At 43.8% G+C, this 102,907-nt stretch overlaps 3 protein-coding genes across 19 annotated transcripts; 2 read left to right on the top strand and 1 right to left on the bottom strand.

Annotated features, from left to right (window-relative positions):
• Window positions 1-2,702: 2,702 nt before the first annotated feature.
• On the bottom strand, window positions 2,703-17,007 carry HNRNPA2B1 (heterogeneous nuclear ribonucleoprotein A2/B1). 12 transcript variants are annotated; one of them, XR_014540327.1, is made up of 13 exons: window positions 16,868-17,007; window positions 10,733-10,843; window positions 9,755-9,901; window positions 8,631-8,841; window positions 7,659-7,760; window positions 7,495-7,575; window positions 7,220-7,282; window positions 6,397-6,516; window positions 5,877-5,999; window positions 4,986-5,068; window positions 3,917-4,827; window positions 3,556-3,660; window positions 2,703-2,991 (listed from the first exon to the last, which is right to left on the bottom strand). XR_014540327.1 is itself a non-coding variant. In XM_083578828.1 (11 exons), exons 1-10 carry the CDS (start codon window positions 16,895-16,897, stop codon window positions 5,007-5,009), a joined length of 1,050 nt encoding a protein of 349 aa, XP_083434954.1. In that variant the 5' UTR covers window positions 16,898-17,007; the 3' UTR covers window positions 2,703-4,827; window positions 4,986-5,006. The 12 variants fall into 12 exon arrangements, 4 of the variants coding, with proteins under 4 accessions (XP_083434954.1, XP_083434951.1, XP_083434952.1 ...); XR_014540330.1 differs by having other exon boundaries at window positions 16,859-16,998; XR_014540326.1 differs by having other exon boundaries at window positions 3,556-4,827.
• Window positions 17,008-17,251: 244 nt separating this feature from the next.
• Window positions 17,252-32,155, top strand: CBX3 (chromobox 3). 5 transcript variants are annotated; one of them, XM_083578937.1, is made up of 7 exons: window positions 17,252-17,390; window positions 19,029-19,079; window positions 19,285-19,347; window positions 25,153-25,295; window positions 26,674-26,839; window positions 27,211-27,305; window positions 28,948-32,155. In XM_083578937.1, exons 4-7 carry the CDS (start codon window positions 25,159-25,161, stop codon window positions 29,072-29,074), a joined length of 525 nt encoding a protein of 174 aa, XP_083435063.1. In that variant the 5' UTR covers window positions 17,252-17,390; window positions 19,029-19,079; window positions 19,285-19,347; window positions 25,153-25,158; the 3' UTR covers window positions 29,075-32,155. The 5 variants fall into 5 exon arrangements, with proteins under 5 accessions (XP_083435063.1, XP_083435061.1, XP_083435064.1 ...); XM_083578935.1 differs by lacking the exon at window positions 19,285-19,347; XM_083578936.1 differs by lacking the exons at window positions 17,252-17,390; window positions 19,285-19,347 and adding an exon at window positions 17,463-17,613.
• A 15,007-nt stretch (window positions 32,156-47,162) lies between these two features.
• Window positions 47,163-94,542, top strand: SNX10 (sorting nexin 10). Of its 2 annotated transcripts, none has more exons than XM_083578922.1 (8): window positions 47,163-47,334; window positions 50,224-50,327; window positions 62,013-62,061; window positions 74,981-75,067; window positions 78,423-78,523; window positions 80,546-80,644; window positions 91,844-92,056; window positions 92,489-94,542. In XM_083578922.1, exons 3-8 carry the CDS (start codon window positions 62,038-62,040, stop codon window positions 92,574-92,576), a joined length of 612 nt encoding a protein of 203 aa, XP_083435048.1. In that variant the 5' UTR covers window positions 47,163-47,334; window positions 50,224-50,327; window positions 62,013-62,037; the 3' UTR covers window positions 92,577-94,542. The 2 variants fall into 2 exon arrangements, with proteins under 2 accessions (XP_083435048.1, XP_083435049.1); XM_083578923.1 differs by having other exon boundaries at window positions 47,183-47,334; window positions 62,017-62,061.
• Window positions 94,543-102,907: the final 8,365 nt, after the last annotated feature.

The raw sequence follows: 102,907 nt of genomic DNA, 5'->3' as shown, positions 1-102,907 counted from the left end.
AGTATGAACAACGTGCCTGACCTTTCTCAAGGAAGATGCCAGACTAATCTGTTGCGATTTCCACAGGCTTGTGCCCGCTTCACGAAATACTTCTAGTAGTTACAAGCCATGCATCCAAAAAATAGAGAACCACCGGCAAAGACTCTCCCAAAGAACTGTGATTGGGCCTGGTTATAACGGATCTGATAGTGTTTAAGAGATCCTGCAACTATGCTGTCAAGGGCCTTGTAAATTGTCAGAGCTGTGAGCTTGGTCTGGAAACATTGGCAGCCATTTCAGTGGCCACCGGTATCAGTAGCTGCTGACAGACAGAGATGGAGCAGAGCTATCCATTCCCACAAACCTACTTTTGATACAGATCTTCCCTCAGGGCGATCAAGGCCGATTCAGTTCCACAACCATTGCTGCCCACATCAAGGCACGTAAATGTAAATCAGTCCCATAAAATATGTGAAGGTGCTGCATTGGACACACAAACTGCTACACCTATGGCAGGTGCTGGACAAACTGCTTCGTGTTCAGAGAACCACCCACCACTTCTGGTAGCTAGTCTCTAGATCACCTGCAGTAACAACTCAAGGACACAATGCTGGCTGTGAAGTAGTTCTTTGCAGTCTTCACTGCCACTTGGTAGAGAAAACTTTGTGACCTTATAAGTGTTTGATCAGCTTTGAAGCGTTTTCCATCATCTGTGTTCCAGTTGTGTCCCAGCCTTTCATTGCCTGCAGCTTCTCAGCGAACCAAGGAGCAGTGCAGACCCTGGGAATGAACACCCCCATTCCACAATGAGACCAGGGTCTCAAAAGGATCACTGGCTCTATCCAGTGGCGTAGCGGGGGTGCAGGGGGGGCCGGCCGCACCGGGCGCAACATCTAGGGTTAGGGCAAATCCATGGGTTAGGGGGCGCAAATCCACGGGTTAGGGGGCGCAAATTACTTGCCTTGCCCCGGGTGCTGACAACCCACGCTACACCACTGGCTCTATCCACTGGAAAATCCCCAGAGCAGTCAGGAACCTATTTGGTTCCCTCTATCTCCACAGATGCACCATCCAACTGGGTTCCCCACATTTGCAGTGTTGAGGTTTGCTGCCAAAAGTCCAAACTTCACCAGAAAGTGATCTGACCATGACAGGGGGGCTACGGACCATGCTTGTATACAATCCTTCTACCCGCTACGTGCAAATACTAAATCATGGTTAAGTCCTGTGAATAACACATCCCCCCCCCCCGTTGACATCTTGTCAAACAGGTTTTTGAAACTCTGTACTAACCTGCTAATCTGGTTTGATAAGGTAGTTATTTTAATGTATGCATCATAAAGGTGTCTTGTCAGTCCAAGCCTATCTTTGCATAAAGTCTTAACCATTTATTTAGGTTCTTGTGTTACTGCCTGCACCATCCTATTAATTTTTACTCAGAAATCTGTGTTGAAAAGGGTTTATGCTCAGGAAAGTATATTTAGGATTGCTGTCTTGATTTGTGTCTAGTACCAAATGTTATGCTTGCAGTGTTCTGGAAAACAAATGCAGCCCTATCAATGCATAGAAATGGAAAGTAATCAATAGGATTTGCTTTCCTGCAATTTTACAAGCAAAACAGCAAATTAATTGCCACATTAAATGTAAAATGACCACTTAATTGAATGCATTGAAATGCAAGTAGAGCTTGCACTTTATAGAATTTTGAATGGACCCTGTTAGCATTTGAATGGTCTAAATTATAAACTTTAAATTTATAACTTATTTAAATCAATATTTTATATTTTTACCTTTGTACAGTAGTATAAAGTGTTTCTGTTTGCTTACTGTTGTGATTATTAGTGATTTCAGATACTGTTACAATTACTTTATTTTGGAGGAACATGCCAATGAGATTCTGCAATATAACCAGCCATGCATCACACAGTACACCTGGTAGCAGAGTCCTGGAATAGAAACTTTTCACTCTACAAGTGCTGCGTTAAATTCAGCTCCCTATTTACAATCAACAAGCACGTATGCTTCAAAATAATGAGTGTAACAAATAGTAGAGTAAAAGTTTCTTAAATTTAACACACCTTAAGTACACTTTGATTTTGTTTTTGAAGAGGGCCAGAGTATTGCCCTTAACCACAAAAATAAGACATGCCCTTTTGAATAAATCCTAGCTCAGATATGCAGGAATATTCAGACAGAGATAATAGAATCATAGAGTTGGAAGAGACAAGGGCCATCGAGTCCAACCCCCTATGTCCAACCCCCTATCATATGTAGCTTTAAAGAAAACCACGGGCTTTACTGCAAGATACAGTGTTAAAAACAAGATTCAGAGGCAATGTCTTTTTAATGATTTTTTCCAACATTGTGTCAGTGCTTAAGAACTATCTAAAACGACATTCAAATGACATTCTAGTTGTTTGAAGGTGTTTCTGTGCAAGGTTCAGTAGATCCATGAGCATGTTTAGGTCACACTGGGGAATGGGGTGCAGAAAAGGGGTTGACCCGCTTAACCAAATACTTCTGCAGATATTGATATTGTACCCACAGCATATTGATACCTCCCTCTTACTTGGACACCCAAATTGGATCTAGCCAACGAGATACCATAAAATATGCTGTGTGTTCCCTCAAAGAGTTCCTATCTTCTAGACTGAAGTGTCATGTAGTAGTAGGGTTTATATTTTAACTGTATGAAATGTTAAAATGGTATCAGACTAGAAATGTTTTTGTATAAAAGTTTATTATCACTTATAAAAAATATGACACAGTATTTGCTGTCTTAAAACATTAATTTTGATTTCCTATTCAGGCTGAATTCTAAGAACAGGTGCTACTATAGTTTTATATATTTTAAAAAGCATTACAATAGGCTGCACTAATATTAATTTAACCTAAAAAGGTTTTATAAAACCAGCAAAACCATCTATTTTGTGATGAGCATAGAAAAATCTTATTTCTTGAAGTTTCTGTGGTTGACCACTTCTTCATTAGTTACCTGCAGCTGGCACCTTCCTGCCAAAGAAAAAGAAAGTATCTGAAGAAGTTTATCATGTATGCTTCTTTGTATCACCTACAGGAAAACTTCAGCAAATGGCTATAATCCAGATGAGGCAAGTCAAGACCTTTTACTGTACAGATTGTACCAGAGACAAACTTTAAAAGACAAATATTATTGTACCAGAGACAAACTTTAAAAGACAAATATTTGCGCTGAAAAAGCTGTGGCTGGTATGCCTATAACTACAACGGCAGAATTAAACAAATATGCAACAAAAACAAATTAGCATCCTAGCCAATTCATTTAGCAAGTCATAAAAATTCCACCTCGTGTATTATTTTCTTGTATACAACTATCATGCAAGAATGGGTGCTATAAACCAATGAGTAAAATTATTCCTACATTTTAAGTTCTACAATAAGTATATTCAGACAACACAGTAGACAATTTTCATAACAATAAGATTTCAGCTGCCATGGATACCTAAGAGTTCACCATTTTCCTTTAAAGTGTTTATTTTTTAAAAAATTGAAGGATAAAAACATGAAATTATACCATGTAAGTGAGCTGCAACATACCATTTTAACTAACCATAGCAGGGATGGGACCCTTGCAAAGTTTTAATGGACACTTGGCTGGTTCATTTGCTCAGCAGGTCTATTGCTTGTCCATGGTGCATAAAGCTAGATTCCAGCAGGGGAAAGATAGGTTAAGCAGCTGAAGTTAAAATAAATGAAAATATAATAGCAAAAACAAAAACCCACATCCCAAGAAACAAACAAAAACAGTAATCTTAAATTTTTCAACCACAATTGTTAACTTGGTTCATTGCTATGTTAAACTAGATAATATACCACTATACTGAAACAGTACACTGTCATATAGTATTAGTTTCTTGTTTTTGGAATATTAAGAAAGGAAAAGTAAATAAGATCTTACCTAAAGAAGTTTAACTGAAGCTTAGAACTATTTTGCTCTACACCCTCAGCTCTCGTTGGCATCCTTATAAAACTACTGTAGTTAAAGCTCTGCAGAAGTACAGCACAGCTTTTTAAGACTGGCTGAACTTAGTGCCGTTCTCAAGAGTTCTCTTGCACTAGACCTGTGTCCCTGGAAGAGTACCTCGCTGGGGATATTTCCTTTCCTTGCCATTGAAGAAGCAGCATCTAAAAGATCTAAAAAGGTGTTTCTCCTTGCAGAGATATCCCTTAAGTTATCTAGGTATTTTAAACCTGGTGATTTACAGAAAACATTATCTGACCACATTTACATGTACAACAATGACTTTGTAGTATTTGTGGGACCTTCTACTACCCACTCCTTGCCTTAATTTACAACGTATTTTAAATAAATCTAAGATTACACAACATTTCCTTTAGAATTATTTTATTAAATCATAAATGTACAACAGCTTCTTAACTCTACACACGCACTTAAATTTTTAAAAGGAAAACGTTATGTCTTATTACACCATGATCCTGGCTAATAGCTTTTCAAAACTTTGAGAAAATTCTTTAAAAAAGGTTTCACATGTCACCTGAAACTTACAAATTTAACATTATCAAAGGAATGCTTCTACACTCTTACAAAGACCACTAGAAAGAAACAACAATTAAAAAGCTAAGAAACTGTCTCAAAGGCATTTTTACAATCCTTCCTCCACAGTAAGGTATGTTATTAAATAATCCAATCCATTCACAAAATGGCTCTCTGCATCTGCTCTGGTGTCTTCTGCCATATCACTGCATATTTATGCATGACTGAGATAAGTTTCCTTAACAATGTTATTCGAAAACCTGAAGCTGTTCTTTTACCTCTGGGCTCATCCTCTCCTATTTATACAGTGAAGCCTGTTTCAACAGAAGTAAAGAGTAAAAAAATAGGTTATGAAGTTATCCATCTACCCAATTTCTTTTTTAAAGGAAAGATAATATCCTAAAAAGCTTTTACCCCTGCAGCTAAAGCCAAGAAACACTGCAATTTTAGCATTTTAAAAATGTACACTCACCCATGAAAAGCTTACAGAAGATCAATAACGGCTCCGCCCTCCATATCCCCCACTTCCTCCACTTCCTCCAGGACCATAGTTTCCTGTATTGTTAAAATGGAAAGCATAAAATTAACACAATTGAACAGCCATTCTCAAGTTTCATCAAAACCTTACTTTTAAACTGCAATCACCCAAAATGCTCAATTCTACAACAGTCGATTAGTGCTCTCAGCATCTTGCAATCAAAACTGACATCAAAGTAGATCACCAGATCTAATTAAATCTAACAAATGCAACTTTTAAAGTACATTCCTGTCTTAGAACTGTGTCAACAGGGGGAAGTGGTAGCTGCCTTTTTTAAAAGGAGACAGATCGATCTGTACAACATGTATGCCAGGCTTTCACAACCTGATCCACTCCCACTTGTTTTGGAATACAAGTCCCAGTAGCCCAGTCCAGGCCAGTATGGCTAATTATAGGGGATGGGGGAAGTTGTAGTTTAAAGACGGGGAAAGTTGGTAGTTGGCAAATGGCAAAAGAGATTCCTCAGAATTCTGCTACAATTTGGAATGACCACAACTAGGCCTCCAGAAAGGGTTCTGCAGGTAGGAATAGGTTTGATTCTTAATTGCTGGGTCACCAGGGGCAGTCCACTTCAATTGCAAGTTACCTCGACTTTCTACTATGTATGAACAGCTTTCACGCCTACTGGGAAAAATAAAGCACTATAATAAGAGTGGGTTGCAGGGTGCAAACCCTCCCACCATCTCAACATTATGTAAGCCCAACCATCACTCACCAGTGTGCTATTAGGAAAAGATAGCAATGACCCTCTTCCTCTCCTAAAGGCAAATCCAGGATTTGTGGGAAGGGGGGGTAGATACTTTTCTATTTCACTTTTCGTATTACCTCCACCATATGGTCCTCCCATGTTCCTGCTTCCACCAAAATTTCCACTCTTCATTGGACCATAGTTTGAGGGCTGTTGGTTGTAGTTTCCAAAATCATTGTAATTTCCTCCTCCATAATTGCCTGAATCAATAAAAAGTTTATGCTGAATAATCAAAATGCTAGCTTTGAATATAGAATGTCACAAAAAAAAACATGCCTTTGACTTATATATAATGCTATTGGCCATCACATGGACTGCTATCACATGGACTGATACTCTACTATCAGCCTTTAGATCAGCCGTGATAAACACATTTTTAGACCTTGTAGTTATCAAACACTTCAGAACACCCTTTTGTGTTCCAGTTTCAAGAGCAATGTATTTTTATCTTGCCTTTCAGGCAATTATTATCCCCCACAGCACCCGAAATAATGTTTTAATAAAGACATACTCTGCCACCACAAATACTTTTGAATTCCCACCACAACAGAGAGGACTAAAGCTAAGGCCCAGTGTTCTAATTCCTTCCAACATTACCTCCTCCGTAGTTGTCATAGCCACCTCCATAGCCCCCACCCTGGTTGCCATATCCAGGTCCTCCACCACCATATCCTCCTCTTCCTCCGCCATAACCAGGACTGCCTCCAAAATTGCCACCTATTGTAAAACAAGTCTCAGTAAACATGCAGAAAAACATGCAGCTTATATCAGAGTTGAACTTATATTTCATATAGAGTATTATGGCCACAACCATATCCTTTTAAAGAAATAATATGCACGTAGCAGACTTTGAATTTTTCTTGGAAACAGACTTTTATACCACACGATTCTCCTCCATAAAGCAATCTGTCACATAGTGTGTGGGGGGGGCTGCTGCTTGACAAAAAGCTAATCAACAGAAACATCAATATATACTGCTATCCTGCAAGCCGCTTGATACAATTTTACTCACGTTATTGCACTTTGCAATAATAAAATTATGTGCATGTCTTGAAATCAAACCATAAAGCCACATCTGGTGCTTACAAAGGCACATGGCTTTGCAAGTGCTGATAATCAACAATGCTTGCCAAGGTGCAATACACACACGTATGTGGAAGCCTCGTGGGCCTTATTAGGGCTGGAGGCCAGAGGTGCTCCATCACTGATTTGGAGGAATGATTTGGTTCCAAAAGAAAACTATTTGAATTACAGCATATTTATATGGTTGACAATGGATTACGGGCATATGATAGCAATTACATTGATTTTGAGTATTTTTATACCCGACTGGACCATAAAGAAAATTTAATTGGTTATACCATTTCCACTACAGCACACATACATACTATGTCTTCCTAAGCAAATTAAAGAGACTAACCTCCTGGTCCCCCGCCATATCCATTATATCCATCACCAAATCCACGACCGCCTCCATAGCCATCTGTCAAAAATAAAGTTTTTCCTATTAGTTTACCTAGTGCAAAAAATGAAAGCATTTATGGTTGCTGGTCATATCATATTCACATAAGGGAAAGGAAGACCACCATAACAGTGTTCTTATTTTTATGAAACCCCGGGTCATAAAAACTTTAACAGATTAGTCTACGTGGGCTTATTTAGTGCTTTGTAATGATCACTGATGAACTGACTTACCAGATCCACCTCTGAAGTTACTTCCAGGTCCAGGTCCAAAGTTTCCACCACCTCCACGCGAGTCTCCGAAGCCAAAGTTACCTGAAAGTGTTCATCAGCTTAAGTTAACTACAATACTATTTCCAAAATATTTAATGTAAATACGATGCAATTTGCAAACATACCTCCTCGTCCACTCCTTGAGCTCTGAACCTCTTGCATTTCTTGTCTAGATAAAGCTTTTCTTACTTCTGCATTATGACCATTGATAGTATGGTATTTCTGCACTGTGTTCACAAAAGATGGGGGGGGGGGGATAAACAAATGATACAACCTTCAATCTAATCCATCACAGCAGTTTCAGTTCAAAATTAGAAAAAACATTAAGGAAGACTGCAACACTGGTGAAATTCAATTTTATGCACTGACTTTCTACACTGGTACAAAATGTAAACCTGACCCAGAAATAATTCTATGTATGCCTACTCAGAAATCCCACTCTTCATTCATGCTTACTCCCAGAAATAAAAGATTGCAGCCAGGCTTCTACATTTTTGTTCAGTGTGCTTAACAAGGTTGAAATAGCCACTGCCTTCTGGAGAAGTTGCAGCTGCAGATGTAGACAATCGTCCTAGCAGTTGTGTGGAGATCCTTGCCACTCTCAATCTCTGAGCTTCAAAGGAAAGTTAGGGGTTGCTTGGCCCAGAATAAAAGGGAAATGATGAGATTACTTGCTCAACATGCATCCTTTTCCTGCTAGAGGTAGGAGAGCCCAGTTCTAGTTTGTTGTTCAGCAGGCAGTGAATACCTTCAACAAGAAAGGTGTGCATGGTCCCCATGACACCTTCCTGCAGGAAAGTGGAAGATGTTGTTGCCACTGCTCAGCAGAAGAGATCCAAATACCTCTGCCATATCGCAATCTGGCAAGCAACACTGATTAGTTGGCTACCAAGGCCAGCTTAAAACAGTGGCCACCATTTTCTTGCACTTGGTATGCAATTTACATACATGCATGTAAGAAGAAATGGCAACCTGCAGTGGTTGCACTACATCCTGAAATGACTTGCTTGCTGATACAGTGATATATAGAACCAGGCCCAAACACGGGTACATAAAACACGTAACAGTTACAAAGATTGTTAATAATGTTTACTTACATACAATTTTATCCACTGGATCATGGTCATCAAAAGTTACAAATCCAAAGCCCCTCTTTTTACCAGATTGTCTGTCTGTAATTATTTCAATTGTGTCGATTTTTCCATATTCCGAGAAGTAGTCTCTAAGGTGATGTTCCTCAGTATCTTCTTTAATTCCACCAACAAACAATTTTTTCACGGTTACATGAGCTCCAGGTTTTCCAGATTCCTTGAAAAATAAGTTTAGCAAAACTGCCTAGTTAATTGTTGGTCAAACAAAAAACAAAACCCTGAATTTCTAGTTGCTGGTGTTAACGAATAACTAAAAATGTGAAAACTGGCCATTTCCATTTCTGCTGCATTAAATAAACATCAGAAAACTTTAATAATCGTGTAGGAAACTAACACCTTAAGCAGTATTTATTTCAGGAACGTTTCAGCAGTTGTCTTTTTCTGTTATCGCTATGGCCTATAATTTTGGCAAAGTGTAACATTCATAAACACTTTAAGAATGCTCAGATCACTTCACGTACATTAGTGTGTTGCAATGCTGAGAACAATCCTGTAAAATTGTTTTATTATTCCCATATATTGGGGTTTGAGTGGCTTGAGTTCACAGCAGAGGCAAGACTTGAACTAGGAGTTTCCCCGTTTGTAACAGTTTGAGGCAATATGCCATGCCAACACTCAGTTTCTATCATCAAATATATTAACTTTAGATCCCTGGCTTTTGTTGTACGATCACATAATCACAGAATTGAAAGGAACCCTGAGGATAATCTAGTCCAGGTCATTGCAGCGCAGGAATATGCAGCTGCCCCATCCAGGGATCAAACATGCGAACCTTGGCATTATGAACACCATGCTGTAACCAACTGAGCTTTTTCCTCAGCTGCATGCTGCCAACATTCAATTAACTGCTTGAGACCTGCCACAGAAAAGTCACTGCATGAAATCCATACCTCAGCACAGGTTAAGGAAGTATTGCTAAATGGGTCTAGTCCATTGAGCATGTATGTCCTCCAAGTTGCAGTATTTTACACCCAGCAGCAAAAACATTTTCTGAATAATATAAACTTGTCTGCTTTAAGAGACAGAGAAGAGATAAAAATATCTCCAATTTAAAACAGAACAAAACTTACCTCCCTGGCTACAGCTCTTTTCGGCTCAACTACTCTTCCATCAATGGAATGAGGTCTGGCAGCCATTGCTGCATCAACTTCAGCCATGGAAGAGAATGTTACAAAACCAAATCCTCGTGAGCGTTTGCTTGCAGGGTCTCTCATAACCTACAAGATGAAGGTTGTGCATTTCAACTATTAAGTTCTAAATTACAATTATTGCCACACACATTTTGCTATCAGCAATAATTCTGTTTAGCAGTTACTTTTCTAAGCAGTTGCTAAGAAGAAATACAACTGTACCCTAAAGAATGTAGTTTACTACATGGCACCCATGAAAACTTTTAGAAAGTAGACAGCAACGTGGCACAGAGTGTAACGTTCTAATACAGTTAACATCTCAATGGGAACTCCAAAAATAGGTGTTTGCATCCCACCCCTATATTTTAAGTTATACACAATATATTTCATGAAAGAGGAATTATAGGCTTCATAAAAAGTGATGACTGAATGTTTCAATTTTCTGATTTTAAAAATCACAATCTATGTTAATCAATGGCTAAATCAGGAAAGCTTACTGACATTAACCTGTCACTACCCAAAAATAACATTTTCTATTTGTGTTATTAAGAGAGATTCTAGACTGAAAGCTAAAAATAGTATACAAGCACCATTAGCCGCAAGGAAGAACTAAACTTCTTAATCTCAGAAAAGATGCAACTGTTCTCATGGGTGATCAATGTCTATTAACCATTGAAGAGTGTATCTCACACTTCAGCACAAAGGAAACAGAAGTCTGCTCTTCTAGACAAATCTGAAGACAGTTATGGCTGCTAATGAACCAAACATGGTTTCATCCTGCATCCTGTCTTCCAGTGCATCTGGGTTCAAAGAGGACCAGACTAGCAACCAGAATATATTGCCTATTTTTTCCAGATTAATTTCCCCCCATACCCAAAGCTATCTAAAATCAAACAAAGATTAATGCACACAACTTACCACACAATCCGTTAACTTTCCCCATTGCTCATAGTAGTTTCTCAAACTTTCTTCTGTGGTTTCGAAGCTTAAGCCACCAATGAATAGTTTGCGGAACTGCTCTTTTTCCCTCTAATTCAAAGGAGAGAAAAAATAGTAATATAGCATACAATTTCTTCCTAAACACATACTAGATTTTATATATCCAACAATAACTGAGACACTATCTTTTCTATTTGGGTCAAGCACTTCAGTTGGAAAAATATAAAAAATACATAATCTAGGTTTTATGTTTGCCAGGAAACAACTGAGAAAAGCCTTTTTGAACTTAATGTCTACCAAAGAAACCCAGGATTTAATACAAACTGGAAAATAGTCGTAGCTAATCTTTTTGATTCTTTACAGCAGGTGGAGGATGTTGAGCTGAGAATCGTGCAAGATTTTCCAGATATGTGAACCTATAGACCTCACAATTTAACATCCTGATAATATGGCTTCAAGCAGAAATTCTACTCTGGAACACACACTCTATGTCATTTGTGGCAAATAAAAACCTCCTCAAAACCAACCAGGTGAACTCTAACAATGTACAGTGGTACCTTGGTTCTCAAATGCCTTGGTACTCAAACAACTTGGAACCCAAACACTGCAAACTGGGAAGTGTTCCGGTTTGCGAACTTTTTTTCTAAGCCAAACTGCAATAAGAAACACTGCCAGTTTCTTCTCTACTCTTTTTCAAAGTCTGCAACATAGTTGCACATTACAAACTTCTACACATGGTATTGTGTTTCTATGTATGCTAGTCCAACAATTATTATGTGGATATTTAGTATACAACAAGCCGTTAGTTCAGGGGTTCTTTCTATCCCTATGGCCCACTTGAGAGGGCAAAATGGTGAAGAACAAACAGTCACAAGATGGAGCAAGCTTGTTTTTTCCAGCTCTGGAGGCTAGGACCTGAACCCAAAGCAATGGATTCAAGTTACAAAAAAGGAGATTCTGACTAAACATCAGGAAGAACTGAGAGCAAGAGTAGTTGATAATGGACTCACACAAGAGGTGGTGGACTCTTCTTCCCTAGATGTTTTTAAGCAGATGTTGATTGCTATCTGTCCTGTATGATTTAGTTGCAGGGGGTTGGACTAGATGACCCTTGTGGTTCCTTCCAACTCTACAATTCAATGATTCTAAGAGGTTGTCATAATCAACTGGCAATTACTGACATCACTATTTACTTACATATGATCCCTCTTGATAACTGCCATACTTTTTGACACAGTAATTTCCCTGTGGCATTGAGTTCCATAGTTCAGCTTTCCTCAAGTCAAAAACACCAGCTCTGGAGGTGACATGCCCTAGCATTCCCATTTTAGGCAGAATTTGCTAATCTAGAATCTCTAAAACAGAGCCACATTAGTTTGTATCTCCTGGCCCCAAAAAAGATGCCTCTCAAAGTATTCATCTATCCATCAGTTTGTAGAGAAGAATAGTATTGTTATTTCATTACTTCTCCTTGCTCTATAAACCTTTACTTCCTCCAACACTAGCTTCCTTCTCTAATCACCATGCTGTCTGTTCCCAAATTAATAAATATTACCCCACTCTTCTTTCATTTCCAGGCCACCTTTACTCAATTCAGGGAGGTGATTAATGCCTTCTTGTGAAAGCGGGTGTTCCCTACCTGCTTGAAGGAAGCAGTGGTAAGACCACTCCTTAATATGCCCTCCCTGGATTCAGAAAATCTAAGTAATTACTGGTCAGCTACAAATATCCCCTTCTTGGGCAAGGTTCTTGAGTTGGTGGTTGCAGACCAGATCCTGGCACTCTTGAAGGAAACTGATTTTCCAGATTCATGTCAATCAGCATTTAGGCCCACTTTCAGCAAAGAAATTACTTTTGTTGCCCTGTATGATCTCTGTCAGGATAGGAGATATGCATCCCTGTTATTCGCCTTCATCTCTCAGTGGCTTTCAGTACCATCAACCATGGTATCCTAGAGTGAAATTCCAGGATGGGGGTAGCTCGCACTGATTTGCAATGGTTCCGGTCGTACTTGGATGGTAATTTCCAAAAGGTTATGCTTGGGGAGAGCTCTTCAGCCCCATGGAGCCTTCAATGTGGGGTTCCTTGGGGTTCAATTTTATCCCCTATACTGTTTTATAAACATCTACAGCACATGAAACTGCTGAGTGGGGTCATCCAGAGCTTTGTAGTACATTGCCAGCAATATGCTGCTGGCGCAGCCTCAAGGACTTGCCTAAGAACCAACCTAAGCCCTACAATAACATCTCAGGCCCTTCTTTGTGTGCCTCCTCCATGAGGTCATAGAATCATGGAACTATAGAGTTGGAAGAGATCCCAGGGGTCATCTTGTCCAATCTCCTGCAATGCAGGAAATTACAGCTAAACAATCTCTGACAGAGGACCACTCAACCATTCTTTGAAAACTTCCCACCATATTTTGAAGGGTGGCAACACAAGAATAGACCATGGTTCCCCATTTGTGGTATTCTCTCCCCAATGAGGCTCGTCTGGTGCCTTCATTACATATCTTTAGGCACCAGGCAAAAACGATTCTATGTAACCAGACATTTGGCTGATTGAACATTCCGTGGCCTTTTAAATGTGTTTCGTATGAAGGTTATTTATTTGTTTTTATTCTTGTTTGACTATGTACATTGTGCTCTGGTTATGTATTGTTATGCTGTGAACTGCCTATGATTGTCAGATGAAGGGCCATATACAAATTTAAAATAAACTTCCTCCACCTACATGGGTACATGCACACAGGGCAGCTGTCCAGTTCCTAAAGCCAGTACAGTCACACTTCAGGATAAATATGCTTCAGGGCAAGGATTTTCGGTCTGTGCTCTGCGGTAACTCGGAAGTAACAGAGCATGTTACTTCTGGCTTTTGCCGCTCGCGCATGCGCACTGTCAAAATGACATCACGCGCATGCAGCGAAACGCGACTGGCGCATCTTACGTTCTATTCAGGATGCGAACGGGGCTCCAGAACGGATCCCGTTCGCATCCCGAGGTAGCACTGTATGTTGTTCTGAGATAGTGTTCTTCTACTAAAAGCTTCTGGAGAAGCTTCCTAACTCATAACTGGGGGGGGGAGGCATGCTTAGAGGAGCCAAGAATGCACAGGAACATCCCAGAGGTGCTTCTTTTCCTCTCTCAATCCCAATACAGCTGCCCATTTTGCCTCCTGCCTTCCAATTTTTCTCCTCCCCTCACACTTGGCTAGCCACATTGATATCTATTTCCTCCTTCCTCCCTTCTACCTGCTGCCACTCTCCCCATATGCCTATTACTGTGCACGTGGTGACCTGCTGTTGAGAAAAAGTGGATGTATGAGAAGGCACTGGCCAGCTTCTTGAAAGGAGAAGGCACTGACCAGCTTGAGAAATATACTTTTTCTTTTTGCCACCACTACCCAAATTTAGGGCACAGAAATGTGCATAAGAACACCATAGCCAAGAATTAGGATACAAGGAGAAGATTGCCTGTATATCAGTTTTCCAGAGAACAGTACTGCATTCTCTACACAGTATTCCTCAGCAGAAAACAGAATTTGAAATGAACGTTTTCAGATTGTATGTGAGGAAAACAGTTCTATTTTATATGTATGTTTCTTCCTGAGAGCACTGTTGAGCATAAGCCATTTTAAAACAGCAACCATGTTTAATTCATACTAAAATAAATCATAACTATAGTGGAAAAGTTGCCATAAAATAAGGGATGATAATTTCAAAAAATTTGTAGGCCAAATAACCAGCTGAGCAGAAAAACAGCATTATAGTCAGCCCCATATATTTTTCACAAAATGTGGACCATTTTCAGTTCTTGGTGTGTTTCAAAGACCCCATAAGCAAGAAAAATTTTATTACCGTTAACATAATTGTGTTTTTCATACTTTTAAAGCTTTACCACACTTTGGTTTTACAACATAACAGAAGTTGACAAAATATTCTAGACTGATCGGAAAATAAAGGAGTTAAGTTGCAGCTACTATGCATTCCCCACATTTAATCCCCCCAAAACATGTTTATCGACTTGCTCTCAAGTATAACAGGGTTAAGAAACAAGGGTTGTCCAAGCAGTTTGTGGGTCAGACCTAGAAAGGTCGCCATGGGGATTTAACATTACTACTGACTCAAACCAATAGCAGTCTGGAATTACTTTAATTAAGAAATGTAGCCCTGTACCTAATAACTGCAACTAATGCCACTGGCTATCGGCAGGGAGTGCGCACTAGTGACCAACACCTACCTTTTAAGATTCTACTACACTCCCGGAATTACTATTAAAAGGGTTCCGGAGGCAAACTAACGCTATTTGTTAAATGCGATAAGGCCCCGCGCTTCGCTGCGTTTAAGCCTTCAAGACCCAAAGGTTCAAGGAAGTAAGCGGCAACGTGTCTGCTGTGGCATACTCTTTTGATTTATCGACTTTAACATAACGATCTGAAACACCTGATGAGGAAGGCAGACGCGAGTTTATAAGCCTTGCTCACCCTTCAAGAACTTAAGAATGCCATAGGGTTTGCTGCTCCTCCGCCTCTCCAGCGAGGATGGCTCCGCCATGTGACGGCTCCGAGAACCCGAGGTGCACAGCGGGCTGAGAGAAAATGGCGCCGAGCACCACCGGGAGGGGGCTCGTTCCCAGAAGGCCAAGAAAGGCTACAGCATTCCGCTCTGCTGCGCACGCGCGCTCCCCCCTCCCCATCAGATTAGGGAGGAGGGCGAGGGAACCCGCCTTTTGTCTTTACTCGCTCCTTCACTTCGTACGCTTTCGCTCCCTCCTTTCCGTACTATACATACGGCTGTGTCCTTTTCCGGCAGACTGGAAATGGAAAAAAACTTCTGACCTCCATAATTCTCCCTAGTCCTATGTGGGGGGATCCCCAACTTGTCGTAACTACTTAGCCGCCACAGCCTCCCCCCCCCCGCCTCCTCCTCAAGTGCTGCCGTCCCTTCCAGAACCTTCCACACTAACGTCTTCAGCCTAGCAGGCAACAAGCGCCGCCAACTGCGCCACCAAGTGTTTTCCAGTTAACGGACTCTGCGTCATCTCAAGTATCTACGCTACTGGCGTATTGTGCCGCAGTTAGTCCCCGCACTAGTCGGCACCACTGCACCGCAATCCCTTCCACGCAAACTGAGCTTTAGGTTTCTCCCGCTAACGTAACGGAGCTACGTGCTTTGCGTAACGCGATTGGAGAATGCGATCCCGTCTTTCTGGTAATGGCGGACCTCATTCTTACGTAGTTAAAAATTCACACATCCTTGCCGCCCCAGGGTTTTTGGTTTTTTTTTTTAATACGCGAAACCACAAAATTGGCGCGACGTAACCGGGGCAAAAAGTAATAACGAATCGACCACTCTTCCATATTGTACTGCTTTTTGCTTAAACCCTCGTTAACCTGAGGTAACGCAAAGCCGTTTAATATGGCGAGAGATGTTTTTGAAAGGGACACCCAAAATGCGCATCGTCATCTTCAGCGAGGCCATCGACTGTTTCCGGACGCAGCCGGCGACGTCCGGCTTTGGCCGAAGAGCACCGAAGAGTACTCGAACCTCGAAAAAGCGCCTTCGAAAATTTCCGGAAAGAACCGAGGCAACAAAAGCCCACCCATTGCTGTAGTCCGGAAATTGCCGAAGATCCACGAAGACTAATAATCGCGCCCAAAAAAAATGGGGAGTATAATTAACCAAGGCCCCATCCACCCCGCTTCCTATCTTCTATCAGCTTAACTAGCACTAACCTAGCGGCGCAAACGGTATAAAAGTGCGCGCTTTCTCCTCCCGCCCCCTCAAGCGCTTCCTTTGTCGCTTGGGGAAAATAAAAGCCCTGTCATTAATGGTATTCAAATTCAGTGCTGTATTAAATAGGTCCTGGCAAAAATATCTTCCGTGAGCGAGCGGCTGACGGCACCCGCCATTAAGCGCATCCTGAGCCCCTTCAAAAAACAACCCACGGGACCAAATCTAACACCTTTTCCCAGTACCCGCCATTTACACCCCACCCCTGCTCTCTCTCTAGCGCCTTGGCTTTCCAGGAGGCTCGCCCGCCCGCCAACCCCATAAGGACACAATGAGTGTAAAAAGGTCGGCCATTACTGAGCCACGCCGTCCGTTACCTCACTCACCCAGTCGCTCTCCCGGTCTCCGCGAGGCATTTTCGGCCGGTTGAGGAAGCAAAGAAAAGCAAGGGAGAAGGCGAAAGGGTTTTTTTAAAAAAAATAAAAATCGCTGCGGTCTTTTTTCTGAGGCGAGCCCCCCTCAGCAGGCAGGCTGGCGCGGTGACGGCGGCGGCGGCAGCAGCAGCAATGGAAGTGTGTGAAGCGGCTAACGACTGCGCGGGCGGCGGCGGCGGTGACGACGTCGACGGCGGCGCAGCAGCGAAGGGCGGGAACGAAAGAGGGCGGAGCCAATGCTTCCTCGCGCAGCGGCGCTGAGGGGAAAAAAAAACCTGCCCAGCCCCCCTCCGCGCTCCCGCCCTTGGCTGCGGCTCCCTCCCCGCCCCCCTCCTCTTTCCCTCCCTGCCCTTCCGCCTCGCGCGCGCGCTCCCCGCCCCCTCAGATGTAGCTGCTGCCGTTGCCGCCGCCTCAGTGCGCGCCGGGAGCCAGGAGACTTCGCGGGAGCCGAGCGCCGCTGTGCCCACCATTGGAAGTCCGTATCTTTCGCTTTCTTCACCCCCCCCCCGCTCACTTTCCTATCTCCTCCCCCCCCCTCTTCTAACGGCCGTTCGGAATAGCAGGACGGCGAGGGGTGGGAGGTAAACCAGGGCGCCTCTCTTCTTTCCCTCATTATTAGGATTATGTTTTATGTAACTCTGTGAGGGAGGCTCAGGCGTGGCCGCTTTCCATTCCCCACCCCGCTCCTCCCGCCTCAGGTTTGGGCCGCCGCCGCCGTTTCTTTCCGCGCCTTGTGGGGGCCTTAAAAAACAAAACAAAACCCACAAGTGCTCCTACCAGCTAGGCCTTTCCCACCCCCGAACCCGCTTTGGGGACTATTTGTTTGTAGGTTGAGGTGGGGGGGTGGGGGAAGAGGACGATGACCACGCATCCCCACCCCGCCTCGGGCCTTCACTTCTGAAGTTTAAAAATCGCTTTCTCCCTAGTTGGTGGGGCTTGTAGCCGGGGGCTGTTTCTCACTCCGCTCCCGCTTCCCCCCCCCCTCAAAAAAAGAAAAAGAATCAGCAAATGGTGATGGGAGGAGGAGGAGGAGGAGGCACAGGCCGCGAACAAAGCGGAGATCAGAAGCGTGGACTTCTATAGATCTATAGATATAGATGAAGGTTCAATGCCTTGGATGGGGATGGCGTTGGGGTTGCAGATGGGGGTCAAAGCGTGGCGGTGTCTTTTCAAGCTCGTCGAAGAGAGGAGGCGGCGGCGGCGGCGGCAGGAAGTGATATGGCGCTTTCCACCGCAGCCGATCCTGCATCTTTGCCTTCTCATGTTCTTGGTGATGGGAGAGGCCCGTTTGGGTCTGCTTTCCTTCCCCCTTGCGCGCTCACCTCGTGCTATTAAAACCTATTTTAGCTTTCATTTCTTTGCAACAGGCCTTTGTTGCTCTCGCGTCCCGGGTTTCTTTTCTTTCTTTCTCCTAAATGGAAGCACGATTGGCCTGGCTTGAAATTGTCCTATGATACCTTATCTCCTGCAAGGTGGTGGTGGGAGGCGCTCAGGATTGCTGAGTGCAAGAGAGCTGCGGGGGAGGAGGGAGGGGGTTGGTCTCTCCCTTGCTTTGCTGAATCTCATGGCTGTGATGCTTTTATAGCTCTGCAGAGGAAACGCCATGAATCAGAACTGCAGAATTTGAGAAAGTATTTTGTATTTACAGTTTATGTGTAAAGTTATATGTCAAAAGGTGCAGTGGTCGCCTATATAGTAGATGTACTGCTGATTAATAGACTAATCCTGAATCTTCTTGAATGGTTGCATCTAGCACTGATCTAAGTACATACAAATGGATTCAGGATTCTGTAATATACCTTACAGTTGAAGATTTTATTTCATTATAACTTGTTGTCTTAGAGATTTTCAAAATAACAATTTCCTTCAAACTTTTTTTTTAGTGCTAACTCAGGATGTGTGAGATTTCACTAGTGAAAAGGCATATAATGTATTGTAGGTAACTGTTATTCCAAATAATAACTAGCATAATGGAGGCTTAACTTCATACTCTATTAATGTACTTGAAATAGCTTTTTCCCCATCACCTGGATAGAAGAAGGACCATACTTGTACACAATGAGATGCCTTTCTCTGAGTAATGCAACATTCCTTTTGTCATGCATTTTTCTAGTAAAAGCTCAGCAAGTCTGCAATAAAAATGGCCACCAATAAATCTACATTGGTAAGTTCATGACCACCTAAAATATGTAAGGATTTTACCACCATATTTCTTCAGATTTATTAAGTTGGCATCTCTGTGTAAAAAGATACATCCACATCTCCCCTCCCCAGCATTATTTTCCAAAAAACACCAGGCAGTGAAAGTGGGTGATATCCAAATGACTTGGACTCATTTGGCTCAAGTAACATAAATCCATTGATTTCAGTGCATCTTCTGAGTATGGCTGCATTGGATATCAACAAGTAAGGTTGCTGGAAACCACTCTGAGGTAAATTTTTATAGCAGTGTGTTTTGTTATTGAAGTCTGATACATGATTCAATTCCTCACCTCTGTTTTATAGAGGCAATAATGTACATTTCGCTTGAGGAAATGGTATTGCGTGGGTGGTAGATTGCAATCTAAGAGGGCATGTGGTGGCATCTCGTGCCAGTTCCAGTTTACATTAGCAATTATATTGTGGTAGCAACATACCTAAGGGACGTGGGTGGTGCTGTGGTCTAAACCACTGAGCCTCTTGGGCTTGCCTTATCTTCACGGGTGGTAGGTATGTAAGCCATGGTTTGTTTGCATATGATCATTTAATATAACTGATCATGATTCCAGCACATACTAAAACACTTGACATAAGGTCAGAGTTGGAGGTCTTGGTTTAATTGAGGTTGTTTTCTAAACACTTGGATGCCTGGGACACAAGAGACCTGTTCAGGCATTAAAGCCTTTTGATGGTTGGAATCATGCAAAGGGGAGAGTGAGACACTTGCTGGCCCTGCTACCTGCACTGGTGCACAGCCTCCACACCTTGTGTAAGGTGTAATGTGATTTAGAACCCTGCACATGAAGAGCACAAGTACTGCATACCTTTGTCCTCCAATGTGTGGAGGGCAGTGGGGACAGGGCAGAAGAGGCAGGTCCCTGGTGCCCCCTAATTTCCAGAGTTTTAATGCATCAATAAGGCTTAGTTATATTTTTTCCTTCTGAATTAACTGTCACCCTTCATTCTTACACTTAAAATGATAAACATATACGTGCTTCCTCAATCCACACCTTGAAAATTTGGCACATGTTTTTTGCAACTACAGTGGTACTTCTGGTTGCGAACGGGATCCGTTCTGGAGCCCCGTTCGCAACCTGAAAGGAACGCAACCCATGTCTGTGCACGCACGGGTCGTGATTCGCCACTTCTGCTTTTGCACGTCTGCACATGCGTGAGTGGCAAAATCTGGAAGTAACCCTTTCCGGTACTTCCTGGTCGCCGCGGGACACAACCTGAAAAAACGTAACTAGAGGTATGACTGTACAGGATGGTGGCCTGCCCCCTTGTCACCTGTGTTCACTCAGTCAAGGATGAAGCTGCGTTTCTAAGCAGTAGGAATATTTTTGGGAATTCCCATGCTTTAGTTAACTTTGTAGCATAATCCAGTACTATTCAAAGTGGTGGTCCTTGATCAGCTGCTGGTCCAAGGCAACTCCACCATAGTCCAGGTTGGGATGCTTCAGGGACCAAGTAAGATATTGGTCCCTGGCACATGAAATTGGGAAATGTTGCCCATCCACCACATCAGATAGTTTGAGAAGCACTGACATCCTTCCTCACTCTTGTAAGCTTAATACAATTTGAGAGAAGATCCATGTGCTTCTCTAGCTCCTAGTTGAAGGTGATCGTTAGAATGCCTATGCTCCTCCAAGATGTAGTGTGCGTCACCAACTGCACAAATTATTCCCTTTTACCTCTGGAGCTGGAGAAAGAAGCTAGAATGATTTACATGGTAACAAATGTACACTGAGTACCTTGGCTTTCTAGCACCCAAATGAATTCTTACCTTGCCTTCCAGCTGCAAACGTGGAAGGGAAGAAAGTAAGTCAGCGTCCCCGAGTAGCACTGAGTGATTGAAGCACTTTCGGGTATCTTGTCCCCATCACTTTTTGGAGCTGGGGAAGCAGCACTAGAGATAATTTCTAGTCTCAAGCAGAAATACAGTGCAAGGTGAGGTATCAACAGCTCAGTTCTGTGCAGATCTACTCTGTGGTAAGTCCCACTGACTTAGATGAGGCACTGCTAGATAACTGAGGCCAGGCCAGCCAACACTTAGAGACTTGTGATCATGCAGTCCGATGCATCATTCTTTTTTCCCTAGGATAATGTTTTGCTGCACATATATTACTAAAGAGACAAGAGAATCAGTAATGCTTTTGCCCCTCCTCATTCCACCAAGTATGGAACGAGGATGCAGCAAACATAGTAGCTTCATTTTTCAAGGAACACTTCAGCCCCTCTCCTGGAGCCGTATTGGCCCTTGGCATGCAATTTAGAAGGTGCTGAACTAGGAGTATTATCAGATAGTTCCTAAGAGAGGAAAGTGATCTCTTAAGACAAGTGGCAATGGGAATTCAATAGTAAAAATTAGTTGTGTCTGTAAGATTCAATAAGTAAATTTAGAGATGTAGCATTTCTAGAAATTTGAATCTATGGAGGAAAAATACTCATTTTTTGTTTGGAAAAATGGAGTTCAGTGGGGACGGGTTAAATATGGACGCAATACTGGCTTTGTTGTCAAACCTAAGCTTATTTTACTGCTTTAAGAACATAAAATTCATCATTGATCTATCAGTTGTCCTATTTAGTGTATTTATTAAATTACATATCAATCCAAGAGATGTTTACACAGAAAACACACCCATTTGGTTTTACTCCCAGGTGAGGAGACAGGAAATGGAAGAGACAAGTTCTGGCGCTATTTATTTTGTTACTGCTCTTCACATTTCAGAGTTTAAAACTCCTTCAGGAGCTGTAAAAAAATTGGATCTCCAAAAACATTGAATTTTGAACTTAAGCTTTTTTTTAAAAAAAAAAACAGTTTCAAACAGGCTGTGAAGGTTGTAAATTAACAGAAATTTCTTTCTGTGTCTCTGCATGATACTCCCATCATTCCCGATAGCAGTATTCCATACAGAAAGAAAATTCTGGGATTTTCACAGAACAATGCTTTTGGGGAACCTAGAAATTTGCAAGTGTTTACAGCTCCTAAAGGAGTGCTTAACTCCTAACAATGCATACTATTGCCCAGTAAGCACTGGGTCTTGTATGCTTTTTCTGGCTCATCATGGTGCTTCCTGATCACACATAGGATTGCATCTTTAAAAGTATTGGTGCATTTAACTAATTTCAAAGAGTAGATGATAGATTTTTTTCAGTGTTCCCCCAAACTTTTCCTTTGGGAGGGGGGAAGGAGGAGGAGGAGACAGATAATGTCCCCATTCAACAATTCTCAGCTTTTTTCCATTTGCTTTCACATATCTATCTACAGTATAGGTCTTACGTAATATATTATTACATTGTACAATGGTATGCCGTTATTAGTATGCATAAATTTTAATTATGCATCAGTTGCTTAAAAATACGCTGGGAATATTTTTAAAAAATAAATCTAGATCAATAGTTGAGCTTTCAACTGAGGGCGCAATTTGAAAATTGAGAACTCATTGTATCAGTGCATGGTTTCTAAGGAAGGGATAACATGAATTGCATATCCCTCCACTCCGCCAAGAGCTTAAAATACTGTAGCTCTGTTTGACAGACTGGTGTATGCCCCCTCCTCACATGCAAGATTGGACATGAATGATCAGCTATATAAAGCTACATAAAGCTGAATTTCAAATGGTGGGTGGGAAATACTCACTTGGATGTGGGGAGTGTCAATGCAGAGACTTAATTAGTAATATGGCATGCATACATAGAATCATAGAGTTGGAAGAGACCACAAGGGCCATCGAGTCCAACCCCCTGCCAAGCAGGAAACACCATCAGAGTACTCCTGACATATGGTTGTCAAGCCTCTGCTTAAAGACCTCCAAAGAAGGAGACTCCACCACACTCCTTGGCAGCAAATTCCACTGTCGAACAGCTCTTAACTGTCAGGAAGTTCTTTACATTCGTAAACTTTTGATTTCTTTTGTGCTTTATTCCAAATGTTTTCAGGGATATGACAGTATAACTGCAGAAGTAGGTTGCTAGTTTTGTATTATCTCTGAAATTCCCAAGTTCGAGAGGAAACAACCCCTACACTGGCAGTCTTAACTGCTGGAAACTGTCTCCACATATTCGCATTCCCTTGGTAATCTTGGTAGCACTTGGAGGGCAAGAGACATTAACATTGCCTGTTTGGGCATATTGTGTGCAATATTCTTGTACATATGTATTTTTTCATTTCTGCCATACCCATTTTGAATAGGTGATTTCCTATATCATACTTCAATATCAGTATCAAAAGACATTTGCCATCTGGCACTCACGAAAAGCAAGTATATTATTATAGAGCTGACAGAACATGGGATTTCTGAATCATGGCCATTTCTTCCTTCAATCTAGTTTTCTCCAAAGGATTGTTTGGTGATCAATATACAACATGATTTCCTCATGTTTGCTATTTTGAATGCCTAAGGACAGTGTTAGAAACTGAGATATGAGAGCTAGGAGCTAAAGGGCACCTTAAACCTAAGTTATTGGCACAACAACAGAATATCTCTGTGCGCGTTTTATAACAAGAATACAAAGCTGAAAATGAATGAACTGCAGCTAAAATATTACGTTCATTTTTCACATGGTCTAGACCAGGGACGTCCAACTCCCAAGAGACTGTGATCTACTCGGGGGGTGGGTGGGTAGCAGTGATCTACCCATTTTGATGCAGGGAAAGACCATGGGGGAGGGGGCGGAGACATAATTCTAAACAACGCGAGCAATAGGGATCCCGCGATCAACAACGATCATCCGGGGATTGATCTGTCGATCACGGTCGACCAGTTGGACACCCCTGATCTAGTCCTTTCCCTGCCCACCCCCTAATATTCTTAAGAGGGTCTCTTCTCCAATCTTCAGAGAGTAGTTGGAAGTGGAAAGGCAGAAAAAGGTCCTTCTTTCCTTTTACTGTAGTTTTAATGTGAAGTCTTAGGTGCAGTACTGTGCCCAGAGCTCAGAAACTGCTTGCACTAATGAAATTACCTGTCACAAAATGCGCCTGAACAATGGGAGTTTCGGACACTGCCTAAGGAGTGCTTCCAAAACTCTGCTATTCTGCACTTGACTCTTGAACTGCAGCACTTTTAGCATGACACTAATATACTGGTTTCAAGCCAATGCAAAGGGAAAATTTGGGAAAATAATAATCCTGTTACACTAAATTGTGCATTACTGAAGTTGGAATGCTTTGAGGATGATGTGGATGTAGTACTTTGTTATCTGAATGTTGGCTGTTATAAAGTTCCAGCAATGCAGTAGGCATTTGTATTCGTGAACTGTAAACAAAGTTTCAACCTGGCTTTATCAAGAGCAACTCTGAAACTTTTGCACAAGTATGTTTTTGCACATGTATGTTCTGCTGTCTATAATGAAAGTCAAAATCATGCATGGGTGTAATTGTTAAATAAATGTTTCAGATTTAGCATCTGACAAATGCTCAAGCTGCTATTAACTGTTGTTGTTGAATTGCTATTAACAAGGCATATATAACTCACTGGTCTTCAACTAATGGCTCAGGACCCACTACTGGGTTGCTAACTGATCGAAGGTGGCTTGCAGCAGCTGTACTACCACAATATAAAGTGAAAATTTTGCCATTTGTAGTAAAATTTAAGAAATGGGTTCCCAAATGCATGTTTCAGTTGAAGGTAGGCCCCAGGTCTGAAAAAGTCGAAGACTATTAGTCTAACATGTATGCAAGTAATTTAAAAAGCTAAAAAAGTTCATCCTTGTATCTTCCGTGTGCCTTCCCAAAATTCATTTTTAAAGCTTACTTTTTATACAGTATATTTTAATACCCATCTGTACAAAGCGAATGGCAATAAGCTATTTGGAACAAAATAGCAAAAAAATATTTCAAACAAAAGGATTTAGAATTCATTGCAAAAGAGATTTGGAATTAACTTCATTGACCCGGAAGGGTTCTTTTTACAATAATTTGTTCTCTCACTGAGCAAAATACGAAATTTTCCATGAGAATCTAAGTCCTGTAGACCTAGAATTCAATAGCAGTATAGCTGTTAAAATATATCTTTTCAAATGATTTTGTTTTGTAGCATAAAATGGGGAAAAAGCAGAATGGCAAAGGCAAAAAAGTTGAAGAAACAGAACCTGAAGAATTCGTTGTGGAGAAAGTCCTGGACAGGCGTGTAGTTAATGGCAAGGTTGAGTACTTCTTGAAATGGAAAGGATTTACTGAGTAAGGAGCTTGATCCGGAACTACTATTTTCAGTGCTTGGTTGGTTGGGGGTGTAGGCCACAGTTCCACGTGTAGAGCTGAAAACATTTTGAAAGAATCACTTTTCCCTGTAAATCTCTGACTTGCCTGTTTAGAAATGATTTAAATTAATAATAGCTGTGGTGGGCTGCAGTAAAAAAATTAAAAGAGCTCTGGCTGTGTGGACTCCTCTTCAGCCCATGCTACCGATGGCAATACCTCCCTTCACTATTGGCAGTATGTGTCATTTGACACCCGACTGTAACTACATTGGTACCTCGGGTTACAGACTCCACTAACCCAGAAATAGTACCTCGGGTTAAGAACTTGGCTTCAGGATGAGAACAGAAATTGCACGGCGGCAGTGGGAGGCCCTATTAGTTAAAGTGGTACCTCAGGTTAAGAACAGTTTCAGGTTAAGAGCGGACCTCCAGAACGAATTAAGTTCTTAACTACAGGTACCATTGTAATCCAAAAGATGCTGATTGAACTAGAAATTAAAACTGAATTAATATGGTCAAGAACCATGCTGCCATCTTTGTTAACACACATTAGTCACTTTAGAAAAGGTTACCAATCTTAACTACAAAAATAATCTGCTTTTTTCTTCTCAGTCAATTCTATACATCTTGCTGAAAATATTTCTTAGTGTACTGGTCCTTGTGGAGTGCAAGACCTCTCCTCTCACCCCATCTAGTTTGCAAGGTTTTATAAAGTGTAACATAGTCTCTCCCAGTTATGCATAATTAACAAGCATATGTTTTTCTAGAACCTTGCTAAACATGCTGCTTCTTTACTATAAATAGCAATATAGCGGCATAGACCAAAGTAAGCATTCCAAGGTTTTTTAAAAGAAAAATCCAGTTTACCAGGAACAGAAGAATATTGATTCATTTTTCTCTAGCACTTGTGAAAGACTAGAAACTCAGCCTAAGTCTAGAAACATCCAAAAAATTCTTTGTCCTTGTGTGCAATTCTGCATGTTTGCAAACTGAGCATTATTACAGGGCTCAATTGACTTATATAGCGTTCCTTATGTTACTATTTGTGGACTCCGAAATAATAATTCAGCTTATTTAACAAACCTTACTGTCTACACTGGGTAACCCATGACCATTTTCCCATAATCTTAAGTCTAAATGATTGTACACAAGTAGGTTTGAAATATTTTTACAGAATCCGTTGTGACTCAAGTTGGCCCACATAAAATTAAATTGCAGAGAACTATGACTTCAGTGTCTTTAATAACTGACCACAATTTAGCATTTTGTTAGGGTGGGTGGTTTGACGTTATAGAGTTTGGCCATCTGATCCAGATTTCTAATTACTTCCATTCTTTTTTTCATGAATTTTGTTTCAGTGCCGATAACACATGGGAACCAGAAGAAAACTTGGATTGTCCAGAGTTAATAGAAGCTTTTCTGAGTTCCCAGAAAGCTGGTAAAGAAAAAACAGAGGGCGCCAAAAGAAAATCTCTTTCCGATAGTGAGTCTGATGACAGCAAATCAAAGAAAAAAAGAGAGTCTGTAAGTTGGTTTGGTGTTTGGATTTCTCCTAAAAAGTATCTCCTAAGAGCTGTTATAGCCCAGTTTTGCAAGCTGCTTGTACTAAGTTACATCTTGGTAACCTCTTTAACAATCAGTCTGAAAAGTTTCTAAAAATGTCTTCTGATCTGCAGAAAACTAATTCTTTAGTACTGTGAAGTTATCAGTATGTTCATGGAAAGTGAAATGAAACAATTGATGGGTAAAAGAACTGAAAGCTTGGTGTAATTTTTTTAAAAAATTTTTTTTTGCTGACATTCTGGAAGACCTTTGAGGGGATTTGTGTGTTCTATGGCAGCTTTTCTACAATAGTTGGAACGTATTTTAATGTTACTCCATATTTAATCAAACAGGTTGATAAACCCAGGGGATTTGCAAGAGGTCTTGATCCTGAGCGAATAATTGGAGCCACAGACAGTAGTGGGGAACTTATGTTTCTTATGAAATGGTAAGTGGTAGAATGGAAATTTCAGCAGCAGTGCAAAGTGTGTCTTAGACTGACCTTTATAAAGAATATAATTTTCCTGTTATAAACTGACTGATAGGATGTAAAGACTATTGTGCTGGTTTAAGGTGCTGGTTTTAACCTTTAAAGCCCTATACGGCCTAGGACCCTCGTACCTACGGGACCGCCTCTCCTGGTATGTCCTACAGAGAAATTTACGGTCTGCAAATAAAAACATCCTGAAGATCCCAGGCCACAGAGAGGTTAGGCTGGCCTCAACTAGAGCCAGGGCTTTCTCGGCCGCGGCTCCAATCTGGTGGAACGCTCTGTCACAAGAGACTAGGGCCCTGCGGGACCTGACATCTTTCCGCAGGGCCTGCAAGACAGAGCTGTTCCACCAGGCCTTTGGTCAGGGCGCAGCCTGACCCCCTCCTCTGGCAATCTGCACAGAATTTTGCTTAATGGTTGCCATCAATTTGATTTTAATTTGATTTTAATTAATTTTATAATGAATGTTTTTAGAATGTTGGATTATTTTGATTGTTATTAGCCGCCCTGAGCCCAGATATAAATAAATTTTTTATTATTATTATTATTATTATTATTATTATTATTATTATTATTATTATTATTAGTGGTGGTGGTTGGTTGGTTGGTCCTCCCTCTGAGCATTGGTAATTTTGGTCCTTTACCACTTAAGGAGTTTAGAAAACTTAAGGGCACTCTTGTTGCTGTTTAGTACCAAACTAACTAGTACTAGGCTTTAAACTGAAGAGAGCCCTAGCCTATTTTGTTACCACCTCTATCAAACTTAAACCACTATTGCTGGTATTTAGTTTTTACTGTACTTTTATGAATGATTATTTAAATTGTTACAGCTTAAGACTGAATTTCTACTCCAAAGACCATAGCTACACACTTGCAGCTCAGTTTTATTCATGTGTTCTTGAAACAAAGGCCTACTTACTCCTGCGGCATTAGCAGCTACATTCAGAAATCTCCCCCAACAGTTACTATTGACTACTTTACCTTTCAGTTCCAAATGACTGCTTTACTGATGGCATAAGATACCCAGTGAACAGCAAATTAGGTTTTGTTACAAATGGGAAGAGATACCTAGTATGCCCCCCCCCCTTTAAGAGCTGCTACTGCCCAAGATTCTCAGTTAAGCAAACTTTGAATAATTAGAGCAGGAATTCTGAATTCCTTTGACCCTTTTAATGATAAGTCTATAACGGGTCAGCAGCCTTTTTCAGCTGTGAGCCGGTCCACTGTCCCTAAGACCATGTGGTGGGCCGGACTATATTTTTTTTGAGGGGGGTGAATGAATGCCTATGCCCCACAAATAACCCAGAGATGCATTTTAAATAAAAGGACACATTCTACTCATGTAAAAACATGTTGATTCCCGGACCGCCCGTGGGCCGGATTGAGAAGGCGATTGGGCCGCATAGACCCCTGGTCTATGATAATCATGTACATGCTTGCCTGGGAATAAAGGTCTGCTGCATTAAATCAGACAAACTTTTGCATAAATGTGTCTAGGATTGGGTTGTGTGCATAGCTACTACTGTAAAAGTCGAGTAGTGGTACTTCAGACTGCAGGCTCACGAAATCCTGAATGCATGTTCTTTTCTTAAAACAGGAAAGATTCTGATGAAGCAGACCTGGTGCTCGCCAAAGAAGCAAATGTTAAATGCCCTCAGATTGTAATTGCTTTTTATGAAGAACGACTAACCTGGCACTCATGCCCAGAGGATGAAGCGCAATAATTGTTTGAGTTATCCCCCTCCCCCCTTTTTTTATATATGTATGATTATAACTTACCAGAAATGTTGAAAGCTACGTTTTAATGAGACAAGTTTGATTATTTTTGAAGTAATGTGTTTTGCATAAACAGAAAGAAAAAAAAGAGTTTGTGCTATTTGCTTTGTTTTATTACAGGAGAGCATTTGGTACTGCTTTCTTCATTTTAGGCAAAGTGTTTTATAAAACTTGATAGTTAATAGTGAATCCTAATGGCAGATTGATCAAATTCACAAGTGTTTTTGTAGTTCTATACGACTGTTGTGCATGCATCTTTCCCCCAGTTTAGTCCTTTCAAGTCTTTAGTATTTGTGGCTACTTGGTTCTTAAGGGACCAGGTAAAAACTTTTTAGTAAGTGGAAGGTGCAGGCTGTATATTATTTACTTTATTGTAAATACTGGTGAACACTTATCAATAAAATAGTTTTATATTATTGTTCCTTGTTTTCCAAACAGTGATAAGCTTAAGAATCTTCAGAAAAATAGCATCCTCCAATAAAAGCCCTGGCACAACGTTCACCAAGCAGAATTACTGCAATGAGATTTTGCATGGCCCCTACAGTTTTGCCCACAACTTTCCTTGGCTTGCGTCTTAGAATAAACTAACTTTTGTTTTGAGGTGGCCATATAAATCTCCAGTAGCATGCTTTTAAGTTTGACCCAACTGGATCATGAGCAATATTACATTTCTCATTTTCTAGAAGGTCAATGTCCAGACTTGGTTGCCATTTCTCCAGTCAAAGCAATTTGGTTTCTAAGGTGTATACACCAGATTGAGATGAGTTTGGCAGAAGTGTGTGAGAGGATACAAAGCCATGTTTTTACCTAGGGCCATACTACAGACTGCTCTGGCATGATGTGTGCAACACAACAGCATAGCTCAGCTAGTTAGAGCATGGTGCTGATAACACCAAGGTTGCAGGTTTGATCCCCGTACCTGCATTGCAGGGGGTTGGACTAGATGACCCTCAGGGTCCCTTCCAACTCTATGATTCTATGCAATATGGGCTAGTTCCTAAAAACCTACCAATTGTTGATTTTGTGCAGTGGCTTCATGAGAAACAACCCAGTATGTATAATAGTGCTGTGAAAATAACTTTTTTCTAAAGTGAGCTAAACTCACTGTCTCTCGCTGCTGCTTTAACTGCAGGTGGAGCAAATTTCTGGATGCTCTTTTGCCTTGCATTACAGAAGAAGTGTATACCTAAGTTCATATATGGCCTTTACACAGTACAGTCACACTTTGGAATTCGAACAGCTTTGTTGCTGAGCGTTTTGGCTCCCGGATGATTGAAAACCGGAAATGATTGTTCCGGTGTTCAAACGTTCTTTTGGAAGCTGAACGTCCAGTGGGGCTTCTGCAGCGATTGGCTGCAGGAGCTTCTTGCGGCCAATCAGAAGCCGCGCCTTGGTTCCTGAATGTTTTGGAAGTCGAACAGACTTCCGAAACAGATTCCGTTCGATTTCCAAGGTACGTCTGTATATGTGAATAGCAATTTTGAATCGTTCCCTCCTTTACACGCACATGGAAATACTAGCAATGTGTATACACACATGTGTATAAATATATAATTTGGCCATTCAAGCCACTGATACAGTAGCTTTATGCTTTCTAATTCATTGAATTGTAATCACAACAAAGGGGCTGCACACAATGGCTGAATCATATCCCCTGCCAGTCTGTCTTGTCCATATAAGGGTATTCCTCCAATATTATGATTATAATGGTGTGAAGAAGAGAGCTGGATTGCACTCATGCAGGTAGAACTATATTGAAACTTTGACATAGGCCACAGCAGAGGGAAAGGTCTGAAGAGGGGAACCTGTTGTATACATGTGGATTTCTGGTATAATTTTGAACCCTGTGTTCTTCTGCTTCTTAATCATACTGACCTCTCTTCAGACCCCACCAGTGTGGAATATGGCAGAGATGTGATGAGGCAGCACCATTGCAGTCCTTTTCTTTACATGATTATAACTGTATTATGGGATGAATACAACTGATAAAACTAAATTATTATTTTTTAGGTAATAAAATATTTTTTTAAATGGGGATAATCGCCATCATAAAGCTGTTATGTATTCCTCTTTTGCAGGTGATTATTCATCATAAGCTGTCTTTACTAAGCAGGTTCCCCAATGCACTGGTGTTACAGGAGTTGTACTGGTCCTATTTTTAAAATGGCATTCCATAAAATGCAGCAAAACCATTAGCCATAGAAATGGGGTTTCACCTATTTTTAGGATTGGTAGGTAAATGGCAGTTTTTGAAATAAAACTTGTTCCAGTCTCAATCTTGATAATACTCAATCAACATGATCATTTGAGAAAACAACTTTATTTTCTTTTTTAATAATACTGTAGCATATTAGGACCAAAATGCATACTAGGGTGTCAGGGATTTACCTGCTAGTATGCACAGAATTTTCTTGGTAAGGATAGAATAAGCAACAAATAAATTCATGTAAAAACAAAAACAAACCCCACTAGTGCTGAAATGAGTGTTTAAATTTCAAGATGCCAACTTTACAATAACAACTAAATTTAAAACGAGCTGTGCACAGGGCAGTGAAAAGTTTTTGAGATACCTGGACTGCCATTAAATTCCAGCTTCCTAGTAGACATTTTCATCTGCATTGCTACAGTCAGAAAAGGAAAGGATGCACCTAGTTCCTTATCTTTAGAAAAACTTTCTATTGATTCAATGTGTTACTGCTTGATGGGAAGATTACTGTAACTGGAGATGTAGTAAACTTAACAGTCTGAAGCCCCTTGGAATACAAGGTGGTAAATGTGAGCCTTTTTTTACTGACTTAAGTATTATTGTGCTTTCCCTTGTCGGGTCAGTACATGAGCTGGTTTTAACAAGAATTCTCAAAACTGGTCAAAGTGAGCTACAATGCATCAAGTATCTCCGAAGTGATAAAATGGCTAGAATGGAACATTTCATTTATGAGACAATTGAGTCTTCTAAATATGGTATTGGAAAAAATAAGGTTTTCATATGTGGAATTGACTCCCTACATTTCAATAAAACATTTCCTTGCTCCTGTTGTTGCTCCCATCCTTATTTTTCCCTGTCTTTTGGTGCTGCCCAACAGTGTTCGTGTTGCAGATATATATGCTTTGGGACCCAAACCTTAAGAGTGTATGAATGAATTGGTTTTACAAGTGAGTAGGTGAAAGTTGTGTGCGAGTAACCTGCTTGCTGTGTGCACAAAGATTAATTCCACCCATCTTGGGACAGGATAGCTTCCTAAAACACCATCTCCCATATTTTAGTGTCATGCAAAAGTCCTGCTCCACTTCAGCAGCTGCAGTTTCAAACCTGGCTAGTTGGGAGGGGGGGAGGGTGGACGGACAGGGAAGGCTTCACATTTCTAGATGGAAGGGTGCATGAATAAAAATCACATTCTTTTTGTGAACATGGAAAGGAAAAGCTACCTTGGCCACGGCATCCGTATAGTTTTCAATCTCTGGATGGTAATTCATTTTTTGCTGAAAGTTACGCAGGTGAGTGGTTATTGCAGAGATAGGCTTGGGCCATATTGGTAAAGACTTAATTCTGCAACACCAGATAATTTACAGTTCTTCCCCTCCAGCCTTTGAATTAAATGGTAATTGCTACACAGTTGCTGCTTTCTGCACATGCAGACAAGCTCTCGTTTGTGCATGTTACTCTGCTAAGTGCATTTGATCATGCAGGTTTGGGGAACTTTATGGTGATTTATCAAATAGTACCTTGTAGGATACGAACAGGCAACCAACATGGTTTAAACCAGGGTTTCCCAAACTTGGGTCTCCAGTTATTGGACTACAGTTCCCATCATCCCTGACCACTGGTCCTGATAGCTAGGAATGATGGGAGTTGTAGTCCAAAAACAGCTGGAGACCCAAGTTTGGGAAACCCTGGTTTAAACCAAAATATTTCATGGCATCTGAATCCCTGCCCCCTCCTTGTTAAGATGGTTCATTTTTGTTCAGCTTTGTTCTTTGTAAAGCAAGGATCTGCCCATGGTACTGCATTATACGTATTCATCATGCAAAATAAATGGAAGCTGTTAATAGCCCTTTTGTGTTATTGCGCCTTCATTACAGATGCCCAAATCCTTTAAAATGTTGCACACTTCAGATTGGGGAGCAGGGAGCGGTATTTGTGTGACGTTACTAATAATCTCCCATCCTGACATCTGGACGTCAAGGGCTGATTTTATAATGACTATGAGATAGGCAGAAGGCAAACCAGCGTAATCTTCATTTCTGACCGCACCCCCCCCCCCCGCAGTCCTGGAAAGACTGCATGCTGTAAAAGATGCATTGTTATCTTATTATGGAGAGAAGATCTGTTGATCTGACAAGTTCAAGGACCAACGATCATATTTCCAGCACCTCTCCCCTCCCCCCTACCCACTCCTATTGCTCTTTGCAGCACCGGCATTTCCGCATGCGCGATCTACTCTTACCGCTCTTTCCTCTGCGGCTGCTCCATCCCAAGCCCGACCAATAAGAGATCGCCTGCAATGACAGGAAGTAGGTCCCTTCCAGCTCCCGATTCTTTTCCTAGATCTACTGCCGGAGCCTGAATTCACGTGCAACCCGGTCCCATGCACGTTTGCTCAGCGGTGAAAGACACCGACGTCTGTGGCGCCTACTCCCAAGTAAATATACATAGGGGAGCAAGAAGAAGCCTTAGTTGGCTAGATTTTTATTTTATTTTTAATGTTGCACCAAGCAAAGGCAGAACGGGACTCAGCGGACGGCAGTTTAATCTTGGCAAACCATTGACTCGAAATAATGACTTTTTATCTATTTTTGCTCATGCTGCAGAAACATCAGCAAGAAAATACGGTACTAACGCATTGGGAAGCCCCGCCCACCCGGTCCGGAAAGGGTTAAGATGGGCTGTGTGACATTTGCCTATTCCTCAGTTGGTTAAGCTTGTAAAAAACATAAGTCGCTCCATGTCAAAAACAAGGATTCAGAAGAGTTGCATGCGCTCCGCTATGAATATGTGTCTCTTGTGAAATTCGTGGTTTTAAGCACAGTTAAGCATTTGAGTCAAGTTGTATTCTATAGGATCAGGTATGCCTAACATGCATATTTTAGTTTATAACCCAAGGTCATAGAATCATAAGACTTGGAAGGGCCATCTAGTCCAACCCTCTGTAATGCAGAAATCTCAACTAACGCATCCATAACAGATGGCCATCCCAACTCTGCTTAAAAACCTCAAATGAAGGAGAGTCCACAACGTCCCAAAGAAGTCCGTTTGGAACAGCTATAACTATCAGAAAATTCTTCCTTATGTTTAATAATAATAATTTTTTATTTATACCCCACCCTCCCCAGCCTGAGCTGGGTTCAGGGCGGCTAACACCAATAAAATTACAATAAAACATAATAGGGGGGAAACAAACAAGAAACAAACAAAAAAACTATTTATACGGGTTAAAATACAATTTAAAATGCAGCCTCATTTTAATAGTAGCCCAAAAATCAAAACCTTAAGCGGTGGGAAACATAAGGGTCAGACTGAATCCAAACCAAAGGCCAGGAGGAACAGGCCTTGTCTTGCAGGCCCCGCGGAAAGATGTCAAGTCCCGCAGGGCCCTGGTCTCTTGTGACAGTGCGTTCCACCTAGTTGGGGCCAGTACCGAAAAGGCCCTGGCCCTAGTTGAGACCAATCTAACCACCTTGCGGCTTGGGACCTCCAAAGTGTTGTTATTTGTGGACCGTGGGCCATACCAGGAGAGGTGGTCCCATAGGTATGAGGGTCCTAGGCTGCATAGGGCTTTAAAGGTCAAAACCAGCACCTTAAACTTGACCCTGTACTCCACCTGGAGCCAGTGCAGCTGGCAAATCACTGGATGAATGTAATCCCGCGGCAAGGACCCCGTAAGGAGCCTCGCCGTGGCATTCTGCACCCGCTGGAGTTTCTGAGTCAGCTTTAGTGGGAAACTCCTTTCTTTTAACTTGAAGCATTGGTTTGTGTTGAGAGAGTGAGTGTGCGGTTGCCACCTTGTATATTGGCGTAGTTTTGTATATTTTTCCTCGTACTGGGGGGACAACAATGAGAGCCCTCTCCCTGATAGAGTATCATGCTATGTCCCTCTGCCTGCTCTTTGTGTCATGCCGCACACCCACACCCCCAGCAGCCATTTTCTGACTGTCGCCCATAGTACTTTCTCGAAATTGAAAATATGCCCACCAGTCCTAAAAAAGGTTGGTGACCCATTTGTTGAATCAACGTTTGTGCTTTCAGAGTCTGTAAGCTTGGAGTTTACAGAGAATTATTTACAGTGCAGCAAGGGAAAGGCCGGCTAAGAAGTCTACACTACACTAGTTGCTAATGCAAGCAATTTTTTGCTCTAATTTGTTTGTTTTCATTTTTGCACATGTTATGTACTGAGTTGAATAGGATCCAAACTGCAGCAGTCTCATTGGTCCTAGAACAATAGGATCCAAAAGGCAGCAGTCTGATTGATCCTAGAACAATAGGATTCAGAATGCAGCAGTCTGATTGGTCCTAGAACAAGGCAGCAGTATGATTGGTTCGCAGGAACCACCCAATCATGCTCCAGATAGAAGTGAATCCACAACCTGATTGGCTTACAGTAGAATTCCGGAATTAGCCAGTCATGTGCAGCCCATTGTGTAAATAATGTATATAAAGCAGATACTTTGAGGGGACTTTCATTCATTCCTCCTCACCACTATGAGCTGAATAAAGAGCATGAAATCACTTTGCGACTCTGAGTATATTTCAGGACAGTTTTAAAGACAGTTGACTCAGCAGTGTTAATTGCAACTTACAGGCAAGGAGCATATCTGTTTTACTTTTATGCGGATTTGAAAGGGCAGGCACTTATGAGAGCAGCTGCCTTGGCTTAGTGTTTCGCTGATAAGGAGTGGTCCTCTTCTGAAGGACAGTGATGAATAGTGTGGACTCCCAGGAAACATGGCGAACTTTCCTATGAGGGAAGGTTTTGTGTTTCTCCCCCTCACCTTTCCTCAGTTGGCAGCCAGGGTATCCCACTGGATGAGAGACAATAAAAAATTTATTGCTACAGATCCCAATAAGATGAAAGTGAGGTCTGGAGTCTTACACAGTACCAACCAGTCGTCAACAGGTTTACCATACCCATTGAGTCAATCACCCATCTCCTACTACCCTTCTGAGAAAAACCCCACCCCACCCTCCCACTTTATATAAGGGTCTGGTGACTTCTGTTTCAGTGTATCTGAACAAGTGTGCATACACATGAAAGCTTATAGCCAGAACAAATTTAGTTGGTGTCTAAGGTGCTACTGGACATTTTTAAAAAAAATATTTCCAGTACCAACATGGTCACCGCATTAGTTCAGACCCAAAATGCTTTATACAAAATCCTCTAAAACTCCATTTACAATTTTAATTCAGAAATCTATGCTGGACTATTGTGACTCAGCAACTGGAGCCCAGAGAGGTGGAGGATATTTATTTATTTCATAAAATTTCTATATCACTTGATTATAGGCAAAAGCCTCAGAGCTTTACTACTGCAGCAATAGGTAAAGAAAAGTAAAGGACCCCTGGACGGTTAAGTCCAATCAAAGGTGACTGGGGTTGTGGTGCTCATCTCGCTTTCAGGCCAAGGGAGCTGGCGTTTGTCCACAGACAGCTTTCTGGGTCATGTGACCAGCATGACTAAACTGCTTCTGACACAATGGGACACCATGATGGGAGCCAGAGCACACAGAAACACTGTTTACCTTCCCACCACAGTGGTACCTATTTATCTACTTGCACTTTGATGTGCTTTCGAACTGCTAGGTTGGCAAGAGGTGGGACAGAGCAGCATGAGTTCACCCCGTCGCGGGGATTCGAACCGCCAACCTTCTGATCGGCAAGCCCAAGAGTCTCAGTGGTTTAGACCACAGCGCCACCCACGATAAAGCAGGTTTGCTCAACAGAAAAACCTGACACTTTGTAGAAGAGAGCTGCATTTTCATCCAGATGTGTCTTGTTTGCTCAACGTTGGAAAGCTGGCTGGAAGGTGTTGCTTGTTATGCTTTGCATCGAGCTATTTCAGCCGCATGACGGCAGATTCATTCATGGTAGGCAGTGCCAGCAGGTGGCACTCTTCATTAGAGTCAGGTCTTGCCATCCATTGGCACCCCAGTTGTTCTTCAACAGAGGCCTAGGTGTACTTTGTGCTGATGAAGAGGAAGACTCGCTGGAGATTTCAGGAGAGAAGTTCTGCTACCTGTCCCGGGCTTGATATACTTCTGGACAGAGCTGTTCTAAAATTCTTTTTTCAAAGTCAGTCGGTGGGGCAATATTTTATTACTTTTAGTCTGATATTTTTGTTCTAGACCTTTGGGGCAGAAACATTTGAAGGCCTCCTCCTTTGTTTATATGTTGCATTTACACCCCAACTTTCCAGCAATGAGCACCGTCCCCACATCCTCATAATCTTATGTTCACAGCACCCCTGTGAAGTAGGTGAGGCTGAGATGCAATGAGTTGTCCATAATCACCCAGTGAGGTTCATTATGACTACATGGGAATTTGAACCTGGGTTCCACCATAGTCCGTCACAGAAGACTAATCATACTTCCAAAAGTAATTCTTTAATTATTTCTCATCATACTTCCATTTGTCTACAATGCAGCTAAATTAGGTATGATGTGAACTGTAGTCCAACAATATCTAGAGGACCTCAGGTCTGAAGAGCCCAGGGCCCTCAACTCTGTTTTAGGTGCTCTTTGTCCAACCAGCATGTAAGAAAAGGTTAGACAGTTTCTTACTATTGCAACAGAGGAACTTGGATCTGATTGTTCCAGTACTGTACCTAGTCATTAGATGCATTCCTCAGCAAAGTTAGACTGCATGGGACACTGAGTTTAATTCCCTTTGAGACAAATAACTACCTGCATCAACTACCTGGTGAACAGGCCAAAAATGTTTGCAGCTCCTTTGATCTCTTCGATGGCATTGTAAGTCGGAACTGCAAGAAGAAGAAGAAGAAGAAGAAGAAGAAGAAGAAGAAGAAGAAGAAGAAGAAGAAGAAGAGAGGAGGAGGAGGAGGAGGAGGAGTTTGGATTTGATATCCCACTTTATCACTACCCAAAGGAGTCTCAAAGCAGCTAACATTCTCCTTTCCCTTCCTCCCCCACAACAAACACTCTGTGAGGTGAGTGGGGCTGAGAGACTTCAAAGAAGTGTGACTAGCCCAAGGTCACCCAGCAGCTGCATGTGGAGGAGCAGGGAAGCGAGCCTGGTTCACCAGATTATGAGTCCACCGCTCTTAACCACTACACCACACTGGCCCACTTTGCTTCTGAAAGTATACAGATGTTAGGGGCTGCAAACATACTTTATCTTTTCTCGGCAAAACTCATTCATTGGGCCCATCTGCATGACACTGCCTTGTCATTTACATAAATCTTAGGGTTGTATTGGAAATAACCAGGGAGTCAAATCAATCTAGATGTTCTGGATCAAGAATACTAAACATACAATCCATGGATTTTTTGGTTAAAGGTTGGATTAATCAAACCAAACATGAATTTGAGTTAAAAACCCTCACTCTGAACTATTATTTCAAAGTTTAACCCTAACACGTTTAATTTTATGAAAATGTCACATGCTAGCAGACCACATTCATATGTAGGCCACAGAGAATTATGAAGAAATGCCAGCTGATAATTATGCTTAATGAATGAGTTGAAGACTTAGTAGACATATGGAAATTATGTGTTTATTTTACAATCATGTTTAAAAGTTCTTGTGGCCTTTACAGGCAATCATCTTACAGCACAGCACGTTCCTGATATCACAAATGTTATAGTTGAACAGCAATATGTTGTTGTTTATCATGTGTATTCCACCACCATCACAGCTAGCAGTGATCCCTGTGATTTGGGGGTGCTTTCTGGAATGAGACAGGTGCCTATTGGATAGTGCCTTTGGGACCCCAAGGGTCATCTAGTCTAACCCCCTGCATTGCAGGAATCTCAGCTAAAGCATCCATGGCAGATGGCCGTCCAACCTCTGCTTTAAAATCTCCAAGGGTGATGGGAGTTGTAGTCCAAAAACAGTTGGAGACCCAACTTTGGGAAACACTGCTCTAGGATCTACTATCATATTCTCAAAAGATACACTGTTCGCTAATTATAACGAACCTCCTCCTCCTCCTCCTCCTCCTCCTCCTCCTCCTCCTCCTCCTCCTCCTCCTCCTCCTCCTCCTCCTTCTTCTTCTTCTTCTTCTTCTTCTTCTTCTTCTTCTTCTTCTTCTTCTTCTTCTTCCTCTCTCTTCCCCCTGATAATTAGTTTGCTGCTGAATATATCCATTCCATTGTTTATGTAATGGTCCATGGAACTGCTGTGTGTGTGCATGTGTGGGGAAAATTATTGCAGAGCTTTCCACTGTGTGAACCCTGCAACTTCAAGCATGGATAGAATTAATCACACCCAAGTTTTTAATAGAATATGGGCGTCAAGGAACATAACAGTCTTATAGGAACAAAGAATCATAGAGTTGGAAGGGACCATGAAGGTCATCAAGTTCAACCCATTGCAATACCGGAATCTTTTGCCCAATATGGGGCTCAAACCCGTGACCCTGATACTAAGAGTCTCATGCTCTCCCTGACTGAGCATTGATATTTCTAGTTCCGGCGGTGAGCAGATCTAATGGTTGCTTCTTCATGATACATTGTGACTACGTTCTGGAAAAGATCAGAAGCCTGTGCTTTTGCGGAAAGTGCTGCTGCAAATTTCCAGTTCAGTGTGACAAGCAAGACTGGTGAACAGCAGGGAGCTTGTGAATTATACATAATAGAGCAGGTGGGTGATAATTACAAGACAAATAACATAGCGTGAAGAATTATGCGTGGTTCAAAGGATTGCTTCCAGCAGCCATTGTTTCAGGACCACACAGTATGAGCTCTCCCTCATGCCACAATCGCTCTCTCTCTTGCGCTCTCACACACACACATATAAGCTTCAGATGACATTAGCATCCTTGTGTAATCAACCCCCTTCCCCCCAAAATATACCAAGGCAAGCGAGCAGATAGTTCTCTTTAAATCAAGCACATGAGAGCTTAGGTGGGATTTTCCTTTCATTTGCTATACCAATTTTCCTCTTTCTAGCTGAGAGATAATGGAGTGCGCCTCTAGAGGCGAGCAGCACTGAAGTGACCTCCCTGAGGCACAACCCTGGGCAGTGTGTATGGAGATCCTGGGCTGCCCAGTTGACAAGACCCCCGCACCCTCTCGGCTTCACTGCTGTGGTCCAAAGGAAAGCAGAGCAATAGGTTTGGCACCAGCTTTGCTGCAGGAGTTGTCAGAAGGAATAATAATAATAATAATAATAATAATAATAATAATAATAATAATTTATTATTTATACCCCGCCCATCTGGCTGGGCTTCCCCAGCCACTCTGGGCAGCTTCCAACAAAATATTAAAATACAGTAATGCATCAAACATTAAAAACTTCCCTAAACTGGGCTGCCTCCAGGTGTCTTCTAAAAGTCAGATAATTGTTTATTTCCTTGACATCTGATGGGAGGGCGTTCCACAAGGCGGGTGCCACTACTGAGAAGGCCCTCTGCGTGGTTCCCTGTAACTTCACTTCTTGCAGTGAGGGAACTGCCAGAAGGCCCTCAGAGCTGGACCTCAGTGTTGGGCAGAACGATGGGGGTGGAGATGCTAATTCAGGTATACAGTTGTACCTCTGGTTACGTACTTAATTCATTCCGGAGGTCCGTTCTTAACCTGAAACTGTTCTTAACCTGAAGCACCACTTTAGCTAATGGGGCCTCCTGCTGCCGCCACGCCACCAGAGCACGATTTCTGTTCTCATCCTGAAGCAAAGTTCTTAACCCAAGGTACTATTTCTGGGTTAGCGGAGTCTGTAACCTGAAGTGTATGTAACCCGAGGTACCACTGTACTGGGCCGAGGCTGTTTAGGGCTTTAAAGGAAGGAAGTGTACAAGACACCATCCATCCATCCTAGGGACTTCAGTCCGGATTTGTGTAGGGTTCACTCCCTTAGCCTTTTCTTCTCCTAAAGATATCCTACAAAGCAGTAGAGGTTGGGGATCAGAATTCCACCCCTCCTAGATGAGCTACTTCCCAGGGTGGCAAGCCCCATCTGCCCCACACTTCCCTCTACAATGTGTGCAGAAACTGTTTTCTTGACCATTGGATCCACTACTGCTGTTGTCTGTTCAGTCTGCCAGTGCCTGCAGGGGAAGTTCCTGACTCACCAAGAGTTTGATACCCTTTGGCTGCCCTCACCTGGTTTAACAGCTCAGTTCAAGCCATTCCCAGGATGTGGCCACTGTGGCATGCTGACAGCTTCTAGGAGCCACAGGTGAGAGCTGAGTTGAAGAGGGCGCAAGGTGCACCCCCCCACCTGAAGTTACTATCCTTCCCCAAACAATTGGTATGAAAATTGGCAGGCCAGGAAGATCATGACATGGTATGTTGTCGCAATTTGTTTCTCCATTTTAGATGCTTTCCTCAGGCCAGCAAACAGGATTTGTGGGCAGATTAGTGGTGATATGGCAGAAAGGTTTTGTTTGACATGAACTTCTGCATAACCCAGAGTTTGATGCAGGGTTATTCTGCATGCTTCTCAATGCCCTTTGTGAACTTTAGCAGAAAGTAACGAGCAAAACACAAGGGTTTCAGAGGTTGTACTTTAGGTATGACATTACGATTCATCTTGCATCTTACTTGTGACAAAGATTCCTTTATTTTGTTAAAACATTCTACAAACCAATGTAAAGAGACAGCCTAGCACAAAATAACTAAGCAATCTAAAACTAACATAATATTTTAAAACTAGCAGATTTAAATGAATATTTATACATTTGTAAATAAATTTGTAATAAAATAATATTCTAAAATGGCAGTGACCTAAGAACAACGGGAACAAATTAATTGCTGTGGATTTTAAAAAACGGCGCCAATTGCATATCCTTAGAAAATTAGTTTTGTAGGGAAGGGGTTGTCCCTGAGAAGACCCTGCCCACCATCCTAACTGATCCTAAAGGTAAGCAAACAAGCAAGACCTCAAAAACTGCTTAATGCATGGCCAGGTTCACCTTCAAATGCCCTGAAAGTGTTTTGAAAACACTACTGAAGAGCTGATCGAGGGCACCTCCAAAACCCTTTGCAACACCCAGCTATCAGCCGATTGTCAGGTCTTGCAGAACAGTCTGCAATGTTATTTGCAAGACTCTTGGTTCTTGAGAAGTCCCTGGCAGAGCATTCTGCAAGAACTCCACGACGTCTGCCGATCGGCCAGGTCTTTCTTGCGGAGTGCTTTGAAGAGCTCTAGCGCAGGCATCCCCAAACTTGGCCCATCTCCAGATGTTTTGGGACTACAACTCCCATCATCCCTAGCTAACAGGACCAGTGGTCAGGGCTGATGGGAATTGTAGTCCCAAAAACATCTGGAGATGGGCCAAGTTTGGGGATGCCTGCTCTAGCGTATGTCTCTGCATGACTTGATTTCAATTTGCATAGGCCAAAAGATGTCACCAGGTGTCACTGTGATGGACAGATGGGCGGCTACGCCCACCTGCCAATTTTGTCACTGGTGGAGATGATGACCCGGCCTGCTTGGAGAGTCACTCACTGTGAGTGTGAACATTACTGAACTAAGTGGACCCAATTGTGTGATTAGGTCTAAGCCCGCCTCCACTATAGTTCTCTCTTTGGTCATTGCAGGAGGCTAAATGAAGGTTGTGACCTGATCCAGCAGGTCTTTCCTGTTCCCTAGAAACCTGTTAGTCTTTGATTACATAGTGGATAAGTCTATCAATGGCTATTAGCCACGATGACTATATTATCCTTGCATTGTCGGAGGCAGTATGCCTCTGAGTAACTGTTGGCTAGGAATCACAAGTGAGGAGAATGATGTTGTGCTCATGCTCCCTGTTAACATCTCGGAAAAGGATGCTGGACCAGATGGGACAGGACTTGGGAACATTTTTAAAGCCCTGGGGGCACATTCTCACACATGGGCGACCTGGGGGCAGAGGAAAGATATAAAGATGGTGGACATGGTCAGAGGCACAAAAGTTTGAGGAGCAACTGATATGATCCTTGCCTTTGTAAAGTAGGCTACTTTCAAGCCAGGCAAAATTCAGGATTTTCCCACACATACCTCTCTCCATCCAAGCAAGTTACAGCCATTATCCTAATGCAAGGACACATTATTCCCAGCAGGTAAAATCCCTGGGTGACTGTTATAAGAAAAACTGCTCCCTTTCCCTTATTATGGGGTATTCCAGAGCCCATATAGAGTCCTTAAGTGGGTTCCCTATCGGTAGAAGAAATAACAGAGGCCAACCAGAGTATATTGTCTCAAGGCAAATCTAAAAAAATGTAGTATAAACACTGACAACTGGGAAACACTGGCCTGTGAGCGCGCCAGTTGTAGAAGAGCCTTTACCGAAGGTGTCATGGGCTTTGAAGACACTCGAACTCAGGACGCAAAGGAGAAATGTGCTAAGAGGAAGGCACGCTTGGCAAATCCACACTGATCAACTCCCGCCCGGAAACCAATGTCCCTACTGTGGAAGGACGTGTGGATCCAGAACTGGCCTCCACAGTCACTTACGGACTCATTGTTAAAACCGTGTTTATGGAAGACAATTTTACTCGGCTAAGAGTGATCGCCAAAGAAGAAAATTGAGAAGCAAAGCAGCTAGTAAGCCTTATCTTTATTCAAGGAACTGTTGCAACAGGGTCCCCACTCACCACATACAGGAGGGAGGAGAACTCTGAACAATGGTGCGCAAGCCCTTATATAGACTTTTAAATAAATAAATGATGATGATGATGATGATAATTTATTATTTGTAGCCCGCCCATCTGGCTGGGTTTCCCCAGTCACTCTGGGCGGCTACCAACAAAACATTAAACAGAATAAAACTTCAAATGTTAAAAACTTCCCTAAGCAATTTTGAAATTGTCCACCCTGTAGCCCAAGACCACCCCCCTAAAACATCATACATACATCACAGAAGGAGGCGGTCTACAGCAAAAATCCTGCCTCCCAGGATACCTGATAATGGTCACTGATTGCATTACCCAGGCAGTCTGGCCATTCTTTTGTGATGGTTAATACTTTAGTTCCTGAAACCAGGTCACAGGCTCACCTTATTCATACACAAATGTGCCCTTAAGACAGGATTTGCAAGCAAAAAATGACAACGGGAAGGCTTTCCCCATTTGCCTCCCTTACTGCAGAGGAATATTTGAGGTCATTGGGAGAGTCAAAAGGGCTTCAGGATTGCCCTCCCACACTATTTCAGACACATGGTTCATATATTGAGATATGTGTGCATTTATGAATATTTATTCTATATTTGAGACCTTAAAATTCTTATAACAGTGACCTTGGGCCTCTCAGCCTAACTGGGTTGGGGGGGTTAATAAAAGGAGGAGAAACATGTACACCACCTTAAACTCCTTGGGCCAGAGGCTTCCAAGGGAGACTGATTGCAAGGGTGAGCCTTGCACCTTCCCCCTAAGCTGTTCAGAAACTTTCCAGGCCTTGGGCAGGAGGCACCAGGGGAACATTTGGGGTACTAGCCTAGTTTCCATAGTCGTGACCGCATGTCACTGGGGATGGATAAAAGGAAGGCAAGGGCGTGTCCTGGGAAGGAGAGTGAGCCTGGATGGCTGCATTTGGGTTCTGGGTGTGAGGTTCCTTATCCCTGCTATAGGCCTTTGGTCTGGACCCCTGAGGCTTCTCATGTTCTCAAGAGCCGCAATCATCTCTCTCTCACTCTCTATTTGGGGTAACACAAGAAAGTGGCTGTTTGTTGTTTGACTTTTCATTTTCATTTTCTTTAACTGCACAATTGTGTATTGTATATATTTAAAAGAATGTGACGTCTGCTAAATATCTGCTTCTGATGTCCTCAAGTGCAGCAATCATCTTTCTCTCTGTATTTGGGTCACTGCAAGAAAGTGGCTGTTTGTTGTCCGACTTTTGATTTCCATTTTCTTTAATTACACAATTGTTGCTAATAATAATAATAATAATAATTTATTATTTGTACCCCGCCCATCTGGCTGGGTTTCCCCAGCCACTCTGGGCAGCTTCCATAGAAACCAAAAATACACTAAAATCACACATTAAAAACTTTCCTGAACAGGGCTGCCTTAAGATGTCTTCTGAATGTCAGGTAATTGTTGATCGCTTTGACATCTGAAGGGAGGGCGTTCCACAGGGCGGGTGCCACTACCGAGAAGGCCCTCTGCCTGGTTCCCTGTAGCTTTGCTTCTCGCAATGAGGGAACCGCCAGAAGGCCCTCGGCGCTGGACCTCAGTGTACGGGCAGAACGATAGGGGTGGAGATGCTCCTTCAGGTATACTGGGCCGAGGCCGTTTAGGGCTTTAAAGGTCAGCACCAATACTTTGAATTGTGCTCGGAAACGTACTGGGAGCCAATGTAGGTCTTTTAAGACCGGTGTTATGTGGTCTCGGCGGCCGCTCCCAGTCACCAGTCTAGCTGCTGCGTTCTGGATTAGTTGTAGTTTCCGGGTCACCTTCAAAGGTAGCCCCACGTAGAGTGCATTGCAGTAGTCCAAGCGGGAGATAACCAGAGCATGCACCACTCTGGCGAGGCAGTCCGCAGGCAGATAGGGTCTCAGCCTGCGTACCAGATGGAGCTGGTAGACAGCTGCCCTGGACACAGATTTGACCTGTGCCTCCATGGACAGCTGCGAGTCCAAAATGACTCCCAAGCTGCGCACCTGGTCCTTCAGGGGCACAGTTACCCCATTCAGGACCAGGGAATCCTCCACACCTGCCCGTCTCCTGTCCCCCAACAACACTACTTCTGTCTTGTCAGGATTCAACCTCAATCTGTTAGCCGCCATCCAACCTCCAACCGCCTCCAGGCACTCACATAGGACCTTCACCGCCTTCACTGGTTCTGATTTGAAAGAGAGGTAGAGCTGGGTATCATCCGCATACTGATGAACACCCAGCCCAAACCCCCTGATGATCTCTCCCAGCGGCTGCATATAGATGTTGAAAAGCATGGGGGAGAGGACAGAACCCTGAGGCACCCCACAAGTGAGAGCCCAGGGGTCTGAACACTCATCCCCCCCACACCTTTCTGAACACGGCCCAAGAGAAAGGAGCGGAACCACTGTATAACAGTGCCCCCAGCTCCCAGCCCCTCAAGACGGTCCAGAAGGATGTTATGGTCGATGGTATCAAACGCTGCTGAGAGATCCAGCAGAACTAGGAAACAGTTCTGTTTATACATATACACACATATATATATATAGGGGACAGGGACACGGGTGGCGCTGTGGGTTAAACCACAGAGCCTAGGACTTGCTGATCAGGTTGGCGGTTCGAATCCCTGCGACGGGGTGAGCTCCCGTTGCTCGGTCCCTGCTTCTGCCAACCTAGCAGTTCAAAAGCACATCAAAGTGCAAGTAGATAAATAGGTACCACTGTGGTGGGAAGGTAAACGGCGTTTCTGTGCGCTGCTCTGGTTCGCCAGAAGCGACTTAGTCATGCTGGCCACATGACCTGGAAGCTGTACGCCGGCTCCCTCGGCCAATAAAGCGAGATGAGCACCGCAACCCCAGAGTTGGTCATGACTGGACATAATGGTTAGGGGTCCCTTTACCTTTATATATATATGCGTGGACCTAATGGTCAGGGGTCTCTTTACCTATATACATATACATATGTATACATATACATATATATACATATATATGAATGTGACTTCTGCTAAATACCTGCTAAATGTGCAGCGCTAAAAAAGTGGAGTCTGCTAAATAAAGCATTTCCCCACTGAATTCATCTTCCCAAGCCCTCGGCGCCTCCTTATCAAACTTGCGGGACCCAGACGGGCTGCAATCCTGCTTCCCTTTCATTTCCCCGGCCCCCCCGCCTTCCTCCTGGTCTTTCCGATCAGGCCAGCCGCTCTCCCGGCCTCCTTCCATTGTTATCCCTCCCGCCTCCCCCACTTCTCGTCGCAATCGCATCACGTGACGCCGCCCTCCGCGGCTCCTCCTCCTCCTCCGCTGGCTGGCGATCACGTGTCTGCGAGCTCTTCGCTCCTGCCCCGAAGTCGCCTCGGCGGCTGCTTTTTATTCATTCGTCGGCGCGTCTTAGCGACGGCAGCGCACAATCTCGGGCTGCTGTTGCTGCCGCCGGTCTCGTTGCGGGAAACGGCGCCTAGGTAAGTCCCCCGAGAAGCAGCCCCACCAGGCAGGGCAAAAGCGCCTCGGCTTGCCTCGCGGTTTCGGTTTCTACGGGAACGAGGACGTCGGAACCGGGTCTTTCCCCCAGGGCTGGTCCTGGAGATGGTCTCTCTCCCGCCGCCACCCCCCCCCAGGGGGTTGACTTAAACCGATCTCTCCCCGACCCGCTTCAGACCGCTAGCGATGCCTCCTTGGAAGGCAGCGGCAGGAATCATACAATTGGAAGGGCCCTCTGAAAGTCATCTAGTCCATCCCCCCGTAGGAATCGTTTGCCCATCGTAGGGCTCAAACCCACGTCCCCCGGTTCTCAGTCCGCTTAGGGCAGGAGGCTTTAAGAAGAGCCCCGGGGGGATCTTTTTTTAGAGAGATCTAGTGGCTTTCTGGCTAGGGTGCCTTTGTTTTAAGCGCGTTGCTGGTGCCCAGGGTGAAAAAGTGAATACAGGAGAATAGTAGTAGTAGTAGTAGCTTGGTAGGTAGAGCATGAGAATCCTAATCTCAGGGTCATGGGTTTGAGCCCCATGTTGGGTGAGGGGGTTGGACTAGATGACCCTTGTGCCCCTTTCCAACTCTTATGATTCTATGAACAACAACGCTGCCTTTGCTCGTCCTGCTGGGACGTCGCTGTGATTCACCTCTGGAGATTAAAGCTCTTTAGCAAAGAGGAAAATGCACGAGGTCAGTTTGTGGGTCACCTCATAGGCGTGCCCAGCCTGGCATTTGTCACAGCTGATGGGGTGACGAAAAGCCTTGCGCTGGAAGTGATAGGAAGGTTGTGCATGCTTTTAGGTTTGGATGTGTTCCAGGTCATTTCCACAGGCACACTAGTCTCTTTAGGGTAAGGGTGGGAATTGGGATGTGATGGCTCTCAAAGGTTGCTGCTGGAAGCCAGTTTATATCCTTACTGCCCATCGGCCCTACTGGCTGGCGGTTGATGGACTTTGGGAGTCCAGCAACTTACAGGGGGGCTACAGGTTCTCCATCGCTATTTTAGGAACTTAAGAAGCTGCCTTATAACTAAATCATGCCATTGATCCCCCTTGCTCTGTGCTATCTCTTTTGGCCAGCAGGGACTCCCCAGAGTTTCATAGAGGGGTCTTTCCCAGTTTTTTCTGGAAGATGCAGTCACAATTTCTAATGGATATCAAAATTTTAAAAATGATCGCCAATACAAAATACAACCAGCGTGGACTGTCTTGAGTAAATTGGGTGCCAAACAACATCCAGACATTAATATTTGTGTTTTCATTTTGCATTTTTATGTTGTGAACCTCCCTGAGAACTTTGGATATAGGGTGGTATATATACGTAAAAAATAAAGAAGAATAAAAACAAAATGAGAGACCTATGGAAAGCAATCACATTTCTAATCAATATTATGCTTAAAAAACACACAAATAAATGCTGTTGCAAAATAGAATAAAAATGGGCTGACTGGAATAAGGAAAAGTGGGATGCCAAACAGTATTCAAATATTTAATATGCATTTAGACTGAAAGGGAGATGGAACAGACTCTTCCTGAAAATTTAGGTAGGTGAAGAGTGGAAATCAGCTGAAGGAAGAGGGGATATTAGGATTCTACGCTTCTTGGATCTTGCTTTTAAATTTCTGCATCAAAACTATATTGGCTTCCTAGAGAACTTCTGCCGTGGGGCAGCTCTAGAAATCAAGTGGGTAAATAAATATGGGGAAAGCAAATTGTCAGAGAAGGATCTGAAATATTTTCCTTGAAGCTTGCATTTGTTTTATTCTGGATTGCTTTATCTGATGTTTTAATGTGTTGCAAACTGCTTTGAAATATTTTCTTTTTAAAATATAAAGCGTTATGAAAATGAAATTAATAATGATAATACATTTCACTGCAAAAAAGTTGCCTAGACATTCCGTTGTAGCCCACACAATGAGTTTTCTGCTTTTGACAGCAATTGCAATGTACTGTGCTAGATGGCTGTACGACCATTAATTGTATTTTTGTTGCTTCTTTTTTTTCTTATAGATTGTATTTATTGTATGCTGTAGAATCCAAACTGTAATACAATGAAGCACAATATAAGGAATAATAGAAGCAAAAAATCAGACTGATCTAGTAAATTAGATCAGTAGTTGGGATCCTTTTGAGGGTCTCCCTTCAGAGAGGTGGTGGACTCTCCTTCCTTGGAGGTTTTTAAGCAGCAGTTGGATGGCCATCTGTCATGGATGATCTAGTCAAGATTCCTGCAGTATAGAGGGTTGGGCTAGATGACCCTTGGGGTCCCTTCCAGCTCTACAATTCTGTGACTCTATAATTCCATTTGATAAACCAACATGACAGTGATGAGGGATTGAGGACTGGAGTGATCATTCTGTGATACTATGGCGGTGGACAAAGCTGCATTGTAACTTTTGAATAAATGTGTTTTAATTAAAACAAATAAATCGGTACAGCTGTTTATTGCAACGGGTGTGCCATCTCTGATCTTCAACCACACATCCACAAGCACATTGTAGGCCACAGTGGTTTGTGGACCATAATTTTGAGAACTGCTGCCCTGCATCTGTTTGCTGTAGCGTTGACAGTTTGCACTGGGCTTAGGTGACTTCCACTTACTGGTCAAACACAGCTGGGCAGCTAGCAATAAACTGAACCAAAGCTCCCTATGTGGACCTGTGGGATTCTTCAAAGTTAAAAGGTTAAGCAAAACAACTTTGGCATCTTGTGCAATTGGGCATTGTATAATAATTGTATAATATGACTGAGAATTTAGCAACAACCTGGAGCTTACCTGTTGAGTATTTTCCATCAGTGGAAACTATAGCGCGTTTGAAATAGCTACAATTTAAATGGTCTCGCGTACCAGCAACTAATGCGCTTATATTGCATCTTTTGTAGTTTTCAACAAACATTTGAAGTTTTGACTGATCCGCTTTGGGTCGTTGCCTGCTAAATCCCATCAACAAGGTTGCGTGTGCAAAACAAGCTCCCTTTAACCCTGGGTAAGTACTCAATGATGCCTTGAGATTTATATTCCTTTTTGAGATTACTGTGTTGATACATATGGTATAATATGCATTGCTGCCACGGCAAGTAATGAAAGTTGTGGGCATTTACAGAAAGGGAACTGCTGCGAGTGTCAGGAGCCCTAGGTCACAGAATAGGCCAGGGATGGGGAACTGGTGGCCATTCAGATGTTGCTGCAGTTCCCATTCTCCCTGACCATTGGCCATGCTGGAAGAGGCTGATGGGAGTTGTAGTCCAGGAAGGGCTGGATAGCTTGGTTGGTTGGAGTGTGGTGCTGATAATGCCAAGGTTGCAGGTTTTATCTCAATAATAATAATAATAATAATAATAATAAATTTTTATTTATACCCCGCCCTCCCCATCCAAGACCAGGCTCAGGGCGGCTAACAACCAATAATAAAAACAAGTTGATTAAAATTCAATTTAAAAGATTAAGATACAACATTAAAACAATTAGGGAGCAATCTCTTCATAGAAGGAGAAAGGAGAAAGAAAGAGGGGGAGGGAATCAAATTGATTCTGAGCCAAAGGCCAGGTGGAACAACTCTGTCTTACAGGCCCTGCGGAAAGAGATCAGATCCCGCAGGGCCCTGGTCTCAAGAGACAGAGCATTCCACCAGGCCGGAGCCAGTGTAGAAAATGCCCTGGCTCTGGTTGAGGCTAATCTAACTTCCTTAGGGCCTGGGACCACTAGGGAGTTGCTATATATGGACCTCTCGGGTGAAGACATATTTCTCCTGCCTCTACAGGAGTCGGTTCACAGGAATTACTTTGCAAGTGGCTCTGCAGTAGGAGGCGTTGCATTTGTCTTCTACAGTGTGCCGTGGGCGCAGTTGCTAGAAGGAAGGAGTGACCAAGGAAGACCTAGGACTCATGTTAGGGTCTCAGTTATGATGCTAATTTAGGGGGCCTTAATCAATGCACCAGGGACGTGGGTGGCACTGTGGGTTAAACCACAGAGCTCAGGACTTGCCGATCAGAAGGTCGGCGGTTCGAATCCCCGCAACAGGGTGTGCTCCCGTTGCTCGGTCCCTGCTCCTGCATCAGGGACAGCTGCATATTCCTGTATTGCAGGTGATTCTCAGGGTCCCTTAAACTCTATGATTCTATGAAAACATCTGGAAAGGAAAACATCTGGAAGGTCACAGGTTTCCCACCCCTGGAGTAGGTGGTGATGCTATCAGCAGGAAGCAGACTGAGGAGGCTGTTTGTTTTAGCTGTTCTTCAAAAATTCCTTAGCTGTTCCCAGCCAACATTTCAGGAAATTAGTTGATGGGTGTTGTAGGAGAAAAGTCAGGTGCCAAGCACCCCAGATCTGTGATTCTACTCTCATGGTCTGCTATTCTATGGAGGCAACTGGTCTGTCCTCATTAGCAAGCAAATAAGTCAAAAGGAATAAATAAATAAGTCAAAGGAATGTGTCTTCTTGCCTCTTGCTCAATTTTGTACCCATTGACACTAGTAAGAGGAACTGTTCTAACTAGATAATGCTTATGGCTGTGCTTTTTCTGATTCTGGGACATTTGCTTGTCCAAGTCAAATACATGAACAGGAGTGGCATTTAGATAATAGCAAGCAATACTTTTTTTTTTGTTGGCATCTGTCTGTAACAAAAATAAAAGCTATGGACGGTGGCTGTATAGGCAGCCTAAGATAAATACTTTTGCAGTCAAGAGTTAACAATCCATGGAATAAAATTTAATTTATTTAGGTTGGTCTAATTGGAAGTAATACCCCTAATTGGAAGTAATACTCTGGCAGGCATTACATCAGGGGTAGGGAACCTTTGGTCCTGAAGGTTTTGCTGAACTACAACTCCCATCATCCCTGACCATTCACCATGCCTGCTGGGGATGATGGGAGTTGTAGTTCAACAACATCTGGCGGTTTCTAAGGTTCTCCACCCCCGTGTTACAGTGCACAAGCAGAGTCTCCGGGAGCCTCAGGCGCACATGTTCCCTCGTCCTCCTCCCTTCACAAGCTGCAGTTTCTAAACTGACTTCTTGTTTGTTGGCAAGCCAGAGTTTGTAGTTGCGTTCAAAGGCAGCAGTTTCTGGTTTGCTGTAGTCATTGTTTACTCTTAAACCAGGATCCCAGACAACAGTTTGACACTGGTTTGAGAGGCTGATTGAAGAGCAAATTATGGTTTGGGTATACCAGAGTTTGCCACATGTTGCTGCAACATGGTTTTCCAAGGAGCTTTCTCTGTGTTTTCCTTTATTCTAAGCATGCGTACGATTGGTACCTTTGCCTGTGGTCCAGGCAGGAGTGTTGCACCATTCTGCTTGTGCATGAGAAAGAGAGATGGGGAACCTGTGGCCACCCAGACACTGTCTTGTAGTATTCTTCCATTTCCCCCTACTCTATTGCTCCTTCAGCAAGCCGTTGCTTCTCCTTTTTTACCTTTCGTGATGGATTTCACCAATTCTCATGGCTTCTTCATTGCATGCTGCCACTGGCAGGCCCACACTTACCTAAATAATTGTTTGGCATTAGTCAGAAGCGTGGAAAATCTGAAGTAGCCCTGAGCACAGTGGAGTAATTACGGATAGAGAGATGACGCAGTCTCAGGCGAAGAGGTATTTCTCCTGGCTTTACAGTGCCCTAAGCTGTTGCTTCCTCTTTCCCTTGGGAGTCGGTTCACAGGAATTACTTTGCAAGTGGCTCTGCAGTTGGGGACCTTGCATTTGTCTTCTACAGTGTGCCATGGGCGCAGTTGCTAGAAGGAAGGAGTGACCAAGGAAGACCTAGGACTCATGTTAGGGTCTCAGTTATGATGCTAATTTAGGGGGCCTTAATGAATGCACCAGGGATGTGGGTGGCGCTGTGGGTTAAACCACAGAGCCTAGGACTTGACAATCAGAAGGTCGGCGGTTTGAATCCCCGCAACAGGGTGAGCTCCCGTTGCTTGGTCCCTGCTCCTGCCAACATAGCAGTTCGAAAGCACGTCAAAGTGCAAGTAGATAAATAGGTACTGCTCCGGCGGGAAGGTAAACGGCATTTCTGTGCGCTGCTCTGGTTCGCCAGAAGCGGCTTAGTCATGCTGGCCACATGACCCGGAAGCTGTACGCTTTCTCCCTCGGCCAGTAAAGTGAGATGAGCGCTGCAACCCCAGAGTCGGTCACGACTGGACCTAATGGTCAGGGGTCCCTTTACCTTTAATGAATGCACCAGTCCTACCCCTGACTCCTCCCAATTTTTGCCAAATCATACCTCCCCTGCACCCTTCTGAAAACAGTAGCTCAGACATACCATCGCAAAAGGGCCAGATCCTTTCCTGTCCAAGCACTAAACATGTGGGTTAAACATCTGTTTCGACAGCCTCAGGAAACAAGTCAAGGGAAGCCTGGAGACCATGTTGCCTTTTTTGGCTAAACTTATAGCCTGCCTGAGAGAGACATTGCGGGGCGGACCAGGTGAGCTGACTGGGACCAACCCTTAACTAGAGGTTGGAGGGCAAATCATGGCCTTGGCTTATAACCTTATATAGCCATTGCTAAGGAAGCCATTGTAAAAGGTTGTTGACATCGGTCTGTCTCGAGAGACTGTAGAGCAGGGGTCAGCAAACTTTTTCAGCAGGTCTGTCACTCAGACCTTGTGGGGGGCCAGACTATATTCTGAAAAAAAAGAAAAAACAACGAATTCCTATGCCCCACAAATAACCCAGAGATGCATTTTAAATAAAAGCACACATTCTACTCATGTAAAAACACACTGATTCCTGGACCGTCTGCAGGCCGGATTTAGAAGGCAATTGGGCCGGATCTGGCCCCCAGGCCTTAGTTTGCCTACCCATGCTGTAGAGTGCGCCTCCGGGAGTGAAGTCAAACTGTTGCATTAGTAGCACAGAAGTGACCTCCCTGGGGTGCAAGGCTGGGCTGTGTGTCTGGAGGTCCGGGACTGCCCTGACAAGACCCCTAGTCTTGGCCTCACTTAGCGATACGTTTGACACCAGCTTGGCTTCATGAGTTTTTGGAAGGAGGCGTACAAGACATCATTCAACCGTCTTAGGGACTCCCCTCCAGATTTGAGAAGGATTTACTCCTTAGCCTTTCCTTCTCCTGAAGATATCCCGCAAGGCAGTGGAGGTTTAAGGTCAGATTTCCCCCCCTTCTAGATCAGGGATGTCCAACTTCCAAGAGACTGCGATCTACTCCCACTAAAACAAAAACTGGCAGTGATCTACCCATTGTATTGACCAAGGTTGTTGAGCTTTTCAGCTTTTTTGGGGGGAGGAAGACCCAAAGTTGTTGAGTTTTATTTGGGGCGGGGGCAATCGACCAGGATCACGCGATCGACCAGTAGATTGCAATTTATCTGTTGGACATCCCTGCTCTAGATGGGCTAGCTTCCCATGTTGATGGTCCCCGTCTACCCCTCATTTCCCTCTACAGGACATGCAGGAAACCCCTTAAACCGAGTATTTTTTATTTTATTTTATAAAATAACTACTTTTACCCCTTTATTAATGCACGAGCTGAAGCTAGCCTTCTCCAACCTAGTGCCCTCTAGAAGTTTTGTACTCCAACTCCCATCAGCCCCAGCCAACATGGCCAATAGTCAAGGTTGATGGGATTGGTAGTCCATCAACATCTGGCAGGCACTAGGTTGCTGAAGGCTGGCTTTAGGCAAATGGAATGTGTTGATTATTATCAATGAGTTGTGCTTCAATGGGGCGCGGATTAATGAGAGCTATTTTTAGCTTCCACCTCTGCTGTTGGCAAAGGGTGAGGCCTTGAACGAAGAACTGTTTTTGGCCTCAGGCTTCACATCTATGCATTCAGAGATGAAGATGTCCCAAGTGTCACAGGGTTGTTTGTAAAGCAGGGATTGCCTTCCAGATGTAGGACGTTTATATCTACGCCACTCCCCCCCCCCCCGATTCTTTTGGACGCCATCTTAAATCAGCTCCAGGCAGCAGAGCTTTTGATTGCCAGGGATCAGGCCGGGAATTATGGGAGTTGTAGTCCAGCTTGTTGTAAGGGGAAACACAGTCTGTCTGTCTACACTTCCCAAACGGAAATTGTTGTGGCAGGTCATGAGAACCAGTAGCTGTGGTTGTGGCGTTCCTTTGCTTTTATGTGGTGAATTGTGAATCGGTTCTGAAGAGCCACTTCATGTGCTAAAAAACCACCCTGAACCTTGAAATAGTCTACTCATAGGAGGGCTGGAATGTGTGGAGTTGACGTGGAGATAAACCCCTCTCCCAAGATAGTTCATTTCATAGATGTGGAACCACCAGAGCCGGCCCGCCCATGAGGTGTGGTGGACAACCTGCCTCAAGCACTGGAAGTGAAAGAGGCAGTGCTCCAGCCACCCCACTGCTTCCGCCACTGAGAGGGAGATGTTCTGGCACATGGCATTGCTGCTCATCTGGAGTGCCCTGGCGGAAGTGTGTGTGTGTGTTTGGTGGGATGGGGTGGTGGACAATTCCTGTTTTGCCTCGGGTGGCAAAATGGGACGGGCCACCCCTGGGAGCCACTATCGCAGCTTCTCCTCTTTCCACAGAAAGACATTAGGAAGAGCTTTCTGATGGTTAAGAGCTGTTCAGACTTGCCTTGGAAGGTGGCAGGCTGTCCTTCATTGGATATTTTTAAATACAGTTTGGATGTTAGGGATTCTTTCGCTGTGATTCCTGCATTGGGGGGAGATGACCCGTTGGGTCCCTTCCCGCGCTACAGTTCTAGGATTCTATCTATCTATGGTTTTGTACAACCTCCCCGCTCTTATGTTAAGCTGCTCACCTGAGTAGACCTCTTCTTCAAGGAGCTCAAGGTGATGTCCCCCCGCCTCTCAATTTTGTCCTCACAACAACTCTGTGAGGTGGGTCTTATCTAAGATGTTCAAGATGGTATATACATGGTTCTAACCTCCTCATTTAATTCCCACAATAGCCCTAAGAGGTAGGCTAGGCTGAGGCAATGACTGGCCCAAGGGCACTCTTTGGGCTTCCTGGCTGAGTGGAGATTTGAACCCTGGCCTCCTAGGCTCTAGTCAAACACTCTAACCATTACTCCACCTGCTCAAAAACCTAGATCCTGCTCCAGTCAGGCAGGTATCAGACATCAATATAAGCTTAATTTCAGTCCAAAAGCCAAAATATGTTATCTCTTAGTGATTTACTTTATCCCATCTTGCTAGATGTTCAGCAGAGATTAAGGTGAGGCAAAATCACTAATGTGTGAGTCAGCGGTAGTGGTAAGAGGAAAATGTTAATGCGTGTGCATTCCTGGGTGGTTTTTCTCACCTGTCTCTACCATTTGATTTTCGCGGGAGAAAATTAATTTATCCCCTATTCTCATACTCCATTTAGAAAGAAGAAAAACAAGACACAGGGATTGAATCTCATGTTAGGCATACCCAGAGAAGACTTGTTGAAATGAAAGGAAAAGAGTAACTTAGGTTTATTAATTCCAGTGAGTCTACTCTTGAGTAAAACTTAGTTGGCTCCAATGCATTTCATTATGTAAGAAAGAATCCTATTTACTAAAAGTCTGACTAAGTTTCCGGAAAAGAAAAACATTGTGACACTATTCCAGTGAATATCCTGGTTCTCTCTTCCAGCTTCTTTTGCCTCCGGGTTAAACTCAGTAGTCAGTCATTTTGCATGTGCACAACAACAACAATTAACTCCTGGGTAACTACCAAAGGAATGTGTGAGTGCCAATTGCCCGTGTGTCAGGTGGATGCATGATAATGAATCAGATCATCCTTTTAGTATCTTTGGGCGGAGATAGTATGTTGAGAAATGGAAGTGTCGTTTATCCAAAAAAAATATTTTGCCAGGGGTTCCAAAAACAACATCCTGGAATGTTGTAAGAGTTGTTTGTCTTCGAAGGATTTTCACAAAGCCTTTTAGCCCTTGCCCAACCGGTGTGGCGTGGGATGCATTTTCTGTTCCAACCTTTAGCAAGCGGGAAGTTCAAGCTGTACATGTGCTCAGGAAATGCATAAAGAGAATTGCACTGGCATGTTTAGAAACAAGTGGAACACACCCCACCAATGTAAATAAATAAGTTATTATAATGACAATTAACTCCTTCTAATTATTCATTAAACAATTTACAGTGGTACCTCGGGTTACATATGCTTCAGGTTACATATGCTTCAGGTTACAGACTCCGCTAACCCAGAAATAGTACCTCGGGTTAAGAACTTTGCTTCAGGATGAGAACAGAAATCGTGCTCCGGTGGCGTGACGGCTGTGGGAGGCCCCATTAGCTAAAGTGGTGCTTCAGGTTAAGAACAGTTTCAGGTTAAGAACGGACCTCCGGAATGAATTAAGTATGTAACCAGAGGTACCACTGTATTGCATTTCTACTCCTTTCCTTCAAGAAGACAGGCATTGCCCTTCCACTAGATCTTCTCGGCAGTGGTCCTGGTGGGTAGGTTTGGCTGAGAGATAGTGACTTTCGTAGTGTGGTTTGTGACTGTGTGAGAATTTGAACCTGGGTCTCTCTCCAGTCCTTGCCCATCACTCTCTAACCCTAAGGATTACCCTTGAGGGGGTACTGAAAAATTGGAGAAGGTGGGCATTTATTGCAAAAGAAAAGGAGCAGGGACTGAGCAACGGGAGCTCACCCCGTCACGGGGATTCGAACCGCTGACCTTCTGACTGGCAAGTCCTAGGCTCTGTGATTTAACCCACAGTGCCACCCGTGTCCATCTTACCTTTATAGGTAACCAATAATTATGCCTGAGGCCACATCTGCACCAATACATTTAAAGCACTACTGTACTGCTTTGACCAGTCCTGCCTTCCCCAAAGAATCCCAAACCGGAGTGGTGTAGTGCTTAAAGTTTTTGACTAAGACCTGGGAGGCCAGGGTTCAAATCCCCGCTCTGCCATGAAGCTATCTGCAATTGCTAAACTTGGAAGGATAGGAATCCTGTGCTAGCCTCCACCCACCATTCAAATGCAAAAGAGAGCGGCCTAACCCCTAACTTCATTGAGCTATGGTTCATTGAGCTAAATTCATTGAGCTATGGAAGGATCTCTCAATCTCCCTATATCCTTATGTAATCAGGGCAACTTACTTCAAGTTTTTAACCAGCAATACCAAGAGCCCTGAGCTTGTCTGTCACCACCCTCACCCCCAAGAACCAAACGTACCCATTGATTGACGCTGTCCGCTTTAAACTGTTTACAGTACTGAATTTTACATTGTTGTAACCTGCCCTGGCACCTGATGTTAAAAGGGCTGGTAATGAATTCAGTACATTATACCTATGATGATATTGTTCCTCTGGCATCTCTTTGTTCCATTGTAAAACTGTGTACAGCAGATTATCCTTGTTATTGTTTCCAGTCACTATAACTTCTTCTGAACCCATGAAGTGAGCGTGCTTTGAGGAGAGGTCTTCCTAGCATTCTCTATGCCCGATGAGAACTGTCTCAAAACTCTTAGAAGGCCATTGAAGAAGAGGCCTGATATCAAGGCTGTTTATTTATTTAGTACATTTACACCCCACCTTTTCTTCCAAGAACTTGAAGGTGACGTACATGGTTCTCTCTTCTCCCCTTTTTTAAAAAAACTCCTCACAACGACCTTGTGGGGTAGGTTAGCCTGAGAGGCAGGGACTGTCAGCATGCAGAGGGCATGGAGGCCAGCTGGCTAGCCCCAACTGGGCCGTCTCCTTCCAGTCTTCCCGCTTCGAAGACCATCGGCATCTGCTCCGACGTAAATCAGTGACCCAGACTTCAAAGCCAGGCACACTATCAGCAGAGCGAACTGCGCACACAGAATAGGCGTGAGGCTTGCGAAAGCATACTACAACTACAGATTTATTAATCATAAATCAGGGCAAAGAAACATGTCTCTCTCTCTCTCGTCTTCTGAGAGAGAACGGGAAAAGCAAAAGCTATACACGCAACGGAAGTTCCCAGCAAGCTGTGCTGGAATGTAAACAGGCATGTGATGCGCAACAGTTCCACACGTCTGCTCCTTAAGGTGGAATAGAAATGTTAACAGGGACTGTCCCAAGATCACACAGCAAGCTGCATGGCTGAGTGGGGATTCAAACCCTGGTCTCCCGGGCCATAATCCAACCATCCAGAGATGGAAAATAACCGGGTGCCACTCACATTTCATGACAGGCCCAAGCAGCCTTTTGCAAGGAGTTGGAGATGTCTGGTCACCACATTTTGGCCACTAGCATCTTCATCTGGCTAGCTGGCGCAGCTGCCAGGCAGCTGTCTTGTGGGGCGGCACGGCATCAAACGAAACACGCTTTTTGGTTCTGCGCAAGCCAATTGATTTGCGCAGGAGCTCGGTACCCAAAAACAGCTGCATAGATCAGCTGGTCTGTGGGGCACCTAGGCATTCCGTTGTGGTGACTGAAGCTGAGGTTTAAGTTGCCATTTGGCTCCCAGCTTTTAAATCTCAGTTTCTAACACTGTAACCATCAGACCACACACTGTCTCTCGCATCTTGTTTTTCAGCATAGCCAAACAGATGCCTCTGAGAAGCCTATAGGCAGGACATTTCTGTCTAGCGGATCCCTTTTACTGCGTGTTAAGAATGTCCAATACCCATTTCCTAGATCTGCATGCTTTTTGAGAGCCGACTTGCAGGGCAGCTCTGTGCCTTGGCTTTGCTCCTGGAAAACCCTGACTTTATGCCTCTTCTGGTGCTCCTGTACACCAGACTTTTACAGCAGACCTTTCCAAACTGTGTGTTGGCTGCATTGTTCAGGTGTGTCGCACGAACACTCCCCACGCAGCTCCCAGGGCTGGAAAGGGGTTAGTTTAACCCAGGCATAGGCAAACTCAGCCCTCCCAAGATGTTTTGGGACTACAACTCCCATGATCCCTAGCTAACAGGACCAGTGGTCAGGGATGATGGGAACTGTAGTCCCAAAATATCTGGAGGGCCGAATTTGCCTATGCCTAGCTTAACCTCTGGTTGGCTAGTAAAACTGAATTACTGTGTCACGAAATGATGCATGTCTAAAAAGTGCGTCATCAACATGAAAAGTTTGGAAAGATCTGTCTAACAGGAATATGTCTGCTGCCTTCATCTCACCTACTTGTGCTGGACCCCTGAAGAGGCGCCAAACGACAGAATCAACAGCCTTCTCATTTGTTGCTCTTAGCCATTTCTCGGCGCAACACCCGTGACTTTATTTTAAGCCTCTGTTTTCCTATGCTGTTCTTTCGACTTCATTAACTCCTGCACCCAGCTGCAAACGGGCAAGAGTGTGCTTGATCCCTTCAGAGCTTGTTCCTAAGTACACATGCATTAAGCCCGCATTTGCAAAGAGCACAACAGAAGACTCATGCAGAAAAGCTTTCTGCCCTGCCCAAATTGCCCTGTAGCTTGAAAAACAGCTGATCAGTATTTAAAGTGGCCTATTCCCAGGCTCATCTGATGTTGAAAGGAAGCCCCGTTATGTGGTCTTCCCTAAGAAAGTTGCAAAACTGTGAAAAGTTTCTTCTTTTGGTGATTGCTCCAGGCTTTGTCTGGGCCCACGCTGAACTTCCTGATTCTCAACTTTGGGCAATGGGATAAGAATACTGAGGAAGGAAATGCCTTGCCCAGTATTTTCATAAAGATTGTGAGTTATTTTGGAATTGCCAAAATGTTACATAATTTTCTTCCACCATTGAATAATAAAAGAAAACAAGAGTCAATTGGTTGCCACATCTCGGCGTGCAGAGTCCCGTTTCATTTTCATGTTTTGCAGCAGAAAGTGTCACTGTCAGCACACTCTTGGAAATTCCTTCCTGATCCTGTGCCCAAGGTTGTGTTGATCAGCTATATGTAAGCAGGGCGGGGTTTTGCACCATGTAAACATCGCTTTTTAAATGACCTTCCTTAAACTGCATAAATTCAGTTCATTATTATGAATGAGGGAAGTGGCTTCTTGGAAATGTTCTCATCGGTGGTCAAGGGGGAAACAGCCATCTAAAATATGCTTTTTAACAGCATGGCTTTAGCAGGAGCATGGAATGAAATTTGAGAAGTACCGTAGTTTGGCTCTAGAAATCCTGTAAAGTGGCAGAGTTGCTCTCTCTCTTCCTCCCCTAAACCTCATAGTGCCTGTGGCCTCCCATAAGGAGTAGATCCTACCACAGTTCAAGGAACAAGTTTTTTTTCTCAGCAATGCACCTTACCTTATGTCAGAGAAGCATCGTTAACTTCCACAAGCAGAACATAACAGAAGAGGCTTTAGAAAGCTACGGGGAAGGCTTAATTAAGCACACCTCTTGAAGACCCTTGCAAGGCTAATGCAATTTTAGGCTGCATTAATAAGACCATCAGGAAGCTCTTCCAGTGCTTGACCCAAATCTACCCTTCTATTAGACCTGACCCTGTCCTCTGGGGCACAAGGGAACAAGTCTGTGCCCTCTTCTGTGTGTCAACCACGCAGCTATTTGAAGAATGCCGTCATGTCCCTCCTTCAACCTTTCCTTCTCCAGGCTAAAGATACTCAGTTCTTTCCATTGTTGCTCATAAGAATTGCTTTCCGTTGCCCTGCTTGTTGTTGTTTCCTTCCTTTGAACCCCTTTCAATTTGGACAAAAAGATCACATTCAATATAGCTCAGTAGTAGTAGTAGTAGTAGTAGTAGTAGTAGTAGTAGTACTAGTAGTAGTTTTTGTTGTTGTTAATCCATTTTCAGTGTTAATTACTTAGGCTTGCCACTTTTATTTTTTAGATAGACTTCACATGCAGTTTGCAAGATGACGCCAAAGCATGAAAAACAGGTAAGTGCTTCAATTTGTGTGTGTGTTGCTTTTTTAGTTTGGAAGGGGGTGTTTTCCTAGAAATATGGAACTTTGTTTTATACTACTAAAAGCAGAAATGTTCTGCAAAAATGCTTCTGCGTTGATCAGCCCACTATTCAGCGAACAGCTTTCAACTTGGGTGTGACTATATCACCAACCAGCACTGAGTAAACAGGGCAGCTTATATCTGGGGTAGCATCTTAGGAGACAAAGTAGGTTGTGTAATTGCTGGAATGAAGAGATGGCAGAAATAGTCCCCCTGGGGGAAGTCCCAAGTATCTGGCTCTTTTGCAAGCAGGGGTCACAACGAAAGACAATTCTGCTGACATAGGCTGTTCCTCGGTGCTTGGAAGCAAGTTTGGAAGACCTTTGACCCTTCAGATGCTGCTGAACTACAGCTCTCATCATCCCTGGGCATTGGCCATGGTCGCTGAGGTTGATGGGAGTTCAGGACAGCCAAAGGTACCCCACCTCTGGCTTATAAGAGCCATGTGTATAGACTGGCTCCCGGGCAGGAGTTGACTCCTGCTATGCTCCTTCCTGGTCCTTTTAGCTCAGCATGACATGGCAGCTAAGCCAAGGTTAGACTCAGAGTGTTGTCCAACCTAAGGATTGTGGTTAAGGAGGGGAGACCTTAACTGTGATCCCAGATTCTTGGATCTCTTGCTAAGCCAACCTTTGGCTGAGCTGCTATGCTGTGTAGAGCTAAAAGGACCAGTGATGGGAGCAAGCCAGCAGTAAATTACAACAAGTATGCTGGAGTTGACCGTTAGCAAAAACAGGATCTGCACAGGAGGGTCAGGCCTAATGAGACAGCAACTCATCTCCGGCAGGACTTGCCCCCGAAGCAGTTGTGGAGACTGAAGGTCCCCAACTTCCCACAGCTGCCTAACTCCCCTCGTCTTCAGGCTTTTCCCCACCCAAGCAATCTGAGATTGCGCCTGCGTGAAGCTAACATCTCTGCTCTTTTCATGCCTCTCCTGGTTCTGTGAGACCAGGGGGGCTTGTCGCAGCAGGAGGGAGAGATGCCTGTGCCTCTTCACCAGACGGCCTCTTCTCTGCCTCTTGGCTTCCCTCCTTTCCTGCTTCTCATTCTGGACTTCTCTCTGCCACAGACTTTCCCCCCATTCACTAAACCTGTACTGTACTTTACTGTATTTTTGGTTTCTATGGAAGCCGCCCAGAGTGGCTGGGGAGGCCCAGCCAGATGGGCGGGGTATAAATAATAAATTATTATTATTATTATTATTATTATTATTATTATTATTAACCCTACTACCTCTCAGCTTCCCATACCTCCTCCTCCCAGTCTGCTCCCTCTTCTCCCTCTGACATCTCATTGCTGTCCCACCACCACTCCTCGAGCTCTAAGTCTTTGCCAGCTGGTTCGTCTGCATCCAACCAGTCCGGGACAACCAGGGAGGAGCAAATGGGCTGCAAACTGCTCCCCCAGGACTTAGCTCATTCACACTGAACCATGGTTTAGTGTGAGACAGTAGTTGTGATCACACTAAACCATGGTTTGGCATGAACACAACTACTGTCTCACAGCCTAACGCATCTCAAAGGATTGTGAAGATAAAAGAGGGGGCCATGCATATCACATCAAGCTCCTTAGAGGAAATATTGTCAATAAATGCATCTCATGCTTCTGCACAATCATGGCGTGTTCACCCTCTGGCTTATCCTGAGTCAGGCCATTCATTCATGTAGATCAGTGCTGTTTCCTTTGATTGACAGGGTCTGTAGCCCCTAGAACAGGTCATTCTCAGCTTGACTTCTTGACATCCCTCTAACTGGAGACTTGGGGGGCTGAGTGTGTGCTCTCCCACTGATTGGCGGCCCTCCTAATTGTCGCCAACATTGCTCTCACATGGGCTTTAATGAAGAGGAAATCAGGAGCTTTGTTTCCCTCGTCAAAACAACTTTTTGTGTGCAAATAAGCCCACAAGGAGGGAGTCCCAAGTTGCCCTTGTTAAATGTTTGGGGGCAGGCAACAGCCAACAGCCTTTAAAATGCAGAACCCCTGTTACGTTATTGCTGATGGATCTTCCCATTAAAAAGGCATTGGAATCGAGGCACAGTGGCATTAAGAAGAATTTGTAGTTCGTTCATGCAAGCAGCAAATGTAGAAATAATACGTATATATATGGGCCTGGTGAGTTTGTTTTTTAATGAGCCCAAACCAAACGGATACTTAGGTTCAATGAGACAGAACCAAAATCACATGCTGCTAATGGCAAATAATGTGGTTATAATTGTATACAGAGCGACACCTTGATGTTTCTGAGCATCTTTAGGGCTAATGTTAGGGACATAACAATGCCAATTTATTGTGAGCTGTTGGTTCAGTGAATGAAAGTTAGAATGAAAAACTGCTGTCTGTCTTTTAAAGTGGGTAGGGATCTCAGGCCCCAGGTCCTCTCCAAGCCACACTTTGAGACCCTCTCCAAACCACACCTCCTTTCCAGCCAGTATACTTGTAGGAGTGTCTCCACCCCCATTGTTCTGCCCAGACGCTGAGGTCCAGCTCCGAGGGCCTTCTGGCGGTTCCCTTACTGTGAGAAGTAAGGTTACAGGGAACCAGGCAGAGGGCCTTCTCAGTGGTGGCGCCTGCCCTGTGGAGCTCCTCCTACCAGATGTCAAGGAAATAAACAACTATCTGTCTTTTAGAAGACATATGAAGGCAGCCCTGTTTAGGGAAGTTTTAAATGTTTGATTTTTTTATTGTATTTTAATTTTTTTGTTGGAAGCTGCCCAGAGTGGCTGAGGAAACGCAGCCAAATGGGCGGGGTATAAAATATTATTATTGCCACACCCCTCCCTCCCAGCCTTTCCGCCCTCTGAGTGTTTTTGCTTGATTGAAATGTCTCCTTGAACTCATGCTTCTTGCTTGTCTGGCAGGAAGATAAGGGAGAGTCATAGGGCCTCATAAGAGAGAGTCGTAAAAACAAACCTACCAAGATGAAATTTACAGTTTCTGCACCCACCCTTGCCTCTGGCCCCTAACTCCCAGAATGTCCTCAAGGCAACACAGTCCCCAGGCTGCAAAAGATTACTGTATTTTGAGGGAAGCAGGAATTTTTAACTTTTGCTTTTCATTTGAGGTCCTGCTCATTAGTGGCAAGCTTGTGGGGAAATAATTGACATGGAATCAAACAAAGGGAGTTGCTCTTTGTACAGCAGGTGTAGTTTGGGGAAGTTGGCAAATTTGATAATTGCCTGAGAGATGGGTTGCCACTTCTCCAATCCGTTTCAGTGGCCTGCTGCTTACGGTAGTAGCTGGCCAGTCCACTTCCCTCTGCTCTGCTGTTCTCACACCCCATCCCCCAATATATTGACCTCCAATTGGTGACATGCTAGGCGTTCCACACCCCCCCCCTTCTTGCCCACTTTTTGGTAGAGAAATACCCCCTGGCTTGATTGGGAATTGGGCTTGGTAAACGGGAGGTCGAGAAAAAGTAAATAGTTTGGATTGCTCCAGATTGTGCCTCCAGTGATCTTAGGAGTGTGCTGAAGTCTGCGCATTTTCTCTTTTTAAAAAATATCTTTTTATTAAAGATTTCTTAGTTTACAAAAATATGTGCATTGTTTCTTTTTTCAAGTTGTATTTTCTACAGATCAGTTTCGTTTGTAGTGAGACATTAGTGTTGCATGCATTATTAGCTTAGGAAGAAAAGAAGGGGAAGGTGGGGAGTGGGAGTGGGGTCGGGTGGTTATGCTTCTATTCTTCTACTCAGTGTATGTGTGGGGTTTTGTGTCAGCATCACTTGTATGCGTTCTCTTACTACTGTATTCACTTGTTATATTTCCTTGGTGGTGAGAGAGGTTGGGGGTGGCCAAGGCTGTGATTAGTTGTCTTTGGTTGGCTGTAGTGAGATTTGTTTTTGTGTGTGAGTGGGGTGTGTGTGTTTGTGTGTGTGTGTATTTTTGGATCAGGTTAGCCAGATTGATTCTCATGCTGTCGACGGATTCTTTATTGTCTTGTTGGGCTATGTATGTGATAAAGAGGAACCATATTGGGGTGAAGGCATCTTCTCCTATTTGTCCCCATGTCAGTTTCAGTTTACAGTAGCTTGGTTCTCGAACACCTTGTGACTTGAACGTTTTGGCTCCCAAACACCGCAAACCTGGAAGTGAGTGTTCCGGTTTGCGAACTTTCTTTGGAACCCGAACGTCCGGCGCGGCTTCCATGGCTTCCGAGTGAGTTCATGAAGCTCCTGCAGCCAATCGGAAGCTGTGCTTTGGTTTTCGAATGTTTTCGGAAGTCAAACAGACTTCCAGAATGGATTCCGTTCAAGAACCAAGGTACAGTGGTACCTTGGGTTACATACGCTTCAGGTTACATATGCTTCAGGTTACAGACTCCACTAACCCAGAAATAGTACCTCGGGTTAAGAACTTTGCTTCAGGATGAGAACAGAAATCATGCTGCGGGGGCAGCGGGAGGCCCCATTAGGTAAAATGGTGCTTCAGGTTAAGAACAGTTTCAGGTTAAGAACGGACCTCTGGAACGAATTAAGTACTTAAACCGAGGTACCACTGTACGGCTGTATTGGTTAATTTTTCCAATAAGGCTGTTTCCCATACTATGTGATACCATTGGTCCATGCTTAACTCCTGACGGGTCTCTCCAGTGTCTGACTATGATGCTTCTGACTGCTGAGAGTAGGTGGGTTATGAGCTCTTTATAATGTGAGTGGGCATTATTATCTTGGAAGGTGTTTAGTAGGGCCCATTCTGGGGTGACTTCTAATACTTGCTTAGTTATCTTGCATATTTCTTGTATGACTGATGTCCAGAAGAGTTGGATTTCAGGACATTCCCACCACATGTGGAAGTATGTGCCTGTGGAGGTGCATCCTCTCCTGGAGTCTGCACATTTTCTAACTGGCTGCCAATCATCCAAAATCTGACTAAGAGTTTTCCGGTTTCTGGAGCCTGCCTTGTGCTGTCCCTTCCGCTGACCTGGCCACCACTCTGTTCTGTCCCTGATGTGTCTCCCTACTATGGCAGTACTGCAGCAGGTGGCGGGGGAAATGTAATTTTCCCAGGGCTCAGGTGCCATGGCCTGGGGAAATTATATTTTTCAGGGTACCAAAAGCTAGGCTTCTTGGTGTGGCCTCAGTTGGCAGAGAATAACTTCTCCTGGCTACCCAAAAGTTTCATATCTGAGTCGTTTTGAACTTGGGTCTGCTCAATTCATGTGCATAACTCTGCCCATTATTATATCTCTTCAGCTGCTAGGGGAAGATAAGGTGGCAGCTAGTTCTGTTTTTCCCCATTGCTAATTGTTTCTCAGATTACTCAGTAGTTTGTAGCTCCATGAATCTGCAAAACACAAGTCTATGTATCATCTGATGTTTCCTTCTTTCTTCCATTTCTTATAATGCTTACTCACTGCAAATTTAATATTCTTCCTGATATTATTTTTCCAGTGTGTGTGTGTGTGTGTGTGTGTGTGTATAGCCATAGAATACTAATTTTCACATTCTAGTCCAGTGTTTCCCAAACTTTGGTCTCCAACTGTTTTTGGACTAAATGCCCATCATCCCTGACCGCTGGTCCAGCTAGCTAGGGATGTAGTCCAAAAACAGCTGAAGACTCAGGTTTTCAAAACACTGTTCTAGATTGTCACTTAGCTGTTATTGCTGCTTATAGTCATAGATCAGCACTGAGGAACCTGTGTGGCCCTTCAGATATTGTCGGACTACAACTCCCATCATCCCTGGCTAGGACTGTTAGGAAAAGGAGAGCCATTGTTTCTGCACCTCTGCCATAGATGCATAATCAACTAGAAAGTGTGTGTTGTTCTGAGTGCTTGTTCTAGAACATGGGTTTTCTCGAAGCACAGAATGGCAACCATCTTTCTCTCTATCCCTTCATGGATTTCACAGCCTTGCTAAAATCATTGTAGCAATAGTGGGAATAATGTGCTAACCTCTATTTCCTTAGAAGACTGGGGAAGCAAGGCGGGAGGGTAATTCCTCTTGAGTAACAAAGAATTTAAAATAGCACCTCACTTCTGCCCCCTCTCCCGATTTGGGTATTGCTGATTGCCACCATTCAGTTCATTTGCAAAACCTCGTTTTTATATTAGGTACTGCAATTTATGGCAAATAAAATAATCAACCAAGGTCATGCAAATATATTCTGTATTCATTTTACGAAAACATTCTAGCTGCCTTTTCTATGCCAAGTGTACTTAAGGTTTAGAGAACTAGTTTGATGTAGCTGTTAGTGCTGGACTAGGACCTGGGAGTGCAGGGTTCAAATCCTTCTCAGCCATGAAGTCAGCCAGCCACTATCTCTCAGCTGGACCTACCTCTCAGGGTTATTGTGAGGATAAAATGGGGAGGGTGAAGAGCCGTGTACACCATCTTGAATTCACTGGAGGAAAGGTTTAGGGAAGCTTTTAATGTTTAATAGGTTATTGTATTTTAATATTCTGTTGGAAGCCGCCCAAAGTGGCTGGAGAAACCCAGCCAGATGGGCGGGGTCTAAATAATAAATTATTACTATTATTATTATAAATGTAATACTAGCACTCCCTGTGGCACCTGTCCTAAAAGACCTACATTGGCTCCCAGTACGTTTCCGAGCACAATTCAAAGTGTTGGTGCTGATCTTTAAAGCCCTAAACAGCCTTGGCCCAGTATACCTGAAGGAGCATCTTCACCCCCATCATTCAGCCTGGATACTGAGGTCCAACTCTGAGAGCCTTCTGGCAGTTCCCTCACTGCGAGAAGTGAGGTTACAGGGAACCAAGGATAGTGGCGCCCGTTCTGTGGAACGCCCTCCCATCAGATGTCAAGGAAATAAACAACTGTCAAGACATCTGAAGGCAGCCCTGTTTAGAGAAGTTTTTAATGTTTGATGTCGTCACTTTTTTATTATTAATATTCTTTTGGGAGCCGCCTAGAGTTGCTGGGGAAACCCAGCCAGATGGGCGGGGTATAAATAATAAACTATTATTATTATTATTGTTATTGTTATTATTATTATTATTATTATTATTATTATTATTATTACTACTATTATTATTATCATTACATAGTGTGTCTGGCTGCTAACCAGAAGGTTGGTGGGTCAAGCCCACCCAGGGACGGCTGTGGGTAGGATTCCTGCATTGCGCACGGGGTTGGACTAGATGACCCTTGAGGTCCCTTCCAACTCGACAAGTCTATGATTCTAGGAACATCTTAGAAATCATTTCCCTCGTGCTTAAACTGGGCTCTGGAAAGCAAAGGGAGCCAACAAGATTCCACAAGAAGACCAGTTTGGTAGTCCCAGTAAAGATATTGCCTAGCTGTTTAATACCCCTCTTGAACCATTTCCAAAGATTTTTAGCAAACAGGCAGCATGTTAATTGGTTTACCAGTGCCAGGATGTCTGTGTCACCAAGAAGGGTTTGGTGAACCCCCACTATTAAGTACGTAATTATCTGCATTTCATTTCCCTCTGACCTCACTTTTTTTTTTTGCACAATATTTTCCCCTCCCCAAACCATGTCTGTACCTATAACTCAGGATGTACCTATAACTCAGGATAACATTCTATCCATCTGATGAAGTGGAACACATGCACAATCAGTTGGTTAGACTTTGTTGTTGTTGTTGTTGTTTAGTCATTTAGTCATGTTCGACTCTTTGTGACCCCATGGACCAGAGCACACCAGGCACTCCTGTCTTCCACTGCCTCCCGCAGTTTGGTCCAACTCATGCTGGTAGCTTCGAGAACACTGTCCAACCATCTCGTACTCTGTTGTGCCCTTCTCCTTGTGCCCTCCATCTTTCCCAACATCAGGGTCTTTTCCAGGGAGTCTTCTCTTCTCATGAGGTGGCCAAAGTATTGGAGCCTCAGCTTCACGAGCTGTCCTTCCAGTGAGCACTCAGGGCTGATTTCCTTCAGAATGGATAGGTTTGGTCTTCTTGCAGTCCATGGGACTAGGTGCCTCAAAAGCTATTTCTTCTTTTTTTTTTTTTGCTGCACGGACTCACTTGGCCGCTCTTCTGGAAATCCCTTTCATGTATCTGGTGAAAGGAGGTTGTTGCTTCTCAAAAGTAGATTCTGCAATGAATTGGTTAATCTCTTGAGAAGCCACAACAGCCCTTTGCTGCTCTTACTGTGAACACTTCTAGAATTCACTCCCACAGTAAACAGTTATGGCCACCGGCTTGGACAGCTTTGAAAGAGTTTTATCTCACAGAAGATAAGATGATCAGTGACATCTACTATACCAGTAGTAGACACTGCTAAAATTTGGGGTTGGCTTTTGCAGCCCAACTTTCCATCAAAGGATTTAAGTTTCCCCTAAGTCCATTATCTTTCTTTTTCTGTTGCAATAGAGTTCCCCCGCCCCCTTGCAAGGAGGTGAAGACACCGAACAAAGGTGTGCAATAAAATTATTATTATTATTAATGACTTTTAAAGACTTTAGAAATTGCCCAGCCCCTTCACCAAAGACCACCCAAAGCATCACACATGTTACAGAAAGAGGCAGGCTACAACAGTTTAATAATAGTATTATTTATTTGCCGCCCATCTGACTGGATTGTCCCAGCCACTCTGGGCTGCTCCCAACAAAAAAACAGTAGAAACACAATACAAAATCAAGCATTAAAATCTTCCCTGAAATTTGAGATTGTAGCTTGTCGCATGTCTGACAAGATCAGTCAGGATAATGGTCACTGATTGCATTACCTGGCCAAGGCGGCCATTCAAATACCTTAGTTCTTGAATCCAGATCACAGACAAAATTATACCCTCAAGAGACAGGATTTGTAAGGGAAAAGAACCACTAGGAGAGCTTTTCCCAGTCTATTTCCTTGGGCAGAGGAAATATTTGGGGTCATTTAGAGTCAAGATGGCATCAGGATTGCTCTCCTGTGCTATTTGAGACATGTGGTTTATATACATATGTAAGTGTGTTTACCTTGTGCACTTAGGATCACTTGATCACTTGACCTTAGAATTCTTAGAACAACTGAGTACCAGTTGCTGGAAATCACAAGTGGGGGAAATGCTTTTGCACCCAGGTCCTGTTCCCAGACTTCCTGAGAAGCACATTTCCTGACCCTAAGCACATTTACTAGGGTATAAGCCCTTTTAAACACATAGGACTTCCTTCTGTGTAAACGTGTGTAGGATTTTGCTGTAAAATTGTATTTCTTAAGAAGGTAGTCTTTAAAAAAAGAAGTAGATCTGTTGCTTGTTTAAGCACTGGATATGGGAGAGTGAGAAGGACAAAGGATCAAGGTAAGAGAGAAAGCAGAGAGAGAGAGAGAGTAAATACAGAAACAAAAAGCTGCCCAGCCTACCAGCAATAAAAACAACATGTATGAAAGAGAAAATACCTAGCTAGGGCCCTTTGAAATGAAATGGGGAAATTCCAAGGAGAAAATCCCTCTGTGTGTTTTTCCATAATGTGTTACCTGGTGTGGTTTCCTGCATTTTTCAAGCGAAAACTTCATACAGCAATAGCGAAGGTTGACAAGTGGTATTGGGGTCTTCCTCTGGCAGGTGAAGGTACTGCCTGTCTAGGAAGGCAAAGGCTGGCTGCGCTTCTTCTGCTCTATGGTTTGTTCTCTAGGAACGAGGTGGCAGCAGGGTCCGCGTTGTGCAGTCAGGAGCACTGGTGTGTTTACACCATGCTAACCTTCCCTGTCTCTTGGGTAAGGCATAGCAACTCCCATGATGGGAGGTCAGGTAAGGGGGAAGAGTGTTGTGCAAAAATAGAGCTGTTATAAGTTGTATATAAGTCATAAGCCAAAGCATGGCCCATTACAGTGGAACCTCGGTTTTCGACTTTCTGGGAAGCTGAACAATTTGGAACACGAACACCAAAAACCCAGAAGTAATCGCTTCCGTTTTTGAATGCGCCTTGGAAGTCGAATGGCATCCACTGCGTGTTTTTCCATTTTTTCAATGGATCTTTCCGGCCGCCCATTGATCCTCAATTTTCAAACGTTTTGGAAGTCAAACGTTTGAAAACCAAGCTTCCACTGTACCATGATTTGGAAGAAGTTTTCTTGGTTAAACTAGAGCAGGCATGCCCAATAGGTAGATCACTGGACGTCTGCGGTAGATTACTGGTAGATCATTGGTTCCCCCCAAAGAAGCTGAACAACTGTGGCTCCCCTAAAAAAAAGCTCAACATTTTACCTCCTCCCTGAAAAAACTCAACAACTTTGACCTGAACCCCCAAAAAGGGGGTAGATCCCTGCCAGTTTTTAACCGTGAGTAGATCACAGTCTCTTGGGAGTTGGCCACCCCTGACCTAGAGCATTAGGCTTTAAGCTAACATTCAAATTGCTTTTTTTATTTGAAAAGCAAAATACCTTTCTTTCTTTCTTTCTTTCTTTCTTTCTCTCTCTCTCTCTCTCTCTCTCTCTCTCTCTCTCTCTCTCTCGTTTCATTGTGCTGGGGAAAAGGCATAGAAGCCTTTGACAGTGTTCTGGTTTATCATGTAAATAAAAGTTGAATTTCCCCTCTTGCTTCACCTGGACTTTCCCTTTAGATAGTGAAGCCAGATCATTTAAATAAAAAGGTTGGGCCTGCCAAGATTAACTAAAAGTCTGTGGCCTCCAGGCAAAGGTTTCTTTTGATCTCCTGCCCCCTCACCCACACACATCCCAATTATCTTTTGTTTTCTTCAATGAGGCAATTTGTGGGTGAGCGATTATATCCACAAACTGGTAGGTTTGAGCACTAAACTCAAAGCTCAAAGAACGGACTTTGCCCTGATATGAGAATTTGAACAATGTTTTCATGTGCTGAAAGGAATCTGTTTTTCACTGGGTTTTTCTCAAACTGTGGCACGGAAAGGTGTGTGGGGATGGAATCCCAGAGGGGAATGGTAGCATCTAGAACAGGCATAGGCAAACTCTGCCCTCCAGATGCTTTGGGACTACAACTCCCATCATCCCTAGCTAACAGGACCAGTGGTCAGGGATGATGAGAATTGTAGTCTCAAAACATCTGGAGGGCTGAGTTTGCCTGTGCCTGATCTAGAAGCAGATGGTGCCTTACCCCTCCAAGACCTCCGTAAATTTCAACGGAATTTATATTGCCCTTTCCTGGGGAACTGCCTCTGTACCAGCCTCTTACTTGCTCACAGGAGCTGAGATGGCTTTTCACCAAAGGGACTAAATTCTGTACAGTTGATGGAGTTTAACAAATGTTATGGGGTTCAGTATGGGCCGGCTCAGCATTGCCATTCTGGATCACCAAAAATAGAGGATCTGGTACGCTTTTTATTGGGGTGCCCTTTCTATTGAGATCTGAGGATCTGCTACCTTGAGCCCCTTAGTGTTGGAATTACTAATAACAGCTCTCCTTTCAGCATTCTTTCTGTATTTTTATCTTGTGAACTGCTTTGAGATCTTTGGATGACGGGAATCATCATCACCACCACCACCATCATCAATGTGTATTGGCCAGAGAAGATTATTATGTGACATTTAGGACTGTGAAATTTGTTCCATTGGCTGTAGGGAGGCGGAAGACACTTGCCATTTGAGATGATAATGAATGTTAATACATGTTGATCAGTAGTAATAGAATAATTTTAATGATATTTCAGTATGGTTCAAAGTATTTTGCATGCACCTGCTTTGTTATTACTGTTTTAATGGTATGTGTGAATGGCCTGATTGACTTAACGAGCATTAATCCACTGAGCCTCTTGGGCTTGCCAATCAGAAGGTCGGCAGTTCAAATCCCTACGATGGGCTGAGCTCCTGTTGCTCTGTCCCAGCTCCTGCCAACCTAGCAGTTTGAAAGCACACCAGTGCAAGCAGATAAATAGGTACTGCTGTGGTGGGAAGGTAAACAGTGTTTCCGTGTGCTCTGGTTTCCATCACAGTGTTCCGTTGCGCCATAAGTGGTTTAGTCATGCTGGCCACATGACCCAGAAAGCTGTCTGTGGACAAACGCCGGCTCCCTCGACCCGAAAGCGAGATGAGCGCTGCAACCCCGTAGTCGCCTTTGACTGGACTTAACCATCCAGGCATCCTTTACCTTTTACCACATGTGTCAGTGCCTATGAAAGAAGGCTCCACTTAACTAGATCTGTTCATTGTCATGTGGGCACTGGTGCTATGCCCAGGATGGGAATGACTCAGAGGTACAACCTGGCACATATATTACGCACCTGGGGCATAGGAAGACTCATTGGAAGCTTCCTTATACAGAGTCAGAGCACTGATTGATCTAGCTCAGTGTTCCCTACACTGTCATCAGCTCTATGGGGTTTCAGACAGGGATATTTCCCGGTCTTGCCTGGCGATGGCAGGGAGTGAACCTGGGACCTTGTGTGTGTGATCTATCACTGAGCTGCAGCCTTCCCCCACAAACCACTGAGCTATGGCCAGGGGCGAGCTAATCCTCACGTTAGAAGAATTTGGGTCTTGTTCCTTTGAACAAATGCTTCTAAGCCACTGCTTTGCAGTGTCAACCGAGGGCACTCTCTGCTCCTTTGAGTTTCATTCTTCTTAAATTGTTTGCTCAGCAATAGCAACACAGGTGGGCTTTTCTAAGGAGACTCCCCACCTGTTCGGCAGCAGCTGTTGCTGGCATAAACCGGACAGAAAATTCCTGAAACTGTAGCTTAATAATCACACATTGGTTCGCTGGAAATACACTGCATTATTCAATTTAGAAATTCCCCTTTGGCGAGCTGACAAGTAGTTTTTCCGGACATGTGCCACAGGCAGGATGAGTCATGGCTTTTCATTTTGCTTCCTTATTTCTCCCCCCTCCGGAGCCCTTATTTAAAGTCTGTGACATTGGCTAACAATAACAGAAGTGGCTTGGGAACGGCCTCCTTCAAAACTCTCTTAGAAGAAGGATTCTTAACTTGCATATTCATCACTTTTTCATTATTATGCGCTTGCAGGAATTTGTCACGGTCTTGGTGCGAGACCCTCGGATAAAAAAGGAAGACTCCTGGCATTCACATATAGACTATGAGATCTTCATTCATGTAAGTACACCAGCTACAGGGAAATTGCTTTTGCAGCACTTTTGCCCATGTCCTTTGATCGCTGTGTACATATGCAAACTATGCCTTACAGCGCATGAGACAAGCGGTTTCTTTAAACTGATGTGGGGTGTGTGTGTGTGTGCTGACCCCCAGTTCAGGGGCCCGATCAGCCCCTCAAGCCCGTTTTTCTGCCACCTTCCCTCCCAATTCCACCAGTTTTGGTGGCAGCAGGAAAAGGAAAATAAAATAAAATAAAGGAGACACAGCACTGTGGCAGTCAGTGTCTTGACGCACACAATCCTTTCCCTGGTTATCAGCTCTGATGTGATGCTTTTTGTGGCTCCACATGCCCTTGAGGTTTAGCTGTGGTCTCAAGCCTTTAATGTGGCAGGCTCTGACCTGTGGAACTCCTTACCAGTAGAAGTTTGGCTATACAATCCAGAAAGGGCCTCTGCCAGCCAGTTCTTAACCCAATGGTGTCTGACATTTTTTTATTGCAATGTTGTGTTTTTAGTCTGCGTGCTGCCTTGTGATGTTTTCTACGAAAGTGCCAATTATGCTGCCGCCCAGTATAACTGAAGGAGTGTCTCCGCCCCCATCGTTCAGCCCGGACACTGAGGTCCAGCACCGAGGGCCTTCTGGCGGTTTCCTCACTGCGAGAAGTGAAGTTACAGGGAACCAGGCGGAGGGCCTTCTCAGTGGTGGTGCCCGCCCTGTGGAACACCCTTCCGTCAGATGTCAAGGAAATAAACAACTATCTGACTTTTAGAATACATCTGACATTAAAACATTAAAACATCAAACATTAAAACTTCCCTAAACGGGGCTGCCTTCAGATGTCTTCTAAAAGTCAGATGGTTGTTTATTTCCTTGGCATCTGATGGGAGGGCGTTCCACAGGGCAGGTACCACTACCGAGAAGGCCCTCTGCCTGACAGATGACCCCTCAACCTCTGTTTAAAAACCTCCACTGGTGGAGAAGCCACCACCTTTCTTCAGATGCAGAAAGGTATCTGAAGTTAAAAAGAATACATTTAGAGTCCTTGGGAGTGTTGTTGTTTTTTCTACTAAAACACAGACAGTTTTATTTAAGTACATAGGGACTCTGTCTTACTCCAGGCCCACACTGGGGAGAGTGCTGTTTCAAATAACTTGATATTTTTGTTAAGGCAGTTTATTATTGGGTAGTTATTGAATCCTGTACCCTAGTTTTACCTGCTTCAGATGTAATGGCCAAGTCTGAAGGCTGCAGCCACCCTTTTGAATTTCACCCTATTGTCTGAATCCACATACCTGCTCTTTTCCCACACGTCAGTTCTTTTCATCCGCTCCTGGTTTGTGCAAATTACAACTTGCCCAGATCTGATTTCTTGGCATAAATTGGGTGGAAAGGAAGTGTAGCATTATGCACAGAAGTGTCATTTCTGATTGTTCAAGCTGCAGTTTGGAGAATAATCCTAACCCTTCCTTTCTCCCTGTGGTCTGGAACTTTAATATGTAAGGAGAAATAATCTTCTTGATTTAATCCAGTACGCTAGTGAGACTAGGAAAAGCAATCACATGAGTGATAACACGGGGCATAGTTTCATGAGCAGGTGATGCATTTTATCTTTCAGGCAGCAGTTGGGTGACTGACTTGGTCTCGTGAAGCAGCTATCACTGGCATCTGTGATAATTGCATTGTATTTAATGGAACAGGATAAGGACATTGGTGGAGATATAGGGAAGTACTTAGACTTCTAGGAGTAAGAATCAGGATGTTGGAAGGGCTTTAAAAAAAATGTAGACTTTAATAGTTTGGTTCTGTCGCTACACACAACAGCATCCACAGTCTTCCTCAAACATTACATGTAATAATAATAATAATAATAATAATAATAATAATAATAATAATAATTTATTTATACCCTGCCCATCTGGCTGGGCTTCCCCAGCCACTCTGGGTGGCTTCCAAAAAAACATTAAAATACTGTAATACATCAAACATTAAAAGCTTCCCTAAACAGGGCTGCCTTCAGTCTGGCAGTTGTTCTCTTTGACATCTGGTGGGGGGGGGGCATTCCACAGGGCGGGTGCCACTACCGAGAAAGCCCTCTGCCTGGTTCCCTGTAACTTGGCTTCTTGCAGTGAGGAAACCGCCAGAAGGCCCTTGGTGCTGGACCTCAGTGGTCTGGGTAGAACGATGGGGGTGGAGACGCTCCTTCAGATATACTGGACCGAGGCCGTTTAGGGCTTTAAAGGTCAGCACCAACACTTTGAATTGTGCTCGGAAACGTACTGGGAGCCAACGTAGGTCTTTCAAGACCAGTATTATGTGGTCTTGGCGGCCGCTCCCAGTCACCAGTCTAGCTGCCGTGTTCTGGATTAGTTGTAGTGTCCGGGTCACCTTCAAAGGTAGCCTCACGTAGAGCGCATTGCAGTAGTCCAAGCGGGAGATAACCAGAGCATGCACCACTCTGGGGAGACAGTCCACAGGCAGGTAGGGTCTCAGCCTGCGTACCAGATGGAACTGGTAAACAGCTGCCCTGGACACAGATTTGACCTGTGCCTCCATGGACAGCTGTGAGTCCAAAATGACTCCCAGGCTGCACACCTGGTCCTTCAGGGGCACAGTTACCCCATTCAGGACCAGGGAATCCTCCACACCTGCCCGCCTCCTGTCCCCCAAAAACAGTACTTCTGTCTTGTTAGGATTCAACCTCAATCAATGTATCAAATTCAATGTATCAAAAGAACTGTGGTGGAAACATGGCCTTGTGCTTTGGATGATAATTATTTTAACCTGGCAGTCACATGCAAATATGTTCCCGGGATCTGATTCAAGGTTCTCCTGGATTCTCTGTTTAACTGTGGATTGCTTGGGACGGGGTTTGCAGATTCTGGTCTGGGAACTAAAATCCTCTTTTGGATCAAGAGGATTTCTAGGCCTCCACGTTTTCCACTTGAGTTGCAGCTCCAGCAATTTGCACTATTCTGGCAGTTTTAGAAGGCGCTTGTTAGGTGGCACAGAGGCCTGCGGTTAAGAAAGGGGCCTGCTGAGCATTTGCTACCTCGCCATGCCTTGCACTCCTCCTTCCGGCAACTTCTGAAGCTAAGCTGGTGCCGGACATATTGCGCTGCTTTCCTTTGGACCACATCAGCGATGCCCAAGGTCTTGTCATGTGGGCCGCCCAGGACCTCCATACACACTGCCCAGGTTTGCTTCCCAGGAAGGTCACTTTACTGCCGTTAGTGCAGCAGTTTGACTTCACCCCCAGAGGCACACTCCATTGGATGGATACATACAACGAAGTTCTTTGGTATTGGGAAGGTGGTGTATCTTCGAGTCACGGTGAACAAGTCCTGTTTCTTTACAGACAAACAGCATGTGCTTTACGAGGAAAACGTCTTGCGTCCGGCGGCGCTTTCGAGAATTCGTGTGGCTTCGCCAGAGACTTCAAAGTAACGCAGCGCTAATGTGAGTCAATGTCCAAATGTTTCTGAAACTCGCTTTATTAAAGCGTACACCTAGCTTTTTCCCTCTCCCAGAGGGTAGGTTAAAAACCTCATTCTTTTTCTGAAAGAGGAATAGGAAATATAGCCTTGATCTAGTGCTGTGGGGGAGAAGAAGCGCTTGATCTTTCTTGCCTCCTTGTCAAGACTGGCCCTACCAATCGACAGAGTGAAGCAGCTCCCTCAGCACAGGAGATGTTGGGGTGGGGGAATGGCAATAAAACGCTGGAGGCTGTGCTGTGTGTGCCACATGCCTTGTCCCCTCGCCTGCTTCCCTCAGGGCAATGAAGGCTATGCTCTGTTTCCAGTGTCAAAATAAGATTCAGATGCCAGTTCAGTTGGCTTTTGCATGCGGAATGTGCAGGGCTCTTTCTTGTCCTTTGCCTTGGGCAGCAAAATATCTTGGACCGACCCTGCACCAATAATCACTGTTATATGTTTGCAGGGTAGGGAACGTGGAGAAGAGGGAAGCAAAGGCTTCCATTCAGACCATCCCTGCCTTTCCCAAGTCTCTTGTGCTATTAATAATACCCTGTATTATTTATGAAGACCTTGACGTTTCGCTAAGTGCTATGCAACAAAAGGATGCTGAACGTTTTGCTAAGTGCCTGGCAAATAATTAAAACAGACAGGCCTCTGCCAGAACAACTTAACATATTTTTTTTACATGGCACAAAGGAAGGAGAACATTTTGTGGACGAGGTACAGAGGAAGCTACAACATCAGTCATAAATGAGAAGGATACCCACCCGTTCAGCAATGCACATGCAATCCCAGTTTAGTGTGGGTACTGTGGTGTAAACCACTGAGCCTTGGGCTTGCCGATCAGAAGGTCGGCAGTTTGAATCCCCGCGAGAGGGGGATTGTTCTGTCCCAGCTCCTGCCAACCTAGCAGTTCGAAAGCACGCCGGTGCAAGTAGATAAATAGGTACCACTCTGGCGGGAAGGTAAACGGTGTTTCCGTGCGCTGCTCTGGTTTCGCCTAAGCGGCTTAGTCATGCTGGTCACATGACCCGGAAAAACTGTCTGCGGACAAATGCTGGCTCCCTCGGCCAGTAAAGCGAAATGAGCATCGCAACCCCAGAGTCGTCTGTGACTGGACTTAACTGTCAGGGGTCCTTTACCTTTTAATCATGAACAAGCTGTGATTTTTCATTCTCATTTGCTGGTCATAGTTTGTCAATTCAGACATCGCACCAAGCCATATCTGAGCTCTCTTAATTATGGCTTTGTGTGCTGTCTGAATCGAGCTACTGTTTTCAGGAAGCTGGCTTTAGTCATCACACAGATAGCACATTCAGAACACTCCTCGCCTGGTGAAAGTATGGTCTTGAAAGCACATAGGGCCACCACGTCATGGAAGCCAAGAGGTCTGGGTCAGTGCCTGCATAGGCCATGCCTGGGAACCAAACGTATGTCACCTTGTTTTCCAAGATGGAAGAGAGCTGGGATAGCAATGTAAGAAAAAACTTAATTGCTGAAGGAGGGAGGAGTAAAGGATAGGAGAGATACCACCACCTAACACTTCATGTATCAAATGAAGGAGAGTGTAATAGCCCATGGAAGCTGTTGCTGCAGTGTTATCAGCTAATATTCAGCTTGCCCCCCACTGGTTCATTGCTTTTGCTGCAACAAGCGAACATGGCTGCAACTCTGAAGTTTGCTGTCAAAGTGTGTGGCTATTAGCTTTGCCAGGTGTTAAGTCGTTGCCCATAGAAATCCCAAGTCAGTATTGTTTCATCTTTCTCCATCTGAGTTCAGCAATCCTTTTAACCAGTGCTATTTTTCTAGAAAAAGAGGTGTTCACCAGGAACGCCTCCCTTGTTCTCTTATAATGGCACTGGCGCCCACCTAAGAGGTGCTGGAACTTGAGTTCCGGCTGGAAAAAAAAGCCCTGCTTTTAACAAACAAACCCACAAAAGCATTTTTATCCATGTTTTTCATTTTGGGCTACTCACTCTTTCTGGTTTGTGTGTGTGTTTTAAAGACAACTTCCAGAACTTCCAGCCCGAACGCCCTTTTTCAACACCAATAACCCGTCACACGTGGACCAGCGCCGACAAGGCTTGCAGCAGTTCCTCCAAAAGTGAGTTCGCTTGCTTCTTCTTCTTCTTCTTCCTGTTTGGTGGTTTTCTTGTTTTAATGAGGTCATTAATTTCCGGGGCCCTCATCCCTTGTACACGACAGCCACCTTGTGGCCACAGTTGTGCATTTGCACAAGCTCCCAGGTAAGGGGCTGCATAATGTAGCTGAGATGCTGAGCGCACTCTGTTTCCATTCCTGTAACATTTTGTTTACTCTGGGATCCCTTCCCCCTTTTACCCTTTGAAGCAGCACTGTGTGTACGTATGTTTTTCTTGAAATGTGATACGGTGAAGGAACTAAATTGCCACTCTCTGGTGCAAGCTCAACAGACGTAAAATAGGCAAGAGGCTTAAATTGTCCTTTTTTGCAGCACAAAGAATATTAAAGCCTTACTTAAATAAAGAGGCAGCGCATGTATTGTGTTCGGTACTGTATTGTGTTCGGTATGTATTGTGTTGTGATGAGGATTCCAGCATCAATGGGAGTTTCACGGCAATAATTGCTCTTTTTTAAATATTAATTTTTATCAGTTTTCCACATTTTAACAAATCCATCCAAATTATTTAAATTTAATACATTCCCCTCCAAAAATAGGTTTCCCACTCCCGTTACAAACATATGTCCATTACATTCCTGATGTTATTGCGTCATTCTTCTTTAATCACCTTCTCAACCTTCTATTATAATTGCTTTTTTAATGTACCTGCAAATTAGAAGCATAGTCCTCAGATTTCATAAGAACATAAGGCAAACGTGCTGGATCAGGCCAGTAGCCCATCCAGTCTAGCATCCTGTTCTCACAGTAGCCGACCGGATGCCTGTGGGAAACCGCCAAGCAGGACCCGAACACAAGACCCACACTCTCCTCTTCTGTGGCTTCCAGCCAGTGGTATTCAGAAGCGTTGCTGGCTCTGATTGTGGAGGCAGAGCCAAGCCATCATTGGTTGTAGCCATTGAAAGCTTTATTCTGTATGATTTTGTCCAACATTGCCTCCTGTGGCAATGAGTTCCACAGCTCAACTATACACTGTGTGAAGCTGTACTCTCAGTTCTGAATCTTCCAGCCTGCAGCTTCTTTGGCTTTCCTTGAGTTCCAGGGTTGTGAGAGAGGGAGAAAAACTCTTCTCTGCCCTCCTTCTGCATGCCAGGCATAATGTTATAAAGGTCTATTGTGTTAACTTTTCTCTAAATCAGTGTTTCCCAAACTGGGGCCTCCAGCTGTTTCTAGACTACAGTTCCCATCATCCCTGACCACTGGTGTTGCTAGCTAGGGGTGATGGGAGTTGTAGTCCAAAAAACAGCTGGAGACCCGAGTTTCCCGAGCTCTAAACTGAGAAATCCCCAACGCTGCAAGCTTTATTCATAGGGGGATTGCTCCATCTCTGTGATCATTTTGGTTGTGTCCAGCAAGCATGCGGCTGCTGTCGAACCTTCTCCTTTGGAATGGTGAAATCAATTAGTAACCCTCTTGAAAATCAGTGGTGCCACCATGGTCGGATTTGGGGCAGACGTCTAGGGCTCTGCTCAACAGAGCTTCTTAACGCTGTTAGACCATTAAGTCCACAGTGGTCCTAACGGTCACATCCTGTCTACAGGCTTCCTCTACAGTGGCCATCTGTTTGGCCACTGAGAGAATGGGATGCTGGCAGGGCCAGATTTAGGTTTGATGAGGCCCTAAGCTACTGAAGGTAATGGAGCCCTTTATATGTCCACCTGTCCTTTGTCACAATAAATTGTCGCTGTTTTTTGTGTTGAATATATGCTACATGGTAATTTATGGACCTAATAGGTACCTCAAGCCATTTGCACATAACAAAGTAGTATTTTATCAAAGTAATGGTTGAACTTACATTTTGGAAATGCACATCCAGGTTTTTTTCCCTTTAATTTTTTTGGGGGCCCCCAAGAGAGCGGGGCCCTAAGCTATAGCTTGTTTAGCTTATACATACATCCGGCACCAGAGCTCCCCATATGTTCTTATATAAAATTACGACGATTGTAAATCCATTCACCAACCCCTGTTCACATGACCAATCCATTATTGATGGCCGTTCAGCAGTTTGCTCAGGTCTATGGGCCAAGACTTTTTTCAGCTGTAAAAACAATCCTATTCTAATACAGTGGAACCTTGGTTCTCGAACTCAATCCGTTCCAGGAGTCTGTACGACTCCTGAAACCATTCGAAAACCAAGGCACAGCTTCTTATTGGCTGCAGAAGCCTCCTGCACTCAAGTGGAAGCCGCTTCAGGTGTTGTGTTCGGCTTCCAAAAATGTTTGAAAACCAGAACACTTCTGGATTTCAGTGTTCGGGAGCCAAAACGTACGAGTACCAAGGCATTCGAGAACGAAGGTACGACTGTATTGTATTATTGGTATTAGAGGCTGCGAATAGCACTGTCTTGTCATAATGCTATATAACTACACTCATTTTTTTTTGCTATTGGCATGCTCAAAACAGTTTATTTTTGCCAAAATAAACCTCATTTCATATTTGATCCCCTGTCCCCTCCACACCTTTAGCTTCTATCCTGTCCCATAAAGCTTCCCATAATTTTTCTTCACCGCAGTGAGATAACCTAGGAAAGATCCAGTGAGGGAGAGCCCTGATGTGCTTTCATTGCCTGCAGCTGCCATTTTTTACTGGCGCAGAGGACTCTTATTCATAAGCAGGATTTATAACGTCTGGGAGAAGCAGCTAGGATTATAGCTCCTGTTACAGTGTTTATACAAGCATTCCCTTCCATCCTGTGGCCACATAAACATCAGTGCGCTGATCGTCTGATGGAGGATCTGCCTTGGGGTGTCGCAAACTGGAAAGGCTGGGGAATCCCCCATCTGTGCGATGTGTAGTGAGGGGTGTGGGATCCTGTATTTATGTTCCTTGGCTCGTGGGTTGAGCAGGAAGATGGAAGAGGAGAGAGTTGCATTGTGTAATGGAGCATAATTCATAAATAAGGGATTCCCAGCCTTTCCAAGGTGCAAATTCCCTGGAAAGGGAAGAAATGCTCAAAATAAACAAACCGATTTTAGCCCAGAGATGTAAGAGAACTACTACAGCCAACAGGAAAATTGAAAGCACGTTCCTAAATTAGAATTAAGAAGCCTCACTCACATAAGAATAGCCTCTGAATTGCGTAATGCAATTATGTGGCCTTCTTGGGCACCCAAATTGTGCCACTTTTGAGATCAGGACTTCCACCCCATCTAAATTTCCTGCTCACAAGCCATTTCTCCACCCACAAAACCCTTTTTTCAGTGCCACAGTCAACTGAGGGCCACAAAACACCCCTGGATTTACCCTAGGGGCCATCAGTTGCTCACCCCTAGAAATACGTACAAGACTGAATAGCATTAGGGATACCTGTATTCGTGAGACAACTATGCAGACTGGTTTTTCTGCAGTGAATATAGCTTTAAATTATTATGCGGGGTTGGATCAAATGTTCCCACGGTTGAGGTTTGCGGGCTTGTGGACAGAGGTTCCCTGCTTGCCAAAGGTCCCTGGTTTCAATCCCTGCCCTCTGCCTGGATCCCTGAGGAGACAGAAGAACTAAATGGGTAGAAAGGCAGCTCCTTATGTTTCAGAGGAGCTAAAGGTGTTCAGAGGCCTGCAGCTTTCCTGGCGAGCGGAATCTGAGCTTGCCCTGCTGAGAACCTTGAGGGAAGGGGCAGAACATGTCCCTCAACATTGGACATGCTCTGTTCTCCTACTTTGAAAATCTAAACCAGAGGCTGGGTTTTTATTAAAGTGAACGAGCAGGCGCTCCCAATTAATTAATTTTTACGCGCAGGCTTTTTGTCTCTCTCTGCAGAGCCAGCGCAGCACCGACATAAAACGGTCTGCAGCTTTTATAAATAGCCGTGGCTGTTTCGGTGCCAGAAGCTGCTTATGGCCTGAATCTCTGGAAACATGGAGGAGGGCAGCAAAAAAGCAGCCTAGGGTTCGAGTTCCAACGCATCTGAGGAGAGGGAGGAGAGGGAGAGGTTCCTGACTAGAATGTATGCCAAACCGTAAGTCCAGGCCCCACACAAATTTCTGTTGATACTGTCTGACTAGGATGGTACATCTAACCTCCTTGAACAGATGCACAGTCTATGAAGTAGTTGACAGTGTGAACTCTGGCCTCTTATGGGGGTCGTCTCCATTTATTGGAGCAAATGAAAGGAAACCGCCCTTCCTAAGGGAAGGGGATGAAAGAAGACCTCCCCCACACCATCACCAATGTTGTGGAAGCTTAGGTAGGCCCACCGCTGCTCTCTGGCACGATTATACTTCCTGCTGCCTGCTGGCATGGGAGAGAGGGCAGAGGAGCAAGCCAAGAATACCTGTTGCCAGAGGCAAAACTAGGCTTTACTTCTCCCCCCCCCAAAAAAAACATTTCTGTACACACACACACACAGAGGCTTAAGGGTGCTCCTCTGGAGGTTTCACCTGGGCAACCTCCCCCCATTACGGCACTGCCCATTGCTGAGAGTGACAACAGGTTTTTTAAAAAAATGTACCAGATTTTCTGCAGAAAGAGTGAGTGAGTCCGCATAACATAGGGGGTTGTGGAATGTGTGCTGGAATTTAATGCCCACAACATAATGGGGACAGGGCCAGATTTAGGTTTGATGAGACCCTAAGCCAGGCTTCCTCAACCTCGGCCCACCAGGTATTTTGAGACTACAGTTCCCATCATCCCTGACCACTGGTCCTGCTAGCTAGGGGTCATGGGAGTTGTAGGCCAAAAAAACATCTGGAGGGCCGAGGTTGAGGAAGCAAATTGTCACTGTTTTTTGTGTTGAATATATGCTATACCGTAATTTATGGACCTAATAGGTCCATACACAATGCAAAACACTGTTGCTGTATGTAGGTTTTATTTTATTTGTTTTTTTATCTTATATTTTGGAAATATACACCCAGTTTTTCCCCCTTTAAACTTTTTTGTGGCCCCCCAAGAGAGTGGGGCCCTAAGCTATAGCTTGTTTAGCTTCTACGTAAATTTGGCACTGCATGGGGATACTGTTTCATAAATCGGGGTCCTGCAGTCAGAACCCCTCTGCAAACACCCTTTCTTGGATTTCTTGCTATTAACCACCTCAGGGAAAATTTTGGATTTTAAAACAAAAATGGCAGTAACCCAAATTCTCCCCTAAACTATAAGGATGGCTGTTACTGTTTTCTTTTCCATGAGATAACTACGAAAGAATGCATTTGTAAATGCAACAAAACCAAGAAGGGGTTTTCCAATGTCGGCAACAAAATGACAAAGTCACAGGAAACAATTAAGATATTAAGTGGAACAAGCAAACAGAAACAAAACCTACCATGGCCACTATATAATAACAAACAAGGTACACTGTGTACAAGACACTGGAATGATCCAAACAGTACACTCCAAATAGAAAACAAATCAATTCTCCAATAAATATGAAATGAAACTTCCAGAACTGGAAGTCGTTTCATGCTTTTTCAACCAATCGCTGCTAAGAACCCCTTATTCTCAGTAGAGCATGTGACCCTTGATCTAAGGGTTGTGGGTTCGAGAACCATGCAGGGCCAAAGTTTCTTGCGTCGCAGGGGGTTGGACTAGATGACACGTGGGGCCTTCCAACTCTACAGTTCTAGGATTGCCTCAATTCTCTGGAAGAATTTTTCTCTCTCTTTCCAGGTAGTGTCAGTACAATAGACCCTGAAAACATACTATGTAATTTGTACGCTACCTTTATTTACACATGGAAAGCTCATTTCAGTTTGCAATTTTGTTAAAAATATTCTTTTATTATTGTTTTTTTTGCATTTTTATTGGTAAACTTTATTGCAGCCTCCGTTTCGTGAAGATTCCTGCTGAAACATCTATGTGTGTGCATTCAATAGAGGGCACCAGAACACAGGCTGTGTTTGCTTGTTTCTGCGGTCTTGTTTCGCCTCCTCCTCCGCTCCCTCCCTTCCGCTGCCTTCCCATCATAATATGATGTAAATGGGCTGAGTAAATTTGTTGAAAACAAAATCAGAGTGTTAACCTTCTGCACACATGCAGGCCTGCATCTGTCACTATATTGGGTTACAGAAGATACAGGAAATCTTTAGTTAGGATTAAGTTGCTCAACCATATGCTCTCCTCCAACAGAACAGTGTGTAATATACCTAATAAAATCATGTTGAAAAGAACCAGATTTTGGCCTCTGTCCAAACAAGACCAACCACATGTTTTGCCTTTATTAAAACATACTTGTTTTTAGCTCGGGGAGGAGGAATTCATTCTGATTCAGGCATCCTGAGCCCTCTGTGGATAGTCTAAAAACAAACATCGCAGAGATTACTTTATGCACAAACTGTTCTTTGGAGGAGCCAAAATGTGGGTTTAGGCTCCTGTTCCAGCAGAGATTAGGATCTTAAAAGCCTCTTTGCGTGCAAATGCTCCAAGCTTTATGTGAGCCGGGATCTTGACCCACGAATATAAGAAGCAACAGAGAGTGCCTCTGAGCATGCACAGACTGGTCTTCCCTTCCACCACTAGGTAGGGAAGAGTGCGGCCACTAAGCAGGCCTCAGGCCCTTCATGGGTCCATACAGGTGTGTACAAAAATGTAAAATCTGTAAAACCCTTTGATTCTATCCCACTTTAATAAGAGCATTGAATCCTCATATAAACCTATTTGTTCTTCTGTAAATTCTCGTGCCCTGCAGGTGTTGCCATTTTGGATTTGGCTGGTAACGTCAACCTGCGTGTGAAAATTTAGCCCTCTTTCTCCCTGTCTCTTGCCCTAGGATGTTTTCCTTGAAAGATACCCTGCTCCTATCAGCCAGGTTAAAAAAAAAGGCAAAGGGTCATTGGACAGTTGAGTCCAGTCAAAGGCAACTATGGGGTGTGGTGCTCATCTCTCTTTCAGACCTAGGGAGCCGGCGTTTGTCCACAGACAGCTTTCCGGGTCATGTGGCTAGTATGACTAAACCGCTTCTGTCGCAATGGAACACTGTGATGGAAACCAGAGTGCATGGAAGCGCCATTTACCTTCCTGCTGCAGCGGTACCTAGTTATCTACTTGCACTGGTGTGCTTTTGAACTCTTAGGTTGGCAGGAGCTGGGACAGAACAATGGGCGCTCAACCCGTCGCGGTGATTCAAACTGCCAACCTTCTGATCGGCAAGGCCAAGAGGCTCAGTGGTTTAGACCACAGTTTAGACAACCCCTTTGTGCTGATAGAATGCAGAAGGAGAATGACTGCGTTGGCTATCCCTGCCAACCCTCACTGCTGATATAAAGGGTGGTGATTTCTCCCACCTTGTATGCATGCCAAAGGGCATACATGTTGAGACCCTCCAGGCAAAGGGGAGGTCCTGATTGGGCCTGGATCCCCCCTCAGACGTGCCTACAGTAGCATGCATGCAGAACCCCTTCTCACATGTGTTGTGTTCCTCTCAAGATATGATGCAGGCAAGCAAGACATTTACAGCTACTTGTGGTTAGTTCTGCAGCAAGCCTGCAACTTAGGATCCTAGAATTGTAGAGTTGTAAGGGACCCAAGGGTCATCTAGTCCAACCCCCTGCAATGCAGGAAATCTTTCGCCCAATGTGGGGCTCGAACCCCCTAGCGCTGGGCATCATATATTACCCAAAACTGGTTTGAAGTCTATACTGTGATACCGGTTTCATAATTTTTGACCTGGCAATATATTGCAAAACATGGTGTGTGTGTGTACCCGCTAAGCAAAAATCATAATGTGGGAAAAACTCTGAAGCCAGCCAATGCCTCTACATAACGCCATCCTTCATTCAGACATTGTGATATATCGGTATATCCTGATGTTTAGCTGGTGATATATTACAATGTTGAAAACCAGATATCGCCCAGCCCCAGTACCTGTGACCCTGAGATTAAGAGTCTGATGCTTTCTTGACTGAGCTATCCCAGCATTTAACTTGTGCACATTCAGATTTATGCGCCTGGCAATAATAATAAAAATAGGGCACAGGCATCCAGGAAAAAAGACTTTGGCAATCCTTCCCACCATTGCACCCAAGGTCTTTTAAGGTGATTTTGACATTAGGCATGATTCCCAGAACATAACCCTCAGGGCTTACTATACATTTCAAGTAGTAGACCCTCTTAATGCAAAAAATATTGGAGCCCCACGGTTTATTTCATAATAAAAAGCTTGGGGGAAATATGATTTTAGGGCATGTGGGTGAACAAAACCTATATTTCAGTTCACAGGTTGACTCGGCATTGACATGTTTGCGCTGCCAAGTTCCTGTACCTGTTGTTTAAGGGGCGTCTTTCTGATTTATTATTTCTGGTCCCTTCACTTCTTTCATAACCTCCAGATGGCACTGTTAAGCAGAAAAGAGAATAACTGTAAAATAACGAGCCTAATGCAAAATAAAATTGGAAATTGAATTATAGCTATTGGGGTGGGGGCAGGGAGCAAGGGGGTGGGGGGGGAGAAGGTAGCCTTGAGGTGCTGACCAACCTGTGCTTTTATCACATTGCTGTTCCCAAGTGTTAGCAAGTTAATAACAGGGCTTTGTCGGTTCAAGGCTTAGCAGAATTGCACTGGACACAAAATAAAGCTAAAATGAATTTCTGTCCAATAGCATTGACATTAGTGCTCATTACTTCTGTGGCACAACGCCTCAAACCATCAAAAATCAATTTTAAAGATTACCGATTATTTTATAAAGAAAATAAAATACATTTCAAACAGCAACAAAGTAACAGAGTATACTCTCATGAACAGTGACTTAGGCTTTAGCTGGGTGGCAAAATCAAACTACTGATAGCACCATTTTTTTTATTACAAAAAAAAACCTGCTGAGAACTGAATTGCGTGCATGTGTGCTGTATTCAAAAGTCTTTTTTGTTACAAAACTCTGAATTTAAAAATAGGGATGTCAGTATGTTGTTTTAAAAAAATCCTACGTTCTTCCTGATCTTGCAACAAATTTAGAGAGCAAACACTGATAGTTTCCTTTTTTAAAAAAACAAACAAACCAATGCTACTGCTTTTTTGTGTGAATTATGGTTTGAAGCCATTGAAGCTACTGAAGGCATCAAGAAGGGTTTCTGAGTTAAGATTAAGACCTACTGAGTTTGATGGAAGAATTGAGCAAGCCGGTCCCTTTCTTCAATGTAAAATGCTTAACTTTGGCTACAATTTGATCCGTTGTTTATTAACAGAATTCAATATATCGCATGGCTTTAGATGTGCTGGAGTTCAGAAAAGTAATTCATACTCTATATACTATTTATGTATTTCATTTATACCTCACATTTTATCCAAGAAGCTCAAGTTCTCCCCCTCGTCATTTATCCCCAACAACCCTATGAGGTAGGCTAGACTGAGGCAATGACTGGTCCAAGGTCACCCAGTGAGCTTCATGGCTGAGTGAGGATTTGAACCCCCGTCTCCTCGGGCCTGGTCCAACACTAACCACTGCACCTCATAGCAAGTGAGGTATTTGGAGATTTGCTGTTGTTTGGATAGTTGCAGGTAGAAAAAGGCTGCTTCACTCACCGTTAGGAGGGTAATAGCAAGCCAGAGAATATTTGCTTAATTCTTCGTATCTCCCCTGCCTCATTGCAGTTGGAAACGCTCAGATAACGTGTGGCATATTGATGGTCAAAGGTATAGTTGCACTCTGAGCAGACCCATTGAAAACAATGGACTTAAAGTCAGTTGTGACTTTTAAGTTCGGTCATTTCATTGGATCTACTGTTGACTATAAGTATCCTCTTCGGTTGCATCCCTAACTCCACTTACCTGTGGGTAAGGCCCATTGAATTCAGTAGGCCTTCCGAGTAGACGTAGTTAGGATTGTGCTGTGCGCAGGATTTCGCCACAGGGCAAAGAACCCCAATCCATTAGTGCTCATGGACAGTTGCCCAGGCATTCTTAACCTGTCTGCATGCGGTATTTGAAATCTTTGTTGAATATACGGCACTCAAAGTGGAGTGGGTGATCATCCCCTTTTTTCCAGATAAATATATAGCCACCCCTGTTTTGTTTCAGGTAGACATAACCGATTTTGGCTTAACCACCTCACTTCCTCTTATTCACCTGACACTGGAACCATCCCACTTCCTTCTTTAATCCTCATAATAATTAATACTGTAGATTTCCAGGCCTAGCCTATCTATTGACTCAATAGGCTTTTGCTCAAGACTTATTACACTGTATCAAGTACTGGACCCTTCTGAGAGAAGATTTTAATAACATTGTCTAGTTTTAATGACCAAATGACACTTGAGACAACCAGAATGTGCTTTTATGCTAACCTTCCATGGGGCAGGCAGGGGATGGCTTTAGTTGGCCATACTGAACGAATGGTCCTTTAGAGAAAAATGTTTACTTTGATTGGTTTCAGAAATGAAAGTTGGGGGCTGGATGCGATGAACTATTTATTAAAACAGCTAAGCTTTTCTGTGTAGTATTTTAAATACCCAATTCTCCAGTTACTGGGAGCAGTCCACTTGCATTTTTAAAAATGTTTTGCAAAAACCAGATTAGTTCTGCCAGGGAGGGGGAGAATGCTGTTACTGTTTAATACAGTTTGTGCTAATTGCACATTTAGTTGAATTAAACATTTTATGCAGAACTGAGTGTTTTTTTATTTTAAATGTGTGTATTGCAATTATAGTTTTAAAAAATCACTGAAATGTAAGGTTCCCTTGCTCCAGCTTCCACAAATTACTTTCCCAACCTGTGTAACAGTAGATAATAATTGCACATGGCATTCAATTTGTACATATCTTTAAAATACATATTTTTTGCATTTGCGCATTAAATGATTTCTGTTTTACAGAGGCATTTGAAGGTCCAAATCTTACAGCGCCTTATACTTCGTAATGTTTTTGATGTGTATACAAAGTAACTGATTCTGAACCAGTTTCCATAGTAGTATGTTATTTCAGCCCTTTCGCCCCAGCCAAAAAAGTAATTGATCCACATGGTAGTAGCAGATGGTTAAATGGAAAAAAATGCCCTTGGAATTATTCTTATAACAGATGTTCAAAACTATTAGTGCCATGCTTTTATTCACCTAAAATTCCAAATAATTTATTAAAGAAAAGCACACATCCAACCATGCCAACATATATACTGGATTCAAAACTGTATTGGAAGTTAAGTTAAAAATATTTTTAAAAGGAAGACAGTGTTGAAAAAAATATCTTGGAAGTTGGTTCATTTTTTCTCTTTATTTTCTTTAAAGGATTCTGCAGAATCCTCTTCTGCTTTCAGACAGTAGACTTCACCTCTTTGTACAAACCCAGCTGAACCCAGAGGACATTGAGGCATGTGTATCTGGACACACGAAATATTCCGTCGAAGACGCAATCCACGAGTTTGCCTGTTTGAAACGACGGTTTCCTGTAGAAGACGAAGGGAGGAAAAAGGAGAATTATGCAGATTCCGATTCCGAAAGGTTACTTCCTTACATTTTGCTAAACATGCACATATGATAATAAACACAGTTCACTTTTGTTGTTGTTGATGCAGTGCTAAGATAATGAAAAAATTAATTGACTGAGATTTTATTGAGCTGTGACAGCTCATCATAGAAGTCTTCACATACACCTCCACACTGAATTAATGAATGCAGTAGAAATTCAATTATCTGCATTCTGATTATGTGAATTTCATTTAGTCAGACTTGAATTATTCGCGTTTAAATTATCTCGCTAAAAAAAATATCCAACTGCACTCCAAATGGCTAATTAAAAGTCCAAATTTCCTGTCTCTCTTTTGTGACTGGGGATAATTAAAGTTCTCCTCTGTTACTCAGGCTTTGAGTGTGTTGTGAAAACCAATTTCCTCTCTCTTCTTTCTCTCCCTCCCCCCCTTTTTTCCTCTGCAGTTCATCCTCAGGGCTTGGACACAGCAGTGATGATAACATTTCCCATGGATGTAAAGGAAGCACAGACACAGTTCCTGAAGAACCCTGAAATATCATTTATGTGTTGCCATCACTCCAGTGACAGATACACAGCTTCTATCTTGGTTGAAAGTTACAGATGACATAGACTGACCATGCACCCAACTTCCAAGGCATGCCTTTTCTCTGTTTTCAAAACAGCCTGTTCATCTGCTATGTATGCATTTTGTAGCCTTTGTTATATTGAATGATACAAATACTGTCTGCACCACAACACCTAAATCAATGAGATTTCTTAATGTGATACTGTGGGGTTCACTGTAAGGGAAAGGAAAGGGGGGGGGAACCCTGGAATATCAACATTCTGGGAATCCACAAAATCTATTTTTATTTGGCATTTTAAATGGTGATACTGTGGTGGTCTTTCTACTGTGGTGTTGACTACGTAACTCAGCTGCAACACAGAAAACCAAAACGCCATTCAGTCATAAGGTAGCAGAAGAGTAAATGACCAAATGGGTTTTCTGAAAAGTATGTTTTGTTATTAAGCTCTCACCTTGAAAGGGAACGCTTGGGTACAATGCTATATGGCCAGTTACAGGCTGCTTGAATTAAATAGGCTTGACAGTGCAGTTCTGTATATGTCTATTCAAAAGTAAGCCGGATTGAGTTCAGTTAGGCTTGCTCCCAGGCTGCAGTCCTGCAATCTACCTGGCAGTAAACCCCAGTTGAGACATATACAGGATGGTGCTGTTATCCTGCCTGACTGTGGCAACAGGTCTTACTTTTGTGTGTGTGGCTAAGAAACACGTGTCTTGTGAAGAGGTCTATCATTAAAAAACCTGTGCTGTTACATGGATACACACACACACACACACACACACACACACACACACACACACTGTTTTAAAGTGAATGTTCTTGCAGGAGGATGAAGGAAGGGAACACGTTAACCAGCGAGTAACAGAAATAAACTTCTGGAAGAAAGTTTACTTTATCACTGCAGATGTTTAAAGTATCTAGCTTGGCAGTGCCATAAATTAATTTGTGTATGTTTTGACAGCCCCACTATAACTTCACTGGCACTCCATCCAAAATCACATTTATTAGGAAATAAGTTGTGTTCAAATCTAGTAAGGCTGAAATCCTGTGCCTACGTACCTGGGAGGAAACCTCTCTGAACTCTGTGACCCTTACTTCTGAGTAGTCAGGAATAGGATTACACTGCAGTTGTGTTTTAAGGACCAGGGTGAGTTTGGGGGATAGGAATGGGGAGGCCAGATAACTACCACGAGCCAATGATTTTTGTGTGCATGTGATGTCAGCATTTGCACAATGTAAACTTCATTAAGTGTCTTGCAGATAATATTTTTGTTGAACTGTACAAAAATATCCAGGGGCCCAATCACTGAAAGGGAGCTAGCAGCAAGATACATATTTAGGCTGCTATTGGAAAAATAATAATAATTTGAGCCATTAAATATACAGTGATTGGAATTGTTGCTGAAAAATTAGCAACAGACATTAAATAGGAAAACTGCAGCAGTGACTAAAATGAACTGGAAGGAGACATTGTTTACTTTTTAAAATGACATAGCTGTGCTCATTACTGTTAATTTGAAGCAATTTGTGCACTTTAGATTTAGTAGTCTGCGAAGATACCAAGCCTAAAAACCTCTCAACATCGATGTGATTGCACTTACTTGATATTTCCTCATTTGATATTTAGTTATTTCAGCCTGAGCATCATTTCAGAGTTTATTCAGTCTCAAGTTTGGGATTTGTTATGGTCAGAGTGTTGTTTGCTTTATCACACGTTGCACAAATTCACATTTTGTATTGTTACTGTGTATTAGTTGCTTCCTATACCTTGGACAGCTGCCTTTCGCACTGTAACTGTGATTTTCTTTTTTTTGTACACCAAATATTAGTGAAATATTTACATGCTGACTCTTCTGTGTTCTACCTTTTTAATATGTGTAGAAAATGTTTGTATTTTGTCACATTTCAAAATAAAATATCCTGTAAGTATTTTATTATTTTATTCTTTATTTAAATGCAGGGTGCTGACTTGCTTCTGGCTAGCATTTGCAGTGTGTTAATGATGAGATTTACTATAATATTTTGTTTTCTAATCATATATCATTAACATTCCCCCCTTTTAATGTCAATTAATTCCCAGCTTTTAATTTTTTAATGCTTTCCCTTTTTATGTACATTCAAAATATAAAGGAGAAAAAATGTTATATTTCCAAAGTTTATATTTATCCATTATTTCATGCAGGCTAACAGCTCAAAAATATTTTTGTTCTTTGTCAGTATCTACTGGTAGTAGGAGCAATATTTTATTTTTATTTTTTATTTTACACTTTTTGGCATAATACACAACACCTTACAGAAAACATATTGCAACAACCTGGTATTTGGAACAACTCAGCTTTTGCAGGAAACAAGAAACAATACACAATGTTTCATTTTAATTAAACAGTTTAGAGTCTTTCCACACACAACCCAATGTAAATTTAAAAAAAGTACTCAGCTCCTTTGCTTCCTGGTAGTTATAAAAACATTAACCAAAAAAAGTGTTTTCCTTCATAGGAAACTAAGTATTTTCACGCATAAAAGGAATACTTGCTTTAGCAATGCATCCAATTTTGCTTAAATTGTAAAGTGTCCCAATAGTTTAGTTTCTTTTTAGCAAAGGCTAAAAATCCAGACTTATGAGAGAGAAAATCAGCATTTATAAAATACCATATTGTTTTTCTCTCCTCCTTTTGAGTACACTGCATCTATAAAAACAATTCTATACACCCTCCTTCATTTATTTGAAAACGCTCAGAAGTGCTACTGCTTCTGTATATTTTGTGCACTCTCTCTCTCTCTTTCATATTAATTTGATACAAACCCGAAACAATCGGACAGAATAGTTCCTTTTGCCTGAAATGTTACTCTTCCCTTAAAAATGGCTTCGCTCCGGTTCTACATCGAACAGCAAATACCAGATACACAACTACAAATAGGGCAGCGAGGGGAGGGTTAGAGAGGGTGAACACCGAGAGGGGAAGAGTATCCTTCTGAGAGGGTCTCGAACTTCCCAAAAGCAAAGTAACCCCTTCCCTGCTGGACTCCTGCGACTTCGAAACCAGGCGCGCATCCACAAACCCAACTTTCCCAAGTATTGGCTCCATCGCAGCGCTTTTCCTATAACTTCTTTCCTTCTCACGGCTTAGTTGTTGCTGCTCCTCCTCCTCCAGGTGGATTTTTTTTTTTTTTAAAAAAAGAAAAATAAAGATGGGACAGTTGACTTTAGCAACACCCCTGAGTTGATTTCCACTGCCTAACTTTTTGTTGCTGTTAAGGCACACAAACCCGCACGGAAAAATCTCTCTGCTAACCATCTGCCCGAGGACCCAAACAAGGACTACCTTAGTTCTCAACAAGCCTCTCCATCCCTCCCCCCGCCCCAAAGTCTTTGCTCCTCTGGGTACCACCTGGAGTAACAAGATTTCTGGTTCCTTACCTCCAAGGGCCTCGATCCACTCTTCCATCCCCCGCCTCCCCCTTCCAACCCACATGGCTGGACCTTTTTTCCCTAACCCCCCCCCCCCCTGCAGCAGCAGCAGCAAATGTTGCGCGCTGAAGTGCGGGCGTGTGCAAGGCGCTTGCTCAGCAGCAGCAGCAGCGCGCGCGCCCTCGCTCCCCTCGCGGGGACGCTGCTGCTACTGCCTTCCGCGCGCCCTCCATGTGCCCAAGCGCTGCCGGAGGCTGGTTGTCGGGGAGGGAGACGGAGGGGTGGGGAGAGGAGCCGGCCGGCCTTGATCCCGTAACCCATAGCAACGGGCCAAATAAAAGACTAGCGGGGGGGGGGGGGAGAGAAGACGGGAGAGAGTCAAGCTTCGTCTAGCTCATCCACCGAGCCGGCAGATCAAAACACCAACCGATTATTTTGCTTATTGTTTTGATCTTCCGGCTCCGGTGATCCATAGCTTGCAGATTATAGCGTTTACAGGCGCGCGGGCACAAATGAAAATAAATATAGCGCGCGCCCGCGAGCACACAAAATCTTTATGTTTGCGTGTTATATGTACAGTGCTTTCCCCCCTAAAAGAATTACTCTCGTATTCCTATTGGTATTGAAATACTGCCCCCCAATGAGGCCAAACGTAGATTCACAAAATGTTTAGGGGTATGCGTCCCCCCCAGGAAAAAAGCACTGTAATATGTATATACAGACACATGTATGCATATTCATAGATACATAATAGCGTGCACGCAGACACATAAAGAAATATACGTACGTGTATACAGAGATATATACAGACATACATGCATAGGAAAATGTATAGCGTGTGTTCTCTATATATGTATGTCTAGACACATAAATACATATAGTGTGTGCATGCTGTACGTATGCACACACACTCATCTATGTACACGTGTACGTGTGGATGCGGATAGAGACAAAGAAATTGGGCGTATGGACAAGTCGACAAACAAGACCTTAAAACATTACTACTGCAAGAACACACATATGTACACATATATAGATATGAGTGCGGGTGGGGGGTGTTTTTCCAAGCAGCAGCCATGCGATTCTAAGGCTTTCTCTCCGTGCTTGTCTGGCCTCCTGATTTCTTTCTCTCCCTTCTGTCCCTCCTGCGCCCCATTTGCATGAAAAGATAAACATAGAAGGGGCTGGGAAACGTTAGGCAAATGGGCTGCCGCCGCCGCCGCTGCAGGGCGGGGGGCGAGGAGGACGCCAGGCCCCGGCGCGGCGGGGGGGGGGGGCGCCTTTGTTATGCAAGCTGCCTCCCCGGCTGCCGGCTGTCGCGGCTGCGCGTCCAGAGCGAGGTTGGCCGGTGACTCTGGGCAAGAAACGTCATCGGAGCTGGGAGGGGGCTCTGTTGTCTGCTAGGCTCTGTGCAGAGAGAGGGAGCTGGAGAAGAAAAGGAATCGCAGGGATGGGGAGCTGGAATAGAGGCAGGAAGAAGAAGATGCCCCCTTGAAAAGGAGGAAGAGCCCGTTTTAAAGCTGCCTGGTCAAAAGTTTAAAACGGGGGAAAATCTGTAGGCCACACATTCCACATTTGGTTGGAGCAAAGCAGCAAAGGCCTAAAGTCTTCATAGGGTCACCCACTATATAATTGGATTATTCGCAGCTAAATTATTCTGAAGTGGGCTGGCTGTTGTTTGTTCACTAGGCCTTGAATGTCCCAGGGTAAAGGGACCCGTGACCATTAAGTCCAGTCGCGGACAACTCTGGGGTTGCGGCGCTCATCTCGCTTTACTGGCCGAGGGAGCCGGCATTTGTCTGCAGACAGCTTCCGGGTCATGTGGCTAGCATGACTAAGCCGCTTCTGGCGAACCAGAGCAGCACACAGAAACGCCGTTTACCTTCCTGCCGGAGCGGTACCTACTTATCTACTTACACTTGATGTGCTTTTGAACTTCTAGGTAGGCAGGAGCAGGGACCGAGCAACAGGAGCTCACCCCGTCACGGGGATTCGAACCGCCGACCTTCTGATTGGCAAGCCCTAGGCTCTGTGGTTTAGACCACAGCACCACCCGCGTCCTTTAGCAAGAAAGAAAATGAGAGAGAGAGTCTCCTTCTGCATGGATTTTTCAGTTGGCCCAGAATAGTCCCGCTCTCTGTTTTGCACAACACTTTTAAGTGCACAGAATCCCTTGCAAACTTTAAAATTTGTCCCTCTGATGGCGCTGTCAGATGTTGCCCGTTTCGCAGATGGGAGAATTGAGAGGCTGAAATCTCCAAGGCGGAGCCTCACTTTTGTCTGGAAGTCACATTGCCTGATCTTGCAAGCCTGAGCAATAAATGTCAGGCGCATGGCAACTTGGCAATGGCTACCTGGGGACTGGTGAAAATGCACACTGCACGTGCTCAGGGGCATCAGGTATGTTCCAGAGCTAAGAAACAGTATCCTGACTGAGACTTTGTAATGTGTCCATCAGCTTGGTAGGCTCTAAGCTTGGGCCAACTCCGAGTATTTAGTCCTATTTCAGCTCCTTTTGTACCATTATTTGCTTCTCCCCTTAGTTAGCCCTTCCTCAAGTCTTTTGAGCCTCTCTGCATCTTAACAGATCATAGAATCACAGAATCTAAGAGTTGGAAGGGACCCCAAGGGTCATCTAGTCCAACCCCCTGCAATGCAGGAATTTCAGCTAAAGCATCCATGACAGATGGCCACCCAACCTCTGTTTAAAAACCTCAAAGGAAAGAGAGTCCATCACCTGTAGTGGGAGACTTCCACTGCTGAACAGCTCTTACTGTCGGAACGTTTTTCTGAATGTTTAGTCAGAATCTCCTTTCTTGTAACTTGAAGCCATTGGTTTGAGTTTACACTCCAGAGCAGGCACCCCCAAACTCGGCCCTCTAGATTTTTTGGGACTACAATTCCCATCATCCCTGACCACTGGTCAGTCCCAAATCATCTGGAGGGCCGAGTTTGGGGGTGCCTGCTCCAGAGCAGAAGGAAACAAGCATGCTCCTTTCCTCCATGTCCTTAAGATATTTGAAGATGGCTATCGTATCTCCTCTCAGTCTCCTCTTCTCCAGGCTAAACATACCCAGCTCCTTCAAGCGCTCCTCATAAGGCTTAGTTTCCAGACTCTTGATCATCCTAGCTGCCCTCCTCTGCACCCATTCCAGCTTGTCAACATCCTTCTTAAATTGTGGTGCCCAGAATTGGACACAGTATTCCAAGTGTGGTCTGACTAAGGCAGAATAGAGTGGTACTGTTACTTCCCTTGATCTGGACACTATACTTCTGTTGATGCAGCCCAGAATAGCATTAGCCTTTTTTGCTGCTGCATCACACTATTGACTCACGTTAAGCTTTGAACTAAGGAGAGAAGATGGCTTTGAAGAGCAGATGGGCTCATGCCAAATTCAGATATCCTCTCAAAATGAAGGGCAGTTCCAAAGTATTTCATATTCTCCCCCTCCCTCCCTCCCTCCCTCCACCTCTCTCGCTTTCTCTGCCTGTATGGCTTCCATGTGAGGCAGATAAAGCATTTGTTCGAGACAAAGTTATGAGAAAAGGTTCAGTCCATCATGCAGCGAAAGGCACAGGAGCTCTGGCAGGAAAAAAGTCTGCAGCCCTGCATGTAGGTCAAGAGTAGTGAAACCTCAGAAGAACGAACAGTTGGGGATTGGCGTTATCTGCCCCCCTCCCACAATTTTTTTGAAGTGAGGATCAGTGTATTAGATGACAGTTGTTTTGTTACTGCGCAGCACTGTCATTGCGTCAGTTGGAAAAGTCACCTTTCCTTTATCAACCCACGCTGCAAATCAGAAACTGCCATTTCCAAAGCCTGCGATCTGTGTGCTCCTGTTTGCAACCCCCACTATTTAGACAGCTCAGAATTTGCTGGCAGCAGAAGCATAACTTTCACCCCTTATTGAAAGGAGAGTGTCTGAAAAAAACCTGGTGGAACATGGATCCTTATTTGAAATACAGTATTTTCAGAAAATAATCTGCTCAGAGATATGGCCTCTGTGTCAAGTCAGTTTTTAAAAGCAGGTGGCAGAGTAGGAAGGAAGATGCATATTCCAAGTCTGATGGTTGATGGCATGTTCTACACAGATTGGCAGCAGTTCTCCAGGTATTCAGACAGGTGTCTCTCTCAGCCGTACCTGCAGATGCCAGGTGTTGAACTGAGGACTTTTTGCATGCAAGGTAAACCCTCTGCCTCTGAGCTGCAGCCCTTGCCCATGTAAAGCAACATATTAGGTAAGGTAAAGGTAAAGGGACCCCTGACCATTAGGTCCAGTCGCAGCCAACTCTGGGGTTGCGGCACTCATCTCGCTTTACTGGCTGAGGGAGCCGGCGTACAGCTTCTGGGTCATGTGGCAAGCATGACTAAGCCGCTTCTGGCGAACCAGAGCAGCGCATGGAAACGCCGTTTACCTTCCTGCCGGAGCGGTACTTATTTATCTACTTGCACTTTGATGTGCTTTCGAACTGCTAGGTTGGCAGGAGCAGGGACCGAGAAACGGGAGCTCACCCCGTTGCGGGGATTCGAACCGCCGACCTTCTGGTTTAACCCACAGCGCCACCTGCGTCCCAAAGCAACATATTAGCCTGACTAGAAATCACAAACCTTCATCCCACAATACTAGTTAGGAGAGGGCAGATTGTGGTTGCTTGGTAGTGGGAGGCAGCCTGCACATGCTCAGAGGTTGGTTTCTTTTGTTGTTGTTTTTAAAAAAACATTTGCACGTCCCCTAGGGCTATTCCATATTCCATGAAAGCAGTTTGAGGAGGGGGCACTGTGTACTGCTGAGCATTAGCTTAAATTAAGCACCAGCGGAAAAGGTAGAATGGCAGATTTTAACAAGGCGCAGTGCTTATTCCCTGTGTGTCTGCCAGGGTCGCCATCTCCTTACTCTCTAATGTGATTGTGTAAAGCACTTTTCAGTCACAGGTGTCAGCTTCTGAGCAAAGGCGTAATAACTCATAGCAAGCATATGACTTTAACTCAAAGGGACAATCGGTACATATTTCACATGTGTCTGAGGCACTGGCATGGCAATGCCACCAACCAGCCTTAGGTTGCTGGAAGGATGCGACGTGTGATCTCATGGATCCTCAAATACTGCACAACTGCTGCTGGATCCCATGTTATGTCATCCATGATGCCACAGCTGTCATACAGGTGCAGATGGATTGTGTGGAGACCCACTGAACTGTGTAAAAAGGGAGCGGGTGGCGCTGTGGTCTAAACCACTGAGCCTCTTGGGCTTGCCAATTGGAAGGTCAGTGGTTCAAATCTGTGCGATGGGGTGAGCTCCCGTTGCTCTGTCCCAGCTTCTGCCAACCTAGCATTTTGAAAGCATGCCAGTGCAAGTAGATAAATAGGTACTGCTGCAGCGAGAAGGTAAACAGCGTTTCTGTGCGCTCTGGTTTCCATCACAGTGTTTTGTTGCACCAGAAGCGGTTTAGTTATGCTGGCCACATGACCCGGAAAGCTGTCTGTGGACAAATGCCGGCTCCCTCAGCCTGAAAAGCAAGTTGAGCGCTGCACCCCATAGTCGCCTTTGACTTGACCATCCAGGGGTCCTTTACCTTTTGTGTCCAGAGTTATGAAGGTTTCTCATCAGTTTTGTTTTCAGTAGTTCCTCCTGCCCAGCCCCTAAATTATTTCAGATGCCTTTTTATCTTTCTGACATGACAGTAGATGAAAATAAACAGATGACTCTGGAGTATTCTAGAATGTGCACCACACACGTCACCTTTCTGGATTGCTTCCTTAAATCTCTTCCAGGGGTGACAGTACTCTTCTACCTAATATGCCAGTGCCCAATTTTCATATTAATTTTTGAGATGGTAAAAAAAAAAAATCCATAAGAGGACATGGGACATGGGTCTTTTTTATTTCCATTTTTAAATGGTGAAGCTTACTTTTGAATTCCCTCTAGCTGGTGAGCTGAGATATTTCTTAACCGTGTTTAAAACAAAATGTTAATGTTGTGGTAAATTTTTATCTTGCCACAAGGGGGGGTGTATATTCAGACAAAAGTTTCTTTTTGCGAAAAGGACAAAAGCAGGGGTTGGAGTTGGACAGAATCCCACAGTGACCTCCCAAAAACGGATGTGAGAATTAAGCTTCCTCCCTATTGACTGAATAGTCTAGAAGGTTCTAGATGTTCACAGTGTCTGGAAATTTAACAACGGTACTTCATTTTACTCCTGTGTTTTTGCAAAGCACACAAAAATAAATGCCATAGAGAACCTGCCTTAGTGCCTTGGGGGGTCGTCTCCCCACCCAGAATATGCAACGAGAGAGTTAGCCTTTCTTTCAGGTTGGTAAGGGGAGGAACAGATTTCTAGGGTCCCACTCCCCTAACCTCTCCCTCCCCGAACGCACTGCGGCAGTACAGCTTTTAATTTAATTTTTTAAAAAACAAAAGCAATTACAGAGAAGTGCAAATCCAATGCATGACATTTAACACTTGGCTGTGGCAGCCGGGCTGTGCTTAAATGGGGGCCTTTCTGCGGAACAACAAGAGCCAAAAGGCCTTGTGTCATGGAGTAATGTAAGACACAATCTCGCCTGAAAATGCACAATGAATCGGGAAGGATTTATGTAATTAATTGACCAGTCTTAACCTGTTATCGTGATGTAAGGAATTTGGAACTCATTAATTTGGGCTCTGACAGATTTCATATTAGAGCTGGCAAATATGGATTGAGCCTCTTATTCGTGTAGCAGCTGGAATTTCCATGACAGTGAGGATTAGTGAAGAAGACCTATTGCTGGAGTCAAACTGCCTCTTTTGTAATCAGCAGCCCTGCTCTGCATTAAAGGGATAATGGGAAAAATAGAGCAGTGGGGGGAAGGGAGATTACCCTGCCGGCAGAGGAGAGGATGGCAGTTTTGC

Source organism: Podarcis filfolensis (genome assembly GCF_964270895.1).
Source record: "Podarcis filfolensis genome assembly, chromosome: 12".
Taxonomy (NCBI): Eukaryota; Metazoa; Chordata; class Lepidosauria; order Squamata; family Lacertidae; genus Podarcis; species Podarcis filfolensis.
This window is presented reverse-complemented; position numbering and strand designations above follow the sequence as displayed.

Excerpts from the sequence above, each read along its gene's own strand:
- HNRNPA2B1 (XM_083578826.1), bottom strand. The coding sequence starts at position 16,897 with ATGCCTCGCGGAGACCGGGAGAGCGACTGGGTGAGTGAG. Across the intron at positions 9,902-10,732 it reads GAAAGTTAACGGATTGTGTG|GTTATGAGAGACCCTGCAAG; the intron begins GTAAGTTGTGTG and ends TTCATCTTGTAG. Across the intron at positions 8,842-9,754 it reads AAAGAGCTGTAGCCAGGGAG|GAATCTGGAAAACCTGGAGC; the intron begins GTAAGTTTTGTT and ends TTATTTTTCAAG.
- CBX3 (XM_083578935.1), top strand. The coding sequence starts at position 19,056 with ATGGCCACCAATAAATCTACATTG. Across the intron at positions 25,296-26,673 it reads AAATGGAAAGGATTTACTGA|TGCCGATAACACATGGGAAC; the intron begins GTAAGGAGCTTG and ends ATTTTGTTTCAG. Across the intron at positions 26,840-27,210 it reads CAAAGAAAAAAAGAGAGTCT|GTTGATAAACCCAGGGGATT; the intron begins GTAAGTTGGTTT and ends TTAATCAAACAG.
- SNX10 (XM_083578922.1), top strand. The coding sequence starts at position 62,038 with ATGACGCCAAAGCATGAAAAACAG. Across the intron at positions 62,062-74,980 it reads CGCCAAAGCATGAAAAACAG|GAATTTGTCACGGTCTTGGT; the intron begins GTAAGTGCTTCA and ends ATGCGCTTGCAG. Across the intron at positions 92,057-92,488 it reads GCAGATTCCGATTCCGAAAG|TTCATCCTCAGGGCTTGGAC; the intron begins GTTACTTCCTTA and ends TTTCCTCTGCAG.